This window comes from Polyodon spathula, chromosome 7, assembly GCF_017654505.1.
Source record: "Polyodon spathula isolate WHYD16114869_AA chromosome 7, ASM1765450v1, whole genome shotgun sequence".
Taxonomy (NCBI): domain Eukaryota; kingdom Metazoa; phylum Chordata; class Actinopteri; order Acipenseriformes; family Polyodontidae; genus Polyodon; species Polyodon spathula.
In genome coordinates this window covers 28,311,773-28,455,951 of record NC_054540.1, presented here as the reverse complement: position 1 = coordinate 28,455,951, position 144,179 = coordinate 28,311,773, and the positions used below count along the sequence as shown (strand labels likewise).

The window sequence follows — 144,179 nt, the reverse complement described above, 5'->3', positions numbered from 1 at the left end:
ATGTACACATTCTCTTCAGTTAATTCACTGGAATTAAAACATTCAAAAAATGGAATACTTCAAAGGCATTCCAGGTATTTTCTGTCATGCTTTTCAATTAGAACGTAAGATTTAAGCAACTTGGTTACAGCCCCTACTCGGTGGCGTAAGTGATTATACTGCACACAAACCCACTGCAGTAAAAAAAAAATCAGATAATAAGAATTCATATATTAGTCAGGTGAGACAAGGGAGGATGGACAAAGGAAGAATATATTTTTATATGAAAATATTCAGATGAAAATGACAAGATAGTAGCAGTAGTAATCAATTTAGTAATTGGCCATTCATTACTCTTTCCTCTGTAATGGTATTAGTGTACCTTAGCTTTGGGGGTCAATTGCCATTAACTGATAAAATCTTCAGCAGCCGTACTTATGCTCAAACAGGATCTTCGATTCATGGGTTTCACATGCCCAGCTGCACTCCCCTTTCAGTGAGTTGGTACCACCTCAGTTTTTATAGCACACCCAAACCAGCTAGCTTTTATCAACTTTACCAGCCCTTCCTTCCATTTCTCATCATCCAAATCCACTTGATTGCTCTCTCTGTTACCTCATCTTGCTGAACATCTGATTCTGTGTCTATGAATGAATACCGTTTTGGTTAGTAGAACATAGCACATTCGGTTAGAATAAACTGTACAACTCCTACGTTTTTTAAGTGTTAAATATCAAGATGCAGTTAGTTATTCATATTGAGCCCCCTAAAGGACATGCCATACAGCTTTAAATAAGCCTGCTTTAGCACTCCCCAGTAAATTATTTGTAGCACAAAACATTAAAAAAAAGTGTGTTGGTGAAGTGCACAACTTAACAAATAGGATGTTTAACAAATGAACCCATTACATTATCAATACTAGAAGCGAGTAATTAAGAGTTATATAAAACCACACACCTTCTGTAGACCTGTCATTGGCCTCAGGGTGGCTGCTGTGGTACACTTCCTGGCGTTGTAATTGAGGACAGGAAAGGCTTTGAACCTCTATTGCTTAAGCCTCCTATAAGCAAAAGGCCCTTTTAAACATGCCCTTGCTGCGCGTGTGATTCATCTCTCTGCTGATCTCCAGACTCATACAGGTGTCATAACAAACAGGATGTTTGCAGCCCTCAGGTCCTGCCAGCTGAGCCCAGGAGCGGCTCCACTGAAATCTTATAGGGCAAGGAGTGCCCTTTATATTTTCTCACTGCTACTACTTTTCCTTTGTTCTCATCTGTCTTTGTTGGAGCATGCATGGTGGTGGCGTGGGGGATTTCCTTGGAGATAATAACCCATGCTACTTTCAACACAAGCCAACACAGGAAGAACAGGAGCTAAAAGAATAAAGGGATCCAAAGACAATGTTTACCTTTCAAGCTTGCAATGTGCTTACATCAACCTCAGGGAGAACTAACATAACAGAAAGCTCATTTAGTCTTGCCCTGGTTTTAAAGTTTGAAAGGAGGTACCTGAACCGACAGCAAAATGCTTCTATAAAACCCCATTGCCAGTCATTATATTGGACAAACTTGTATTTTGGTTTTAAAACATAACATTTGCCGAGATGGTGACGGAAGCAGTCGTTGCTTAATCCATAAACACAGCAGGGCATTTATTAAGTTTCATTTTACAGGAAAACTGATACACTGAACTCATACCAACCCTACTCTCTAACACCAACATTCACCCATGTTTTGCAGTAACACAATTGTTGGGAGGGTCTGAGGCTGAATGGTATAATAGCTCAAAACACCTAATAACAATCTGGCAGGCCAGCAGGAAAAAGGTAGAAGCCTTTTTAGATAACTTTCTTTCACTAACATGTCAGGGTTACTGTATTCCTTTGAATTTAAGACACAATTTTAAAACCAATTTGTTCTTCTCAAAAATGTCTGGCGTCTTAAATTAGAGTATAGTGATGAGTGTATTAAAAATCGCCAACAAAAGACATGACTGCCTTAGTACACAAACAGGAACATGACTCACTGACTGAGAAAAGACAAACAAAAACATTACTGCCCGATCTCGAATCATCCATGACATGCAGGCAGCCATAGTCAAAGTGCCGGGAGTCATTGTCTGGGAGATGTCAGTAAAGAGGTCTCTTCCAACTCCAAAGATGAGGACTAGGAGAGATGCATTGTTGTTACAGGCATGCTAATTTACCAATATACAACATGCTTTACCAACATGGCTAACAGATGAGTTTATAGAGTTTCATTGTAAAAAGTTGAGCAATCCTTTGTATAAATGAATCTTAAATGCATAATTGAGGCTGTGAAAAGCCCGGCCTCACCTGCAGCATGATTTTCAACTGACATTCCTTCAGTGTATCTTCCGCCAGTGTCAGTCACAGCTCTATCACTCAAACTGTCTGCAAATTAAAAACCTTTTATGACATGTTCAACACAAGGAACCTGTTTTATGTCTCTGACCTGCTTTTCAGCACAAGCTGAATTGTAATGAGGATGAGGGCTGCATTCAGTTCTAAAGCTTCAGAGTTAAGACCACTGCACAAAAAATTGGTTTCTTGATACAAATTTACTGGTTGGAATTACCGTACAAAAAATAGTTTCACTAAAACTTACATTTCTTATTGTACCTTACATACCAATTAATAATTGATTTTATTAACTGCATATTAGCAGAGCTGTTTTAAACTGCCATCTTTAAATGTATGAGTATGCCAACACATGTAGTGGGCAATCAACTTACACATTATTATTATTATTATTATTATTATTATTATTATTATTAGTCACAGTAGTAGTAGTAGTAGTAGTAATTGTAAAAATAACAGTTGTTTCATACATGTTTTTATAGAAAATACTTAATGTTTCTAATATTACACATTTTTGAACACCAGCTTTCAAGACCACAGATTCATTTTCTTAAGTTCCTATGAAAGGATTTATGTAGTTCTGAAAGTTTGTCTGTTAGTTGCACCATATTATGATCCTACAAAATATATACAAATCTTACTTTTCTTCTACAAAGCTTAATATTGGAATCACACTGTAAATTAGGCCTGAAGGCTTGGCTGTTTTATAATGTTGTACTGGCCCACCTATCAAACCCCACTGATCCCCTTCACATAAGTCTGTGAGACTCCCAGAGGCTTTTTATTCCTTATTTCCACATACCAGTCATTTAAATGATCCTCATATGGATTTGTAGGTTTCAAATAATGATGGTTTTGGTGTATTTCAAACTACTTTGTTCAGAAAGAGTGTTTCTTTTTGTTACTTTTGTTACATCAAGCTGCTCCACAATGTGCGCTAAGGTGCTGGATAGACTTGGTGGTAAGCTGTTTTGCACGGTTTGCTCTTCCTGGGTGAACATCTCTATGCTTGTCTACTCTTCCTCCTGCCTCTTGCTGGACCTGGGCTCTGCTGGAAACTTCTTCTATTCTGCCACTCGTTGTGCGCTGGCACATCATTCACCGGGCTGCTTACTTTATGCTGCTGCAAGAAGACTTTTAATATAACAATTAACATAATTCAAGAAAACACATTAAATACAAGCATTTCATGAAAAAGACACTAATCAATATGACAATTAAACAATTTCTAGGGTTTTAAAATAATCATTTTAACAAACAAAATAACTTAAGTAATTTAAAATATTTATTCATGACAAAGGTATTTACATGAAATCTCTAACAATCATTAAATTAGGGCAAATTAAGTAATTTAATAAATATTTAGAGATGTTAAATTATCTTACATAAAATATATATATATTAATATAATATATATATATATATCGGGTATATATATATATATATATATATATATATATATATATATATATATATATACAGAAGAGTTGTATGCACATAGACCTCGCTGCGAACCACTTTTAAAGAACAATCATAAAACAAGCCATATAAAATATGCCAAGAAATATGAAGAACAATTGGAAGCATTCTTCAACAAAATTATCTGGTATGATTAGACAATAGACATTCATGTGATCGAAGATCGAACAAGCAGCTCGTACTGGAGGTCATATAAAGATCATAATATTAACAGTTAAAATTAAATTTTTAACAGTGCCCTTTTAAATCCACAGAGCAACCAGCTTGTAATCTGTGGTTGTTGTGCCTATTGTCTCTTTAATCATAAAAGTTTGGAAAGCCAAACAGATTGCACAGATGTTGTCAGTTAATGTATTGCTGCTTTAGCTGATTGAGACCGCTTTCATTCTTTACAACATCTCTAGGTTCTTCTGTCCTACAAACTCAATGTACTGTCTGTTCTACCAGTACCACTGACAGAGGTGCACTCCCAAGCCATCTCAACAACAATCTGGAAATGATCATTAGATTAGTCCCTCAACCCATCCGGAATTCTAGAATTCATAGGTCTGGGTCAACATCTTAAGGCACAATACTTTAGTGCAGGGGTGGACAAAGATGGTTCTTTCAGTCCAGGTCATTCTTACAATCACGTCTCATCGAATCAACTAACTACCCACCCAGGTACAAAAAATTACAGTCAGACCCGAACAATTAAGAGCATGTAAAAGAATGGGGTTTAAGAAAAATAGATGAATACATTCCTGTATGATGCATGCAAAATGGATTCCGTTTTGGCTTCCTGTACACTGTACAAGCTTCAAAGTCACATGTGATGTATTCTGGCAGACCAGCTTAGAGGTGAACAATTCTGTTAGTGTGCAAATGGAGTCCCGCTGGGACCGTTAATGGCTATCGTGACTCATGGACCACATCTGGGAAACATCTGTTCTGATAATTTATTGTCAATTGAGCAGTCCCTCTTTAAATAAGAATTTATACAATAAAATAATTATATTAAAAAGGGCTAGCTCAGTTCAAAATACAGTTAGTATCAATAGTCAATTTATTGAAAGTATTTGCCATATATATATATATATATATATATATATATATATATATATATATATATATATATATATATATCAATGTAAACAAAGTAGTCTCATGCATATTCATGTTTTGGTGTATGCTAAGCTTCCCAACATGTTAAATTTGAAATGGTTAACCCTGTAGCTTAACCCTTTAGGAAATGAAACTGACTTTAATATTCCTACACAGAGAGGGTTTTTAATTGCTGTCTAAGGATTTTCACATAGAGAAAAACAGACACTGAAGATGGTGATTCCAAGTGCAAGAACCTGTGTTTAATAACTAAAAATAATAGTTGAAATGCAAGTTTTAGTACATTTAATCTTTTATGTGACTCAACCTTTATAAAAATGTCTATAAATATTAAGTCACTGCTTAAAGGTCTCCCCCCAGGTATTTTATTTACAGTTTTATTCAATAAAGATAGGTATCCACTTTCAAGGAGTATCTTCTAATGACATTAAAATGTATTCACAATGCAATATCCACATTTGGATGTTTGCACCTCATTATGGTGACATTTTATTATTTATTTCAACTGCAAAGCATGCTTGACATTTCATTCATGCAACTGAGAATATTTATGAGTTTTTGTTCTCTTGTTGTGTGAAAAGGTATTCATGCATTTAAACCAAGCTGTAAACCAAAATCCCAGGGTGTTATGTCACTTTCAAGGAACAAGAGGTACTTCAGGTTTTGTACAGTAAAAGTATTCTCACTGGTCTCTGAGTGCACTTAAAATGTTAAGCATTTGTAATAATCTGTGTTGTCCTCAAAAACAATTGCAGCACAAACACTTATAGTTTTTATAGTCTTAACAAAGTTTCCAATTAATTTTATCTGTCTAAACATATTAGGATATTCAACCATAACATCCCACCTTGTGATGAAAAACCACATTTCCATTAAAGCAATCAGTACAAGTAAATTACTTGTATGCTGAACATAAAATTTTGTATTCTGAAAATTGCAATTCAGTGTTTTGAATCTGGATTACAATGTCCGAAGTGGCAGTGGAAATTGCTAAATTCTGATTTTCTGAATTCTGAATATAAAGCAGGTTAAAGGGGTTTTCAGACCCTCTGTAAAAAAGCGCCTCCTATTTTCTGTTCTGAATGCCCCTTTGTCTAATCTCCATTTGTGACCCCTGGTCCTTGTTTCTTTTTTCAGGTTGAAAAAGTCCCTTGGGTCGACGTGGTCAATACCTTTTAGAATTCTGAATGCTTGAATTAGGTCGCCGCGTAGTCTTCTTTGTTCAAGACTGAATAGATTCAATTATTTTAGGATGTCTGTATATGACACATATGTTGAATTAATTCAAATTTAAAAGAAAGGTATTAAACAGTGCTGCTTCATCAATTAAAAAAGCAAAAAATAAATAAACTAAACAGTGCACCATCTAATAACCAGTAAACAAAACATTTTTGTGTTGCATACAGTGCAGTGCAATTGCATTCAATTTCCAGCTGTACAAATACATTCATTTTGTTTTGTTAACTGGAAACATAACCACACCCATACTTTACAAGTGTACCACTGCATTGCATTGACATGTAGAACAGTATGTATTAAATTCATTCAAAGTACTTCATTCAAACAAAATGTTTTCTACATCAGGCCATAGACACTTTCCTCCCATCAGCTCGTTTTTCTTTGGCCATTTTAAGTTGGTCTTCGTGTCGTCTCCGGTCACGTACTGTTTTATCAGCATTCAATTAACATGTATTTCGCAATTTCAAACCTGTTGGATGGCATTTTCATTTTTTTCTTACTGTCCTACTTTATCCAGTCTCAAAGTCACCTGCATTGTTATAGCATTGCAGTTACAATGAACGTAAGACTTGAAAAGTTTACTACTCAGCTTTCTAATCAATAGCTGTTTGCTATTGGGTGGGGGGGGGGTGGGGGGATTGGAAATTCATGAAGACTAACAGTGAAGCAGTATAGCTTTGATGGTTTAGGAGGTCAGTCAAGAGTCTGAAAGCTTGCGTTTAACATTCAAAATGACTAAGGCTATTTATTAAGAGTAAAAAATTAAAACTTTTTATTAGAACAGTGGTTTTGTGTTTTCACCTAACATGACCTTAATGTTTGTGAGAGACATAACCATGGCTGTAGTAATCACATTATAGAAGGCTGTGTGGTCTAGTGGTTAAAGAAACAGGCTTGTGACCAGTTGGTCCCTGCTTTAAATCCCACCTCAGCCACTGACTTATTGTGTCACTTAACTTCCTTGTGCTCAGTCTTCCAGGTGAGATGTTGCTGTAAGTGACTCTGCAGCTCATACATAGTTCACACACACACTGCAGCAGTGTCTGTAGTAGTCTGTACTAGCCAGCAAACAACCCTTGCATTGTTTCATGCTTTGTTTGTTTATTTTCATTACTCTATAGATTGTGTATTTCTTTGTTTCTTTTTCTTTTTCTATTTAGAATGTACTGTCACTTCCTCTTTTCATGTTTCTACTTTTTGTATTCTCCTTTTTCTGTTTAATTGTTCGGCTTCCTTTCAAAGTACAGTTTGCTCTAGACCTTGTATAGCCTTCTAATCATTTCCTGTTTATTTTAGGAATGGTAAAGCAGGCTCTGAATCTAACCGACAGTGTCAGACAAACACAACTGTCACAACGCAAGAAAATATAGCCAAGAGAGATTTATTATAAGCCTTATTTCACTGTTCTAAGGAACTATTCAACCAAACATACAGAACCAGCTTTATTTAAACTCAATAAGCCCTTAATGTATATACTGGCACTCAATTAAAGGGGAAATAACCTGGCTCTGTATATTCTGTTTGAATCAATCCATCTGTCTGAACACTACTGCAATGCTAGGGCCCAATTCAATGCGTTCAATAAAAAGAGCAAAAGTGAATATTAAAATCATCAATGACAAGTTAAAAACAGAAATTATCTACATATTCTCAGTTTATTGTGTGCACTTGTAACAATGCTGGGGCAATGCCTAATTTTTCACTATCGATATATCGTTCTCCAAAAAAGCAGAAAAAAAAAAAACGCAGTAATACTCGTGGAGCTGTGGATTACTGTGTAACACTGCTAGTAACTCTTCAAAAACTAGTATGCATATTAAATTGATCACACCTGTTTATGCATATAGTAATTACAAAACATATGACATTATTTTTTTACCTTATTCGTTTGTACCAGCTGGGGGTCAAAGCAAAATCGAGATAAATTGATGCATCGCCTCAGCCTTAATTTGTAAACCGATTTTCTCAACAAAAAGTTCATTGAATTGGTCTCAATGGCCTTACACAGTTGGCACATGTCTACATGCAATCTGGAGCTAAGGCACAAAACAGAAAACTTGAAAAAGTTTCAAACAAAAAACACAATTTCTCTGATCTTCTGGATAGGTGTCCATTCTGCTCTGGAAGTTTGTCAGTCAGTTCTTACACTACCCCAAATAAAATAAAATAAATAAATAAATAAAATAAACACATACAAGGCCTGCAATCAATTACAAAATTGTGTTGGAGAGCATCATTATGCCAATAGATTTAGGTGTTAACATTTGTAAATCTTTATTGCACTGCGTTCAGTCTCCCGGGAATGTCTTGGAAAGCTATTGAACAGACATTAATAGACCTAACTAAATAAAAGAGCAGGGAAAGTTCGCAGCATTGATTTGCAGTGAGAGCGGGGCGAGTTTCTCTCGCTGAGTATTAAAGGGATTACACCTTTCTGCCCATACATTTATTAGCCCGCATGGTATTGTGGGGCTTGCAATTAAATAAACACAATTCAAAATACTCATTATCTATTTAAGAGAACCCAGGTGAGCACTGATTGCCATTGAAGCAAAACTAACTTAAGGTAATTTTCTATAAAAATAAATAAATAAAAATACATAACACTTTTGCATAAAATGGGTGCTATTCTGAAAGTTTTGCCTCATGAGTTATTTGTGATGTTAATTATAGTTTTACATTCATTAAATATTTCTTAATTGTTGTTACAAAGCAAACAACACTCTAGAACAATGTTTGTATTTTAACTTATTTTATTCATTAAAAAAAAAAATTGAATAGAACCCAATCTATCTGGGACTTGATCCACCACCTACCTTGATGCATACATACTTATGTATATAGTGCCTTACACCTAGTTTAGTTTCCAATAATTGTAGGCAGTGTATCTTCCTACCCACTAATTTGCATATGGTAGGTATTCTTTTTTCCTGCAGTAGCTGCTTGTTTTTAAAAACATAAGGTCATAAAAGAGTTGTGTTTTTCCATTTGATGTATAGGCACAGCTTAAAGGTTTTGCATATGTATCTATTTGCTTAAATTAAAATAAATTAGACACAGGTACTGTATTTTATGTAGATATATACTTATTAACTAGAGGATTCATTATTTAACAGCTGTATAAGAATGTAGGTACACAAAACATACTTACAGTACTCTCTCATGTTGGTAGATGCTTACACAGTCTCTCAATGGAGGTAGCGTCTCCAAAAAATCTTTGCGAACAGGCATCACACACTGCCCGATGAAATCACATGAAAGGACACACATTTTGTGAGTTTTTCCTGATGTTTGACCTGCCCTGGATGCATAAAGTACAGCAATAATGGGCAAATCAATAGGTGAAAACACAAGGCTAAGGCAGTACTAATATATAACATTTTGGCTAGAAGGCGACATAATCATTTTAACCGCATTTGACTGGAGACATGCATGTATTCTCTCACTATCACAATTACACACGCACACACACACACACACACACACAATGATGCATACATCAGTTTGAAACTTGTGGAGTCGGCATGAAGACAGCAACGCTACAAATGGGAGGACTGATTTCTTGGTATGAACTGCGGAAGGAAGCCAATTCTGTAAAATTAGTTCTCCTGAGGCAGTTACTTAGTGAATCTCAGCAAACATATTTTGCCTCACTGAAACAAGACTATGATGGTCTTTCTCAAGGTTCAAAAGAACAACTTGCAACAGTGAATTGCTTAAAAAAAGCCGTTACGAGAATACCTGTTGGTATGTATTTTGTTGAAATGTAAGAAAAGTTAAAATTACACAGCTGGCTTGTTTCAGTTTTAAAAGTAAAAAAAAATAAAATAACATAATTATTTGTTTGAAATCCCAGAAAACTAGCAACACTTATCTACCATTATTTCATATTAATAGTGGAATACATCAATAATACCTTGTGATATTTTTAGCTACTAGACACACAACTTAAGTTTATAGGACAACTGTGAGTACTGATGGGCAGAATAGCTTATTCCTGTCATAAAATGTCTTATGATCATGTATCTTTGTAGTGTTTTTATTTTCATTTATTTTTTTATTATTATCATTTATTTATTTTGGTAACAAAAATAGCTAGGGAAACAGGGTTGGATGTCTATCGCATTTAGATTTTGCTAGGAGTAACACTGTCAAAGTAAACACATTTTAAAACAATCTTCTGTCTTTGTTATACATTGTATTGAATACATCTCCAGTAAAAGCTCATTTAGTTTACATTACTAGTTTCTGTATTGTATTCATGCATTCTTTGAATTCAAAGATTTCATTCACAGAGTTCACATACTGGAACCTCTGTCCCCCCCAGCAGGGGATAGTCCCCCTATCTTCTGCTGTATGTGTATGTGTGTGTTTGTGTAACTTCCACTGCCTCAAAAGTGGCAGGAGGGTGGCAATGGGTTCTCAAGACGAAGTACAGCAAGGTCCCCTGGCTCTGGCAGGTTCAACCATCCTGTGAAAGCTTGAGTAACATACTCAACCAAAGTGGAAGGGGCTCTCACCAACCCACCCGGCCAGCATGGTGAGTTATGGCCAATAACTATGAGTTGTGGTGAGTTAAGAACTTGGAAGAATCAAGTGGGACATCGTAGGAGTAAGCGAAGTACAGCGAAAAGAAGAAGGACGACCAGAACACAAGGCAGGACATCTTCTCTTCTACCGAGGCACTACAGATGGACGAACAGGAGGCGCTGGATTCATTGTCCACAAGAGAATCAAGAATAACATAGAAGAGACTGACAGCGCATCAGAGAGGTCCGCAAGACTGACAGTGAAAGTTTCAACATAGTACGAACTTCAGGTCATCCAATTATATGCATCAACAACAAGCTATTCGGATGAAGAAGTAGAAGATTTTCATGAAGAAGTACAAGAACTACACAAAAATGGGAAGAGCCACTATAAGTTTATCGTCAGTGACTTCAACACCAAAATAAGAGCCCAGCAAGAAGATGAGAATTCGGTTTGCAAATCTGGACATGGCGACAGGAACGAGAGGGGTGACAGACTAGTCGAATTTGCAGAGAGCAAGAGCTTATTCATCACGAACACGTTCTTCCAGAAGAAACCCGTCAGGAAATGGATATGGAGAGGACCCAACAGAGTGAAGAATGAAACTAACTACATACTCACCAACAAGAAGCACACCTTACAAGATGTCTCAGTACTAAACAATTTGAACACAGGAAGTGACCACCGACTTGTAAGATGCAAAACACACCACTGGAGGAAGTAAAAAGCCTGGTGTTTCATCTGGAATTGAAGAATAGATTCAGTGCTCTTCAAGATCTGCAAAAAGAGGAAGCAATAGAAGTAAACAAAATCTATGAGGAAGTGACGCAAGTAATTGCAGAAACAGCAAAAAACATCACTGAAACACAGTGCAACCAGAAGACCACACAAGAGACAAAAGACCTCACGATGAAAAGAAGGGAAATGAAACAAACATCAGCTCTGAAATCTAAGATTGAATACATTGAGCTCTGCTAGACAGTAAGAAAGCACGTTACTGAGTATATACGGGTGTTCAACTGCAGATTTGTAGAGAAAACTATTGAAAACAACTGAAGCATGAAGAAAGCAAAACAAGACTAATCGTTGGGGGAAAAAACAGATTTTAGCAACCAAACAAGGGAGGACGGGACCCTCATCAAGAACCGCGAATTGATTTTGAAGAGAGTCGAAGACTTTTACAGAAAATTACATCAAGATGAAGAGAGCAACGTAGCAGATGACGAAGATGAGACAGAAAAAACACAACCCGAGGAAGAAGTTCAAGAAATTCTACCGGAAGACGTGAAACATGCTATCAAACATATGAAGACATGAAAGGCACCCGGAAAAAATGGCATAACAACTGATATCATGAAGGAGGTGAAGAACTGACAAAAATACTGTCACTATTTTTACAGATTGTACTAAGCAAAAGAACGTGCCAATGACTGGAACACATCAGTGACACTTTAAATTAGAAAGGAGATAAGGCAGAACTCAAGAACTACAGACCTGTCAGCTACTCACCAAGATAAAATTGACTTCAAATTTCACAATCAAATGAGCAAGCAGGTTTCAGGAGTGGATTCTGCACAATGGATCATCTTCAAGTTGTACGGCAAGTGATTCAAACAATATTTACAGAATACTTAAAAACTGCTGCTTACTTAATTCATTATTAATAGCGTTATAATTAAATTAAACCAAATCATGTTTATTTACAATGAAGGAAACATATACTGTTGTCCAAATGCTTAAGTCAGCAAAAACATGTATTATGTTTTCCCTTCTTTGTAATTAAAAACATGGTTTGGTATAATTTAATTATAACACTATTAATAATGAATGACTCATGCAGCATGGTTCTAGCAGCAGTTTTGAAGTATTCTTTAAATCGTCCATCTAATAGTTAAAATGTACAATGCTTATGGGGCTGTCAAGGCTTGTTTTCAAACTATATTGTCACGGACACTGTATACAAACCAATGGAATATCTTGTATCTATGTATGTATAAAAAGAGAGAGAATACTTGCATGTCTCCAGTCATATGACCTAACACAGTGAACTTATTGGCTGCTGACAATGAGACTTGCAAGTGGGATAACACACTAGTCAATGTGAGGGAACTGCATTGCAAAATATTAAACATGTTTAAATTTTGCAAGCTGACTGAAATCGATCGGCCGTTCCTGTAAAATCGCATAGCAAAGCCGATGCAACTGAAAAATCTCATTGCTATTGATCGCAATAGGCAGTATGTCCAGGGCTTTACTTAATCATTTACTTTATCTGCACTACTGCTTAGGTGACTGACTTAAAATATATTGTATTTTAATTGATTCAGTCTCTACTCTATTGAGGAGCAGTAGTCTTCAGTAGATTAATAGCATACAAGGAAAAGTTTCAATGCCTGTAACTCAAGAGCCTCCAACCCATCTCCTGCAGCAGAAGCAAATATGTGACCTACTGAGCCAACATCACCTTTTTAGAAGTCTTCCTTTTTAAACCCAGTATCATCAAAAGAGACGTTGACACCGGAAAACTTCTGAAGAGCCCCTGGCTATTAAATATGGTTGGTCTATGAAAGGTGAGAAATTCCCCTCAAGACAGTTCTAATAATAGGTGTCCAGGAGGGATCGCCTTCACACACAGCCGTAAATAACTGAGACCCTGTAGGAGGTGGGAAATAACAGGAAGAAGCCCACAGGAATGGTGAGGCATTCCAGGAATGTGATAAAACATCAGCATGAAGCTTGCCATGCTGCTCCTCAACTGACACTTGTGACAGCAGACTACCTCTGTGATTGACAAGCAGGAAGAAGTATATCATGAAGTCCTTTTTTTTCTCCCATCATGAAGTCCTTTTTTTTCTCCCAAAAATTCCTGAACTTCCTAAGATAATTGCATTTAGAAGGGCAGAATCCTGTTAATGTAGTAAGCAGTACTATTTTTAGGATAACCACAGGGAAGTAGGAAGGGAATTATTATCATAGCAAACAGGGAGATTAAAACAAAGTTAAAGGACTGGAGGTCTACATTAATTTTTGTTCTTAGGTGCTCAAAAAAAATACAGAAACACAATTTTGCAAAAATAAGTATAACAGTACCAATTTATGTTGAACATCTACAGTATTGTGTTCTTTTTTATGGCGTTTCATATTTTTGTAGCAACAAAATACACATAATATATATTATATTGGCCATTAAAATTATTTCTTTTCAGCTGCTGTTTACTAAAAATGTTTTTTTCATCAACAGAAATGATTTTTTTGGTCACTCTTTGTAGTATGGTATTCCAAAACATTTTATTTGCACAGTTGGCTGGGTCAACTTCTGCATCCTTCAGTGCAGAACTCTCAGCTTTTTTTCTAAGGTGAAATATCTAGATTCACACTGTTTTACATGCATCTAATATTTATCAATCTCAAAAACCACACAATCTTGTAACAACAAAGTAACTATTACAAACACTCAAATATGTTTATACCACAAGAGTGTGGGACATATTGAGTATGATAACAGAAGTGGATACCAGGACTAGGTTTTGAATGTGTCTTTGTTTACATTCCAATCCAGTGGTGTGCTGCTGAAATTCAGGATCGAGCTGTGTGTCGGTAGCTCAAACAACACTGCCACCTACACATGTTTTATAACAACTTTAAAATGTCTGAAAATTTCACATTTCTATTTTGATTTGGATTCCCGATTTCCTTGAGAACGAGTTTAGTCAAGAAATGCCAGTTGCCTATCTGTCTGCGTCTGGCTTATCCAAACAGCCTTTGCAAAGTCCTTTCGTTCACACAGGTAATGGTGGGAAACAGCAGTTTAGTCAAGAAATACCAGTTGCAGATCTGACTGCATTCGACTTATCTGAGCAGCCTGTAGCCCCTTCATTAAAAAAAGGTAAAGGTAGGAAACAACAGAGGATGTAAACTGACAGACTGAGCCTCCATACATGAACCCCCAATATCTCTCACAAGCACATGGGTACATCACGATACTTTTTTTTTTTGCACTTTTTTGAGTGCATATGTACAGCTAGTATGTAGTATATATCACCTTACAGTACAATAATACGACAACAAATGGATTGAATGATAATACCCGAGAATAATCTTAATATATTTTTTAGTAAAGTAGCCCACACAAATCTAGTATTAGACGGTAGATTGTGCCAATTGCCGGCTAATTTGAAAACCCTGCATTCATTGTCACTATTTTTGCTTTGAAAATAATCGGTTATTTTTTTCAGCAGTTACTAACATTTTAACATCTCGAAGTGCTTATCTGAGAAAACCCACCCCTTCAAATATCTGACTGGTTAAATGTTGTGTCAAGACATAACACAGGTGTCATGTGGTTCCAAGATTTTTTCTTTTTCACCCAGCAATGCGCAAGTGATCTAGTCTGCTAGAAGTACAATCAGTCCTTATTGTTAAAGACACAGTAGCATCTGCAAGACGGGCGGATCGTATTTTTTCAGCCGGACGAAGACAGCCACTTCGCCAGGCAGCCCGCCCAATTGAGAACCCTGAGTACACACATGTCATAATTAGATTACATCACAGTAGAGCTATAGCCAACATCCATTCAGATAGCACCGGTCAATAAAATAAAAAATAAAAAACTGTTCAAATGTAGTCTTCAAGCATTTTAAATACAGCTTTGAATTCTGGCTTGAGTAGAAATTGTGAGGAGTGAAATGGGTTTTTGGAATTATCTATTTGCTCTCTAGTTGAATACAGTGCTCTCTATACTTCAGAACTAGTTATACGGTGCCACGGTTTTGGGTACTATTTACCACATAATTCCATTCCACTAGCACTTTCATTCTCATTATAAGGTACACAAATACAGTAGCAGGCGCCATTGCACGTTCACATATGTAATTGAAAAGCAGGCCTAAAATGTCAAGAGTATATAGCTGCATAACGATGGCTTCCACAGCATAGCTTCCACAGGGTAGCTCACACAGCGTAGCTCACACAGTGTAGCTCACAGGGTAGTGCTGCATGCACAACTTGTAATTTATGTCATGCTTCATTCACCCTCAAAACCCCAACCGTGTGACCATAATACACCATGAACCTTAGGTTTAGGGTTAGGTTATTGTTATGAATTAAACTTTGTTTATTTCATAACAAGTTGCACATGCAGCACTACCCTGTGTGAGCTATGCTGCGGGAGCCTTCGTTCTGCAGCAATATCCCTCTCTAAAATGTGGTGAATTACATTTTTTTTTTTTGGAATGGAAGAGCTACCGGGGTATACAGTAATCCTTGATTTGTAGCAAAAGTTTCTTCTTCTTTTTTTTTTTTTCAATGCAGCACAGTAGCAATGTTATGGTATATATTATTGACTATTATGACTTAATTTTATGGTGTATAACGGGGTGAAATGACCTCACCCCCCCGACCCCCCACCCCCACCCACAATCACATTATTTTTACAAGAACACGGAGGTATTTAGAACACAGGAATCAGCAACTTGCTAGGCATAAATATTTATTTTCATACTGGACACACTCAGATTGTAACTGACTAACAGGTTGTAAAGACAATGACTGACACTCACATGACAAGCGCACAACTGACCACCAATACTATTGCTCCCTCCTAAGAAAAGACATGGTATTAAATAATAATTAATTATTCAATAACCAGTTACACCTGGAATCATTTTATACAAAATAAACTATTTAACATTCACTCCATTTACAATAAACATTCATATATTTTACACTACACAATTATTTTCATTTATACATATTTGTTTTATCTGCATGAATACTGTCTTTGTTTACAAAAACGATTGTTAAACTATTCTACTGTTTACTCGTTATTTGCTGAACAACATGCAGGATACATAAACTACTGCTCTATCGCCAGTAGAATAACATTAACAATAACAGCCATTGAAATATTAGTGAAAATACAAATTGTTACATTTTCAAACTCTAACCAAGTTACAAGCTTACCAGTGCCATTAATCAATAAAACAAACAAACAGTTCAGTTAGTCTTCGTCATCAGGGTGGCTAGTAAATAGAGCTGCAGCATGTTTGCTGTTGTTTACGTTTCCTTTCATTCAATTTATGTTTAGTGCTTCCCATGTGCTCTACAATGGTCTGCCTACGAGTGTAATCTACAGCCTTGCATGAAGTACAACAGCACATTACCATCAGCGTGAAATTCGTCCTTGCCAAACTTGTTGATCTGATCTTTAAGGGTGATTGTTATTGTTTTCAACATCTTTGATCAGCTCTGGATACTGACTGAAGCAAACTGAAGCCTCATTCAACACTGAACCTGATCACCAGAAGCAGTTTTATTAAACAGGTATGTTTATGTAAATTTAAAGCAAAGCCTGTGTTAATGTTTATATACGGTATGTGCATTGATTTGGTTATTATCAAACAAACAAAAAAAAAAGCCTTGCATGTTTTTTGTCTCTTCCCAAATGTAAAACAAAAAAGTCTTCAACATTAAAATCTCCGACATCATAAAAATTTTTTCCTTGTTATTCTGCTTTGCGTTCATACATATGGAAACACCGGCCCTGGCCCTGGATTGCAGGCCCTATGCCATATCAAAATGGTGACCTAAATCTAGGTCAGCCTGGGCTGCCTTTTCTTTCTTTTTTTTTTGAGCTTTCACATGAGAAAGGTCGGCCCCAAGATGGCCCTGGGACACCTTAAATAACAAGTTATACATGATGAGGTCAGGAGAGTACTTTATATAAAAAAAAAAAAAAAAAAAAAAAAAAAACACAACACATACAAAAGGATTAAACTAGCTTCTTATGGTTAAAAACAGACTGTTTTGGGGAGATTTCTTAGTACTTGATAAAAAGAAAAATTAAATGAAAAGTGAAATAGACCGACACACTCCCTAATAATTTAAAAACAAAAATGTCCATAAATATTTTTTAGAACTGTACCGATACTGCCCCAACGAAAATAAAGAAACTATAATATTGTAGTCCTTACTGAGCGCCTTGCTATAGCAAAATAAAGCATTAAGACTTTACAAACACGGAATACTGTATTTATTATATAGATTTATCTTCCAATAATGTGGTTGACAGTTAGGTAAATTGGTAGGTTAGGTTAAAGAGGACTAAGACAGTGCTGAGAAACCCTGAAGATCAAGGATCAAGTCACAAACACACATTCCAAGTGAGTGGATTCAACTTTTTTTTGTTTTGTTTTGTTTTTTTTGTTTTTTGTTTTACTTATTGGTTGCGTGGTTCTGGCAATTCCCAGGCAGGCTAAATTAGCTGTCCCAGCATTTGTATGATCCATTCTCTAGCTACCACATGCAGTACACTCGAAACTGACCAGTGAGACAGCGGAAACCAATGAAGTACAAGATGCTTGATAACTTGCAAACTCAAGCTGTGCAGCAAAATTGCTCTTGTATTGTTTATGCATTACATTTAAATATCATGCTTAATTCACATTTTTTTCAATGTGTTAAAGAACACCCAGTACACTGGGTGGAACAAAGCATGATTTCACCTTCTCCTTGAAGCCTGTCTCATTAAGGATTAGTAGACAGGAACACTTTCTGCTCATCTCTTCAGTAAAGGGCAGGGTTGAGGCACGATGCTGACATGTGCAACTGTTTCTGCTATCCTTGTTATCCAGAACCTTTCATGACCACACTTCTTATCTATAAGGTGGCTTTGTACCCTTTTTGCCCTAGAGGCTTAATTTCAATACTAAATAATTCTGTCTAGACCATTCGAATGAAATCTGCTCTATATTTAAGCTCCAATATAATCGTTTTTGATAAATCTTCTAATTTTAATGAGCTGTATTTTTCCCTTAATTAATATTATGTTTCTAGTACATTTGTACATTGGCATTCAATGACTACCAATAGGTGATCATTGGTAATCGTGTTCACTGTTATTGTACACAATAATAAAATAAGCTGTGGCAGAGCGGAGCTCTGCCCTTTATAAATTGGCAGTTATGGGTTTAAATTCCCTTGACTGCCTGGGTTTATTGTGTTCAGGTGGCTGGGGTTGATTAGAGTAATTAACGATCAATCAGCACCCAGCCACCTGACATAAAAGGAGGCCTCAGCTTCCCATTAGGGAGAGGAGGGAGCTGAGGAAGCAAGCTGGTGTTTGTGCTTGCTGTTTTTTGGTTTGCTGGTTTTTTTTTTTTGTTTTTTTTGTTTTTTTTCCCTCATCCAGTGAAGGCATCGCCCAGCCTGGAAACCTTTATTTTTGTAAGTCTTGTTTTGTGTCTTTCTATTTGTGTGTAAATCCCTTTGTTTTGGCCCCTGTGCCCTTTTATTTTGTGTTTATTTGTAATAAATGTATACTTTTTTTGAACTGCAGTTTGTCTCTGGGCCTCTATCCACTCGCTAGCCTGTCACATTTGGTGTCAGTGTGGGATATAGTGCCTCCAGGAGGCTCAGAGCAGTACTTTTGTTTGTTTTTTTTTGGGGGGGGGGACAATTTTTTTTTAAAGATAAATAAATTAGAAAAATGGGAAAGAAGAGCAGACAGCGGCAAAGGCAGAAGGAGATTCAGCAGCTGAAGAAATGTAAGCTGCTGCAACAGCCACTGCTGGAGGACCCGGCCAGCCTCTTCCCCTGGTGCGGGAAGGAGGACCACCGCTGGAGGTCCTGCCCAGAAGTGCCACTGGCAGACTGGTGTGGACGTTGTGAGGAGTACAGCCACAATCAGGCCCAGGAAGAGGAGCAGTTTTCATTCCGGGCATCAGGGGCCACCCCACTACCTCCAGTGCCACCACCTTCACCACTGTCCCAGGAGATATGGGACTGGCTGATGCACCCTGAGGTGGACTTCTTCCACGACCTCCCCATAGTTATCAACACGCTGTGGTGTTGAGATGGGGAGAGGCGGGAAAAGTGGGAGGAACAACATCACCCAGCGTCCTTCCCAGAGGTTGCCCTCATGGTCATTAATTACCTGGCGGTAGACATGGGAGAGGCCCCAGTCATTCAAATAAAGAGGGTGGAGCCGCCATCCCGAGAGGGAGGAGCCATGGCCCAAGGATGTCTGCCTTGCACCGCTCAGGGATGCCACGCCTGCTCCGCTCAGGGATGCCACATTTGCATCGCCTGGGGTTGCTTGCTGCTCCGCATCGCCTGGGGCTGCCGGTGTCTCCTTTTTGCCGCCGTCGCCTCCCGAGGGAGCCGGGCCACCGGAGGGTCTGACACTGCTAGGGGAACCCACGCTGTCTGAGGATGCCACGCCCACACTGTCCAGGGGTTCTGCCTACCCGCCAACGCTGCATCTGCTGGAGGGTCTGGGTCCCATGACAGCATCGCCTTACTAACTTGGAGATCCGGGGCCCCCTCAACCAAAGAAGGCTTACGGGCTCCGACATCAACCCCGCCCACCACCGCCCATTGAAACAGCCCACCCAAGGGACATCAGCTTCCCATTAGGGAGAGGAGGGAGCTGAGGAAGCAAGCTGGTGTTTGTGCTTGCTGTTTTGTTTTTTTTCCTCATCCAGTGAAGGCATCGCCCAGCCTGGAAACTTTTATTTCTATAAGTCTTGTTTTGTGTCTTTCTATTTGTGTTTAAATCCCTTTGTTTTGGCCCTTGTACCCTTTTATTTTGTGTTTATTTGTAATAAAAGTATATATTTTTTTTGAACTGCAGTCTGTCTCCAGGCCTCTATCCACTTGCCAGCCTGTCACACAAGCATACAAGTAATTCATAAAACACCAGGGTTTCATCCACAACAAACAGATTCTGATCCCAATTGGTGTCATTGATGCAAAATAAGCTGATTTTTATAAGATTGCTACTGGTTATTAGCACATTATCCAGATTGAAAACAATTTAATTAGAGAATGTAAGATATAATTGTCTACAATCTGGTTTAAAAACAATTATCTAATGTCCTGATACTTTCTGTACTGGTATACCTCACCTGCCACTTCTGCCTTTCTTTCTCAGTCTCCTGGTCAGCATACATTGTTCACCTCAACTTATTGAAAAGGGACCTGCCAATGTCAGATTTATATTAGCTGTTAATGCAATTTACTTGCACATTCATGAGTTATATTTGTTTCTGCTGCTTATTCTTTCATTATTACTAGTTCAAATAGATACAGTATTCACGTGATATAATACCAGATATAAAAATGATCAGGTTTAGGCTGTTTACATTAAAGAATCCAATTCAATATTGAGTTACTTTACTTCAGTTTTCAACACTAACAAATCTCATCCACCACAGAAAAGCAAGAAAACATGTAGTTTTTTCGCATCAAAGATTAAGTGTTCTGCAAAAGACTTGCAATGCATCTTTCTGGCTTTACAGAAGACCAGTTACCTTAAAACAGGTACATTAATACATTTTAACTCTTTTTGCTTTACAAGAAAATAAATAAAAATAAAAATATCATGCAGAAGCCGATTTCCGATTTTGCAAAGAAGCATTTTTATCCTAATGCCCTGAGAATGATTTCTTTCACAAGGTAAATCTGAGTCAGCTAACCTGTACCAGGCATTAATCCCTCTTCTGTGTCTTTTCTCTGTAGGCTTGATTAGAGCTGTGTTCTCAGCCAAATGAATGGAGCAATTCATATTGATCAGTGTAGTCCTGTTCAGGTTACAGATTCCCAGACCCTCTTAAGCTAGCTGTCTAGCAGTAGAAATATAGGCTTCCAATTCCTGACGCTGCTCCTACCTTCTTAAACCCATGCCTCTGTTAGAAACCATGACTACTAACAAGTTTGTCACCAAATAAAACAACCATTCGTTCATAGTTAAAGAAATGAGCTGGCTTTTAACCTGAGCATAATCACAGCTTATATTTTGTTACAGACTGCCATAGGTGTGCAGTGCTGCAGACAAGGTTTTGGGTCATTGATTAATTTACTTTCCAATTTAGGCACTACGTGAGTAAAATGTATTTTGGGCAAGTAAAATGAAACATTACCTTGAAGTCAGTCTCCTCCCACTAGCTGTTTTCAGTAAAACAACGCTTGTAAAACAGTCGTTTGAGCTCTCCTTTTCCAAGTCGACAAACAAGCTCCCTATAAATTTAAAAAACAAAATTATTATATAGATTCACATTCCATAAATTCAGTAAATTGGTAGGTTAGGTTGAAGAGGACTGCACTGAGAAATCTCAAGGGTCCCTTACTCACCAGTCACAAACATGCACGGCAAGTGAGTGGATTTAACCTTACCTTTTTATTTATTTATTTATTTTTTTTTTTTACTTTTTTTTATTGCAAACCTGGACTTATTGGTCACATGTTTCTGGCAGTTCCCAGGCAGGCTACAATTAGCTGTCCCACATACAGTATATTCACAATTGATCACTGAGATGCCAGGAACCAAGAAAGTAGAAGAAGCTTGATAACATGCAAACTCAATCTGTACAGCAACATTTCTATGCGTATTCTTTACGCATTACAAATTTTAATATCATAAGTAATTCATATTTTTTCAATGTGTAAAACACCCGGCATGCAGCTGTTCTGAAGTTCTGGGGACCGGTATTAGGGCATAGTTTCTGTGTTAAAATTGGCAGTAACTCAGGAAGTCAATCTATAGTTTTGTGGCAGGGCAAATAACCTATAACCTGATTCAAAGTGAAAATAAATCCTGGAAAACAAAAAGAACAGTAAAACTATAAGGGATTTGTGAGAATGTTGTTAACATTAGAAGAACTACACCTTTAGGATAACAAGGAAATCTCATCGCATCAGCATCTCTGCGTGCGGACTCTGGGGGTCTTGTGCTGTAAGCTCATTTGTTTGTTTTAATCTGCTTTGTATATCTGAAAGATCCACCTATGACACATGAAAAGGAATTTGGGTAGTGAGCCTGGTGAAGTCAGCGTTATTTCCCACAACAGCACTAGAACAGGGCGTCTCTGGAAACAAACACCCATGGTGAAAGCAGAAACCTGTTCAAATATCTTCAACATAACTGAATGAAGCTCTGTTCTCAATCCTCTCCTTGACATGCACATTTGTTGAGCTGCCATTAAATAAATGAATGCACCCCCTTTGACACACAATGTCATGGCCAACTCAGATTTCTCCAACAGGTTTTAGTCCAAACTTCAACATATTATTTCCATTTATAGACCTGCTATACTTACTGGTAGTGCCTATTGTGAACATATTTCCAATGAAATGGGCCCTTCACTCCATCTTCCTAAATTACCCCAAAAGTTAAAACACAGGCAGGATACGAGTGTCATGTTGCTTGTGATAGATGTGAGACTGTAGTTAAGGGCATTCCCCACATGCCTTCCTATCAGCTGTGAGGAACAGCAGGCGTCTAATGAACACCAGTCTCTATGGAAACAGGAAGCTATTGCTGCTTATGTAGGGTGGGAGGCAGTGGGTCCCCCGGCACAGACAGGAAACAGAAATGGAAAAGGGTTAAAAGAAAAAAAAAACCTGTGGCGCTGGCAGCTTCCGACACAAACAACAACTGAAAAACAAACCGGAGACACGCTGAACTTCATCAAAATAGCAGAACCAGTGTAGCCAGATAATGAAAATAAAAACATCACTAGGGGGCGACAATGCTTAAAGAATCAGCCCCTCCAGAACTCTTGCAGAGAAATGTTGTATTGTTCAACACTACAAGAACAGTAACGAATACAAAACGGTAATAGTAAAGTAACTAAAAGTAAGTACGGAGTCTGTAAATTCAGTACTTTGCAGGAGTGGTGACAGATTTTACAAAATATCTAAAAGGGATACAATTTACAGTAGTTCACAGGGCAAAGTAAATGGTGTCGTTAAATTTTGCCATAGGAGTTTAAAGATAAGTTGCTGAAAGGTTTGAGATTTTGGTAGTGGTGGTGATGGAGGATTTGCAAATTCATAGGTATTATGCGTATGCCACTTCCCTTGCTCCAAAATGCAAAGAACAAAAATAGCCAAATTCACTTTCAGATTACAGTACATACCGCTGAAATGTTGTTTTTATTCTCAAAAATCTACTTCAACAGCTAAGGTAATGTAGTACTGTTAATTGCAAGGCTTGCGTAAAAATAAAAAAATAAATAAATGAACACGCAAAAAGAGAATATTTTACATTCTACTGCAACCACAAATATAATTACTGATAGGTGTTCTTTAGATCAGGCTAATTTGGAATATTTTAAAAAAGGATTAAAATATAAGAATTGACTTCTTGAATACAGCCGGGGTTATTCAGTTCAACAGAACTATTGCATGAATTAAGGTGAAATACACTGCACTGGCTACACAGGACACATAACTCATTGCATTTATTTCAAGAGTGAGAAAAACTACACTGTTCATAAGAGTCTTATGTTTTGTCCTGGGATTGCCCAGTGTGTATTCCACTGTGCTACATATCTACTGTGTGTGTTTTTGCCTGTCTGTCTTCTTCCATCTACCTGATGATATTCTCTACAAATTCAGCCACTGCACTGGCTATTGCTAGATATAATATCCATGAAATTCATACCCATATTTTAAAACATAAATTCACATATTATATAGACCCCACACAGAAGTAACAGTACATAATACATTTTACTGACCCCATACTGTGTATCACTTTAACAACAACAGAAATATAAACGGGGGCAGTTTCTTGGAAACCCTTTTTTTCTCACTGCAATCAATTCAGAGAGACACAGCACTGGAGGCAGCCTAGCAAAAGGGATGGCTTTGTTCGCTTCTAAGGTGCCCCCATTAAAAGGAACAGGCTGGTACGGTATTTTTAGCAACAGTGTTAATTTACTAGTAACTTATTTTTAATTCCTCACAAAGGCTGAATACCCTTGAAATTTAGTAAACATAAAAAAAAAAAAAGAATTTTAACAGCCCTGGCTTTCCTACAAAGTTACTATAGGATCTGAGGCTTCAGCACATGAAAAAGAAAAGCATACATTTAATATTACAATTACAGATATATACAGTAATTATAACAATAATTGTTTTTCTACAAAAACAACGCTTATTTCCACACAAGCATATGCATAATGATTCTACAAACAGTCATGTTTGTATGGAACAATAACCACAGACAAGTAGGCAGATCATGGAACTAGTATGCAGTTCTTTCTATTCTGAAAAGAGGGGTGATACCAGTACTATGTATAAGCCTGACATATGCAATTGAACCCGTTCCACTCTCTGCTACCTTATTCTATGAGATTACCTCACTGTAAGGAAATATTGCACTTAAAGCCTCCAAGTGAAAAGCATACCCATGCAGCTGCTATCTTTAGCAATTACTATCTTGTCATGTCACACTAACCCTATGACAGTTCTTAAATCTGGTATCCACACCTCAGGGCAATCTGATATTCTGCACTTCATTCTACAGGAAAGCTTTCAGTCCATTTCCTTACACACAGTATTATATATAATAGGCTGCCGAGACCAGACTGTGTGAAAGGAAGGCATTACGATCCCAGTGATCGATACCGGTTCTGTGCTACAGAAGCTGGAGTCTGTAACGGGAAGTAATAAATTAGCAGTGATAAACGACAGTAAAGGAAATGCTAGACTCCAAGCATTCTGTTTGCAGATCCACTGTTAATTTTATAAGTAACATAAACATAGGTAATGAAACCCTCAAAGGAAATGAATTAGGACTTCCTGAGAAATATTATTCTATGCAGACTATCTGACACTGTGTTTCCTTTGAGACTTTAATTTTTGACCACTGTGCATTTATTTTCACTGTCATTGAAAATAAAAAGGTACGCTTTGTCAACTAAATTAGCATTGTAGGTTTCTTACAAATTTTCAGAACATAGACTAGGAAGTTGCAACACCTGTCTTATGTTATTAAAAATAAAAGCAAATAGTAATTTTTCCACTTAATCACAACTAACTTATACTAAATCATCGATATCTGAACTTTAAATGCATTTAGAAAAAGTAAAATTACTACCATTAAAGATTTGTTTTTAATGCTTTTCTGCAAGGCCAGATTCCTATACCCGTCACACATCCACCAAAGCTTATGCAAAAAACAAAAAACAAACAAACAAACAAAAAAACAGTAAACTCACTACCTCCCAAAGTGAGATTTGGTGTAACTGTGCCAAAGTAGGCTGCTGCTTTCATGAATACCAGAGCAATAGTGGGCTAGAGGCAAGCATGATGCCTGAAGAAGTGAGCATGCCAAATAATCTAAAAATAGGAAAAGCCCTCTCTCTCATTATGAAGTCACTGTCCATCCATGCACATGCCTTCCTCCTTTGCTAGAGGGGATTAGCTGAATTCACCTGACTATGCAAATAAATAAAAAAAATACAAGTTTTTATTTTATTTTTTTAAGACACCCGACGCATTGTGAATCCTCTATTGAGGCTAGAAAAACAAACTCATTTTTTTTCCCCTTAATTTAAAAATATATACCTGTATATATCACATAGTTGTAGATTTTTTTTAATGATTTTCAAAACAAGAGACAGCTTTCCCAGTTGTATCTTTTCCTCCCAGCAGTGTAATTTACTAGGAACAAAGAGATTTTACTAAAGTTAAAGTGGATCTACTGCCATCTTTTGGATATGACCTTCCTCTCATTTCTATCTGCTTTGGCAGGGATTATACAGTGGAATATTACGGCATATTTTATAATTTAATAATCTAAGATGTTTCAGTCATTTCAAATTACCAAACTGCCCTATTTTTTTATATAAAAAAATATGTAATGCATAACTATAAAGCACTCACAGCTGGTTTCATGGTCCCTGACTAGCACTGATCTTGGACTATCCAATGTTACTTTATGTAAGGTAATAGAAGTTTAGTGCCAATCAGGATCTGCAAAAAAATGCTGATAATGATATAACATGTAGTAATACTCTTGAATCATAGTAAAATTAATTGAGAAACAATGCAACAGGTCTTTAGAAGACATTGAGACGTCTAGTTGAATCACCAGTGAAATATTTTTTGTTTCTTTACACACACTGGTAAGCAGTTCATTTAGGTTTCACTGTACTTTGCATCTATAGTTGTTAAACCACCATATTATTTTTTCAACACTACAGTCAAGTTCTCTGGCAACTCAGCCATTCCAGTGTGTTTTGAGGCTGCATTCCCCTCTGTATACCTACTACCTAGTTGAACAGTTTTAAAAGGAAGTGCTGACCTCTGCTGGAACTTTCATGCAACACCATTATTTGAATCATTTACAACAGCAGAAGGAAAATAAAACAATAACACATGCGACATCATTTATAACATTTGATTTTTCTTTCAACAAACAACGCAAATTACTTAAATAAACAAAATGAGCCCACTTCTGAAAAGAAAACCTTAATCCTGAAATCTGATTTCATAGAAAACACCCAGGAGGACCAAGGTTCAAACAATCCACAACAAACTTAAAAATGTTGATAGGCAGTTTCATTCTTTTCAGTATGATGATCTATTTATAGAAACTACACTTGCCTATACATTAATCTCAGCAGTTTTCACCATCAGCATCAGCTAGCTACTGTAGCATGGGAAGGGTGGCAACTGAGCCTCTGACTCACTGTGACCACTCTGTACCAGCTGTGTAGAAGGGTGCCATCATGTAAATATTGTATCTCATCTGGCTAACCTATGGGTATTTCAAGACCAGACCATATATTTAATTCCTTACTGTTTTTGAAAATAATGACTGTCCAACATCTAGCACAGGTGGATCTAACATCTGTGTATCTGCCACGTTGAGGAATGGTTGTTTTATGTAATAAAATACAGGGGGGAAAAAAACAAAACTATAGCATTTACTTCTACATAACAGCTCAGAGGATTGTTATACTTCCTTGGTTCTTAGAGGTAGTCATAGGCACATGGAAGCACCCAAAGCATCCCGGATCTTAATTACTACCCAGTTATCAATTTTCAACTGGCAATTGTGTCTGAACTGTCATCTTTCGATAAATAGACTGAGAAATCAGGAACACTTCTAACATATATCAATGGTTGTGGCTTTAAATGCAATCAATCTAATCTATTATATACCTGCGCCAACTTTTCACCAACAAGTTTGATAAACATATTCAAGACACCCTGAGCTCATCAACTAGTGTTATTTCACTGGTGATTTATATTCCATTGGAGAAAACGATTAACATTGGTGGATGCCAATCTGTAAAAGGAAATAACTTAATTATTAGCAATGTGCGTGTTGAGATGACATGTGCACCAACTCTGGATAATTAAAATGATGGCTTGTGTTTTATTTGTATGTTGGTTGGAATAGCATGTACTATGTGATATTTTTATTGTAATTTATGAATGTGTTGCTTTGTGCCTGTGGGTCTCCTGGGTTTACAAATAAAGTTTTGTATGCCGAGGCGTATTTCTATCACTAAGAAAAAAAAAAATTTTGAGTATGAATGGCTCCTCAGGTAGTCTACAAAGCCAGCAGCACATTAACAACTGATTCTTACCTCACTAGACGCTGAACTGGCAGTGTGCAAATGGGGAGATCTGAGGTGGATGTCTGCCTGAATAGGGGGAGGCTCAGGATTCAGCCTTCTATTATTTTAAAAAGTCATTATAGTTAAATGCATCAAAATTAGTTTTCCACAACATCACCAGTAACCAGTAATGTTCAGTGTAAACTGTGTCCTACAAACATAAAGCTGGAGACAAATGTATTCCTCAGTTTAGCTTGATACTTTCAGTTGCATGTGAAGATCTGGTTAAGCAATACGGAATGGTCCTACAGTATATAACAATTATAAAATACAATACATTTATAGCATCCTTCATGTAGGGTGAAACATGATAGAAAACTTTGATGTAGAAAACGATATACTTGAACTGACTTTTAACCTCTAGCAACCAAGAATGGAATCTAACTTGAGACCTAAAGACACCCAGCTCTGTGCACTCTGTTAATGAAACATGCTACACATTTAGCAAGTTATTTTATATACTAACATACACAGCCGTAAACAAAACTACACATAACAACAGACGTCAAAGCGGAAGCAATACAACAAGCAGTAGGGTATATTAACGTTAACTACATTTATATGGAACTAAAAACAGTAGAAGCAACAAACCTGAGCTTCAGTGCCTCCTGAAGCAAAGTATTTACCACCACGAGAAAAGGCAACAGTAAAGACAGGGCCCTGAGGCACAACAAACAAAATAAAACATTTCATTCCATTAAATTGCATTTGACTATAGCATGATAAACACTAAATTTTATACATGCAATTATGAGCACACAACAATCTAGTATTCATGAAGCACGACAAAAACCAAAATCAGTCCTGAAAGTCAAACTTTATTTAATTAGCATTTAAAATGCATATTTAATGAACAGCAACTGCCCCCCCCCCCTCCAAAAAAAACAAACAAAACAAGTCACATTAATAATGGTTTAAATGTATGCCATCTCTACTAATATGGAAAATAAGAGTTCCTCAACAATTTTACTTCTGAATCTTCTGTTGGCCCAATTTAACTGCACTGTTAAATCTGAAGCTTTGAATGTATGATTTACTTTATTTTTATTAAAATATATAGTTGTACCATGACTGCAAAATTATAAATGAAGAGTATGATCGTTCTTTGCCAGCTACATTATGTAAATCTGTGAAACTGTGCCCTTGGAAACACAGTCAATACACAGGTACCTTGGCCCTACCTGGTGCCCGTGGAGAGTGTAAATGACTCTTCCTTCCAGCAGGTCCAGGACCTTCACAGTACTGTCATTAGATGCACTGTTGGGGTAGTTACTTGATGAGTGAAAGGAAAAGCAGTTTATCCCAGAACTGTGAACTGATGTAAATAAATTGGAAAGATTAGAAAATGATGTGAATGTTCACAACCTTAAAAACAAAGTAACATGTGGTAAGTTTGCAGTTTTGACATGTTCATACCATGCATTCACTATGGGTAACCTGCTTGTTACATTTTTTTTAACTTTACCACAGCTGAAATTTACCATAATTTGTGCATCAAGTGCAAGAGGAGTAAGTATTCAGCAGGGGTAAGATCTGAGATATCAGTGAACTTTAAAGTTTTACTTCAAATGAATCAGTCATTCAGAGACAGTTTGCTATGCTATGCTCTCACAGGCAGCCTTTGTAATATTCACTTTATATGAAAAGTAAACAGTATTCTGCGCATACAGATTAGTGATTCTAATGGAAGACAATAGCAAATTAATATTTTATTGCTTTACCATCACTGAGGAGTCAATATATATATATATAAAAGCTATAACACACAACACGGTGTTCAAATATTGTCCAATATACATAGGGTTGTTGAGCACGAGGTGAAGCCAAGTGTAGTTAAATAGCCGATGCCTATATTGCCATTTTATAAAACAAATGACCTACCTTGGCAATGTTGTAACAATTTATTTGTATGGATATCCCATATTTTCAGTGTATTATCAGACTCTGAGGAAGCTATGCATGCAGGTGTCGCACAAATTTTATATCATATATATATATATATAAATATATATATATATATATATATATATATATATATATATATATATATATATATATATGTATTTATTTAGAGCATATCACAGCAGCCAACAAGCTCAAAAGTATTTAACATTTCTAATGCTTTCAAATCAATTTTCTTACCATTTAAATGTTTATAAGTGTGTTTGGATATTATGGTTATTCTGTTTGTGGCATGAAATGCAAGGGAGAGTGAACCACATGCACTCTTGTACTGTAACTAACAGGTTCTATCGCATAGATAAATACAACTAACAAAATCTGATCACTTCAAGATTAAATAAGGATAACTAATTATATAGTTTTAGAGTGATAAAAGAATAAAGAAATAATAATGGCCACGTCAATATTAATACATTTGGTACTGCAGTTACAATTCAAGCATAGAATCCACAAGTTCCATAGCTTTACTGAAATTATACAGCTGGGGAGTTTAGTTAAATTATGTATACCCTCTCAACTAATCAGAGTGCTGCATTTCTCCCCTTTTTCATTAAATTGCATTATACCGACACATACCCTCCGTAGTCAGTGAATGTATTAACACACTACTTATTAGTTGTATCCCAGATCCTAACACTTCTGTCATCCCTAAATGAAACTATGAGCCTCCCATCTGGTGAGAAAATAAGGAAAAAACTGGTTGAAAATAAACACAAAACCTTAAAAGCAGAGATTACATACTTAGCACCGTGAACCCAGTTAGTGTGCCTGTTTAATGAGTAAAGCGCTGAAGATGGACACTTCACAGCTTCAAAGACTTGTCATCTGAGGCTGTTGCCAAATGCCGTCCATCTCTGGAGAAACTGACACTACGAATTACGGCTGTGTGATTAATTGCGGCTCTCGTTACCGTAGATTCACCTTTGCTGGACACAGAGATACTGTCATTTAACTCCTATCCGAATTCCAAAACAAAACCTTCCTTCAAAACAAAACAGCATTTACTATGGAACATAATATAAACAATATAGTGTGGTTTCTGATCGGAGGCACTGACCGGTTTAAAAAACACATAGAAGAATAACCGAAATAACGAACCTGTTGGGGTCCAAGCCTTTTGTTCGTTATATCGAGGGGTTCCTTAACGCGAACGGACACTCAAAATGGATGGCACACTGTTGGAGTAAGATAATGTGATGAGATTGTGAATTAAAGTAGAATTACATGTACCTGTTCGTCTCATGTATGAGGTATATCCTATTCATTAAAGAATTAAAATGCAGTACAAAAAAAACAAAAATCCCAAATTGAAGCTTTTATTCAAAATCAATGTGATCCGAATCGTTTCAAAGTGCATCAAATCTTAATCCAACATGCAAGAATCACAAACTGAGTTTTTAATCCAAATCAACCCGACACGAAAATGTTATCAGACCTCAAGTTTTTTTGTTGGTGGTGGTGTTGTTTTTTCTGTAATCAGTTTTGCTTTGCGGCATGATTGCTGAACAAGCCAAAAATTAGGGTGCTTTTTGACAAGCTATATTCATGACAGAGATAAGCCTGCACTACTCCTTTTTTCAAACGATCAATATGGTTTCCAGCTTTGTGGCAACATAAAATTATTTCAAAATCAAATCATGGGAAATGTGTCAGCTGATCCAGTAGCTTGAAAAAATATTATAAATTGTTTTATTACTATTATATATTACATTAAATATTAATAATATAGTAGTCTAATAATTTCAAATACTTACCTAGCTGTTTGTTGTTTGGCTTAAGTCTGCACAACTGATAATATCTTTCTGTCCTCTGAAATGGCGTTTAGAAGAGACATAGAAGAGTCCTCCTAAAAACAATTTAAGGGTAACTCAGGGACCTGAAATTTGCTCACAAACCAAAATATCGGGATGCTCCGCTATAAAACTGTAATGTAGCCCTATATTTTCTTGGATATGGTATAGTATGGTTTCTGATCCGAGGCACTGACCGGTTTAAAAAATAAATGAAAGATAAAAATCACTTGTGTATAATAGCCTGCATTTCCACTGTTTGGAAATTGTCCTGTCCATAGCAAATGTGTGACAAGAGCAATTCGCACACTGGAAAATCAAACAAAAAAAAAGTCTGGTTTCACAGAACCGGATAACAGGACTTGGAATATTTTACTTAAGTACAGTAAAACAAAGTAGTCCAAGTTCATTGCTAACAGGGGTGGTGAAACCAGCCAAAAATGAAATAATCGAGGATGGTTTACAAATGTTGATCCTGTAACTTCATTACAAAGCAGGTTTTGTAACTTATTACATAGTGTTTAGTAAAAAGTAATACAGCTGTACATTCTGATATGTATTGCATGTTTAGATTCTGAACATTGATATGCATCCAGTATGTGTCACACTTTTAGCAGTGCAGTGACTTAAGATTTTAAATGCAGTATCTTTATCATTGTAATACACTGATGAAGGCACTGGCCGAAACGTCTGACTACAATACTTTATCATCTGTGCTTGGGTGTTTTGAAGTTAAAGAAAAATATGAAGTGCTATACTGGAAGTAATAATGCGCCATCTAGTGGTGCAAATATGCATATGTTGAATTTATTTATTTAACATTACTGTAAGATTATTAGGGACATTATACTGTATGTGTCATCCAGATATTTGTGAGAGGCTTCAGGTCCTGATTGTGCTTAAATACTATCTACAGGTGTACTGCATAAAACTATGCACTGGACATGCTGCATATCAATTTGACTAAAACATATTTTTAAAATAAAGATTATTTTATGAAAAAGTATGTGTTAAGTAGCTTACACTTTTGTTCAGGTTTTGAAATCCCAAACTAGACTTTAACATGTATTTGATTAAAAAATAATAATAATAATAATAATAATAATATAATAATAATAATAATAATAATAATAATAATAATAATAACTGTACTGTTCACAAAGTTTAAAAATATATTTCCAAAAATCGAAATATGCTTTTTATTAATGGCATTGCTTGATATTTATGAATATAATAGGCTATATTGCTTATTATTGTTAAAACCTGACTGCAAAACAGTTTAAAAATAAAATGAAACCAAGAAGACAAGTAATAGAGAAAGAGATGTATTCCTGGCACTGCATGAAGGTACAAAACTTTCAAAGTACCAATAATATTTGAGAAAGTGACACTTGAGGAAACGAGAACACTAAGGCTGTTCATCACAGTAACGAGTACATGTGACATGAAATAAAAATAACTAACATTATTGTATGTACAGTACTTGCTCTTGGGATATATCCTTCTATTAATAAATTGCACGTGAAGTTGCCGTTGACTAAGTAATAGTAATACAATTATTTCAGTATAGTTTTTAAACAAAACAAATGCATACTGCACCGTGATGAATATCTGTCTCGTTGAAATTACAACCAGCAACGAATCTTCATTGCAAAACAACTACATGTATTAACTGTGTTAATACGAAAAAATGCAACCATGTAAAAAAAAAAAAAAAAAAAAATCATGCTGTTGGCCCACAACACACTCACAAATGCTTCAGGCTGTTTAAAGATTAACAATAAAATCAATTCAAGTACCAATTTTACCAAAAAATCAAAGCAAAAGTGACTCATTTGTTTTTCTAACCTGTACATTGATAAATAAGAACGCTGGAAAAGGAGCAAAATACAAATATTCATTGCAAGACTCAAATACACGAAATACTGAAAAAAAAAAAAAAAAAAAAAAAAAAAAAACGTACAAATATAATAAAAGACAACCCTGTTAATATCAGAAAACAAGTTTGTATTTGGCTTACGTTCAGCACGCGCAAAAAAAGGTTCGCAACTGGTTTTAAAATGAATAACGTCACTAAAAAAACAACTATGCAGTACATGTACCTTAAAATAAATTAAATTCATTTTTTCTTACCAAAAGAAAACGTTAGGTTATTACCATCACCCTGGTTCTCTGAAAATGAATGACAACCATTACCGAATGGGAAGAGCCCTCTCTGACCGTCAATCACTGAGCATATATAAAAAAGCTGCCTTGTCAGGGCCCTGCTGTGAGGAGGAAGTCCCTCCCACCTCCTGCTGAAGAGGGTCGTCTTCACAGTAGCATATCGCCATTTTCTATCGAAATCAGAGGTCAGCTGGGGACATGACTTTGAAGGGTAATGGTTGTCAGTGGCTCCACATTACCGACAGTAAAGTCTCACGGCAATAGCCTCAGAGCCCTCATGACGCCTAAGGGCATCCCGCCTGTAACACACTAGAGCCTAGAGAGGGCCTCACTTGGTTTGCAACATCAAGGTGGTAAAAACGCGCAAATGTCTGACTACCTGTCCATGTAGCATCATTGCAAAGCTCATCTAGGGAGGCGTCATGAAGGAAAACCCACCAAGTTGCTTGGCCCCTGGTAGAATGGGTCGTAATGTCACCCGGCAAGGAGGAGTCCGTCTGTTCATATGCCAAGCCTATGGCATCTACCACCCAGTGCGTTTGCTGAAAGTTTCTAAAACCACTGGTTGGTTAATATGGAATGATGAGACCACCTTTGGCAAAAAGGCTGGATTTGTTTGTGATGTTACCCACGACTCATTTCCAGTGAAAGTCATACATGTGTCATTACTAGACAGCACATGAAGCTCACTTACACGTCTGGCAGACATAATGGGTATTAAAAATGTCACCTTTAAGGAGACAGGACGCAGCTCTGCTGACGCCATGGGCTCAAAAGGGGGACCCATAAGGACCCGCAATATCAGTTCCAGATCCCACTTGGGGACCATGCTTTTCATGGGAGTATGAAGCCTCCGAGCACATTTAAGAAATTGCACTACCAGGAAGTGTGCCCCAGGGGATACAGAATCAATTTTGTTGTGGCACATCAATATTTCTGCCAGGTATACCTTCAGAGTGGAAATGGATTTTCCCTCATCAGATAGGTGTTGTAAGAATGTTAATATTGTCTCAATAGTGCATGTCACCGGATCGTGACCCTCAGCAATGCACCAGTTTTGGAAAACTTTCCATTTATATGAATACTGGGCTCTAGTGTTCGGCAAACCTCGTCTGGATAGATGGCTCCATTCAATGGCCAGACCTAGAGTTGGAGGGGGGCTGGGTTAGGGTGCCAAATAGCCCATCCGCTTGGCTCAGGAAGTCCTTCCGCAGCAGGAGCTGCCACGGTTGACCCGACAACATGTCGGAGAGGAGAGCAAACCAGGGGCGTCTCGGCCATCTGGGTGCAACCAGCAGAACCTGTGTTATCTCCACCCTCATCCTCTCTAGTGTCAGGGGTAATAATGGTAGCAGACGGAACACATACAAGAGCCCCTGTGGCCAGGGGTGGGCTAGGACGTCTACTCCCAGGGGGCCTCCGTCTCTCTCCATAGAGAACCATAGAGGGCAATAAGTGGACTCGGCTGTGGTGAAGAGGTCGACTCGTGCAGGATGAAAGCCCCTAGCCCGCGGGGTCACTCTACAGCACCACAACAGCTGAAACAACAGTAACAACTACACAAGGTAGTGACAGAGGGAGAGTAATGGCTGCTTACCAATCTCCAAGAGGGGTCAAAACCAGCTCTAATCAGTAAACTTATGCGAGACTATTAGGGAGTCTGAGAGAAAAAATGACACCAAAGTTTGGTGCTTCTTTCATTTGTTAGGTGTGCAAGGTAATCAAACATGCAATCTTCAGTTATGAAAAAATTATTGGCCCCCTAGTTAACTCAAACCAATTAAAATGATAGTTAGGGTCAGCTGTTTGAATTCTTTGGTTAACAATTAGGCCTCATTTGGGCCAGCCCTGCCCAATATAAATTTAACTAACTTTGGCCCTTACCATCAGAGTGAAGTTGTCAGCACACAGGTTCTAGAGGCACATCATGCCACGATCAAAAGAAATTCCTGAAGACCTCCAGAAAATAGTTGTTGATGCCTATCAGTCTGGAAAGGGTTACAAAGCCATTTCTAAGGCTCAGAGGTTCCACCAAACCACAGTCAGAGCCATATTGTCCAAATGGAGAAAGTTTGGGACAGTAGTGAATCGTCTCAGGAGTGGACGTCCTGCCAAAATCGCTCCAAGAGCAAGGCGTAAAATTGACGCCCAGGAAGTCACAAAGAACCCTAGAACAATATCTAGGGATCTGCAGGCCTCACGCACCTCGGCTAAGGTCAGTGTTCATGACTCCACCATCAGAAAGACAGTGGGCAAAAATGGGAGTAGGAAGGCAGAAACCACTGCTCACTAAGAAGAGCATGTATACTCGTCTCAAGTTTGCCAAAAAGCCCCTGGATGATCCTCAAGAGTTCTGGAACTTGTGGCAGAGCAGAGCTCTGTCCTTTATAAATTGTCAGTTATGGGGTTAAATTCCCCTACCTGCCTGGGTTTATTGTGTTCAGGTGGCTGGGGTTGATTAGAGTAATCAACGATCAATCAGCACCCAGCCACCTGACATAAAAGGAGGCCTCAGCTTCCCATTAGAGAGAGGAGGGAGCTGAGGAAGCAAGCTGGTATTTGTGCTTGCTGTTTTCGGTTTTGTGGTTTTTTTGAATTTTCTCATCCAGTGAAGGCATCGCCCAGCCTGGAAATTTTTGTAAGTCTTGTTTTGTGTCTTTCTATTTGTGTTTAAATCCCTTTGTTTTTCCCCTTGTGCCCTTTTATTTTGTGCTTATTTATAATAAAAGTATTTTTTTTTTTTTTAACTGCAGTCTGTCTCTGGGCCTCTATCCACTCGCCAGCCTGTCACAATGCTTTATGGACAGATGAGTCAAAAGTGGAACTTTTTGGCCAACATGGGCCCCATTATGTCTGGCGAAAACCAAACACTGCATTCCACAATAAGAACTTCATACCAGCAGTCAATCATGGTGGTGGTAGTGTCATGATTTGGGGATGCTTTGCTGCATCAGGACCTGGACGACTTGCCATCATTGAAGAAACCATGAATTTTGCTCTGTATCAGAGAATTCTACAGGAAAATGTCAGGCCATCTGTCCGTGAGCTGAAGCTGAAGCGTAGCTTGGTCATGCTGCAAGACATTCATCCAAAACAGACAAGCAAGTCTGCATCAAAATGATTGAAGAACAAGACATTTAAAGTTTTGGAATGGCCTAATCAAAGTCCAGACTTAAACCTCATTGAGATGTTGTGACAGGACCTGAAACGAGCACAAATGTCATTGAGTTGAAGCAGTTCTGCATGAAGGAGTGGGCCAAAATTCCTCCAGGGCACTGTGAGAGACTGGGTATTGGGTGTTGAATAACTTTCTTTAATAAATAAATGAAATAAGTATCCAAATTTTGTGTTATTTGTTCACTCAGGGTCCCTTTTATCTAATATTAGATTCTGGTTGAAGATCTCATAACGTTCAGTGTCAAAAATATGCAAAAATGTAGAAAATCAGACAGGGGGCAAATACTTTTTCACGGCACTGTATATACTGTATATACAAAGAGTACACAGAACTGCAAACCCAAGTCAAAAAGGAAGTTAGAAAGACCAAGAAAGAAATAGAAATGAACATTGCTAAGGGAGCTAAAACCAATTCCAAAATGTTTTTCCAATATTACAACAGCAAGCGAACATTCAAAGAGGAGATTAAATGTTTAAGAGATACAAATGGCAAAATCGTAGATGAAGAAAAAAAAATAGCAAATATATTAAATGATTACTTTTCACAAGTTTTTACAAAGGAAGATACTGACAACATGCCCCACATGTCATCCAGTTCCTATCCAGTTTTAAATAACTTTAGCATAACTGAGGCAGAAGTGTTAAAGGGACTAGGAGCTCTTAAAATAAACAAATCCCCTGGGCCGGATAAGATCCTCCCAGTAGTACTCAAAGAAATGAAAGAAGTAATTTACAAACCGCTAACCAAGATCATGCAGCAGTCTCTTGACACAGGGGTGGTACCGACAGGCTGGAAAATTGCAAACGTAATACCGATCCACAAAAAGGGAAACAAAACTGAACCAGGTAACTACAGACCAGTAAGCCTGACTTCTATTATATGCAAACTTATGGAAACTATAATAAGATCCAAAATGGAAAATTACCTATATGGTAACAGGGTCCTGGGAGACAGTCAACATGGTTTTAGGAAAGGGAGATCGTGTCTAACTAACTTGCTTGATTTTTTTGAGGATGCAACATCGATAATGAATAATTGCAAAGCATATGACAAAGTTTATTTAGATTTCCAGAAAGCTTTTGACAAAGTACCTCTCTTACAGAAGCGAAGGAACTGCTGAGGGCCACCTTGCTGCTCCTAAAAGTCTGAGGGTTCTAGTTCAACCCAAAGAAGGCTCAGCTCTTACAAGAGGTAACGTACCTGGGACATATTCTCAGCTATAACAGAAAGACTATGAGCCCAGATAGGAAATTGGCCCTCACCTTGATACCCAAGCCTCAAACTGTTACTGAGTTAAGACAGTTTTTGGGTACCATTAATTACGTCGGGGAATACATAGAGGACCATGCTATAGCAGCAGGACCTATGTACTCACTACTAAAAGACACACCCGAGAAATATGAAGCTATTGAGTGGACTGAGAAAGTAGAGCAGGGGTTCAACGACCTGAAACAAAAGATCAGTGAGGTCCCTGCACTAGGCACACCCAGTCCAGCTAGGGATTTTCATCTCCAAATCATAGTGAAAACACACTATACACTGTGTATGTATCCAAAAACAAAACCAAGGGCAATGGGTACACAAACCCAGACAAAGCACTACCAAAAATGGTTGACACATGAGCCACCCCCACAAAAGGTGGCGTGTCTAACCGCAGAAGTGGATGTCCTCTAAGTGGTCAAATTGACCCCTGCAGGGTACTTGCCACTAGGGGTTCTCCAGTGGCAGCTGGCCTTGATTTATACAGCGCATATGACTACCTGATGCCTCCAGGAAGTCAAAGCCTCGTTTTGACAGATATACAAATAAAAGTACCACCTGGGTGCTATGCCAGGTTTGCCCCTCGTTCCAGCTTAACAGTTAAGCATGGCATATGCATAGGGGCCGGCGTAGTGGATGCCAACTATACCGGAAATGTAGGTATCCTTGTCCAAAATACTGGGGCCGAGCCCTTTGAAATAAGAGCTGGCGATCGGGTAGTTCAGCTTGTATGTGAACGCATTTGCTACCCACAGGTCAAGGAGGTTTCAGGCCTCCCCTCGATGGACAGAGGAGCGAGAGGATATGGATTCTCTGGAACGAAGGCATAACCATGAAATGTTTTGTGTCGAATGTATAACCATAAAGTGTTTTGTCTTGACTCATTAGATCAATCCCCAGGGACAACGCATGCAACCAGGAGGTTATGCCTGCATACATAGGGGCAGAACAACCTTATCCCCTTGACCAATACTGTAATGATGCCTTTACACCCCTCAATGACACCTCCCCTGTCCCCAGACCTTCACCCCTTCAAAACATGGGCTCGTAGAGGTGGGGGAACCATTAGGGTTCATTGAGGAGGTGGACTGGCACCGAGTCACAGTGCATTGCGATTACCCATTAGAATTGTTACAGACCCATTGTTCTGATTTCTTATCTCTGACGATATTCACAGGCCAAGTGAAAGATCTGATTTCTTATCTCTGACGATATTCACAGGCCAAGTGAAAGATGCACTCACCCAATACGTAAAACAAAGTACTTACCAGTCCACTGATATCCCTAAACGGCGCAAGCGAGATATTCTGCCTGAAGCAGCAGGTTGGTTTGGGGAAGCTCATGAATAATGTGAATGCTGAGTTTCAGAAACAGCAGAGTGATGGGACAAACTGGTATAATGCTCAAAGCTTTATCAATACAGCTACAGGGGTACATTATAATGCTGTTGCTATTAAATTAGTGGGGAAAGCTTTTAAGGACTTAATTTCGGCCGTAATGACAGATGTAAATATTACACAACATGAAGAGATGTTATAGAAAGGGGACCCTCATGATGGCACACGTTAATCGTGATATAATGGATCTATTAAATAATAGGCTCCCTATCTCACACAGATCATCTTTACAGAATAAAAAAAGGAGGCCTCGGAATTGAATGGGCGGCTGACATATGGGACGCTGTACTCACCCGCCCAAATATAGACTCCAGACATACATTACCAAATTATGATCCTTCAGGGACACCGATACAACGCCAGGCGTTGCGTCGGGTGCAAACGTTGGGGATGCCAGAGGGAAACCATGTCTATACCCTTAATAATATAGGATGGGTAGGTAATGATAGTATCTTTAGTATTGAATGTTGTATTCAAGTTAAAGAAATTGTTGTATGTACTTGTAATGCTCACATGACGCACCTAATCTATCACTGAGGGCGGTAGTACGCCCATTACGGGGGTTTGAGATTGTGCAGCTAAACCAAACCCATTGGTGTGTGACGTCTGATCGGCGTCACCTATCAATGGGTCCCCGGCCCTGTGCTACTAATATTAGTTATTGCTTATATGTAAATTATACTGTGACTTTAGGCAGCCATGTTATACATCCCTCACCCCCTCAGCTGATTAGGTCTCAGGACCAGCAAGCTCAGGCATTTCTGCACACGATAGACCATAAACCTTTATATCAAACTTAGGTTATTTTCTTATTAAGAAAATAACCAAGGCTCTAACTGAAATTCAGCATGAAGCAGTGTTAGCTGAGGTACATGCTAATATAGCTACTGATGTGGCTAAAATAAGTCTGTCCCGGACATCTGGTAAAGATTGGGAGTTTGGTAAAAGTGGACCTGACTGGTTTGGGTGGTGAAACATCTCGGGTAGGATTGCATCCTTAGGCTCATTTGTGTGCCTGATTATTGTACTCATCCTATTCTGGAGAATGCGGAGGAACATGCGCACCATACAACAAGAGAGCAGACATCTGCAACATCAACCCCTGAGACCTGAACCCATCTACCAAAATGCTTTTGCATTTAAGACATTAGGTCCCCAACAAGTGCTAGTAACCTCTGGCGGGGACCGAAGATCAGATTCTATGGTCTATCTGACCTATGGTCATGGACCATAAGGGGGGGACTGAATATTATAACTTGATCAACCAACAATCATTTGGGTGCGGTTTTACAATGTTTTTGGTGAGGAATTTGTGAAAGGAGGTGGGGAGGGTAGAATGTTTCAGTACACCATTAGGTTGGGTCAGATGTCCAGGGGCAGTGGGGGGATGGTAGAAGAAGGGCAATGCCTGCTTGCTTGCTAGGTCATAAATTCCAGGCTGAAGTGAACATAACAACCGCAATGGAGGGGGCAATCATGCCCCACAGCTATCCTCTATTGGTTGAGTATATGAGTTTAGGGGGTAGGGATGGATGAATTGTCTGCTGAGTGCCAAATCCTGATAGGAGCAGGGAATTTTATGTAGAAACTGTATAACCCATGTATGTGCTTTACCCCGGCAGAATACATTAGTTACTAATGCAGTGACTGTTATTCACCAGAGCGCTCTGTATTTTGATGACCACTGCAATAAACCTTTGATGCAACAATCAGTGTGATCCATTGTCTCTGATCATCTCTGCACTTCATTTTGCGACCCTACAGTGCAAACCCAACACAGCACAACACCCAGGTAACACCTTCTCTACTGTGAAGCATGGTGGTAGCAGCATCATGCTATGGGGATGCTTTCATCGGCAGGGACTGGGAAGTTTGTCAGGGTAGAGGGCAAAATGGATAGAGCTAAATTCAGGCAAATCTTTGAGGAAAACCTGCTTCAAGCTGGTAAAAAGACCTAAGACTGGAACGGAGATTCACCTTTCAGCAGGACAATGATCCCAAGCACACAGGCAAAGCAACACTAGAGTGGCTTAAAAACAAGAAAGTGAATGTACTAGAGTGGCCCAGTCAAAGCCCGGACTTCAATCTGATTGAGAATCTGCGGCAAGACATGATGTTTGATGTCCACCAACAATCCCCATCCAACTTGACAGAGCTTGAAGAGCTTTTTCATTAATAGTTGTTTCACATTAAAAATTCTCTTCACTCTTCAAAGTGCTGAGTAGGTTGTGTAAATCAAAGGAAAAAATAAAACAATTTAAATGCATCAAGATTTCTGGTTGTAACACAACAAACTGTGAAAATGTCCAAGGGGGGTGAATACTTACTATAGGCACTGTATATGCATTACACTTTACATGGTGCATTTTGGACCTTGGCCAGTTGTCTTTTTCATGATCTGGCCCTCGCAAAAATAAGGTTGTGCACCTCTGATGTAAATTATACTGCAGTGCAACATTTATGCAAATATACCCTCAACATAATGGAACTGTGCAAAGAACCAGAAAATATTTTGTTTCTGTTGTTCCTTGACTCAATTATCACAGATAATTTTGCATTAACATTCAAAAGTGAAAGCTATTATAATAAAATAATAGAAAATAAATTAAAAAATTAAAGTTACCCCTTGTCTCCATTACCAGACTGATGGTATTTCTCCAGAAACACTTCATTTTATTTGTACAAGGTGGATGTTGAAACAATGAAACATTGTTGTGGACTTGTTTTTAGATTTCTCAGGTTTTACAGTACAACACTAAAATTTATTATGCAATGATACACAATGAATATCTAAAGAAAAATGGTTATGTGAATGACCATGTTTCTGTCCAGACTACATAAGTACTGAAAGGTGAGGTAGACCTACCTGGTAACAGTCCAGTAATATGCAAGTGTTTGTTTAAAATAATAATAATGTACAGATCAAATACTCAAATATGTCAAGAACAATCATGAGACCTTGACTATAGAGACAACAGTTCTTTGGTATAGATCAACGGTATTAGGAAAATTGGTCAGACATTGAATTCATGTACATCCATGGTTTGTTATATACATAGAGTATATATCTAATTAACAAAAAATAAATATCAGTTTGTCTGTTTTTATTTCTAAATGATATATTTAATGTGAATACTATTAAAACATGCAAACCAGTGACTTATTTAGCTATTCACTGGGTTGTTGTTCTGACACTGTTTCAGCACTATGTTTTTAAGGGAACTTTCAACATGCATCTGTGCCAAAGGGTTTACTTTGATATCACTCTTGTATAAAAGCCATATTTAGAGATTTACTGCAACCCTTCTGTTGATTTCATATAGAAGTCTCTCTTTGTAACAAACTCTTTCCTCTGTGCTTGGGCTGCCTTCCTCTTTTCCATTGGAATTCTCCTTGACTTATCCTCTGCCTTTGACACTGTCAATCATGCTATTGTCCTCTCTTTCTCTCACCAAGAGATTTCAGACACTGCTCTTGCCTGGTTCTCCTATCTCTCTAACCATTCTTCCTGGTTTTCTGGTGGGACTCTCTCCGTTCTCCTCACCTTCTCTCTACAGATGTACCTCAAGGATCTGTCCTGGGACCCCTCCTCTTCTCACTCCATACCCACTCACTAAGTACTTTCATCTCTTTTGGCTTCTCCTACCACTTTTATGCTGATGATGCCCAGGTCTTCCTCTCTTTTGACTACCACATCTCAGAATGCCTCTCGGCTATCTCAACTTGGACGTACTCTCACCACCTCAAACCTAACCTCTCTAAATCCGACCTTCTCTGCTTTCCTTTCACTTCCTCACCCACCTCTAACCTCTCCATCGAGTATCTCTTCACCCTAGATATAACTGTTGTAATACTAACTTGTTGCATCCTAGTTTATATTGTTTTCTAGTAGTATTACTGCACACTGTAAACCATACTGTATTTAAATATTAATCTTACTTTGTAACCGTGTACTGCCTAACACCTGTAAGTCGCCTTGGATTAAGGCGTCTGCCAAATCAATAAATAATAACAGAAGTATTGCAATTTTAATATAAATTTTAACTAGTCATGAGACAGCCCAGGTTCACGTGTATACACAAAAAAAGCCCCATATACACTCAAAAAGTTATGGTGGTACGGGAGCCAGTAAACTGCAATATATTACTAAATACAGTAATTCTGCAGTTGTAAAATCTTACCCCAAAATGCAACATGCCCATGGAATTACATATAGACAGTCCCCCTCAAAGCCTGCTGCAATCATGGATGCAGTGACTTTGAAGGTTAATGGTTGCCTTTCTATTTCAGGGGACCAGGGTTATGATAATAACGTTTCCCATCAAGTATGAAATTCAGCCATTACCTAATAGGTATGAATACCAAAGCTGTCGCAAGGCAATATTGCATGCTACAAGGCTAAACAGTTGAGGGAGAAACTCACCTCTATGTCTATTTACAAGGGTTGCCATGCCCCAGAAGGAATGGGTAGTGAGATTTCTGGAGGGGGCAAGTTGCCCAGCTCATAGGCAGCCTGGCATGTGTCTACTATCCATTTGGACAGCCTCTGCCTAGACAAGGCTTGACCATGGGACTTTGTCCCCGAGCAGACAACACATCATCTTCACTGCCTTTTGTCCTGTCAACATAGCATGCCAGGACCCACACTGGACAGAGTGTATGGAGCTGCAGATTCCTGTCAGACTGGAAGGAAGTGGAATGAAGCCTTTAATTCCACAGACAGGTTAACAGAGAATGTCTATATAGTGTTTGGCAAAAGGCAGGATCGGTACGGAGCGTAACCCTTGTCCTGGCCTCTGTAAAAATTAAGCAGGTTCTCACTAAGGAGAAATCCTGCATCTTGCTCAAGGTAATAGCAAGCAAACAGTCCCTTGAGATGAATGTGTGGGCTGAAATTAAGGCTTCAAGAGTGCATTGAGCTCCAAGTTTAACCTCCAGCAAAGAACAATGTTCTTTATAGGCGACTGAAGCCACCGAACCACTTTAAAAAATGTTGCCCTGTGTGACCCAATGGCTTGTGTGGTGATGTCGGACCTGGAAGAGACAGGACACAGTTTGGCGAGTAAATGTGTTATTGCGCAGTTTAATAATAAAAAACAAAACAAAACACACAAAACTGGGTCAAAACAAAATGACACGATGGCCAAAACAAACAGACAAACAAATGGTGGACGAACCCAAATAAGTTTTTCCCCAACCGTTGAAGGTGGCCGATAAACAGTTATGTGTGAGCGTATGCCAGAGCTGGAGACTGGGCACAATGAGCCAGTCAAAATTTTTCACTGGGAGCTAGAGAGAGGCCAAACTGCAAGACCCTGAACTCGCATGCATCCGTGGTCCTCTTAATCAGCGGCAAAAGCTCTGCTGATAATGACACATGCGCTACTGGCATTGAGTCACTCTCCTCAGAGGGGAACTCTTGATCGACTGCCTCCTCAAAAGCAGCGATAGACAGCAGATCCTCTTGCTGCCATTCTGCGTGTAATACTCCCCTCGACTGTAATGATGCAGAGGGAGCAGCTGTAGCAGTGCGGTCACGCAACAGCTCCTCTAACATGTTTCCCTGTGTATGAGACCAGTGGCTCTTTCTCCTCTTTTTAGGAGAAACCAGAGAAGGGGAGGGGGAAGGAGAAGATGAGTGTGAAGCTGGTGTCCTACGTGATGTTCTCCTACTTTCCCTAGGCACAGAGCTCTCATGAGAGGATACGGCTCTCTCTTTCTGAGCTAAAGAAGGAGGGGAGCCTTGTCCAGGTGTAATGGACAGAGTGAGCTCTACAGAGCTGCGTGACACATTTCTCTAATGTACACTTAGAGAAGTACGCACAAAACTCACAATAGTTGTGGATGGAGAGTGCCTCCTCTGGACCCAGACAGGCAGAGCACTGGTAAGGTATAGTACCCTCTGTATGGTATGGTACCCCAGGTATGGTAGCCTTGCTGCTGTACTGTACCCTCATACTGGTGTGGTTACCTTGTTCGCTGTTTTGTACGTGTACCAGGTGGGAACGGGGTAGGTCTATGACCCAGTTACAGGAGAAACAGTATATAGGGATGCCCACCTATATAGCTTCTGGCAACCCAAACAGTCCGAACTAATCCAAGACTGAGGGAGCCTGCTGTTAGAGGCCTAACAGCCTTCATAATGGTGCTGCAAGCAGGCACCAAGACTGCAACGAGACACAGTGGGAGGAACTGCAAACAGTCTGACCCGAAGATTGTGTCTCGGTCAATGCAGAACTGCTGAGCCCAGTAGCTGCATTCATGTTTCTGTTCACAAAAATGAAACTTTTATTTCAACTTCAACCAAAGCAATAGCAGCCTGTAGAGAGTAGAGTCAGCCGACTTTAGTTGCTTGATCCCAGGAAAGAGGCGACTGAAGCCACCGGCTTCACGCGAGGCACAAGGCCCAGGCTGACAACAAGACAACAGGTCTTGAGTATAAAAAAAAAATGACATGTAATTAGTAAAATGTTAAAAATTATCATATTTAATAGTGTTAATTACACAAATGTGAAATACGCAAATAGAAGTAATGCATTACTTATCTCTCTGTAGCTCTCCCTTCAGGTCAGGTGAAAGGAAAAATGATGATAAGATCGATGTGTGCAGTCCCTTTATACCCTCGGTGGCGGGCATGACTGCATCACAGGCTCGGTGAGAAGCTTTGATATATTTGATATATTTGCATACTGTAAGCGTTTGGCAGTTAAGTTAGCTGGATCTGTGAATTTGCTGATAAATAAATACATTGGAAAGGAAAGCGTTTGTGGGTGTAGTATGAGTGCTCTGAATTTATGTGCTGCCCTCATTGATAGGATAATTTACACTTTAAAAGATTGCAAACAAGGTATAATTCACAACGCAACCACAATTCACATTTAATGTAAGCCTTTATTTAAATAGATTTTACTAGAAGTCACTGATTGGGCAATGCCTGTCAGAAGCTGTGGTACACTAAAGGTTTTTCAATCTACTACCTGTGATACTTGACATATTTGAATAAGTGTGGGAGGGGACAGGAGAGTGATGCATTATTGTACTGCATATTGCAGCTACTATATTAAATTTCTTCCATTTTTCTTCATGCTTTATTAGTGTTTAGTCATAACAATACACTTTCTGGAGAAAAAAATAGGTTAATTTTAACCTACCTGTAGACTGTCTAGAAGCTTGAATGATTGTAATTGAAACTATTCTGCAGGCTGTTATTAATACTGTCTTCCCTAACCACCAGAGAATCATCCACAGTTAGTATGCTACTTTTAGTTCATTGCAATTGACCAATTATGAATCAGTTTCAGTTTGGGCTCAAGGCTCATCCCATGCTTGCACATCATTTGCCCGAGGGCAGAATCTAAAGCAGCTATACCATTGTCTCAAAAATTAAGGAAGACTGGATTTTGAGTAGAGGACTTCCAATGAAAACCAGCCAGAATCCAGGGGGCTCTGTTCTCATGTAAATTAGAGGTTTATCAAATTCCAGCCTGGGTAATTCTCAAAATCTTATACTGCAAATCGTTTTAACAGTGACATGACACCTCAGGAAACAAGATAGTTCTCCTCAGATGATCTATTCCACTGAAATATATTGTTCTAATAATAATGTTACTTGTATTTCAGTTGTTTACTGTTATACCTGGTAAACTATTTAATGCACGTATACATCTAAGGGGTTCCAACCTTACCCTTTACTTAGCTCCATTTACATTTTCTTGTGCCAAATGGTAAATTTGGTTAAATATACAGAAACATTCTGAAAAAAAAAAGAAAAAAAAAAAAAGAAATATTTTAACCTGTTCTTACAGCTCTTACTATAAAGCTCTAGAATGAGCCAAGTTGTCCTTTTCTGAACCTTCAGAAGTGCAATAATTGAAGTGACTGTTCTGCTTGGGTGGTCTAACTAGAGCAGAGGTTCCCAACCTTTCCAGGCAAAAAATAGTCTAAATTAGACAACTGCATCTGTGCATTCCCACTTACCAAACACATTATTGTTCCTATTTATCAATCTTTAAAGACTAAAAATAACTTGACCTTTTTATTAATCATGATGAAAATCAATCACATGGTCCCATTTTCAATTATTGTACAATGCCACGTTTCCCAAAAGTTCTTGCCGTTTTAAATACTGTACGCCTATTATAAGCACAATAGCACAGAAAAGTATGCATGCTGATATTGTTCTGTAGGAAAATGTTGGGTTAGAGGCTCAACTTTCACTTAGTAAAAGATTGAATCAATAAAGCTGGCTTGAAAGGCTAATGGAGCGAAATTGCAAAATCCCTCACACTACAAATCAATAGAGATAAGATGATACATTCACAATTATTACCCACTTATAGTATTTTAGTTAATATTAACCCAATTACAAAACTTTTAGTTCAGCTTGGGGGGTGGTGGTGGAACATCAAGGATCACAGTGTGCCTCAACATGTACACGTACCAACATTTGGATTGTATCCGATACATTTACTTGGCATGATGATCCATATTATTGTTTTATGACCTGATGTTGTGTACTTGTAACAGACACACGTTTCTAACATTTGCTATAGTGGTGGATTTTAACCAAGATTTGCTGCCGTAATGTCTTCTACCATTTTTTACATTTATTTTACTCCTTGATATTGTGAGATTTGAGCACATAAAATGTAGGGATTTGATCCACATGAAAGAAGCAAAGTTTCTCTTGGTTTTGAGTGGTTTGTGTGGTCAGTTTTGCATGTAGATGGCAGGACTCACGGTTTCAAGGATTCAGCCATAGGTTTCAGGGTGTATATTATATTATATTATATTATTATATATATATATATATATATATATATATATATATATATATATATATATACACACACACACACACACACACACACACACACACACACACACAGCCGAGAAATAGTTTGTGAACCCCAATGATAATTATGGAAATTCCAAATTTTACCATGATACCCTTCTTGAATCAACACCAGTCTTTTCTTAAATATCCAATTAAGTTTATATTAACCAATTCTATGTCTTTTGAAACAAAATAATGTATGAATTTGACAAACAATGAGTAATTAAGATGCAGGGTATGTGAAAAAGGAAGTGAACCCCTGGCTTTATCAGCTCAATTAAGGGGATAATTAAAATCAGGTGTTTAAATAATTCAGGGGTGAGTTTGGGAGGCCCCACCATATATAAAGATCAGAAACTTTTTGAGTTTGGTCTTCACCATAGAGGTGTGTGGAAACACGTCATGCCAGATCAAAAGAAAACTCGGAGGACCTCAGAAAAAGTTATTGATGCTCAGTCTAGAAAGGGTTACAAAACCATTTCTAAGGATTTGGGGCTCCACCAATCCACTGTCAGACAGATGGAGATAGTTCAAGACCACAGTCACTCTACCCAGGAGCGGCTGTCCTACCAAAATCTCTTCAAGAACAAACCGGAAAGTCATCAAGGAAGTCACAAAAAACCCCAGAGTAACATCTAAGGATCTGCAGGCCACTCACATCTTGACTAATGTGAGTTCATGACTCAACTATCAGAAAAAGACTAAACAAGAATAATGTTCATGGAAGGATAGCCAGGAGGAAACCACTGCTCTTTAAAAAGAACATTGCTGCCTGTCTGAAGTTCGCCAAAGAGCACATAGATGATCCACAAGACTTCTGAAACAATGTTCTCTGGACAGATCAGACAAAGGTAGAACTTTTTAGCCTCAATGAGAAACACCATGTTTCGCGAAAATCAAACACTGCGTTCGAACTGAAAAACCTCATCCCAACCATCAAGCATGGTGGTGGGAGTTTAATGATTTGGGTCTGCTTTACTGCCTCATGACCTGGATGGCTTGCCATCATTGACACAACCATGAATTCCTTATTGTATTAGAAGATTCTAGAGGAGAATGTCAGGCCATCTGTCCGTGAGATGAAGCTGAACCGAAAATGGGTCATGCAACAAGACAATGATCCTAACAAGGCTGAACCGAAAATGGGTCACTGCAACCCAAGACAATGATCTAAACAACAACCTTGTACCAGAGTCTCACAAAACAAGGGCTGCAAAATTCTTAAGGAAAAAATTCCACGTTTTAGAATGGCCTAGTCAAAGTCCAGACCTAAACCCCATCAAAATGTTGTGGTGCCACCAGTTACTGAATCTAAAGGTTCACAAACTTGTCAAATCATTTGTGGATAAATAAATGTTGAAAAAATATCATGTTTTTATGTCATTTGTTTAAATCGGGTTACCTATCTATTATTGGGACTAAGATTAAGATTGATATACACACACACACACACACATACATATATATATATATATATATTGAGAGAGAGAGAGAGAAACAACTCACAGGATTAAAGCACACTGCTTGGTTCTTTTGACATTAAACATTAGATCTCAAATAGAAACCTGCTTCATCTTGTCAGGACTGGTCATCAGGCTTCTTTTTGAAGCTTAACAGCAAAATAACAAAGACCATATTGTACACTGTCAGTTTTAGCTACATTATAATAAAATTGTGCTTTAAGTGCAATATCTTAAGATGTTAATTTTTTTTTCCCCCCCAGAAGTATACCTTGTGTGAAGAGTCAGTCAGTAGCCTCACAGAGAGTACAACCTTTTTAGAATCAGAATTGTCCTCACAAGTCAACCAACTGCATAATGTTTATGCAAACAATCAAACCTTTACTAAGAATGTGAACATCCAGTGCTGACTGTTTAAATTAGTATTACTATTATTGGTAATAATTTGATTTGAATTTACTACTTACGAAATTACCTCATTAGTGATTGTCTATTCCCTGTGCAGTGTAAATGATGAAAAATGTAAAACCCACGACCCTACAGTAGGCTAAATATTAATTTTTTTTTTATTTTTAAAAACCATACACATTACTCGACAAGTTTCAAATGTAAATCGAATCACAATTACCATTAACATTGCTCAAGATAAACAGACATTAAGTATTTTTATTTCCAAATATTAAGATAAAAAAAGGAATCCATAAAAACAGATGGATAAACATTCATTCCCATAACAGGTAGCTGCAGGATAAATTATCTTTTTATGGACTTTTTTCTATTTCTTTTTTGCAAACTCAAGCTGCTTTTTGTAAAGCAAAGAGGAAAAAAATAAATAAAATAATAAAAAAAAAAAACACAACCCAAAATAAAATTTTAAAACATAATAAGCCGATTGAACAGGCAGTCACCTAAACCCCCCTCCCCCATCTCTCTGAAACCCCCATTTCCATTTTACTTTTGATGTTCAAGGTGTCCTGCTGGGTGGGGTGGGGGGAAATCAGCATTTGAACACTACTGCAACACCACAAGGAAAAAAGCAACCCACATGTTTTGCAAGCTAGTTCACAACATAAAAATGAGTTTGTATTTTGACCATAGGCCAACAAACGCCTACTGCTAGTACACATTTGCCACCCTGAGAAAAATATTCTTTAGAACCATGAAACCACCACCCCCCCCCCCCCCCCCAAAAAAAAAAAAAAAAAAAAAACAACCTTAATTTGTAATTTGCTTTAAAACTCCAAACCATGGTTCTACAGGCCAAGAGTTGTCATCACTGCACTTTCATATAAAATGCATGTTTTTTTTAATTTTTATGGTCATGTAACATGCTTTCCCAAAGGGCTGTTATCTTGAAATTAAAGTATATTGTGCAGTGACAGCATTGTATACTTGTTACAATATTTTCTTTCTTTACTTTGTAATTTTTGTATTTCCAGTATATCAGGTGCCCAAAAAATTAAATACAAAAATTTACATAAGAAATAATTGCAGCAACAGTTTTCAGTGTTTTTTTTTTTTTTTTTTTTTTTTTTTTTTACTACATCCCACTAGGTTTTCATTTTCTATTTTCAAAATGGTCCTTACAGCCTTTCTGCTGTAATGACAAGTATCTAAAGCTGTACTAGGGGTTCAAAAAATCAAGTTTTCACTCACATTTGACAAAGACAACCCTATGCTAATGTATAATGAGAAAATAAAAGAACTAATGTTTCTGTGCTTCTCTCAGTTTTTCTTTACTATTTAATCCATTTCTAAGCCTGAGTTAACAAAAAAAAAAAAAAAAAAAAAAAAAAAAAAAAAAAAAAAAAAAAAAGGAAACATTTTATATTAACTTGGCAGGGACTGAAATTCTTTAGGTGTTATCTGAGTGATCACTGAATCACTGAATCAATCAGAGTATGAAATCCTGGTGTTCCTAAAAAAAGGATTGTCTAAAGGTATATTTCTGCTACTTTGAAATGACCTGGAATTCACTAGAATACAATAAAAGCCTTTGTAACCACTGTGTTTCTGGTAGATATGACACCAAATTATTTTAATCCCTGCATTAAAGAATCAACCCCTTACTCATTTTTGATAAAATCAAATATCCAACAGTGTCCCGCAAACTTGGAAAACATAACTTTGAAACAGTTATTTAAAGCAATTAAGAAGTAACTATTTATAGAAATGTAATGGGATAGAGGCATAGTTCCCTGCCCCACCCTCTGTCCTCCAACTTACTACAATGCATCTGCTCTTTGCTACACAAGCCTTAGTGTTATCTGTTTGGCTATTAGTATAAGTCACTCTACAAATATTTAACAAATAAAAATAGTACAGTTTCAACAGAAACACCCTTTCTTGTGAAAATACAGCAGTATCTGAAAGATTACTTTCACTCCATTTTATTTAATCATTTCTCTGCATCGTGTGCCAGGAAGCTTCCACTTACAAACAGATAAAAAGTATCTACAAACCTTGTAAACAGATCTGCATTTTTTTAGAACATAAATAATTCAATATATTAACAGCCACTAGCAAAGTATTCAAATGAGTCGGGGGCCAAGAATTATTATTAATTATTATTATTATAACATCCAGTATCTAACAGTTCTGCCAACACACTTGTTTTTCAGGAGTACTTCCTTTATTACAGCTGATCTTCAGTATGAACAACAGATCCCGCCCCCCCCCCCAAAAAAAAGGTATTTAAACTTTTGAGTTGACAGATGCCACATACACACTTTTGCTTTCAGAGTTCTGTAAGAAAAAATTAAGCAAAGCACCCTCAGGTTTTATGGAAAGCTTTTTTGTACCCCCCTCCCCCCTATCAAGAGGGATATAACAACAAAACCATAAAACTAAATTTAAAGAACTCTACATTCTCACAAATGTCTGCTTCTGTTCCAGTCTGGTGAGCTGTGCATCTTGTTAATCATACAGTGTAAAAGGACATTACTCCCCAGACCCCCCGCCCCCGCCCCTAACCCCTCACATCACACATTTTCCTCCTCTAAAGCACACTCTAGATCTATTATGCATATAAAAATGTGGTTGGTGTGTGCGAGTATGTGTGCTGCAATCAGAGGGAAGTCTCCAGGCTGTGAAGGGGGCTTCCTGGGGATGAAGAGGTAGCCGACTTGCTTGTGTCAAGGGTGAGGTGGATACCGCTGTCAACGGCGTTGTTGTTTTTGTTGGGCGAGGGTGGTGGAGAGGAGTTCCGTGGGGAGGAGGAGTTGCGCTTGGTGGGGGCGTCATCTTCTGCATCTGTGTCATCAATGAGAGGGATGCGGGGCTCGGAACCTTCTATTCGGAACTCAGGCTGGTTCATGAAGTTATGGATGGAGTTTCGGGACTCTGGCTTCTCCAAACCTTCATACAGAGAACTGCGGAATGCATTCACTACTCGGATCTGGGGGACGATGGGATAGAATTAAATCAGCATTTCATAGCAAAATAAAATAAAATAGCATGCTCTCTATTTATCAAATACAGTAAAATGAAGCACCTGTTAATGAGTATATTTTATGGTTAAGTTGTGGTGAAAGTTTGGAATCCACAAAATATCAAGACACGTGAATTTCAGAATCGTGCAGAATGCAGTGAAAACTTGGATAAAACACTTTTAGTTGATAAATATCTTAAATCTACAAATGGGGAATACATATGGACTGTAAAGTAACTTAAACTAAAGTCTGAAGGTACAAATTAATTTACTTACCAGATGTGCATAGATAAAAGCTAAATATTTACATTCTAGCTTCAGTTATTTCCAATTATGTATTGCACATTAAAAACTTGGCATCTGAGCAATACTTTTCCCCAAATTGCAAAAAAAAAAAAAAGAAGTTTAATGCACAAGGTTATTCCTTTCTCATGCTTGGGGTTAGGTCAGTCACCAACTATGGGAAAAACAAAATTAAGAAGCCAGGCAAGTCTAAGCTTACAACACAATGAACTCACAGATCACCAGAAACTGAATTCATGCAGAGCATCACAACCTTTTCTACCTTATTAATAGTGTAAACCTTTGAGTATAGCCCATGGTGACCGCCACAGAATCCAAGATGATACAAACATGCCCAAGGCATTGAAGTTAATAACACGCATTTCTCAAAATGTCAAAGCAGACATAAAATATTAATTTGGGTGTTGCTGCAGGTCACAAATGTTGTTTTTCTGTAAATGTGCTTGATCGGATTTTACACCACCACAAAAGCAAACCATACACTTCTTATAATCTGCAAAACAAAATCACCCTTTTTGGGATTTCTGGAGGCTCTACAAGGCACCCACAGTGACTCCTGATTGCTAAATGTCATTCAGCACCTGAAAAAATAAATAGTATGTAAAAAAGTGAGTAAAGCGTTAAATGGGCAGGCACATCCTTAGCCAACAAGTATCCTGCAAAGAGAAGTACAAATGTTAATACACAGAGATGATTAAGACCATACAAATGTCCCAGCAAAGTGGTGCAGAATCTGAAATTGAAAAAGGTAATAATAAAATAAACAACTGGCTGAAAATAGCTAAAACTGTAGATCAGTAACATTTGGACCTAGTGTAAACATTATGACAAGCTAAACTGGTTCTTATTATTGGAAGAGTGTAGGCCACAGTCGTCATTCTTAAAAAAAAAAAAAAAAAAAAAAAAAGATGATATATTCTGTGCCGGGGGCGGGGACGACGACAAACAATTCTCCTGTCCATGCTGAAATGAACATTTATCTGCCATCAACTTGACATTGCCAAGAAAGGGAAGGTTGGTCCATAATCTGTGTGGCGACTGCAGATAATGTAAAAAGAATTCAGACAACTGAAGCTAAAGTTCAACTTTACTGATGAACGATGGATAAAACCAGACATGCCTGTCACAATGAACAAATGATACAAAAAAATATATTAATTTTTCCACTAAACCAAGACTTATTATACAGGACCAAATATAGCAAGACACCAAATTATTAGTACAGTGTGTGTTTTTATAACAAACTCATTAGGTTACCCAACACAAAAGCAATACCTTGAACATGCTTATGTCTAAAATGTGTGCTTCGAGATGTCTAAGAAATTTAAAATCTGCACCTGATATGACAATTGTAAGAAAAGCATAACATAAAAAAGGAACAGTTTTATCTTAAAATGAAACAGGAAATAGACACACACAACAGTAAAGGGAAGTTCATAAATATCCATGTTATATGAGGGATGCAACAGAAGTTTGATTAGGCAGCCCTTTTTTGGGGGGGGGATTGACTAAATTGGAACTCAAGTAGCTGGGAAAAAATTAAATAAATACTTAATGTTAATGTTAAGACTAATAGCTTATATATTAAAAAAGTAGCCATTGCCACATTTGGTGCTGGTGCCAAATGTATCACTGCGATAGTGGTCCCCTGGAAAGCAAACAAAACTCCATGGCAGTGGATAGTTCCTGATATTGCAGACTATCACTGCATGACAGACCCTGAGAATTCTGAAGACTCTTTGCTGTGAATCAACTGTAAACAGATACTATGGTTTATAAGAAAACTAATTCAGTTTAATATCAGCTACCCATTTTTGTTGCTTTAATTCTGTTTGTAAAGAAAAAAAGTTAAAGATTATGTAACCCACCATCTTCGATACTGACACAACCGAACAATAGGAAGTGCGACAACTTGTGATACAGTAAGTAGCAGCCTACTGTTTGTAAAAAAGTTTAGGATTACTGTGACCACGGGCATATACTCAAAACTTTTACACTCACTGTTTCTGCAGAAACTAGTTGGGGTTGTTCCCACTTACTATGAACTAAAGGCACAGCAACTGCAGGCAGACAAGCCCACAGACACAGCTTTTGCATAACTCCAACAGCTCTATTGTCCTTTTGAAAATGAAATACAAAAAAAAAAAAAAAACTACTATATGGCTTCAGTGTCCCTGTAATTATATAAATGTTCAGCTTTATGGAAGATGACTTATTTTTGTTTGTTTGGAAAAGGAGAAATTAGGAAAGAATGAGAAACGTTAGGCGAGTGGACCAGGAAATGTTAAATTACATGCACTAAGAAACACGCACTCACACCCCACAGTAGTAGAAGCAGTGGTGGTAGTAGCAGCAGCAGAAGAAAACACTACATGTGTAGGGCTAGAAATATGTGTTACATCATGATGCTGGCTGGTGATGGAGGGTTGCCGCCTTAGAGTCCCCTGAAAGGAACTTCCACTCTGGAAAGCATTCACTACATCCATCTGTAAGGAATCAGAGATTGTGACAGCATGCTCAGAACAGAGAGATAGAACAAGAGAAAGGCCCATTCCATCCAGATACATAAGAGCAAAAGAAAGGCACTTTTATTTATGGTCAATAGTTTGGTTTTTTGATTCCAGCAGTACCTTAGGCTGACCTAACTGTCCAATCTTTTCAATTTTCTGTCATTAATCTTTAGAACTTCCAGATAATTAAGCACATCTAAAACAGTCGTTCACATCAGCACCTGTAATAAATAATTTTAGGATAAAACTGGAAACACATTCCAACAAATTTCAACATAAAGTTGGATAGCTAATTTTCTTCATAAAAAAGTGCCTGGGCAATTTATTCTGCCAGGTTCTGTCTAGCTCAAAGTCATTCTAACTGGATGCTTAACAAGATTGCCTGACATACCTGGACAGAACTTTAAAACCGATACAGGGTTAAAAAGTTTAGGCGTTCAGAAAAGCAAGATAGAGAAGAGTAGATGGCAGAAAGTCAGTAACTGTGAAGCTGTAAAATAGTAGATGCATTGTGTAAGAGAATTTGCTGGAGAGTCACTCAATCTGTCACAGCTGTTGTGGAGGTCAGGAACACCTGGGCATGTAGGATAAACACACCTGGGTCTGAATTCTGTTGAGTCCTCGGAACCAGAGAATCTGTCCACGGCGCAGTTCTCTCTCTCCATGGTCAATCTCCTCCATATCCTCCCCCAGCTCCTCGTCTGGATAATCATCCTTCGGCGTGCCATGGCCTGCCTCCTTCAGGAACTTCAACCGGCTTGTTGGAATTGAGGAAATCACCTGTGAACCAGTACATTATAATTCATTTTTCTGAAAACACTTAATTCAGGTTATACCATCAGCAATTTTTTTATTTTTTGTTTTAAGTTAAGAAAACTTAGGGATCATATCACATACCTAACTTTCTTTTTATAAAACAAGCTTGCTGCTGCTGCTACTACGACTACTACTTTTGCCAGATATCTACTTTGACAATCAATACAATTTGTTAAACTAGACTATGTTTTCCTGGGATAATATTTCAGGAAATTCTGTTTTAGTGTTACACTTAAAGCAATTAAATATCATACATTACTTTAGGGGCTGTATTATTTAATTAAAGCAGGTATACTTTATATGTTTGCATTTGTAATCTAAACTAACACCTACAACATTAGGTAAAGCTTCCAAATAAGCAGGAGACAGGGGGCATACTGTGTATGGTTATGTTTTTACTTGATTATGGAATCCATACTTTCCAACACATCTACCCAACTGTTAAAATGCTTCCTTCCTGCATTTAATACATCTGTTTTGCACCACTTATCTGTTTAAACAGCTAAACCAGCTAACCCTTATCAGTCAAAAAAATGACATAGCATTGTAAGTTTGTAAAATCTAAATCTGCATAAATATTAGGCTATATTATTGCTTCCAAAGTGAACATTACTTAGGATTTATTTAATTTACTTAATGCATTCCTTTTAAGTTATTCATAGTAAATTATTGATGTAAAACTGCACCAAGTAAAACTGATAAACTTTAAAAGGATTACAAAATAAATAAATAAATAAATAAACAAACAAACAAACCAGGAGATGCATAATTACACAATTTGTTCTGTACTACCATCGTTTGGTCTGAATGTAAAGAAGAAAGAAAAAAGACTAAGCATGACAAGCAGAGTAGCAAGCATTAATTATTTATTCACTCTGGGGCTGGAAAATAATTGTGTCATCTAGTATCAAGTTTTATACAAACACTGTTATGTAACACCATTATCTGCATTATAGATAACTTAAAAAAAAAAAAAAAAAAAAATAATATCTGGCTTTGTTTAGGCCACAGGACATCACCTTTATTCACTGCTGAACTGCCACATGTATTTTCCATTAAAATGACAATATGGACCAGAAATGACAGAAGTCTCAACAAGAGTCAATAATAAAAAGTAATGAAATAAAGGTACTTGCTCTCTGGTTCAAATCCTGCCTAGTGTAGCTGGAATGTACTGCCATTTATCAACACTCTAGCATGATATGAAATAATTAAAACGCATGGCTGAAGACACGGCGCACACGGGAAGGCTTCACCTATCTTGATCATTGGACCACATTCTACAACGAGGACTACCTGTATATACGGGGTGGACTGCACTTAAACAAAAAGGGAACCAGTCTATTTGGAGAAAACACCCTCGAGCAGGTTCAGAAGCATTTAAACTAGAAAGGAAGCGGGTAGAAATCAACAAAACAGAAGGGAGACCGCATCAAAACAAGGACAACAACTCAGGTAAGACAACCATTAAATGTATTTATCTAAACGCTAGAAGTATCAGAAACAAATTTTTATAACTTGAAGCTACTGCACTAACAAGTAACTATGATGTGATAGGTGTTACAGAAACTTGGTTGTCTGAGAGTGATGGGGACGAATATAATATTAGTGGGTATACACTGTACAGGAAAGACAGACAGGACAAAACAGGCAGAGGGGTAGCACTATACATAAGAAACAGTCTTGAAGCCCAGGTGTTAAACCTGGACAAAGAAAATAAAACCAAATCAATATGGGTCAGAATAACGGACAAAAATTCAAAGGGCATAATAACAGCAGCATGCTATAGTCCGCCAGATTCAGATGGTGAGCAAAATAATCTGTTATACAATGACATTAGAAATGCATGTAGCAAAGGAGAAGCCATACTAATGGGGGATTTCAACTTCCCCCATATAAAATGGGAAAACCCAGGGGAGAGCACGACGGATGAAATTGAAATGGTGGAAATGACAAATGACTGCTTCCTAACACAATCTGTCAAGGCACCCACTAGAGGGGAGGCATGCCTTGATTTAGTCTTTTCAAATAACGAAGACAGAATAACTAAAACAGAGGTCAGAGAACCACTAGCAAACTCAGACCACAATATGGTCTCATTTGAAGTGCTTTTTAAAATCCCAGAAGTAATGATTAAAGCTAAGGTTTACAATTTTAGGAAAGCAAACTATGAAGGTATGAAACAGAGACTAACAGAAGTAGATTGGAGTAAAATAGAGGAAACATCCATAGAAAAATGGCTGTTCTTCAAAAAATAGTACTAGAGGCGCAAAACAATTACATCCCTAAAGTAGACAAATCTAAATTGCCAAAATGGTTTAATAGATCAATTAAAAAAAAATATTCAGCGAAAAAAGGCACTTTACAGAGCATTAAAAAGGGACCAAAAAGAAAGTACACAGAAAGAGTACACAGAACTGCAAACGCCAGTCAAAAACGAAGTTAGAAAGGCCAAGAGAGAAATAGAAATGAACGTTGCTAAGGGGGCTAAAACCAATTCCAAAATATTTTTCCAATATTACAACAGCAAAAGAACATTCAAATAGGAGGTTAAATGTGTAAGAGATACAAATGGCAAAATCATAGATGAAGAAAAAAAAAATCAAATATATTAAATGATTACTTTTCACAAGTTTTTACAAAGGAAGATACTGACAACATGCCCCACATGTCATCCAGTTCCTATCCAGTTTTAAATAACTTTAGCATAACTGAGGCAGAAGTGTTAAAGGGACTAGGAGCTCTTAAAATAAACAAATCCCCTGGGCCGGATGAGATCCTCCCAATAGTACTCAAAGAAATGAAAGAAGTTATTTACAAACCGCTAACCAAGATCATGCAACAGTCTCTTGACACAAGGCTGGTACAGACAGACTAGAAAATTGCAAACGTAATACTGATCCACAAAAAGGGAAACAAAACTGAACCAAGTAACTACAGACCAATAAGCCTGACTTCTATTATATGCAAACTTGTCAACATGGTTTTAGGAAAGGGAGATCATGTCTAACTAACCTGCTTGATTTTTTGCAACATCAATAATGGATAATTGCAAAGCATATGACATGGTTTATCTAGATTTCCAGAAAGCTTTTGACAAAGTCCCACATAAAAGATTAATTCTCAAACTGAACGCAGTACGGATTTAAGGAAACACATGTACATAGATGGTTAACTTGTAGAAAACAGAAAGTACTGATTAGAGGAGAAACCTCAGAATGGAGTGCGGTAACCAGTGGAGTATTAGGTCCTCTGTTATTCCTAATCTACATTAATGATTTAGATTCTGGTATAGTAAGCAAACTTGTTAAATTCACAGACGACACAAAAATAGGAGTGGCAAACACTGTTGCAGCAGCAAAGGTCATTCAAAATGATCTAGACAAGATTCAGAACTGGGCAGACACATGGCAAATGACATTTAATAGAGAAAAGTGTAAGGTACTGCACGCAGGAAATATAAATGTGCATTATAAATATCAGATGGGAGATACTGAAATTGGAGAAGGAATCTATGAAACAGACCTAAGAGTTTTTGTTGACTCAGAAATGTCTTCATCAAGACAATGTGGGGAAGATATAAAAAAGGCCAACAAGATGCTCGGATACATTGTGAAAAGTGTTGAATTTAAATCAAGGGAAGTAATATTAAAACTGTACAGTGCATTAGTAAGACCTCATCTTGAATATTGTGTGCAGTTCTGGTCACCTCGCTATAAAAAAAGATATTGCTGCTCTAGAAAGAGTTCAAAAAAGAGCGACCAGAATTATTCCGGGTTTAAAATGCATGTCATAAGCAGACAGGCTAAAATAATTGAATCTGTTGAACAATCTGTTGAGTCTTGAACAAAGAAGACTACGCGGCGACCTAATTCAAGCATTCAAAATTTTAAAAGGTATTGACAATGTCGACCCAAGGGACTTTTTCGACCTGAAGAAAGAAACAAGGACCAGGGGTCACAAATGGAGATTAGACAAAGGGGCATTCAGAACAGAAAATAGGAGGCACTATTTTTTACACAGAGAATCGTGAGGGTCTGGAATCAACTCCCCAGTAATTTCATTGAAGCTGACACCCTGGGATCCTTCAAGAAGCTGCTTGATGAGATTCTGGGATCAATAAGCTACTAACAACCAAACGAGCAAGATGGGCTGAATGGCCTCCTCTCGTTTGTAAACTTTCGTATGCTCTTATGAATGCCAGTAATTAGGTAGTTGTTACATTCATCAAATACCTATTGTATGAAATAAGGCAATTATAGAAATATTATTCAGAAATATTCCTGACACCGAGTCCACAGAGAACACGGTGATTATACTCACAAAAACAGAATCCAAATTGGTCCAACTATTTCATATTTTTCTCTCTTTTATTGGAAAACCCAATTAAAATTAAATTTTGAATCCAAAAAATGTTATCCTTATTTTACATCTAAAAATGTGATAAATGTTAAGAAAGCAGGATTTACCTGGCCCCAAATAAGTGCTCCAATTCCCAGGAACACACACCACAACCAGTGCTCAATACCAAGTCCTACACAGCTAAAGGGTTTTCCACCAAACTGGACAATAATAATCTGAAAGAAAAATCAATTGTAAATTAACAACCTTTCCTTTCACATAATAGTGTACATTTGTATAGTAGAATAAATGAATACAACAATGAATGTATAATTTATATACTCACTTGTATAACAAATGTTCCAAACACAATGCTGCAGAAGATTAGGTTATTGAAGATGCCCTCAAAGACATTCCTTTCTCCATGAATCTTGCGGGCATTAATTTCATTGAATAGCTGCATCATGACAAATGTGTTAAAGACTATAGTGTAGTGCTCTGATGGAGGGGCATGAAGTGGTGCATTCCTCCCACTGTCAATGTCAAAAATCTTCTCACCTGGAAATATTACCACCAAATATAACTTAATTGTCTTTACAGGGTCATTCTGTGATTCTATACTATCAAGTCTAATTATATAATTCAAGTCTAACACATACAAAAAGGTATAATAAGAATCTTGTCTGAATTTAAGATACAATACTCATGCTTATAATTAAATATTAATGTAATTTAAATAATTGCAAAGGAAGCAAAAACAGTATTATGCTGACACTGAGAATCAGTCAGTCAGGGTGATAAAATTCTAAAATTGGATTGCCTGAGAATGAAATAAAAGCAGTCTTACCAACAAATAAGAGAGTAAAAATAACAATCAACTGATAAACGCCATGCCCCAGAATGTTTTTCATCATGGTGCGAGAAATCAGGGGTTTGTTTCTGCCATAGGGTTTTCTCAGGAGCAGGGACTCAGTGGGTGGTTCAGTGGCCAACGCCAGAGAGGCAAACGTGTCCATAATAAGATTTACCCACAACATCTGCACTGCTTTCAAAGGAGAGTCCTAAGAATAGTTTGAACAATAGCAGAAATAAGAAAAGGCTATTATCTATGGACAAGTTTTTCACTTTGAAAAGATGGCATAGGGTGGCAGACAATGTATTCCTTTAAAGCTCACATTCTTTAGAAAAACAAAAAATTATAATTTGATAATTTTATTATAGTTCAGCTTGTTGTATGTTTTTTTTATTTGTACTTGCACTGATGACATTCTTCAAAATCAAATACATTTTGTAACTGTTTTAAGTACAAGGAAACACTTAATTCTCGGCGAAACTCAAATACCATTATATGCTCAACATTTAAAGCTGTCATTATTCTTGTTTGCATAACATGCTGCAGCAACGTTTTTAAATAATGCTCAAAAATGTTATCTATGAAAGAATAGCCATGTGGATTTTCATATATTTGAACTGAAAGATAACCACAGACTGAAAATTAATTGCTTTCAACTGATGGCAAGACAGGGATTGTGTCTGGGAGTCATAATAATTTGTGTAATAATCAAAACATTTTAGTGGTTTGTGTGGGCACCATTTAGTTCTTTGAAAAAAGAAACAAAACAACCTTTCCACTGTTCCTTATGACAATCTGACATGTAAAATCTAAGCCAGACTAAAATCAGTAACATTAAAAAAATTATGTTTTAAAGCTAGTTCAGTTAAAAATGTGCTAATAGATAAATAAATAAAGAAAAAAGGATGTGACCTATAATTGACCATTTTCAACCAAATCTTCATGCTCTTGTGAAAAATGAACTCTCAGCTGTAAAGCTGTGTTAAAGCTAGTTGATATTCCCATAAATGTAATAGATAAATTCTGTGACCTAGAATGGCCTCTAGACTTATGTAAATATATGCAAATTTCTCTATACACACACACACCATAGCTGACTACACAAAATAACATTTACCTGAGTAATGCAGGCCCCTGTGAAAGCGACAATTACAGCTACAACATTGACAGTAAGCTGGAACTGAAGGAACTTGGAGATGCTGTCATACACATTCCTGCCCCACATCACTGCCTTAACAATGCTGGAGAAGTTATCATCGGTAAGAATGATATCAGAGGCTTCTTTAGCTACATCAGTGCCAGCAATTCCCTTGAAAATGGAAGACACAATATTACATTTAACAACAAATATCAGGGAGTTACAGCAATTAATACTGCAGATACTGCCAAAAACTATCCAAGTAATACAACACTCACATTAACCCATACTTTGAAATGTTCAATCACATCACCAGTAGAAGCTAATTTAGAAATGCAAATATTCAAGATGTGGAATAAAATCATTCCACAAGGTAATGAAGGTAGACAAATGCAAAATGATTAAAAAAAAAAAAATCAATTATATCAGGGCGTTTCAGACTACAAGTTTTTTTTTTTTTTTTTTTTTTTTTTTTTTTTTTTTTTAACTTGTGGGGCTACTGCACTTTCACGGATGAAACACATTGGTTATTTATGGCCTAATTGAACACAGTAGAAACATACCATAGCAAACCCAACATCTGCTTTCTTTAGGGCAGGTCCATCATTGGTACCGTCTCCAGTTACCGCAACAACCTGCCTTTGTTCTGCTACTGTGCTGTCAATAATACCTACAGGATTTAAAAATGTTGTAAGTCAAAAACTTGTAATTTTTTGCACAACTTTTGCACATTTTAGTCAGTAACTTATAAAACACTTAAAGCACAGCACTTGGAAGAGACTCAAGTAAATTAATCTAACGTATGCACAATGCAGTGCATTAAATAAGCAGCCTATACATCATGGTTTTCAACTGAAGCCAAAATGGACCAAGAAAAAAAAGTTCACTGAAGTGTTTAAATATCATTAAACACCCCCTGCATCTTCTCAAATAATATCCAAAATGTGAGCTCTACTAAAAGTGTTCAATGTACCTTTTACTAGTGTGTGCTTATCAGTGGGGGAGGATCTTGCAAGTACTCGAAGCTTAGGCCAGATCTTATCTATGCGCTCCTGCTCAATCTAGAAAGAAAGCAAAAGAAACCAAATAATTAAGACCAAAATAATAAAATTTGTAAAAAATGTTACTGAAAAGATTCTGAAAAAAGAGCTTACCTCTCCCTTTTCATTGCGGATCCGCCTGTTAAACTCTTTACCCTCTATGCACAAGAAATCATCTCCTGGTAGCAGAATTCCGCACTTTATGGCAATAGCACGAGCTGTGTTAATGTTGTCCCCTGTAACCATGCGAACCGTGATACCAGCACGCTGGCACATCCTGATTGCATCTGGAACCTGGTCAGGACAGTTTACATTTAAAAAACAACTTGCATTTTGAAATGAAAGTTGAAATGATTAAATTGATATTTCAAAAATGTTGCCAAAAAGACAAGTTGGTTTAGTTGCATAACAGTCTTAAAGGAGTGATAACCAATGATAATCAATGATAAGTCTGCCTGTCGCAAGCTTGAGCGCAAGTGGAGGTCGTTTGGACCAACGGTTCACAGAGAGATCTGGACCGACGATCTCAGTAGGTAAAGGCATGCGCTTGCCGCTGCCAGGGTGAAGTACTTCTCTGAAATCATAACTATGGGACACAGTAAACCCGATGTTCTCTTTAAGATCATTGACAAAATCCTACATCCAGCCACCGACAGATCCATCTCCCATTCATCCTCCTCTCCTACCTGTCATGATTTCTCCTCTTTCTTTCAGAACAAAATTGACAACTTCCATTCTATGCTCTCTGACCATAAACCCAGTCTACTACAGTGGCTCTCAAAAGTATTCACCCCCTTGGACTTTTCCACATTTTATTGTGTTACAACATGGAATCAAAATTGATTTAATTAGGAGTTTTTGCCACTGATCAACACAAAAAAGTCCACAATATCAAAGTTAAAAAATAAAAATCTACAAATTGTTCTAAATTAAATTAAAAATATAAAACAGAAAATAACCGATTGCATAGGTATTCACCCCCTTTGCTATGACACACATCAATAAGCTCTGGTGCAACCAATTGTCTCATAATTCAGAAGTCACACAATTAGTTGAATGGAGTCTACCTGTGTGCAATTAAGGTGTTTCACATGATTTCAGGTTAAATACATGTGTCTTTGGGAGGTCGCACAGTTGGTTAGTACATTTCCTAACAAAAACTACATCATGAAGACGAAGGAACATTCAAAGCAAATCCAGAATAAGGTTCTTCAAAAGCACCAATCATTGGTAGGCTATAAGAAATTTCCAAGGCATTGAATATCCCCAGGAGCACAGTAAAGTCCATTATTAAGAAATGGAGATAATATGTCACAACTGTGAATCTGTCTAGAACAGGCTGTCCTCAAAAACTGAGTATCCGGACAAGGAGGGCACTAGTCAGGGAGGCCACCAAGAGGCCTATGGCAACTCTAAAAAGGAGTTACAGTCTTCCACGGCTGAGCTGGGAGACACTGTGCATACAGCAACAATAGCCCGGGTGCTTCACGAAACTGGCCTTTATGGGAGGGTGGCAAAAAGAAAACCACTGTTGAAAAAACTTGCATCAAATCTCGGCTAGAGTTTGCCAGAAGGCAGGTGGGAGACTCCGAGACCAAGTGGAAGAAGATTCTATGGCCTCAACGCTAAGCGCTATGTTTGGTGCAAGCCTAATACCGCATATGATCCTGTGATCACCATCCCTACCATGAAGCATGGTGGTGGCAGCATCAAGCTATGTGGATGCTTCTCTGTGTTAAGGCCTGGAAAGCTTGTGAAGATAGAGGGCAAAATGGATGCAGCAAAGTACAGAGAAATCCTGGAGGAAAACAAGTCCACAAGAGACCTGGGACTTGGGAGAAGATTCATCTTCCAGCAGGATAATGACCCCAAACATACAGCCAAAGCCACACTGGAGTGGCTTAAAAACAAAAAAGTCAATGTCCTGGAGTGGCCCAGTCAAAGCCCGGACCTCAATCCAATTAAGAATATGTGGAAACAGTTGAAAATTGCTGTTCACCAAAAGGTCCCCATCCAACTTGACGGAGCTTGAGCAATTTTGCAAAGAAGAATGGGCAAACATTGCAGTGTCCAGATGTGCAAAGCTGGTAGAGACTTATCCAAATAGACTCATGGCTGTAATTGCTGCCAAAGATGCCTCTACGAAATATTGACTCAAGGATGTGAATACTTATGCAATCAATTATTTTCTGCTTTGTATTTGTAATTAATTTAGAACAATTTGTAGATTTTATTTTTCACTTTGACATTATGGATTTTTTTTTGTGTTGATCAGTGGCAAAAACTCCTAATTAAATCCATTTTGATTCCACGTTGTAACACAATCAAAATATGGAGCAGTCCAAGGGGGTGAAAACTTTTGATAGCTACTGTATTTGACCACTTTGACTCTCTTCTGGTTGCCCCTCCTGCCCTCTCCTCTTTTTCACCTCTCCATTGTTCATGTCCCTGGCTTACTGTTGAAATCAACTACTACCACGTGCCCCCTGGACTCCTGGCCGATTAACCTTGTCGGTCTCTGTGCTTCTGGTCTTGCTCCTTCAATTATGTAGACTCTCAAACTGTCCCTGGTTCCTGTTGCTCTTAAGGTTGCCCAAGTTACCCCGGTACTCAAATCACCCTCCCTTGACCTGGCTGACTTATCTAATTTCCATCCCATCTCCAATCTCCTTTTTCTCCCTAAAACTCTCGAAAGGGCTGTAGCCAGTCAGCTGATGAAACACCTCACAGATAACAATCAGCTTGAATCCCTACAGTCTGGCTTCTGGCCGCATCACAGTACTGAAACTGCTCTATTCCGGATTGACAATGATCTCCTGCTTAATGCTGATGCTCCCTCTGTGCTTGACTGAACAACCACTTTTGACACCATGGATCATGGCATTCTTATTGACCGCCTTTAGAAATATGCTGTAATCTCTGGTACCTGTATCTCCTGGATTTTCTCTTATCTATCTAGACGCATGCAGTCTGTTGTCTAGGCTGAATGCAGTGGTGTCGCAAACCCAGTCACTTGTGGTGTCCCCCAAGATCTGTTCTTGGGCCCCTTCTCTTCAATATCTACATGCTTCCCTTGGGTCACCTCACCCGCCAACACAGCCTCATGTTTCACTCCTATGCTGAGGACACCCAACTCTACTTAAAACTTGACCCTGGAAGCCCTTCTGCCATGGTCTGGCTCTCTGCTTGCATTCAAGGCATCGAGGCCTGGATATCTGCCAATTTTCTTCAGCTGAACAATAGCAAATCTGAACAACTTCTAGTAGGATCTAAAACTCAACTCAAGAATCTCAATATAGATACTCTGAACCTGTCTGCTACTGCCTTCCCCTCCCAGTACGAAGCCTTGGTATACTTCTTGACAGCAACCTCTCCTTTGATGCCCACATCTCCTTCTTGGTCAAAACCCCCCCAGTCTTGCCCAGCTGCACTGGCTACCTGTGAAGTTCAGAATTACTTTCAAAACTCTCCTGCTCACCTACAATGCCCATCATCACACAGGTTTTTGCTACTATTTCTTATATTATGCACATCTCTGTATTTTTGGTGTTACTACATCTTGTAAAGCGCTTTGTTATTGTGGTCCACTATGAAAGTCACTACATAAAATAAAGATTGATATAGTGTAAAGTGTGTGTGTATAATATTCTCTCTCTCTCTGTATATATATATATATATATATATATATATATATATATATATATATATATATATATATATATATATATATATATATATATATATATATAGACACACTATATATATATATATATATATATATATATATATATATATATATATATATATATATATATATATATATATATATACACACACACACACACACACACACACACACACACACACACACACACACACACACACATATATATATATATTATAGACACACACACACACATTTTTTTAAGTTAATACAGGATATGCAAATACTTTGAATTCAAACAAACAAATAAATACAAAAATAAAGCTTCTTACTTCAGGCCTGACAGGGTCCTCAATCCCCACAACACAAATACAGGTGAGGCTGGTTAAAATATCATTCTCATTGTCCCATTCAGGCTCCGAATCTCCAGCAGGGAAGTCCCTATATGCCAAGCAGATAGTTCTCAATCCATCTGATGCCATAGGCTCAATTACTTTCTTTATCATATCATCACGGTCCCTGGGTCTAAAAAGTTTGGCTTCCCCATCCGCATTGAGAATTCTATAACACCTAGAAAAAAAAATATATAAAAATGTGCACTTTTCATATGTGTTTTGCAAGCAGAATTATCATAGACCATTAAAAAAGCAGGGACTGAATATGTGTTTCTTACTTTTTCAGGAGGATCTCTGAGGCTCCCTTGCTAAACATACGGTAACTGCCATCGGCATTCTTTAGAACAGTGCTCATGGATTTTCGGACAGAGTTGAAAGTATAGACTTTGTAGAGTTTTTCCTCTGGAATTTCATTTCGAACAGCCTGGTAGTCTCTCTTCAAGTCCAAAGCAAAACCCAGCAAGGAACATTCTGTCTTGTTTCCAACTTGGCGTGGCAGGCCACCTTCCTTCTCAGGAGACTACAAGGATTAAAGAAAAAAGCCTCATTAAAAGGTTTTTGGTGGTTTTTTTTTTCTAGAATCTAGTAATTTGAAGTTAAAACATTTTTAGCCACTCTTAAAATAATTTAAAGAGTAGCCCAATTATTATTATTTTTTTTTTATAATTATATGATAGTGTAAGGATTATTGCCCACATTGCCAAACTGGTAACACAGCAAACTTTTTTTTTTCTTTTTTAAATCTCTTCCCACAGAGATCAGAAGACACCCCCCCCGATCTCAAACCCCAGTGCACTGGAACCGACATGTTGAAAACAGACTTTAAACTTACAAGTGTAAAAAGCCATCAGGATGTAACCAATGAAAAGAAAAAATGCAGATACATTTAAAACAGTTGTAGCAACACATGGGGACTATGTTTTCAAACCCCGCTACTTACTCTAAATTATTCATGTAATTGTGAAACATTTCCAATTTTATATATATATCTTGATTTACTTCTATCTGCTTGTAGTCTTGCAGATTTACCCCAAACAAATCAGTGGCCAGAACTGAGGACTACATGTCCGAGATTGTAATATCGTCAAGAACATGTGAGCATTATATGCTTTTGCCCATACATCTCTTATGAAAGATGAACCTTTTCTCTCTCTCTCTCTCTCTCTCTCTCTCTCTATACAGACACACACACACACCACATATATATATAGATTATAAAACAAACAAACAAACAAACAAAAAAAACACACACACCTACAAATGTAATTCTACTTACCAATATTTTAGTAGTGTAAGCGCAGTTGACCCCAATCCCTGTAACAAGGAGATCCAAACACTTTTCAGGAACAGCTTCAGGTTCAGGGACCCTTCTATAATGCTTTTCCCCAATAAAGACTTGGACTACAGTCATTCTATTCATGGTCAGAGTTCCCGTTTTATCAGAGCAGATAGCTGTAGCATTGCCCATGGTTTCACAGGCATCAAGATGTCTGACCAAATTATTATCTTTCATCATTTTCTATAAGGAAAGAGAAAGGAAAAACATGCTATTCACAAAATGAACAGGTGTATTTTTAATCATGTTAAATGTAATATACATCCAGTAGCAGGGTTTCCCTTGGGTTCTTGATTTTTGTAGTCACTAGTGACTAATCCTTTCTATAAACATTAGTCACTCCAGATATTCAGTAGTCACTACTGGCGCACAGCTCAAGTCTTCAAGAGTGTTATGAATCCTGTTTTTATTTTATACCTTAAATCGCTGTATTAACCAAAACAATTATTTAATTAAACAATTTTAATAATGCTCTACAGTTAAACAAATTGGTCATTTACAGCTGTAAACTTTTAGAACTTTAAAGCTCAAGAACAAGCTTTATTTGCCCTGAAAAGCTACACAGACACAGAATGCATTATGAAGTACTTATACCAGGATTTATTTATTTTTTGCAATTATTTTGCAACATTTCATATGGCAATGGTACACAAATAACTCAATATTTCACAACCAACAAACTTATTTCTATATTAGTTTCAGGTTTCCTAAATGAAAGTACAATATTTCAGAATTTTCATAACACTTCAGCTAAAATCTACCAGTCTACAGTATACAATAACATTAAAAATGTAACTGTTTACTGAGTGTTTGTGTACTTGTTTACAAGAAAAAAAAAAAAAAAAAAAACACGTTAGAATATTATATAGTACAAATCATTTTCATTTTAACAAAACTGTACTGTTTTCCCAACAAGATTTTCATCTCTTCTCTGCTATAGGTTCAAACTACAACCTGTGCTTTTTGTCCATACACCAATATCTGAAAGCCTTTTCAAAATTAAATTCAGATATTTTGTCAAGATCGGGCGTGTTTGAGTTGACGGACATTTGCATTAGTAGGTTTACACGGCTCACTAAGTTGGTTTCGTAGGTCTGATTTTATCACATTATAGCAGCTAAGACCACTCTCAGTCAACTGTTGACATCAGTATTACACTTATAATAGAAGTGATTTTTGTTACGCGCAGAAATCTAGTTTTAAAAGATCTCATTTTTTTTGCATTTTAAAATCCCAAATGTGCGTACTGAGGTTGGTAAAAGATCCTTTGCTTATGTCCCGTGGTCCTGGAACGAGTAACAGTCCAAACTAAAGCTGCAGACCCAGATATCTTTATTGCAATTTTAGAGTAAACTGTACGATTTTGTGACAGAGTTATAATTGTTTTAAGAAGTTGAGTTACGCGCTTTTGTGTATTTTGATTATTGTTTTAAATGTGATTTGCCTGTGTCTTAATTGTATTTTATTGTGTACTTGTTCTCCGATTGCTGCCTCCTGCTTGGCTAGGTGTCACTCGTAAAAAAGGTTTTAATCTCAATTTGACTACAAGGATTATATATATATATATATATATATATATATATATATATATATATATATATATATATATATATATATATATATATATATATATATATATATATATGTTGATCTACTAAAAAAAAAAATAGGAATGTATTGCATAGTCGGCAACCAGTTTGGGTTTAATACACGTACTAATAATATATTTGTGCAGTTTTTGCAAAGGCTTTGTTGGATACAAAAGTCTTCATCCTATATTATAGACTATAAAACGACGACTCGTGTGTATAGAAAAAAAAAAAACCTGTTTTTCTGAGTAAGGTGTCTAGAATGGCTAGTATTTCGATAGTATCCTAATACTAAGTGGGTAATCGGTATCACGTTTTTGGAATACTGGTATCCAGAATATGGATGGATTCATTCGGAATACCGTTTACATGGCATGGAATAGCTATTCAAAATTTCCCACTATTCCAAATGTAACTGGAATCCTGATAGAACAGGACAACTGGAACAGGTGCCCGGATAGCAATATGGGTGCAGTCAATTGCACCTACCACGCACGGCAGGTTCACGACCTCATAAAAACCCTGCGTTATCTCTTTACTGTTTGCTCTGGTACTGGGGAATTTAGTATGTTCCTCAGCACGTCGCAGCAACGCGGTTATGAAGCGGTGGAGGTGGCCGGACACTGCTGTCCCAGTAGCCAGGATACACATACAGACAGACACTACCAATTGCTCAGACAAGGCATGACTGCAGAGGTTTGCTCTGGCCAGGTCATCATGCAGCATGTGGCACAGACGAGTCGAGCTCATATGTGTGCCGAGGCCGGTACACTCTTTCAGCATATCTTCGCCTATGTCGGGGCTGCTGATGCTGGGTGTGCCTTACATCATTCACATCCGCATGTCGACGGACAAGCTGCATGCTACCCACATTTCCCATTGTTGCCCGTTTCTAGTCAGTGCTGGAATGGTAGTAGTGCGGAGTTAACGGAGTCCTTTTACAATCCTTATTCTGCGCGTCACAAACCTGATTTTGTGCTTGGCGCATACCTTTGAATATACCAGGATCATGCATATTGTCGGCCAATCCCCCCATATTGCGCGATGCACACATTTTATTTCTGCACAGCACAGAAATTAAACACAATTTCGGCCACTCAATCCAATCAACGGCCATTTGCAACGCACATACCCCTCTGTGCGGTGCGCAAGCCTTTCGAAGATCTGGCCCTATGTCTTGTTTCTGGAATGTGCGACACTAAATTACAATCACACCCATAACATCAGCCATGAAATGAACAACAGCTATAAATTCATAAAGTTCCAATTAACTTTAGAAGGCCACTTGCAAGAGCATTTCCAGGTTGCTGCTTATCTTCCACTAAATGCTGCCATGAGGGAGTAAGTTTTCTAGTACAGACTGCACTAAGCACTCAAGGCTTAACCATCGGGTTTCACATAACTCTTTGAATTTCATCTGGGCTTCGGCTAAAACAAGTTGCATGTTTTTCAGGGTTTGCATTCTCTTCGGACTGTGGCTGTAGTATTTAGACATTGATCCCAACACCTCTTGAAATGTGTTGAGATAATTTACATTATGACTTGCTTGATATACAGCCAAAGACAAACTGTGTGCGATGCAATGCACAGCAACAATGATTGGACACACAGCCTTCAGTTTAACACCACCTCACAATCTACCTGTCATCACTGACGTGCAATCAGTGGCTATGGACACACATTTCTTCAGGTCAAGATTGTACTCCTGAAACACTTAAACAATTTTATTGTACATATGTTCAACTGGTCCATCACCTTCAAGATTGGCATTGTGTAGATCATTAGTTTTTTTTTTTTATTTGAACATTTCGTTAACTCATGTATCATTATTGCCATAAAATCAGATTGAGTCAAGTAAATCAAATTTTCTACTGCAACCCAAGCTATCGCCCTCTGCATGTCCCTCAAGCTGCTGTCATGTGCGTATGTTGTGTGGTTATCCACAGAATGGGTCTGCAACATTGATAATCCCTTCAAAATAACAAAAAACACAATTGATCACAATTGCAATAAAAAACAGGCACAATTTAGTTTAACATAATATTTAGCAAATTGGATTAGACAGAAATACTACAGCATTTATTTGAGCAATTAATATTTGCTTTCATAAAGATTTTCTAAAACAAAATCTTCTAAATCTGAGGAACACAGTTTAGGTTTAGAACAAATACTGTATAAAAAACACACATGTATAGTTTAAGAGAGGATGACATCCAGCACAGTAGTGTTGTTTTGGACAACATAATAGCATCTATTTCACTCTTGCTGTGGCCGCGCTGGAAAAGCGAGCAGATTTTCTTCTGCGATATTTTACAGTATTGGTTAACAGTTTTGTTTTTTTAATTTGTGCGCACAAGCTTACCACTTTCACTGCGGATGCAAAGGTTTGAGCAGAACTCTCTGTAGTCATGAAAGCACAGCAGCTGAAGCTGTCAGATTGCAAAGAATAATGTGAGGATGAAAGCTACAGCAGCACTAGTACAGCCTCATAAAGTGGCCTGAGTTACCATGGTAACTGACACCAACATCAAACTGAGGCGCTGAATGGCTTACTGCATTTACTGCATTTAGCAGGGACTCAATGGTTTAGCGATCCCTTCTTTTGAAGAAAGAGACGTTGTGTGTGACTAACATAAGGGGGGGGGTTTACAGTATAAAACAGAAACGATCGTCACTAGTGACGATTCCACATTTTTTTGTCGTCACTTTCAAAAAACATTAGCAAATTACGAGAGAGTGGCGAGCGACAGCAAAACTCCAGGCTAGTAGATACAATTTAATTTCTGATTTGGTAAAAATACCATAACAACTTGACATGACTGAGACAGTCAGGGTTCATACACTTTTTCAAGACTTCCATTTGGTTTTTCCCAGACTTGTTTTAGTTAGTATCTACTAGTTTTTCGATAGATATCCACATAGGTAGGCAGCCACACAGCATTATAGCTTTTTGAACCAGAGCAGAAGTTGCTCCTGGTTTCCTAAAAGTATTTGTCAGAATCTGGAGGTGCATATCTAGCAAGAGACAATGCAGGTATGCAAAAGAAAAATAAGATACAATCTAAGCAATGTCCAATATTTGAGAACATCATTGCATTATTTACAAAAGTAATATAAAAAGTTGTATACTGCAAGTATACTTGTGCCAAAAACAGGATAATACAATGGTACCAATAGTATACCATATACCAGATAATTCTACTTGCATTATATTACTTTTTTGTAATGTTCCAAACTTCTTTATACCCCCTGTTAAATGTTTAACATTATGGGAGGTGAAAAATAACAAAAGTGAAATAACAAATGTGCACGCATTATATACGAAAATGTGCAAGTGTCGTATATTAAACAAACGCGAAGTCAAACCCTAAATACAGTACACCCTCGCTATAACAACCCTGTTTGGGTCCAAAACCTTTTGTTTGCTGTAGTAAAAGAACAATCCAAAACGAACAATATAAGCTGCTGGAGTAAGTTAAGGAAGTCAGCTTGGATGAAGGCATTAGCTAAATTATTAATAATATTAGTACTGTTTTATTATTTGATTGTCTATTACAGTATTTGTCACTACCACCACTAACAATAATAATAGCAATGAGATTGTGAATAAAAGTTGAATTACAAGTACAGTATCTATTTGTGGCTTGCTGCACCTAGTATTCTGGCTATATCCTATTTGTTGAAGAACATTAGTACAACCCCCCCCCCCCCCCCCCCCCCCCCCCCCCCAAAAAAAAAAAAAAACAATCAGTTTCAGTTTTGTTTCAATTGCAAATGTTAATTTTAATCTTGGTTCCTTATTTAAAAAAAAAGAAAAAGGAAAAAAAAAAAAAAAAAAAAAAAAAACCACACAGACACACACACACCAGTGTTGCTTTGCTGTGTCAGTTGCATAGAGCTGTAAAAGGCAACATCGGCAGCAGTTTGATTTTATTTTTATTTTTTTTAAATCCGTATTTAAATCGTATAATGAAGGCCACATAGCGAGGATGTAAATGGTATATCTGCACTCGGCCGAAGGTTTGGACCCGAGAGTGTTGCTGAACTTGGTACTGTAAGTTACAATACAAGCAAGCACCATACACTTAAAATAAAATAACCAGTACATTTTATTAATCACATTAAAGAAATGAAAAAAGTGATGTTAACATGCTATGTTTATACAGACACAGGGGCTACAGAAAGCATTTTTTTTTTTTTTTTTTTTTTTTTCAGTGATAATAACTATCGTATTTGATCTTTTCTTCCTGAGTTAGGCAATAACGTTAACGATTTAATAAAGGTAACAACAAGTAACAAAATGTGAATCTTGGTGAGCAGAGTACATTAGTTTGTAATTCCAGTCTATAACTTTGCTTATAAAAATCACAGCCTCAATATAAATTATACTTTGGCTGTCGTAGTGCAGTGTTGCTAACTTAGCGATTTTGGTCGCCAGATCCAGCAATTTTTGGGTTTCCCTAGTGACAAAAACATTGTGAAAGCGACTAGCAACAAATCTAGCGACTTTCACTGCCGACAAAAGCAACTTTTAGAGAAACCAAATTGTATCATTACAACATAGGTCACACGCAGCTCAATACACCACACTTCTCTTGTCCTGAAGTAGTACAATGGTGGCATTCTTCACGTAGTGCAGATTTCCACAGATCTGCATAGTTCTGGACAGAATCGCAGAGATGCGCGTTCTTTGAGGGCTGCTGTGTGACATTACTCAATCCTGCACATCCCAGCACAGCTTTGAAAAGTTGCTGCAGAGCTGGTTGCTGCTGTGAACCAAACAGATCACGAGTGACCTGCTAATCATAATGTAAATAACTACCACAGCTGCTGCCCCCTTTTTAGCGGAAGTGAACGACATCAATTATTTAATCTAAATCAGTGATAAGTGAATGTTACAATAAAATCAATTAGACCAAACTTTGTCTGGATTATCTGTATAGATAATCTATACAAATACACATAGGACGTTTAAAAATGACCAACCATCATTAATACATTTAATATTGTTTATATTGGTGTTTACTCTGGTTAAGGATTCCAAGAGGAGTGGTAAATTATCTAGCGACATTTCTAACGACTTTAGAATGTCTAAAGTGTGACATCTAGTGATTTTGTGTGGTTTCTCTGGCGACTTCTTGCTTTCTGGAGTTGGCAACACTGTTGAAGTGTCCTTTTTACCCTTTGTTTCACTGGAGCAAACAGAGTCATTTGACATATACCAGTGCGCTGACTGGATAGGATTGCTTGAGTTGTCAGGGGTGTTACATAAGGAAATCCTCGGGGGATTTGGTCGCAAGCAATATAGTTGCTACTAGTAAAATTGCCTAGATAGTTGCCACTAGAGCTGCTGACCCGCTTTCAAGATCAATTATTATTAATAATAAAAAATAAAAATTGCAGAATCATTTTAATTCTGTGATACTAGTAAAATTTCAGACTTTCATAATGGAGACATGGTTTTTCAAGCATTTCGAGGACCTGGAAATCAGTCTGGCATTTTTCCATACTTTTTCCATACTAGCATACGAACCCTGACAGTACTCTTCTAAGTATACTATTGTTAGGTCTGGAATTTATTTTTTTTTATTTATTTTTTTTTAAAAAAAGCTGATCCTACAACTAAGCAGGTAAGGACAAGAAGGAACTTGAAAATGTATTAATGATATGTAATAGTATCCAGAAATTGGACACCAAGAACATATAAGTACCTTCAAAAATAACCAACAGTATCTATTCTAAAAAAGGGTTTTCAATGGCAACTCACATACCCAAGTTGTTTGTCACAGTTATCAATATAAAATGAATACCTACCTTTACAGAGTAGGCCAGAGAAATTGTGACTGCAAGTGGAAGACCCTCTGGTACGGCTACAACCAGTACAGTGACACCAATGATGAAGAACTTCACGAAATATTGGATGTAAATTGGCGTGCACTCAGGGATCCAACTGAGATTTTGGACCCAGAAGGTGTTGATGACAAAGTACAATACAAGGATGATGACTGTAATAGCAGACATCACTAGCCCTGAACAGGAAAGAACACAATTATTTGTGTTTTATGGATTGTAAAAAATAAACTGAAATAAAGTAAAGTAATAACACAAAGCATAAATGTTGGTCAAAAACTGCAACTTTTTTTTTTTTTTTTTACCTGCTTTGCCAATTTGGACTGCTAGTTTAGTAAGCTTTCCTTGAAGAACAGATTTTTCTTTCTTTGACGTGTTTGCTTTCCTTATTTCCTGTGCGTCCCCATCTAGACCTTCTTCACTCTTGAGAGGCTGCATTTCCATGGCAGCTCCATCCTGAGCATTAGCTGAGAAGCAGAGGGGGAAAAACGGTTTGAATATATTAAAGTCAAATGTATTGCTCTTTTTAAAACTATTTACGCACGTTATATATTTTTGCAATATTGTATGCTATTCATATATTAAAAAAAAATAAATAAATAACCAAAGCAGCAGCAGCAATCGAAAGTATTATATTTTTGGCTGATATGCCCATATTGAATCTGTGATACGCCAGACATCTGGTTGTACTTGTAACTTTGAGGAAATAAACATTAGTAAATGTGCAAATACACTTACTTTATCTCTATATCTCTCTCTCTTACAGGTCACATACATTGGTCACCCAAAGAAAATCTACACCCTTAAAACAGGCTCCATTTAAAATTAAGATTAAACCCTAAAATTAAAGTGGATCGACTGTTGTGTAATTTATCCAAGGAGTGCTCAACTAACCATACAGCATAAATCTGCAATGTCGTCACTCATCACTGATTGGATCCGCTAGCTGTTGTAAAAAAGCAGCGAGAATACTGATTTCAGGACGCTATTTTTCTGACATTTTAGGACTTACCTTTGTTACGATTTTCAACAGAACCATCTTGCTTTTTGTCTTTATAGAAAAAAAAAAAGATTGAAAAAGGCATTTAAAAACACTTTTGGGTATAGAAGCATTAATTATAATGAGTGGTGACATTTTTGTTATTCATTTTGTAACGAATATTCAGTCTGTCGCCAACATTTCTTTTTTAAAAACGTATGATTTCTCACGAACTACTACTTTAAAATCATTCCCCCCCCCCCCCCCACACACACACAAATGACAGAATGCATAATTCAAAACATGTAATTGCAAATACCTTGAGGCAAAGAAAAAAAAAAGTGTAAAATCAACTTACTTTTCTTGTCCTTTTTCTTTTGTTTCTCTTCCTTGTCTTTGTCCTCATCTTCACTAGCCCCAAGTAAAGTAAAGATAATTCCAGTTTGTGAGTTTACACCTACAGCAGTGACTAGCACTTTTCCAGACCCCTCCATTACATGGGTACCTAAAATACAAAAATGCAATTAACCTATATTGTTTGCCAGAAAAGTTCTACAATTCAACAGTGAACGGTAGATAAATTCATGCTTCACGCCAGGTAGAACATTCACGCTTTACCATCAACAGTACAATCTCTTAGAATACACAACATATTTTAAGCTCCCCCTCAAAGAAATGCATAAGGTATACATTTCTGCCTTTCAAAATATATATCTTTTCCTGTTTATATAGATCTATGTTGATACAGGTTCAACCCAGAGAGATTTTTTTCCCCCCTCTCAGGAGGACAAGCCTCTGTTATAAACTCCTCTCTGTTGGTTAGTGGAGAAAATGTGTTTAACAGCCAAATTGCAGTACACCTGTTTACACTGCACCTTTAGATCTACTGATCTACCCCTCCTACTGCACTTGACTTCCCTGACCTAAGCACCACTAATCACTGGACCCTCAGCTAATGCACTATCCTTGCTCTATTATTGTGTCATTGTAGATATAACAACTTACATTTTTTGTAAACTATATTGTATTTAAATATTAATTTAGCATCGTAACCCGTTACTGCCCTGTTACACTTGTATGCACACACACTCACACACTATCTTCATGTAAATTCCTGTCCACTTAATACCAGTTTACTCAGGTTTAAGCTCTATCAGTTGTGAAATTATATGGACACCAGCTATATCTTAAGACATTATCTCGAGTTCTCAGAACACACAGTTCAAAATAGTGGAATACCTGAAAGCAGCAATGGATCCTTGTCCAAGGTTTTCTTGACATGATCAGACTCTCCAGTAAGTGAGCTTTCATCAATTTTCAGGTCATTTCCTTGAATTAGCACACCATCAGCAGGAAGAAGGTCACCTATAGCAAAAACAAAAAAAGTGTACTGAAGGCTTTCAAATTTATACAATAATTTAATATATCCAATTTTTGGTCATATTGGGAAAACAACTAATTATATGAACACAATATGGCAACGTCTATATCTGAAATGGTTGGTATCATTATTCATTATGTTTAGGTATTAGTAAATAGTGAATCAATATATGTTGATTTACTGTCTCTGAAATAGCTACATGTAATGTATTTGATCCTTGAAATACATGCTCACATTAACATAATACAAGTGTCAAACTCCATTTTAGTAAATTTGCATTTAACATAGCAATATTAAAATGTAAACGTTACATCTGGTATTTAAGCCAAATCAAATTTGCATAGTCTTAGATCAGGCAAAAGTCTGATCTTTTTCGTCCCTGTAGATATAAAATGCTAGGTTACATAGAAGTGGTTACAGGGGTCAAGATCTGATTGTAATAGCTTATCTAGGCATTTACCACCTGCCACATATTGGCATATTTCCAAAGTGCATTTTCAGGAAGAGTACAACCATATGTAATGCTTACCATATTTCACTTGTGCAATATCCCCAACAACAATTTCTGCCACTGGTATCTGGATGACTTGGCCACCTCTGACAACAGTAAACTTCTGCTCTTGTTCGATTCGGTTTTGTAGGCCACGAAACTGTTTCTCTTTACTCCAGTCATTAAAGGCTGTTACTAGCACCACACAAACTACAGACAGAAGAATTGCGACCCCTTCGATCCAGCCTGCATGCGATTCCCCTTCATCCTCCACACCTCCAGCATCAGTACCACAGACTGCAAAGAAAAAGAACAAGCACAGCTGCAAAGTTACACAGTTTACATCTGTAAAGGCAGTCGTGTGTTCAAGATGTCTTAGAGAAAAAAAGGCAAAGTGGTAGACCAAAATGGGCGAATGTGGACTTCTAAACAAGTTTCTGACAACCGGATGAGGTGATCTGATATGCAAGAACTCTTGTAGGAATTTCAGTTTCATTACAATAGTTTATTAATTGTTATATTTGACTGTATTTATGATTGTTGACCAGAGTAATGTGAATCTTAAAAAAAAAAACACACCACAAGATACAACTTTAAAATCTTTAAGATACACCAACAATTACACATTTTGTTACGTAAAGAACCATCACCACCATCAGCCTCAATCAACCTCGCCGCAATTACAGCTGTCCACTCCAGCCGCTGTTTGTTGCACAGCATCCAAGTTGCATTACACAGCGCTATATAACGTGGCAAGTTTCCTGTAATGCAAAGGGGGTGGGTGGATTTTTTTTTAATTAAATCAGAGATTAAAAACTTTTTGATAGCAGTTGATAATGGTGTGCCCATCAATTATTTTCTGCAAGTTTATTATTCTTGAGAGTTGGGACAAAAGAGGCTTGCCAACGTTAAGTATCAATATTCTTACAAGAATAGTACTTGCTGCAGATACTTTTTTAAATGTATAACTTAAAGTTCTGATGAACACATTAATTGATTCATCTTTACTGATTTTTTTTTTTTTTTATGAAAAAGTTTTTGTCTCCACCAGAAAACCCACTGCCGGGGGCAAAAAGCTGTACAATTAGAAGTGTTAAAATACTTGGTTTCCAAAAACGTAAGAAATATATCTGTTTTTAAAAGGAAAATAATAACCATTCACAAGTATATCTTCAGATTTTACTAGATCATTTTTGCAATTTTCAAAAAAATAAACTTCATACAGTACAACTTTCTACATTCATCTATGTTTTCCAGCTGGTAAAGAATATATCATTAATTTAAAATGCATATACTTAAGCAATAGTGGCGGTCGATAAAGGCACTACCATGTGGTAGTTTACTGAGGCTGGAGTTGTGCATCTCAAGCCGATGGAAAAGCATCCGCAGAAAAAACACCCAAGTATGGAAACAGTATATTTCTGGTCAGATGGTCCAAGTAGGCATTATAAGAAATAGAGATGGGAATTTTAACCGTTTAAAACATATAAACTCTAACAAAGTGGTTAAACGTTGAATAATATGCTAGATGTATAACTGGTCACGTGATAAATTTCATCAAAACGCATACTTTATGTATTCATTTTAGCAATTTATCATCATATACAACAGCCCACAAAATTTAGGTATTAAAACAAAGTTTATTTAATAAAAATAACCTAATCCTGAACCTAAGGTTTGTGGGGTTTGGGCTTTAACTTTAAATACACACAGCAATAACCTAACCCTAAACCTAAGGTTAGTGGTGTATTATGGTCACTTGGTAGGGGTGTGGAGGCTAAATGAAGCATTACGTAAAAGTTGCGCACTACCCTGTGTGAGCCTTCGTTCTGCAGCTATATACTCTTAAACCTTACTGATGCCACAGTAAGGGCTGATATTATAAAAAGGAAGGGGTTTGGCAATTTCCTTCAAGTAGTTTTTCTATTTGGTGCATGTGACAGAAATACAATGATTCTTGGTTGTAAATCTCCCTCCACACCTGTGAGGGCGCTAAGCAGCGAGAACAGAGTTCCTTGGACAGGCTGGTCTGACGGTTCTTTCCCAGGGTTCAAGTGAAGTTGGCCAGACAGGAAGGGGGCGAGACTCCGCTGCAATACCGCATTGACCCAGAAGGGAAACGACGTGACAGCCACAGATTGGAGAGGCAGTTGCAATTGTTTACAAAAGGGTCATGTGTGACAGCATAAAAGGGGACGGAGAATCGTAATCTGTTTCTTCGCATTTGGTTTTGTGCATTAAACTGAGAAGGACTGTGAGAGACCCCGTAAACAGTAAAAGCAGTAATGTGAGTGTTTTTTGTTTGTGTGTCTGTGTGCAATCGTCTTGTTTGTAACACTACACTAGACGGTTAACACTATTCCGGAGCTGTCGCCGAGCGCTAGCACTAAAGCTGGAACAGCACTGTACTAATGTCACAAATATTAACTAATCACCCACCACAAGCACTACTGCCCTCACCCAGGACTGGTGACCATGTATGTATAGACCTGGATACAAAAATAAGACCCCTTTTCCAAACAGGATTAAACCTCTGTCTGTTTTATTACCGCCCTGCATCACCCCTGCACCTGCATCCACTCAGCCACTTTGTCACAGAGCAACAGAAAGATCAATCTAGCGCTTCACTGGTACACTGTGTGTTCATGCTGCAGTGGGTTTGGTATGGTTCAGTCCACATGGGGTAGCAAAGGTGTTTTACTTGGATGTTTGTTATATATATTTTTAATAAAATTGCATCTCTAAACAAAGGAAAAAGGCAAAGTTTTGAGGAACTTGATGAGAAAACCGTGCTATGTAAATAATTATCTGAAATGAAAACATTCAGAATTACTGTGGACAGTTACTCAATGCAGTAAAAAGCAAAACATCCATAATAAGCAGGGCGCTCTACATGGCGATTGTGAATATGTACAACACAGTTTTAAAAAGGAAGTGTTTTTTCGTGCCCGCAGCAGCTGTTCTTAAATTATGTGTAGTAAACACATTTCTGGCGGGTCATAGAGTGGGAAAATAAATATGTTTTCCGAAAAAAAGCGACACAGCAGTCTGTTGACAGTGCTACTCGCTTAAGCTATGCTTGCATGCAATCGACATTTTTTTTTTTTCCTGAAGGGCCTCTGCAATATGATCATCCAGTTGAATATCTGCATTGTCTCTGCGGTAGCCTAATCTTAAGTTAGCTGGGTGGGACAAACTGTGTCCGTTTTAGTTGCAGGTACTGACAGTAATTTTAACCAATAGGAGAGTCAATTTTAACCAATAGGAGACCTCCCGCCGCAAGCACCAACAAACTTGTTTGTTGCTGTATGAAGTCTAAATACATTTTTTTTTTTTTAATTACAAAAAATGAAAATGCATTGCACAGGCAGAGATTGAACCCATCACCTCCAGCACATCGGCTACAGCACCGATATACACATATATTAAAAATATATTACTCATATTAAATACTGCAATTCTGTTCCATGTGGGTAATATATAATTACTGTACGGCTTTAAATATATTCAATTATTTCATGATATTTGTAATAAATGCTTTCAACCGTAATTGTAATATTTTGCCGTTAGATCATTTTTTCGCTGTGGAAGCGATTTGATGTGGGGTACCGTTTTCCGTATTGTAATAATGTCACAAAAGTCATTCCAATGCTACACGAATATATTGCAATGCCAGCAATGACATCCCTTATAAAAAAACATCATATAATTAAATTATATAAGTAAATAGGTCTTTTATATGTAAAATATAAGTAACTGGATTTGTGATTATGAATTGTTTAGTTACATTAGTTGTCTATATATTTTGGGATTTTTCACATTTGTTTCACTTAGTATGGTACTATAAATCATTAGTCTATAGAAAGGATTAGACTAACTTAGTCTCGTACTTAGTATCCTCTAGAGGGCAGCAGCAGTTATTTTTGGGTTCGTTGCAATTGAGACCTTTTTTAGTAAGCAGCTGGGGACTAACTTCAGCTGCCAAATTTGTTGCAACTGGTATTTAACTTGCGTACTAGTTTAGTACGGAGCTGCGTACTAAGCACGGGATCATCCCCAGTTAATACGCTGCTTTCAGTTTGTTGCAATTGACCCTTTTAATTTATTCATGATTATCTGTGTAAACATGCCATTTATAAATATTTGCATTACGTATTTTATAGAAGTTATTTAAAAAATAAGTGCAGCACACACAATTACTGCCTGAGACTTGGCCTATTAGAGTGTGCCAATAATAACTCCCACTAAAACTATATATATTATATATATATATATATTGCACACATACACTGCACATGTCGCGGGAAGGCAGTGTTAAGGTAAGAACCTATGCAATAATCAGCGTGCCCGCAAACAGCCAAGTAAGACCAATTTATTCCCGTCCCCAAATTACTTTGAGGGCCACTGACTTAAGCAAATCATTTGTTTAAAAAAATAAAAATAAAACCTATGTAATGTAAATCTTAAATTTGTCATCAACCAGAAAAGTTCATCAAGTTGTTTCTGCCACAAGCAATCTCTCTGCCGTTGTTTCAATCCAGATTGCACAAGTTTGCAAGTATACTTAGGGGACATCAGAATTAAACCTAGTGCTACAGATGTGCCACATTGTGCTGCTGAAAATAAGGAAGTAACTGAGGCTAAGAGAAGTGAGCCCTTTGGCTCAGTTGATGGAGAAAGTAGATGAAAACCCTGTGAATGGTCCAGATGGATCAACCACAGAAATCCCTCTCATCAGCCTGAAATTTGCGACAACCACTGGTTAACTAAAGTAATCATAGTAGATCTTGAACATCAAGACCTGAAAGTTGAATTTCTACAGCCCCATAACCCACATTCTACCTTTCAGCAGTGGAACGGTAGAAGATGTGTGTTACTGTCCTCTCAGATGTGCACGTTAAATTGACTGGAAATGCCTCTCCTATTCTTGCAAGCAGTACGAGAGAGATATAGCATCTCTCCAGAAGTAATGGATTTTACAGAAGATGAACATCTTAACTTTCTAGCTCTTGTATGTATCTCGCTGTATCATCTGGAACATGGCTTTGGTAGGTTTGTCCATGTTTTAAGCTGTGATGTTTTTTTCCTTGTCTCGATTTGTACAAGCCAGCGGAGGTCAATGCACTGGCCTAGACCAAGAGTTTTTTCGCTCTGATATTTTTGGGAACCAATGAAAAAGGATTTAATCCCACATTTTAAAGTTGATGCCTAGTTTTGCATTTCTCATACATGTGTTATTTTCTCTGTAGAAACAATGTTTACTCCAATTCCAAAACTAAAGTTTACCTTATTCTAAATTTAACAAAGCTTCTGAAGAAATTAAAAGTTGTGAAGTTATGGAAGAAGAAATAACATTAAACTTGATTTTCTCTTTTGTTTATCTCATTTTCATAAAAAAAAAAAAAAAAATCACAACAGTAAATGTTTAATACATCACTGTTTTAAGTTTTAATGACAAAGTATTTGTGTTCCAAGTCATATAGTATATATTTTTTATACATTTTACAGAAAAATGTACCTCACTTTGTCTTTTGGATGTAGCAATGTGTTATTTAGCTTAAAAAAAATAAAAATAAAAAAAAGCTCTCATACCCCAGAAGACTTAAAGCTGTTATTGCAGTGAAAGGTGGCTGTACCAAATATTAATGTGTGGGGGTTGAATACTTATGCAAGCAAGATATTTCAGTTTTTTTATTTTTCTTAAAAATATTTCCCAACATAAAACCTTACAATTATTGATTTTGAGTTTCAGTGTTCACATATATTTAGTCTTCGTCATGCACTGACATTTGTTTACCGAACATAAAGAGGCAGCTCAGAGCACAAATCCTCTTTAATTGCATGACACTGACGATGTGTGAACCACTACACCTTTCTAAGTTTCTACTATCTCCTTCATAGTTAATTTCGATCCAGTACAGGGGTCACTTGTTTCACATAAAATAAAACAGTTTGCAAAAATAAATAAATAAATAAATAAATAAATAAATAAATAAAGGAATCCAGTTTAGTTTCACTGGAGCTGGATCATAAAGTCTGGCTGTATAAAGTGGATCAGGCTCAGATTCCACTCACCCGTCATTGTCATCCAACAGTATACACAGTAGAAAGGCAAGTTGACCAAAGAAAATCAACTATGTCAACGTCATTCAGTTGCTGCATTTCAAACTTATTTTTTTATCATGCTTTAATGACAACTTTACGCCCCCCTGAGTGTCAACTTGGCAGAATCTGGTATATACACACACACATATATATGGTGCCTATAGAAAGTCTACACCCCCTTTCAAATTTTTCACCTTTTGTTGCCTTATAGCCTGGAATTAAAATGAATTAAAATATATATATTTTTTTTTTTCAATTTATCCACACATCCTACCCCACAATTTAACCTGTGTTAAATTGTAGTGATTCACATAATTTCAGGATAAATTCAGCAATTCCTTTAGGTTCCCTCCGCTGGGTAGTGCATTTCAAAGTAAAGACTCAACCATGAGCACCAAGGCGCTTTCAAAAGAACTCTGGGACAAAGCTGTTGAAAGGTACAGATTAGGGAATGGGTATAAAAAAAAATATATCAAAGGCCTTGAATATCCCTTGGAGCACAGGCAAGACGGTTATGAAGGAGTGGAAGGTGTATGGCACCACCAAGACCCTGCCTAGATCAGGCCGTCCCTCCAAACTGGATGACAGAGCAAGAAGGAGACTGATCAGAGAGGCTACCAAGCGGCCAATGGCAACATTGCAAGAGCTACAGGCTTTTATGGCCAAGACTGGTCAAAGCATGCATGTGACAACAGTATCCCAAGCACTCCACAAATCTGGCCTATATAGTAGGGTGGCAAGAAGGAAGCCACTACTCAAGAAAGCCCACCTTGAATTCCGTTTGAAGTACGCAAAAAAACCTCAGGAGATTCTGTAGCCATGTGACAAAGTTTTGTGGTCTGACGAAACTAAAATGGAACTTTTTCGCCTAAATGCAAAGCGTTGTTTGGTGCAAACCCAACATAACGTGTCTCCCAAAGAACACCATCCCTACTGTGAAGCATGTTGGTGGCAGCATCATGTTATGGGGATGTTTCTCATCGGCAGGGACTGGGGCACTTGTCAGGATAGAAGGGAAAATAAATGGAGCAAAGTACAGAGAAGTCCTTAGGAAAACCTGCTACCCTCTGCAAAAAAGCTGAAACTGGGATGGAAGCTCACCTGTCAGCATGACAATGACCCAAAGTTCACAGCCAAAGCTACCCTGGAGTGGCTAAGGAACAAAAAGGTAAATGTCCTTGAGTGGCCAAGGCAGAACCCCGACCTAAATCCAATCGAAAATTTGTGGCATGAATTGAAGATTGATGTCCATCAACGCTCCCCAAAGAACTTGACAGAGCTTGAACAGTTTTGTAAAGATTGATCAAATATTGCCAGATCTAGGTGTGCAAAGGTGGTAGAGACCTATCCCAAAAGACTCACAGCTATAATTGCTGCCAAAGGTACTTCCACCAAGTATTAACTCAGGGGGGTGGACACTTATCCAATTATGATCTTTCAGTTTTGTATTTTTAATATATAATTTCTCAATAAGAACTTTTTTCCCCCTTAACAGTGTGAAGTATGGTGTGTACCTAAGTGGAAAAAAATCCTCATTTAAATGCATGAAACTGAGGCACTGACAACATAATGTGAAAAAAGCTCAAAGGGGTGTAGACTTTCTATAGGCACTGTACAAGGTGTAACAAACTGAATTTGAAATGATCACTGTTGCCCTAGTCAGACTTGCATTTCAGCAAACGCAATCTACCTAGAAATGTCAGACACTTGAAAGCTGAATGTTTGAAGATACTCCTTTGAAAATAACCTCATGCTATTCAATGACAGCATGACACTACAAGGAATTCCCTGTAGCTTAATGACATTACTGCACTGCGAATAATATTGTAACAATTTACATTTCCCCCATTTGGTCCATATTGGTTAAACAAAGTACCTCAGCAGGATTCATACAAACATCTCTACATTTAATGACATATTAAAATTAGAAATGCGATTTCTTTTTTTTGTGAACAAAAACAAAAGCTAACACAATAGTTTAATCTACGAGAACATAATGCCAAGTTGAATTATTTGTAAAAATGAAATAAAAATGACAAAATGTGAAAAAGATCTCTGCCATCAATATGCCCAGAGGTTATAACAATCTGGCAATGAAAATGCTAATTTCAAACTTGTAATGAAACTTTAATAGAATGACTATACCACCTAGAAAGACCATGAGGTTTATTCAGTTAATCTAAAAACAGTTACAGATTTAAATACCACCAATGCTTATTTAATACAAAATAAAATTAACTGGATACAAGTGTATTTCTATATGTAAAAACATGTAAAGTTTTAGAACCTCCATTTTTCCAGTTTTTATTGAAATTTACGCATTTTAATGTATCAATGTACTCTGAAATTAAAGCATAGAACAAATAAACAATTGGAGATAAAAAAAAAGAAATCATGGAATTGTTTTATTTAACAAGATTTAATCTAAATTTTTGACTCAAAGTAGCCACCTTTTGCAGATATAACAGCCGAAAAAACTTGTGGCATTCTTTCTACAATGGAAATCAAACATTGTTTGGAAAGTTCTTCCCAACACTGTTGCAGAAGTTCCCACAAATGTGTTGCACTTGTAGGTTGCTTTGCTTTCACCCTTCTGTCCAGTTCATCCCAAACCAGCTTAATGGGGTTTAAGTCTGAAGACTGTGCTGGCCATTCCATGATTTGAAGCCTACTGTCTTGTTCTTTTCTTCTAAGGTAGTTCTGACATAGCCTGAAGGTATGTTTTGGGTCATAATCTTGCTGTAGGATGAACCCCTGACCAACTAGGCGTGTACCAGAGGGTATTGCATGGCGCTGCAAAATGCTGTGCTAGCCGTTTTGGTTCAGGGCGCCACTCACTCTGCGCAAGTCACCGACTCTGGATCCAGCAGAAGGAGCCCCAGACCATCAAACTTCCTCCTCCATGTTTGACAGTTGGTGTCACACACCGAGGAACCATCCTTTCGCCTACTCTGCATACAAAAACCCTGCGTGATGAACCGAAGATTTCAGATTTTGATTCATCGGTCCATAAGACCTTCTTGCAGTCTTCAGTAGTCCACTGGTGGTGCTTCATGGCTCAGGCAAGCCTCTTTTTCTTATTTTGCCATCTGTGCAATGGCTTTCTTACTGCCACTCAACCTGTCAAACCTGCAGCTCGAAGTCTTCTCTTCACAGTTGAAACTGAGACTTGCTTACTTCGACCAGTGTTAAGCTGTGATTGAAGCTGCTGTCCTGTGAGCCACCTATCACGCAAGCTGTTGACTCTCAGAAACTTGTCTTCTGATTCTGTTGTGGCTTTGGATCTGCCAGACCTCTTCCTGTCAGAGTCTCCTCCAGTTTCCAAGTGTTTGACGGTGTAGGAAACTGTACTCACTGACACCTTGGCTTTCTTTGCAATTTCTCTAAAGCAAAGACCTACACTTAAGGGTTATAATGGTCTGTCTGTCTTCCTTTGTTAATTGCCCCTTTCTCACCATTATGATAGCAATATACTACTTCCTGCAGCACAATAATGTCCAAATAATGCTTAAGAGGGTGTAGTAACACAGTCTTTTCCAACACTGCTTTTATACAGACAGAGGGTTTGTAAGTAATCAACAAAAGTTGGGACACCTGTAGGAATTATTAGCATCAACTTTCAAGGCTTAATTTACTTCCACTTTTTTTTTTGTTAACCTCTGGCAGTTTACCGCTTACCATTTCAGGTTATTCACTGGACTTGAACTGCTTAAATTTCAATAAAAACTGGAAAAATGGGGGTGTTCTAAAACTTTTGACCAGTAGTGTAGGCCTACAATTCCACGGTGGGTCCTAACTTAAACATTAGTATTCAGATGTTATAGATGTCACCATTTCCCCCTAATCCTCAATTCAAAATGGCAGTAAAATGGTTCATTTGTACTGGACAACACTAGTGGAACTTACGTAATAAAATCAAAAGAATGCAGCTGTGTAGCAAAGACTAAGACAACTCGAAGTGTACTGTCTCTATAACACAAATTCCAAAAGGCAATGTCATGGTCAGCAACACGTTAGCTTGCAGGGTTTATATAATGCAAATACAAAGTCACTACAGTACCTAAGCCTAGACACTACTTCTATTATGCTCGTCTCGGGACGCATGGATTCAACACACACTAGCGTAAGGAAACAAAGCTAGAGTAGATTGAGTAGAAGGCGGTGTGGTCCAGTGGTTAAAGAAACCAGCTTGATACCAGGAGGTTTCTGGTTCAAATCCCAGCTCAGCCACTGACTCACTGTGACCCTGAGCAAGTCACTTAATCTTGTGTGCCTTTCTTTTGGGTGAGACGTTGTTTTAAGTGACTCTGAAGCTGATGCATAGTTCACACACCCTAGTCTCTTTAAGTCGCCTTGGATAAAGGCGCCTGCTAAATAAAAAACTAATAATATCATAACAGGGCCTACAGAAGTTTCTAATAAACTGTCTGAAAGCAATTTGTGGATTCCTTTTTTACAGCAAACACAAAAAGATGTAATATTAGTAAATAATAATAATAATAATAATAATAATAATAATAATAATAATAATAATAATAATAATAATAATAATTTTAAAAAGCACTACATACCTTCTGTGTCTCCACCTGGAGGTTGATAAAAAGAAAGGCCTAATGAAACTATGGCTGCAACTTCTAAAATAATTAATGTTACGTCTTGCAATGCTTCCCATACTAATTGTAGAAATGTTTTTGGCTTTTTTGGAGGTATAAAGTTCCGTCCAAACACTGCTTGCCTTCTTGCAATGTCTGCAGGATTCCCACTTAAACCTAAAAAAGAAAAGAGAGAAATATTAAATAACCAATAGTAATTAACAAATCACCAAAATTGACTAAATTAACTAGGGCAAAAGAATAGTTGCAGAAAATCCAAGAGAGATAGACAGCGATAGATATAAATAGAGCCATGGTCCTTAAACCACCCAGACCTGCATGTATTTTATGGGAACCACATGGCTCGAACTGGTTTACACTAGTATAAAATGACTATTTCAAAGTTTCAATTACCCCCCACCCCCCCCCCCCCTTCTTTTATTATTTAAAAAATACTCAAAAAAAAAAAAAAAAAAAACACAACACACAACAAATACTGGGTGAATACATACCCAGTGGTATATAGTACCAAAGAACATAACCTTTAATTTGTATTCAAGAATTTATTTAAAGTTGTAGTTGTTAAATAAACTGTGTATTTCCATTTACTGTAAAGTTCTGCATTGACAGTGGCATCTCAAAAGTTGAGCGTGGAGCACAAGCTGATTAAGTGGTTGGTCTGGACAGAGTTTCAAATGAAACTGAGGAAGGAAGTGGGGCAGCTGTGATGGAGACTAGAGTCGGATTTTGAGAAGAGTTTCTGTTTTGCTACATTGGGAGTCCAGAAGCTTAGCCAGCGATTTCAGATCTATGTCCATTTACAGACATTATTTCCCTTGTGCCAGGTTAAAATAACGATCAAACTAGACCTTGCGGTGAAGCACTTCAAATCCAGATCAGTAATTCAGGGGTGGTGTTTGGCCTTGTCTTTACCGGCTTTTCTGAAAGTTTTCATGACTGATGGGAAGACATTATTGCTGGTCTTAAACTCATTGTTAACAGGAGATATTAACTGCTGTTAATTATATCTATTCCAGCTCTCAACATTAAACTGAATTATACTGGTCACAAGCCACCAGCTAAACTTCTTGCACGGGCATAAAATTCCCTCGCTGTTGAGGTTTTCTGGACTTATTTCACTGAAATTAATGTTCTTTTTTTTTTTTTTTTTTTTCCTTCTCACCCATCTGTAATTACATTAACAGCCTGTGTGGTTGTTCTTTATGTTTTTTTAAGCTTTGTTTTATTCTACCCAGACAAGCAACAATGTAAGTGTATGCTAGTAGTGCAGGAAACGTGATAAAAGACTGAAAACATAATATGGTTGATTATTGAGTTGATCTCAACCAATTTCAACTGTGAAGGACGCTGGATTCAAAATGTGAATGTCTTTTGTTGAGCTACATTACAAAATGTAGTGGTCGACAAGCAATTACTGTGCAAATACAGAAGACCTACACATACTGCGCTGCATCAATCGAGGGGAAAATAGCGAAAAGCCGTCTACGTGGCAATTACAACAGACTGCTGTACTTCCATTCATAACAAATCATACATACTGTAAAATAACATTATTTGCCAACGATTCGATTATGCAATCCCATGTTCTTGTCACTCAGCCGTGTACCAAAATTATAGCAGTGTACCAAAATTAAGACAATATCAATGTGTACTGTACAGTATATAAAAAGTCTCATCCATACTATGGCAGTCATATTAGGTCAATGGCAGTGTTACAAGAATTAGATTAATCACAAATTTTGCAGTCATATGAATATTTTTTAATTATTTATTTATTTTTAAATAGGAAGAGAGTCAAATATAGCCAAAAAACACTTTGTTCTGGGGAGCATTAAAAAATTGACAAGATTAATGATCACTTCATAAATCACTAGTCGTGGTCAATGTTCGACACTTCTACAAGATCATAATATTTATAAATATCATTAATCTTGTTACGGATTGTATCAGGAAGACCCTGACGACGCACAGCCAGTATGCAACCCAATCCATGTTTTTGGCTCACATTCTAATATTTCCAGAGCACTTTTCATGAAATGAGGGATTAGTCCTGCACACTACATTGTACTATACATGATTACAATGTATTCTATATTAATCTAAGAAAAGGTACAACCTGCTTTTACATTGGTGTTTAAAAAAAAAAAATTATTCCTGTAAATGTAACCCTCCCCTCCCCTTTAAATGGTAGCCTGCTGTCTGGATAAAAGGCATGCCTTTTTGTAGGACATCATTGAACTATGCATACTGGAGAAAAAGAGCACTCAAGCTATTTCAAATATTTGTTCATGACAAAAGTATTGGCACATTTAAAGTCTGTAAAAATGTAATGGAACTAAATTACAAATATAATTGATTTATTGAAAGCTATTACACAGTAATTAAGCTGTATTATAAAGTCAATAGCCAGAAAGAAGCAATTATTTCCAACATTTGTTGAAGAAGAATATTTTGGCAAAACAGCAGATGGACAAGACCACTTGGTTTCACGTTTGAGACAAGCACTCCTACCAAACAACAAAGGAAATGGCTACAGAACAGTATCAAAAGAAATACAGAATACCAAAATCCACATATCAGAGCAATAATCAATAACTACCACAGAAACACTTGAAAAGAAGCAGGATATAAGAAAATTACAGGTACAGCAAGTAGGAGAATCATCCAAGCAGCTAAAAAACAACTAAAAAAAAACACACACACAACAGTAAGATTTAAAAGCATCAGGCACAATAGTACACAAAAGAACTGAACAAAGGCACCTGAACATACGAGCACAGAAATATGAAAACAGGAATTGAACAGGAATCTGAAGCACAACAAAATTATTTGGTCTAATGAAACTAAAATATAAAAACTTTCCAAAAAAATGGACCACAGTGTGTTTGGAGAAATAAAAGAGAAAGCATTAAATGAAGAAAATGTTGTATCTACACACATGAAGGAGGTTCAATCATGGTATTGGGGGTGTTTCAGCAGTTCAGGGACTGGAGACGTTCATGCGAGTGAAAATCAAATGAATGCAGCCATGAAGCAATACATTCTACACAGTACAATGATACCATCTGCTCGTAGGCGGATTGGCACACAGTTTATCTTCCAACACGACCCAAAGCATAGGGCTAAAACAACACTGTTCTTGAAGACAAAGACAAAAGTTCTGGGATGGCTTTCGCTATCACCTGATCTCAATCCAATAGAAACTGTCTGATCTGAAGGAAATATGCAAGACAGAATGGGTCAAGATTCCCCCAAACAAGATGCAACAAGCTGTTTAAATTAGCATAAATGTCTGAACGCTGTAATAAAAGCAAAAAAGGGACGCACAAAATACTAAAGCTGGGGTGTCAATGCTTATTTCATTTAAAGTGTTCGTAAAGTGTTTTCAAAAAATATATAACAAAATATATATCTATATATATATATATCTATATATTATATATATATATATAATATATATATTATATATTATATATTCTCTCTCTCTCCTCTACTAACAAATAATGATTGTTTACCAAAACGAAAAATTTTTTTTTTTCAAAAAAAAAAAGTTCACAAAAAAAAAAAAGTGTTTTAAAAAAAAGTTTACCAAATGCTTAATCTGTTACCTTGAATTCTGGCATATTAAGCATAGGGTGCCAACACTGTTGTCTGCGACACACATACAAACACACAGTGATTACATACAAACTGTACAATAGGCCTATACAGTAGAGTAAATTAACACCTAGCACACATCTTAATGGCCACCCTTTGTTAGGACCTTTCCAATCTGTAATTTACACTCATCCTATTTTATTATAATAATAATAATAATAATAATAATAATAATAATATAATAATAATAATAACAACAAGCATTTGAATCACTTTTCCCATGTTGACAAGCTCATACTGTCCAGACTAACGTCCCAATTTCAGCGTGTGAAAATGTGTTGAAAACAAAAAATGTAATGCCAATTATGACTCAAATGAGTCATTTAGTACGTTTACAAGACAAAAACAATCAGAAAACGGATTTTCTTAAAATGTCACTTTTCTGTGTTTATAATATTAACGATAGAAAATCAAATTAGAATTCAACTGTATACATGGACTGAAGTTTTCAGAAAACGCAGGACATTTTCACATGCAAAGTACTGTTGTAGCCTAAGTACGATTTGAACAGACCAGACATTTCTGCGACATAACAGAAACCAATCCAATAACTCAAGTGCTTTATCGAAGTGTCAGGTCTTAAATTCAAAGATTACTATACTATACCTCTAATCAGATTCCCCACAATGTGCAATCAGACACAATCAGACCATGTCATTTTAAACTGGAAAACATTTGATAAGTGTGTTACATATGCTAGTAATTGTATTCATTTGTTGGAACATTTTATTTAGATATAAATTAATTTTTGGTCTTAGAACACAACCCACATAATGGGTTAAAGATTAAGCCAGATTCTGGTTAAATTCCTACCTAGACAGCACAAACTAGAAAGAAAACAGGTTTTCTTAGGAAATTACAGTTGATTTTATGAGGGTCATAAAAACTGGCTACTTCAAAAAGATAAACTGAATTGAACCAGATGCTTTGAAACTAGGGTTAGGACAAATGGACAAAATTAACCAAGTGATAAGAGATTGGTGTCTTTCTGATTGGTTTAAGGAAAAATCATGTCGTCATTGAGACTGCATTTAAAACTGAGAATACTGAAATGTTATTTGTATTGCTCTGATCCGTGCTTGGAAAGAGGATACCTGCAAACTGCTGTCACCATGTAACCTTTAAAGATGTCTTGTTGTAACTTTTTTCTTCAATAAACTATACTTATCTGAAAGCCAAAAGAAGAAGCTCGCGATTTCTCTTTTCCTTTTATGCCTTTAATTCAACATCATTAATTTATTTAGTTGTACTGAATGACTTTTACCATGGCAATGGAAGTAATTATTAGGGCATCAAAATGGGTAGTGGGAGGAGAGTGCTTGGCTTCTGGAATGCGACTACCACCAATTCAAGCACACATGGATGACATGACAACAATGACTACAACAGTAGCCTGCACTAATCGGTTATTGGGCAAATTAACCAATAACACTGAATGGGCATGAACGCAATTTAAGCCCACTAAATCAAGGAGCATCTCTATAATTAAAAGGTAAGAGAAAGGGGTCTATATTAATGGTGAGGCAATAGCAAGAGTGTCCGAGAAGCCAGTGAAAAGTCTAGGGAGATGGTATGACGGGGATCTAAAGGACACAGTTCGTGTGGGAGACGTTAGACAACAAGCAGTAGGAGGGTTGAAGAGCATAGACAGCAGCGCTTTACTGGGCAAACTGAAACTCTGGTGCTTTCAATTTGGTCTACTGCCAAGACTGCTGTGGCCACTGACTGTGTACAAGGTTTCCCTGACAACAGTTGAGAAGCTGGAAGCTTTAATCAGTTCATACGTCAGGAAATTGTTGGGAGTTCCACGCTGCCTCAGCACAGTGGGACTTTATGGTAAAGCAATACTGCACCTACCAATCTCTGCTTTAACTGAGGAGTTTAAGTGCACCAAAGTCCGACTCGAAATGACATTAGTAGACTCACGTGACAAATGCGTAAGGGAGGCAGCACCTGTGTTGAAAACTGGAAGAAAATGGGCGCCAAAGAAAGGTGTGGAAGATGCGAAGGCTGCCCTTCGAATCAGAGATATTATGGGGCAAGTTCAGCATGGAAAAGGAAGTCTTGGTTTCAGTTCAGCTGGTAGTCAACGAGGTGTAAAAAGCAGGAGGAGAGGATCAGGTGTGTAAAGGCCGTTTCCCAGTCCAAGCAGGGAGAATGGATGAGATTGGAGTGTGGAACAACGCAAGATCAGCTGGCAAGACCTATGGACAATGGAACAGAGCAGGATCAGTTTCCTCATCAGATTAACATATGATGTTCTCCCATCACCACAGAACCTAAACCTTTGGATCGGTGAGGATCCCTCATGTCCTTTGTGTTCATCACCTGCAACATTAAGGTACATTTTGACAGGATGTAAGGCGGGTCTTACCCAAGGACGGTTTAATACGGATTTGCAATGACCAGGTACTAAGATGTTTGGCCTTAGCATTGGAAGACAAGCGTAACCTGACCAATAAGTTGCCACCAGTTCCATCAAAGCATTATACACAAAAAACAATATTCCTCCATCCAGGAGAGCAACCACTAAGAAAAGTTGTTAAAACCAAGCCTCGCCCAGGACAACTGGAAGCTGCTAGAGACTGGAAGATGCTGGCAGATGTTGGTCAACGGCTTATTTTTCCACCCGAGATTGCCACCACTAACCTTCAACCAGATACTGTCTTGTGGTCTGGATCAGCACGCCTTGTTCATCTGGTAGAGTTAACAGTGCCATGGGAAGATACTGTTGATGAGGCGTATGAGAGGAAGAAACTTCGGTATGCTCAACTAGCTGCTGAAGCAGAACAACGAGGATGGAGAGTCAGAGTTTACCCAGTGGAGGTGGGCTGTAGAGGATTTGTGGCAAACTCTACAACCTGATTTCTCAGAGATGTCGGGTTCAGTGGCCAAGAGTTGCATTGCACAGTGAAGAACTTATCTGAAGCAGCAGAAAGGAGCAGCAACTGGCTGTGGTTGAGACAGATTCTGGATGGGGATCTCAAGCACAATAGAAAGAAATCAACGTTGATGTATGGGTAAGTAAGCTGGGCTGAGCTGAGTGGGGGTGATGCTGGGACATCAGAATCACCGTTGAGCAGTTGGGGTGTTGTGGGCTAGTCGACGAAACACAGAGGATGAGAGGCACCCACTTGAAGACCCCAGAGATGTACCCTACTTAGCTCAATCCAGACTGTTGTCATACTGATGCGCTGGGGAGATCGCAATGGGTTGATCTCTGGAGCCAGCATCGCAGCCGTTGTGTGTGCTGATGTGCTGGGGAGGCAAAATAAGCTTATCCTTGGAGCCAGCATTACACTTCAACAATCAACACCAGACAGAAGGATATTTACATCAGATGGAATGCAACGCAAATGGATGGAGATGCAGATGGATCAAATTAAATTACTGTAAAGCTATGTCTTAGTTGGTGTTTATCTTGGCAGGACGCCAAGTTCAAATCTGCATGAAGTTTAACATCTACTCCCATGTAATGGAAATCAATAATAATAATAATAATAATAATAATAATAATAATAATAATCATCATCTTAATAGGGGTCTCTACAACATCTATAACATTTTTCTGGTTGTACAGTGAAAACACTGAATTTATTGAAATCAGAGGTCGCGCTAGCTCTTCTGTTCATGCGTTCCTGAAACGCACATGCCCAAAATATACATTTTAACAGAAAGGCTATGTGCATTTTGGTACATTTTTATGAATGTTTAAATTCTATAAACAGACACTTTTTTCTGTTATATACTATTCATCTGCATGTGTTTTAATATTTTTCTGTATTCCAATAACAGCATTGTTGTGTCTTAAGCAAAGATTCTTGAAAAACTGTACATCCGTGCATATGTTTTTTGGTTTTTGTATTTTTTGCCCAGCAGCTCTCACACAGTAGATCTTGCCATCTCTATAAACAAGCCATGGATACTTCATCCATACACGGCAACAGTCCCTATATGGTCGGGACTGACCCGATTTCCTAGCAAATGTCCCGCGTCCCGATGCATAGGAAGAAAGTTCCGATATTAAAAAAATTAAAAATTATTCTGCACTGTAGAGTTAGTGAAAACCACACACTGTGCTCTTCATGTGCCTGACACATATGCTGATCACTAACTTATACAAGGTAAGAACACTTCATTAATGTCTATTTTTACTGTGATGATCATCGTGTCGTGTTGAGTTTGGGGGGGAGGATTCGTCTATTATATGACAGTGTTTTTTGAGTGGCTAGTCCCATGTGTATGATGCATATGACTTACCAACACCCCCCCACCCCCCGGACGAGTGTCCCGCGGAACAGTTTCCAAATGTTGGCAAGTATGCGTCACCACCCATTCAAAATTAAGAACGTATTTCATTTGTGTTTTTGTGCATTACTATTGCTTGCAAGATATGAAGGTAAAAGTAAAGCTTGTTTTGCAATTAAGTGTTTTCTGAGTTTTAAATTATGAAACAGAATCAGCTAAATTTATCACCCAATTAAAAATAAAACCCCCAAATTTAAAGCCCTACTTGTAAGTGTGTGTTCGCATTTACTTTTTCCAAAATACCTCTGTTTTATTTCTTAGCTATACGGACCTCTGTTAATATGGGGCACAACACATTATTTTAAAATAAAATACAGTGCATGTTGGGATACTATCGTATTAATTTCCAAGGTTTATTGTGCTAAACTAAACATGAAACGGTACTTCAGTGTGGATGCTAAAGTTTGAGCTGGATTTATTAAAACTTTGAGTACAGTTCGAGATCGGTTATGTAGTGTGCACAGGGCCTAAAATTAAAGATCCTTAATATTGCTGGCAAAGCCAAATATGATGCTTATTGCTGCCACCTACAGGACTGGAGCGTACCTTAATCAATGCTGTTATATGCAGAACAGATTTTTTTTTATTATTATTTAAATAAGTATTTTATGGTCTGCAAAGTAGGAAACATATCCTTTTGTTGTATCTTTTTTTAGATCTTCAAGAATATATAAAACCACTTACTAAATTATGCAGAATGTTGGCGAAAAAAGACAACATTGTACGGGAAAACAATGTGGCATTCAAAGTGTTAAGGCCGGTTTATATTCCATCGCTCGACTGTCGATCAGCAAGGCAAACTGCGATCATTGCTGTCATGTCGCCGTGCAGTTTAAAATCGTACAAATGGTCCTTTTTTCCCCAGCTGATAAAGAATATTTGACCATGAAAAACCCATGTTCGTCCAAACAAAATAAAATAGATCATGCAGCTACCCAGCACGAAAGAAGTCACAGGATGCAACCTGTAGTGTTGAAATAAGTAAAGTCACGTTTAAACTAATGCATCAGTTAAGTCACTGGACAAACATCGTAGTGCTGTTACAAATATCAGATGAAGAAACATTTCTTGACATGTACTCGAAGGCAAAAACACATTCGTGCTTTGCCTTGTAGCGATTTACCACCTCACGACAGTTTCTAAAAATGACAAGTGAAGAGAGAGACCTCTGTCTGATTTGTGGGATTAATATATAAAAATAAATAAATAAATAAATAAATGAAATAAAAGGAGGATCAACACAGCTGCATTGGACCCTCCATTTAAAAGTTTTAGATGGCAAAAAGTAAACAGACCACACTAGCATGCGCACGCATAGTGATTTCTGGGAAGAGATATTTATATGCTCACAGAAAGGGTACCAAAAAAATAAGAAAAAAGTGCAAGAATAATAGATGCCAAGTGTGGTACTGCATTATATAAAAGGCAGATCATTACTGATGTACTCTTTATGAAATAAAAAAAACAGCCATTTTTCACTTGACCTCCTCTGATTTTGATAAACTTCTGCACATATAATTGTCTTTGGAAGAATGGTTACATTGTGAATTGTAGGACTGAGTGACATCCCATTCATGATACAGGTCAAAGTGTGACCTGATTTGGACATCCACCCTACCTTTACATGGTCATGACCTCTTCCATAATTGAAATAGAAAGCTGGTGTTGTTTGTTAAAGCTCTAGGACTATATATACATTATATCAATTTATGTGAGATACAAGATAGAAAAGTTGTGTGAATCTGTGACCTTTGACGTCACCCAGGTAAAACCACCTAACCTTGGATTTTTGTCTGTTTCTGACAGATTGTAGCCTAGACCGTTATCTACATTTCCTGCAAGTTTCATTTTGTGCCTGCCACTGGTTGAGGCAGAGCACAGAACTGAATGCAGCGTGTCAGGTGAATCCAAGTGAAGCAACTACACACCTAATACAATTAAAACAAAAATATTTATTTGCAAATACAGTATACTCTCCTATCTTGTTAAATTGAAGCTGCAGTGAACTGGTGCAGCTGTAACAACTATTAATATATTAATGAATTAACCAAGGCGCTGCAGCGTTTATTTTGAATTGATCAAAATGACTGTGGCCCTTAAACGAGGGCAGCGATTATACAATGGCAGCCTCTATTAATAATAATATGCTTTACAAACGCTGCAATACTTTATTAAATTATTTAAGGCATTTTAGAAGCGGCGCCATGAGAGGCTCCTCTGCAGCACTATACTCGTGTGTTTTTGGTCCTTGAATACAGTACATTTACTGACAGTTAATGACAGCCTATTAGGTGGGAGTTGGGAGGTTAGGGGAGTACTGTACAAGATAACCACAAGTGTGTATTGGTTGCTATGAGGCGGGACAAAAAGAGGAAAGAGAGAATGGTAGTTGAGTGTGATGCTGTTTTTCTTAACGAAAAACATTTCCTCTGAATATCTGTTTGATTTCTGTTAAAACTAATATATATCCCTACTCATTTTTTATTTTTATTTTTTTCTTCTCACTGTAATTTACCTGCTTCTTTGTAATTTCTCTGTAAGAGAAACCAAAACTAAGTTCTCATAGATAGGCTTGGCTGTCCTGGACATGTGGTAGATATCACCAAACTCAGCAGCAGTCCTCTGTATGGATCAAGACATTGGGACAGCTGTCAAAACATGAATGTGCTGACTTCGACTGATATTTTAATTAAATGTTTCCTTCAGCTGGGCCATCATCTCTTGATATGCCTGAGCCTGCTCCTTGATTGTTTCAAAGTCTTCAGCTTCTGTCTATAGGATAACCTTTCTTAGCTTTCTCTTCATTGCTTCTTCGATCTTCTTCACCTTCTGAGCTGCTACACCTTTTGTGACAATTTATCTCTCTTCAGTGGAGATTCTTGTATTGACTCCTAGGCCTTGTTTACTTGTGAAATCTCATGTTCCTTTTCAGCTTGTTTCTCTGGAACTCCTAGAGCTCACTTTGTGCTGAAGATTATGTTTGGTCTGGGTCAGAAGGATGATGGGCTAGAAGCTTCATACAAGGGTAACATAACTTCTGGCCATACAAAAAGCTCAGCTTCTGGTGACCCTTGATCTGCTTCTTTGTTAAGGTGCAACCTTTAGTGCAGCACACTCCACGAAGCTTTGCAAATAAGTCACAGCATGCTTTGATGTCTTTAACACCAAGAAAGGTCACTGGAAGTACTTGCCATTTATGCAACAAATTGTCTTCAATATCAAATAGACTGCAAAACTGCAAGAATTTTAGCTACAAACATTTAACGTCAAAAATGTTAAACTGATAAGTATAATATATAAATGTTTTTTGGAAGAGTATCAGGACTCACCTTACATTTTCTTGTTTTTTCACTTTATAAAAGGGCACCTTTCAGTATTGAGCTGTATTTAGTTCACCTGTGCTACACTTTAGTCACATGTGCTAATTGGCCAAATTGGTTAATTAACAATAATTTGTTACAGCTGCACCAAATCACCGCAGCTTCATATATTTTGTTTAATTGTATTAGGCGTGTAATCGCAACACTTAGACACTCACCTGACACTCTACATTCAACGCTGTGCTGTGCCTCAACCAGTGGCAGGCACAAAATGAAAAACTTGCAGGAAACGTAGATAAGGGTCTAGGCTACAAATCTATCAAAAATCCAATGTTAGGTGATTTGACCTGGGTGAGGTCAAAAGGTCACATTCACAAAACCTTTCTACCTTGTATTACACATAAATTTTGATAGGAGTCATATTTGAGAGCTTTAAAAAATGACACCAAAACCAACTTTCTATGTCAATTATAGAGGAAGTTATGACCATGTAAAAGGTAGGGTGGGTTTCCAAATCAGATCAAGCTTTGATGACCTGTAACTCATGAATGGGATGTCACTCAGGCCTAAAACTTACACTGTAACCACTTCTCCCAAAGGCAAACATGCTTTTTTATCCCACTCAAAAGGAGGTCAAGGTTTTTGGTAATTGATATCATATGGAATGACCCTATAGTATGTAGGGACCAAACTCAAACTAAGATTTTTTTTGTGAAGAACAAAAAACAATGTCATATTTATAAAATATGTTACATGAATGTAAATGTATAAGCAGATTTTACTTTTAATTTATTCGAGCACTGCAACGGAGCTACGCTCAATATGTATAATTTGATATATTGGGCAGCTGATACCAGGATATTAGATGTAGCCTACTGTAACACTTGTATATCCATTACAAACATCAGCCATCTTGACCCATTCCTAGACTGAACATGCTTATAGTTATACCGTACAACATACTCTTATTTTTAAGCCGCTAGGAATAAATTAGTATTTAACATCCCAAAGAATTCCTTCATGCTCCTTCATGTGTAGTAACTTTACATAACAAATCATATTGTGCCAGTGAAGGACAAACAATATAGGCCTACTTTCCCAAAGGGATGGGATCTTAAATTGATGTTTGTCACCAACATTATGACTGCTTTAATTAAACAAATTGTAAACTTTGATTCCAATGTGACAATATCCTGGCAAATTGGGACTGTCAGAATGATAAGGGCACTACAGGCACAACTTTTGTACTATTCCTTAAATTAAACTTATGAACAATGATTACATTTTAAAATTCAGAACACCATTATGTACCAGTATTTAGTTAATGACTATAATACAGAAGCAATAAGCATCAGATTTGGGCCTCAGTTTGACAAAAAAAGTAGTTATAGCAGTCCAGGAGCAAACTATTAAAAACAGTTTTGTATAAACAAAGTTCATAGTTACCTTCAACAGGTTGTGTTTTCAACCTTGAACAAAGTCCTGAAACATCTCCATAACAGTCCTCTATTTTACGTAATCCCTCTGCCCCCCGTAGTTCCATAAGATCTCGCAAATCTTTAACTGTGACTCCAAACTCTCCATCATGGTTGGCCTCTGCCACAGAGTTCTTCACACCACTGTACGAATTATTTGCCATTTCTCCTGGCCTATGTACAATGATGAGGAAAAGGTCCTTCCACAATGGAGAAAGAAATCCCTAGTAAATGTAAAACAAATATTTCCAGCAAGATAAAGTCTCTCAAAGATGCAGACTATCAGCTGGCGGCATGCATAATGCAGACAAATTCATAGCCATTTTCTCAAGACTGTCAGGGCTATTATTCCATATTGACAGATGTGTTTTCGCTGCTCCGCTGGATCTACAATGATCTGAGGAAAAAGAGAAAGAAAAATTTTAAGTTACTGCAAGGTCACATGTAATATAACCCAGTTTGCAGGAGTGGGATGTTAGCAGAGTGGTGGTCTTCCAATAGAGAGGTAAACCTTAGATCACAGATCAAGATGGTTTGTGGATATTGAAGATCTAAGAACAGGGGTCTTGACCCTGTGTCCTGTCCAAATTATCCTGAGGTATGTAAACTTTTTCAATATATACAGTAGTAGCAATATAGTAGGGCCTATTTTGAAATAAGTATGCATGTCCAAAGGAATACCCTTACTAAATACTAAAAGTTAAATAGACAACATCAGGTGAGTATACTACTCCAAGGAGAAAAAGCAGCTACAGCCAAGTTCTGAAAATAGCTTGGATATATGTGCTACCAGACACTGGCACTTGTTCAATATGAAATGGTATACTTTGAGGACAAATATCATGACTAATTTGAGGAACACCATGGGAACCAGAATAGTACCACAGCATATAGACAGATCACACAAGACAGACATGACCATGGCTGTTTGCATCAAAGGTTTTTGTTAAATTACTGCTCACAGTATATTTATTAACATACAACAAAGGAATAGACTGTCCACATTCACCTGATGATACTGTGGCATTTGACTGGTTGACATATGTTTTATTTCTGAAAATAATAATTCACTAAACTTGTCGCTCAATTGCTTTAGGCTGCAGTGTTTCCCTTAGAAAATTACTAAGCCCGGTGGTGGTGGGGGGTAATTTTGCACAAATGCAGGTGTCGTCTATGCATCTTATTTTTTATGGCTTGGGGGGGGTGGGGGGTGGGAGCCATGGCCTTCTGATAAACATATTTGGAAACTGGAAGTCAGTAAACCTCAAGGCTGTGTTTCAAACAAACACTCATGTCTTTGATATTTAACAAGTTTGATTTACCTTACATTGACACATCAACACACAAATCTTAATTCATGCAAGCAAACTGAAAACTGATTATTGGAGGAAGTGTCAAAATAAATCTAAATACTTTCCCATATGGATTATTAACTGCATTATACTTCTTCATTGGTAATTTACGCTTTTCACATTGTAAAATCGTTAGGTTATACAAATCATTTCCTTTAGTTACCAATCAAAAGTAACCTATTTATTTTTTAAAGGTTGTAAACATACCATGGTCAATGTTGTACAGCCATTGACTGCAGTTCAATGTAAAACATTTACTGTTGACTTTCTGTGAATGGACAGAGTAACGTCAACATTTGCACTGACCATTAAAAGTATCCTTGTTTTGAATTATTTACAGGTTATTGAATAAACAAAGTAAATTGACTTCAATTCATCTGATGTCAGTACTTGATGGCTAGTTGTAATTAGTAATGTTAAAACTACTGTAATGTTGGAATGTATTTTCTATTGTTTTGAACAGGTTACAATATTTACACTTGATTATTTTATAAATATTATATGTTATAATTAAAGATATGTAGAATATTTAGGTTGCTATAAGAGGTGTATTTTATTTTGAATACACTACAGCAAAAACTATTATTTGGTGGTTTGCGCAATATTATGCTACTGTTGCTTTAATTGGAAGAGATACATGCTGTGATGTTGCCACTCATTGAGTTCTGTATTTTAATTCGGTAAACAAAAGGAAAAGCTTGTGCCTAAGGAATTAGGGTATTGAATGGAGAAATCTTGTCTTGGATATTGTATGTACACTTTGTGAACCTGGCTAAACTTTACTGGCTTACACTGTTATGCTGTCTGCTTGTACACACGCAAATGCCTTTTATTCTTTTAGCGTAAGGCACCAGAGTTCAGGTAACCGAATACACAAAAATGTTGCACCCTGTGTATTCAAATAGGAAACTAAATCGAAATTCCCATCCATAATCCTAAAACACTATTAAAACAATATTCATAATACAAAATAACAATCCTTCTTAGAGCGTTGTCGCTTGTGCAGCCTCTCCCAAATCAGCGCCAATCATGCCAGGTAATACCAACGAGTCCTGGAAAGATTGTGAATGGCATTTTTGATCTGAACACATCGGATCCCAAATCAAAAAGTTAAACAATTTGATCATGTATTTGGGTATCCATCGGAACATCTTAATGTGAGACTGTATATGGTGTAAATGAAATGTTGAATTCACAACAAACAAAGCTGCGGTTTTATCTACAAGTCTGGGAAATTGACGCAAAACAAGGCAGAATGTTTCTTTTTTTCACTATCATAAAATGAATTCAGATGAAACCTCCACTCTAAATGTTCGTCTTCATTTTCTTTCCACAATTACTTTCTTTAGGATTTATTGATTTCAGAGCTTTCCTTTTGGATTATTGGTTGTTTAGTTGTAGAAATCAGAGTTGTAAAAGATTTGCCATGTCGCGGGAAGGAGTACCACCAACACAGCACTTTGGTATGCAGTCTCAGAGTCTGACTAAAAACAAACCTGAAAATTAACTTCACGCCCGCAATTAAGATTATTACTTTTATTTTTTTTCTATTTTGTAAGCCCACCGGCTGCCTTTTTTCACCCAGCCAGCTGCCGGGCCTGTAGAATGGTAGGGGAACCACTGGGCTGTACGCAATGCAAAAAACACACCCTATAATTCGCAGGTATTAAAACAGCCCTTGACCAAGGTCTCAGTTTGCTTTTCACTTAGGTTTTTTTTTGTTTTTTGTTTTTTTTAAGCCAACACCAAAGTTATCACTTAAAGGTTAAGGAAGCTACACTTGCAAATGGATCTGATTAACCAGAACAATGTTTCAGATGATAACTGCTGTACAGTAAGGAGTTATCAAATTCCCTTTTAATGTCCACTCTTCAAGTTACACCATTGATCAAACCAGCAAATTCATCAATGACCTTTTTTGTTCGACTCGTAATTCAAACAGAAAATTCAACATTTCACTAACACTGTTGGCATCTCCCCTAGACAAAACCACTGTTGACACAGGATTGTTTTTTTTTTTTTTTATATACACTGGATATCACTCCAAAAAGTCATACATTACAGAAGTTGATCATGTTTTCTTAAATGTTCTTTAAAAAAATATCAGTAACACTTTAAAATAATGGCCACACATTCAGAATTAATTCTGGTTGAATACCACAGGAATAACACTTGAATATCATATTTCACTTCCTCTTAAGTAATTTACTTTGAATTTAGCCTTGTTAATTCATGTGGATTTAATTACCTGCATTCATTCCATGTAACAAATGTTCACATGTATAAGGCATGCACTCATACATGAATTAACACTATTCACAATCTCACAATTAATTCATTATGAATTTGCAGTGTTACCAATATATCTTCATCAACGGCTTTCTGTAGCATGTCATCCATATTCTGTCATTTATGTGTGCCAAACAATCAAGTGCCAAATTTAAACTGTACAGTGTTTTACCAAATCTGAGGTCTACTGCATAAAAAAAAAAAAAAAAAAACCATACAACAAAACGAACTAAACTCTAACCATGCTTTTTCCTAAATACAGACAGACCCTGAACTGAATTGTTTTAAGAACTGCCACACAATTCCAAAAATGTCACAGCTTCAATACCGTACAAGCAAATGTTCTGTGGTGTCAGGGGTGGACAAATCGGTAGTCCGGGACTACTAAAAATTGAGTCCAGACTACTGTAATGCTCCAAAGCCTGCAGGACTACTGCAGGCTTTCTTAGGCAGTTACTTCAAAAGATACCTATATAGAAGATCTTTGGTTACTTTGCACAGACAGACCAGCTCAGTTTACTTCCCGTTTAGTACACGCCTACTCAGTTGAAGCAGTAGCTATAGTAACCAGCAAATCCAATCGTGATTGGTTCATGCCATTCAATTTTTTTTTATTAATTTATTTATTTTTTTAAATTGCACATTAGTTGCTTTAGGCCACCAATTTTATTTGTACGGTACTACTGTATATTGACTGTACAATAATAATGCATTTGTTTTCAAGACATAACACTTGCAGAGTTTAGTTACTGATAATGCGCAGTGGATACAGCGAGTGTGAGTGCACAGGGTAAAAAATAAAAAAAATCCTTTTTATATATTTTTTTATAGACATTTCTATGAAAACGTAAAAAAAAAAAGTAAACGGTACAAAATTGTTTATCTAATGAAGACTGGTAAAAGGTGGGGCTAGGTTCTACAAATGGCACAGGTGAGGAAAACTAAAAACACTATTAGTACTACAAGTGCATAATTCCCAAAGTCCATTTAGGACCCAGAACATGATTGTTTTAATTTGTTACGCAGTGAATTTTAAAACTAATGGTGAGATATTGGTTGGTTCAAAAACCCAGACTGATAAAGTTGGGAAAAATAATGCAAATGATGCGGTCAAACATAATTCCCTACATTTTATATAAAAGGAAACTATTATTAGTTTATTGTTTGGTAGAAATATTAACAGAAACTATGTTGTTAGCAAACTTTGGCAGTTTCTGGTTATATATGGTAAAAAAAAAAACACAGAACAGTTTTATTAGTGGCCCTCAGAAGTGATGTCGAATTTCTTTTCTGAACCTTACCACCTTACAATTGTATTGCATTTTTTTTTTTTTTTTTTTTTTTTTTTTTTTTTTTAAATGGTGCGTAGCGTTAAATGGAAATGGTTATCTACTGAAAAGTGCGGGCTACCAAAATGTATGATGGGCTACCATAGTCTACCCTTTTGGTAGTCCATCGGCCTACCACACATAGTAGTGATTTGTCCACCCCTTGGTGTAACTTACTGAAGTGGTGCATTAAAAATGTGTTGCTTAATTAATCGATTCTAGCTACAATAAGTTGTGGCACAGACAACAGGACTCCCGTATAAAGAGTTGTGCTGGTACTAAACCATTAATCTTGATTTGTCTCCAGCAATAACAAGTACAGGTGGTTGATTTCAGAAAAGGGATACAGATCCACTTCTGATGACGTAAATATACACCACATTTCATCTACACAGAAATTAAAGAAATTAAATTTGATTGCTCCTTCTTCCATTTACCTTTTTCCGGTGTTTCTGATGCAAGTGTCCAAACCAAAGATGAGCGAACAGCAATCATTTGCTAGCAATGACAGTTTCAGGTTGCAGAGCAGGTCACTTGTCACAACAGTGGAAAATCATTGTGATCAGTGACTCAGAACAGACATAGCTAGCATGCTACTGTAGCACAGGAAAATATTTTCTTTTAACTCTTTCCTTGATTAGTCAAGTGAGTACCTGAAGTGATCTAGCTGCATCAGGTACTATTAAAAAGAATTTCAAATAGCTGAAAAGACCTGTTTAACTGGAAAGTTTACTTAATGTTTAACCTGCCACTTCATTACAATAGAAGAGCACATAATTACTTATTTATTATTCTTTCTTAGCATATGCCCTTATCCAGGACAACTTACAATAGTTACAAAATATCACAGTACAAAGTATTGCATTATAAAATGTCACATTATATTTTATATTGTGAGAACTTAGTTAAAGTTAAAAAGAAAACATGGACAAATTAACCCTTGGCAGTCAATTTATTCAGTGCTTGTCAGGTGCGTCAGGTCCAATTTATTTTCACACGCATCGTTTATTTTACATGTGCTCCCCACTTTCAAAATGAGACTGATGAAGTGGTGTTCAACACTTCTGACCTCAAAATAAAAATAAAGAGTTGTTTGAAGCATCCGGTCAAAGGGGCAGTGTTTCCTGAAATTCTAAGATACCAGTTTGTTCTCTGTTGTTCAATAAAAGATAACGCTTCCAGTAGCTGCTGGCAAACTAAGTTATTTTGCATGCCAGGACAGCAATTCCAGGGATCCCTAATTTCTGGATTGCGGATGGAATTACCTTTTTAGCCACCACTGTGTAACAACTTCTTTATTTTGGCAGTGCTTGAAAACTATTCTATGACTTCCTATCAGAATGTATGATCTATGCACTTAGCAAGGAAGTTAACCGCTGACAAAAGAAAGCTTGAGCTTCTAAATAAAAGGTAAAAAACAAACAAACAAACACAACGCATATCATTTTGCTCCAGTTTTCCTCTTTTGTCACACACATACAAGGGCAGGCCCTTCTAAAACATTGTGGAAAGATCTGAGATTCTCAAACTTTGTAAGTCTATCTTACCAGCTAGGCAAATTGGTTGGGGGAAGAAAAATAAAATAAAATTGATGTATAATCTGCATAATTTTTAAAATGCAGCGCTATTTATTTCTGGCACTTACAAAAATCGCTGTATAGGTCACACTGGTGTAACAGTTGCTCCCCCCTTTGAGACAATTTAAAAAAAAAAACTTTTTTGGGTTTAAAATACTTTGTTTATTTCATTAATAATTTGACAGTATTGATTTTTGTTAAACTGCTAATAGAAAATCTATTCTGTTTTTCAAATTGGTTAAAGTAAAATTTAAGTGGAATGTCAAAATACACCAACATATAGATATAACACTACTACTGTGGTAAATGGTACCTGAATGGATTTAAAAAGTAATTGTGTTTGATTCGTCTTTTTTTTCAGCATTGAGATTACCGTGCTTTCTGGCAAATTCAACTACTCGCAATTTCAAACCTGTTGTGTAGCATTTCGTTTTTTGTCTGACTATCTTGTTTTATCCAGTCTCAACAACACCTGCATTATAATACTGCATTTGAGTTACAACGAACAGAAGACTTGATAAGTTTACTCAGCTTTCTAACCAACAGCTGTTTGCTATGGATCCAAGGGATGGGGTCAGTCTGCATGTTGACAAATCAGTGGTTCTGGAGGATGAGAATAAGGTAATTCATAAAGATGGAGAGCTATTGTGTTCAACAGCTATTTTTTCTCCACTTACACACGTCTGGGTCGAGAGGAGGTCAAAAGTCTAAAATCTTGCATTTAACATTAAAAATGACTAAGGGTATTGAGATAGCTAATGAAAACTTAATTAGAACAGTGGTTTTGTTCTTCTACCTAGCAACATGACCTGAATGCCATAGATCCTTAAAAAAAAAAAAAAAAATCAGGCTGTTGACAGTTAAATAACCCCATTGTTGCACTGGTACAGACACACCCGTGCATACATGCTCCCCCTTTTTAGGGCCCCCAAAAATGACTAGAAAATCAAGTTAAAACGTTTTTTACAGTAATTACCATACTTCCTGTACTGCAGACAGGGTTTTCAATTAGTTTTAAGGTATGTGGCACTTACAAGGTAATAGGAGGCATCGTGGCGCATTGGTTCAATGGGGGAAGTGTGGAAGGGGGGTTAAAATGGTGCATTCTGTATGGTTTAAGCATGTGCTAGACTAGTAGTGGTCTACTAGTAGTGTCTATAAAAGTACTCCACTAGTGCAATGAAGGAGCTCACAGCAAGGCAAGATCAACAAGAAGAAAAATTGACCTTTGGAGCATCAAGGCTCCTGCAATATAAGACTGGCTGGCTGAATACAAGTGTGGATTTGGTGACTGCACCTTTAACTGTGCACAGTTGTAATGGGAAATATCATGCTGCAGCTCCCATGCCCAGTGTTAGTCAAGTCCTGATCTGACAGCATGTAACAGACAGCTCTTATGATTACAAGTTACCGTTTATTTTTCAGTAAAAAAGTTTAAATTGCAGTGTGTTCGTTCAGCTATTTCCAATATTAAAACTTTATTTAGGCAACCTACGATCTGACTGGCAAAAGATAATGTTCATTTATTGGAGATCTGAAAAACATTTCAGCATGGTACGGTAACCTTTTCACTTCCTTTGTTTAATTATTGAGCTTTTTGCTGCATTACAGCCCTTCGTTAATTATTTTCCTCATGTTAGGTTTTCAGGGCATTTATTTATTTATTTATTTTTAAATGGCATATAAACCTTAAAGTGTAAATTTCTTGAATTTCTTGAAAAACTGTTCATTTTTTAAGCAATTACTTTACACAGAAGTACTCACACATATTTGGTCACCATCACAACTTTTACATGAAACTGGGGTTACCATATTCTGTTGGTGGTCAAAGATCTTCTATACAAGATAGTCAGCTCCCCCTTTTTCTCCCGTCCTCCAAAGTGTTCCGGTGGTGACTTTTCTACTCTCTCTATAATGTAGTCTGTTTCATTTCCTATTCAAAGCTTTCTCTTTTGAAAACGACTACATTTTTTAGCAAGATTCACCTAGATTTGTTTTGAGACACCCCTCCTTAACACATACATGTTATTTCTACGATCGATGTATTCACTTGGCCTGACAAGAGCTCTTTATCGCCGAAGTGCTGTCTGAAACTGCCAGCTCATGAATATTCATGAGCAGACATGACGGGGGCGTGGTTTGATCTTTGGCTTGGTTGTTAGGAATGGGATAGGCAGCTATCAATAGTGAACGACACTGGCGGCAACTCAATTCTTCAACTTTTTTGATAGTGGGTTACTTGGGTCCATTAGGTTACTTAAGTATATTTTTAATTGCTTATTATCATCATCATCATCATCAATATGAATTTCAAATCACTACAATTATTAGGCTTAGACCTACTATTAATTAGGCTTTCTCTGTTGCACAGTACCTAAGCATGACTGACCATTTGATGAACAAGTAGGATAATGACAAGAAATTGAATTAATACCCACAAATAATCTTAACTTTTTTTTTTTTTTTTTTATAAAGTAGCTGGCACAAATATTATTAAACATTTAGGTTTACTAGGAAATCACATTGACATTAAAATCTCTTTGAAGTGAGACCTAGCCAAGAAAGGTAGCAGCAGTACAATAAAATATATTCCAATACAAACAAAAATAAAATACTTTTACAACAGACGTCATACTCAGTACAGTAAACAATCAGTTAGTGACAATCAATATACTTAAAACAAGCACAACTCTCAATTAGATAATCACGCAGCTTACTCTTGAATTGTACTAAAGTTATCTGGGACTGCAACTTAAGTCTGGACTGTAATTCATTCCAAGACCATGAAGCAAAATAAGCAAATGATCTTTTAGCAACCTCTGTAGACACTTTAGGAACCGTAAAATAAAAATATAAAAAATGAATGCGACCTAAGACTGTAGTTACTACAAGCGACTGTAAAGTATGCATTTATGTATGGGGGCAGCTAACATAAAACAGCCTTGTATAAAAAATAAATAAAAATAAATTACATACCAGTGCTTCAATCTTCACAATGCCAAAGAGGTCCAGCCAACCAAACAGTACAACACACAATGATAACTACTGTAACTTGAAGTAATATATCTCAAGGTTACATGATATATGGGATCCAATTTGCTTATAGGACAAACCTATAGACTGTCACCATATTCAAACTGTGGTAGAAATATACAAGCAATTAACCTTTTTTTGTAATTACAGAAATACTAAAGGAGTCAGAATTTCTTCTTGTTTTTTGCAAGATGATCAATATGGGCCTTGAAATCAAGATTACAATCCAGCCAAATGCCCAGATACTTATAGTTGTCAACTAACTCAACGGCTTTTTTATCTAAAGTAAATAAAGTTGAATCAATAGTAACATTTGTTCTTGTAGCAGAGAAAATACCATAGCTTTTTGTCTTAGAGTGTAAGAAACTTTAAAAATGAATTAAAGCTTGTAGAATGGAGTCAAAAATCAGATTGCAAATTTTCAATTGCCAAGGGGAGAGACTACATGAATATAAAATTGTATAATCTGCATAGAAATGGTACTTACAGTATTTAATGTTGTCACCAATATTATTAATATATAGAATAAACAATAACGGAACAAGAATTTACCCTTGAGGAACACCGTTATTTAACAAAACAGGATTTGATATCAGATTTGCATGTTTAACAGTCTGTAATCTATTAGTAAAATAGTTTTAAAACCATCCAGGTGCTTGCAATCCAATACCAATACCAGCACTCAATCTTTTGTCGAGTACTGCATGACCAACCATATCAAAAGCCTTGGCAAGATCAATAAATAATAAATAGTATTAGGTGGTGTATTATGCCAGTCATCGGCTTATTTTGAAAACCCTGACTAGGTCATATGGTGCGAAAGCAGTTGGACCATTAAATTGAGTAATTATTGTACTGTACAGTATACTGTAGGCCTATATTAAACAAACAATCTGGTGCTACTGCAATGGGCAATGCTTTAGAGCAGGGCGCTCCAATCCTGGTCCTTGAGGGCCAGTGGACCTCCTGGTTTTTGTTCCAACTGTACCCTAAATTAATTGGACAAATCAAGCTTCTAATAAGCACTTAATTGGTCCAATTAAGTAATTTAGGGTATAGATGAAACAAAAACCAGGAGGGACATCAGCCCTAGGACCAGGATTGGAGAGCCCTGCTTTAGAGCAAGCAGGGCTCCAGACTGAACAGAAAATGGTCGCAAAACGGGAAAACAAACAAACAAAAAAAAAAAAAAAAAACTTTTTTCTAGGTTAGACTCTTGACAACTGTAACAGTTTAAGTTATCTTTCGCCAGTTAAATCGTTGGATGTAAAGTTTTGAGTTAACAAACAGATTGTTTTTGTCTGTTGCACCTTCTTTAGCAGCTGCAACTATCCTAGATATAATATATTTGGTTTCATTGTTTACTGTTGGGAGTTTATGCATTTAATTGCGTAGCAGTCTGTAGTTAGATGATGAGCTAACGATATCTCTTCAGCCATAGAAGCAGGCATGGTAATTTAAGGTTGTTACCATAATGAAACAGTAATGTAGCATGAGTTTTGTACTAAAGCAGGGTCGACTGTTGTAGCAACGTTTTCTTAATATGCTTATAGATTTCTAGCCTCAGATGAGACAGCTAGCTATCATTTCATCAGTTGCTTCCTGTAGTGACAATATTTAATTTGAAAGCAATGGCTGTGTACTCAATTTGCAGAATAAATAACATGCATATAAAATTAGCAATAAGCCTTCTGCTTTTTGCATAATGTAAAGAAACCAAACATATAGTAAGTATAAAATGTGTATATTGTGTAAACTATCCCTCCTTACTACTGTATCACAAAAAGTACCCAGCTCCAACAGAATTTCTTTAACACCCAATGTCACAACACCCCGTGAATTGGAAGCTGACTCACTTACAGGATGTGGAAACAGGGTGGCTATGGTGCTGCATGCCACTTTGAACACAATGAGTGTGGTCTACTATATGTACATAGCCATAATGAAAAACAACAAAAAAAAAAAACCTTTAGTAAAACCAGAACTAAAAACAAATTAAAAAAAAAAAAAAAAAAATAGCTGCAATTTTTATACTGGGAATGAGATGTTTTGGGGCAAACAAATCTTATTAAAAAAGTTCATCCCAAAGAAATGCTAAAATGCCAATCTACAGTAGCTGCATATGGGTACACCAGGAACTATTTCAGGAGAAAGCTGCTGGGGGTCTTAGTATCTTTTGCTATACAGTAACTCAAGTGGCTTCTCAATGCTGCATTTTTTTATTCATTATACTGTAACAGGTTTTTCCAGCTTGCAGTACACTACAATACTATGCAAGATAAATTCCATTACATATCCTCTTATTTATAAAAATGCTACAATTAAAAAAATATTACAAGTAATGTGGATGTTGAATTGAAGTGTAGGTGGTCTGTGGTATACATGTATTCAAATCTGAAGTGATGCATATCATTAAAAAGTCGAGTTAGTGAAGGATCAGTGAACTAACACAAAATTATGGAAGTACAAACCCTCAACACCTCTGACAGAACTTAATCCAGCAAGGACTTACACAAATGACTAGTAAAAACAAACAAACAAAGTCTGGTAAGAAATGAAATATATTATAGACTACATCCCCTGCCAACATTAGATTTAAAGTCTGCTGCCAATAAGGGCAGTGGAAGACATTTTATTAACAACAATTACTAATAGGCTTCCAAGCCAAGGGGGATCTCCGTATACACACTTTAGACGTGGAATATGATGAGCAGCAGTTCCGTTTTCTGATTAAGTTTAATGTCCCTGACATGTATGACGAAGTAGAATCTGCGCAAGTTGAAGCCACATTTTCCCAAGTTAGCTGGTATTTTGCGAACATTTGGGCAATCGCTGTGGTGACGGAACTAGGATCTTCGGAAGGTATGAATATGACATCAGCACAAAACAAGCCAGGTTTATTTGCCTTAAATCATAAAAATAAATGAAAAAAATTGACAGAACTGGGCGGTGCATCAGGAGATGCGTCAAATATAAGACTGGACATTTCCATCAATGCGTTCCATAAGTTTACCAACTCAAGGATCACCATTTTCTGTTACTTATTTACAATTAAGATTGTCTGCATTAGGCAGTGTTTAACTGATGGATAGTACTGTCGCACAAAGGCACCAATACATACCTCTCTGCAATAAACAGTGGCTGTCCAGCAATAAACAGCACTCTGACAAACTCATTAACACAGTTATTCTGCGTTCTCTTTATAATCTTTTTATTAAAGCATGTGTAAATGCTACATAAATGGATTGCTTGTCTCTTTCACTATACTGTTTTAGTTTAATGTGTCGCTTATTTTTCAGTATTTTCTTTTATTGTCAGAGTGATCATTTATCTGAAATGCAGCAGTATTTGCAGCACTATGCATCGTCTGCCTCACCTGACCCACTTCTGCTATTTTTGCTTTTTGTATATTTTGAAAAGTGTTTTTTTTTTATATTCATAAACAAATTTACATTCTCCCCATTCCTCTTCCACTAAAAATATAATATTTTCGTGTATTTAAATTTAATTTTTGCAATTTAGTTTCAGCAATTGCCACAATAATCAGACTTTGATTGACCAACAGTCATTTGATAATGTGTTTTCTGAAGTTAGAGAACCACGTCTGAACGTTATTTGAAACAATGAAACTAATGGATATAGGGAATGTGTACAGTAACAAATACATATTTTAAACATATTACACACCCCACAGATAAGGTATTACAGTCAATCAGGTAAGATGGCATGGCAAATGCATCTGTCAAAAAATGAATGGATCCCGTGAAACAAGAATAGACCACATTAACTGATTACCAGTTTAGATGTCAGACTCTTGTAAAGGTACGTGGTCAAGTGGTGTAGCAGGAGTGGAAAGAAGCAGACAGACTAATCGCAAAATAATGTGGGATTTATTCAGCCTCGGTTGAAATGACGAGCAAAACAAAAATAGGCAAATTAAATTAGTCACAAAAAAAAATGACAATAGATAAAAAATAAAGTAAATAGTATTCAGTATACTTAAACTATACTTTTCAAAGCACCACCATGCTTCACAGTAGGGATGGTGTTACCTGGGTGATTTATTGTGTTGGGTTTGTGCCAGACACAACGCTTTGCATCTAGGCCAAATGGTTCCATTTTTGTATCATTGGACCACAGAATCTTTTGCCACATCTTTTCAGTCTCCCAAATCCCAAGCAGGATTTTACACAGGCTTTTTTCAGAAATGGCTTCCTTCTTGCCACTCTTCCCTACAGACCAGATTTGTGGAGTACCTCAGCTATTGTTGACACATGGACAGTTTCTCCCATCTCAGCCATGGAACGCTGTCGGTCTTTCAGAGTTGTCATTGGTCTCTTGGTGGCTTCTCTGACCAATGCCCTTCTTACCCAGCTGCTCAGTTTGGGAGGACAGCCTGCTCTAAACAGATTCTGGGTGGTGTTGTATACCTTCCACTTCTTAATGATCTCTTTGACTGTGCTCCAAACGATATCACTATGTAACACAATTTTTGTTCCTGAGTAGTAAGTGTTATTTCCTAATTGCTTATGCCTCAAAAGTATAGAAAAATGGCTATTCCCCACAAACTTTGCTTTTGTGACCAGGACAGTGATATTTTGAAATATCACTATTTCCAATGGGAAAACGGGCAAATGTGTGTCTTTTCGTTCACATAAAGTCAGAAAAAAACATATGAATCCAAATTAACATGGATTTATACTAAGTAATATATAAGTAATACAAAAATGACTACAAAAGATTTAGAAGTGAGTAGTTTTTTGAGATTTACAATCCGTAAATCTCAAAACTAAAAAAAAAAAAAAAAAAACAACACAGTAAACAAATAAAACGTGCAACACTATGTACATGCAACGCCCCTGAAGAGACGTGAGACTCAATCTAGCATGTAAATTACAAATTAATGTACACACACATAGTAAGCACGTTTTATTTTATGGTAGTACAGTTCTGAAAGAAAATCCAAGATAAACTACGTACAGAACAGCGGTCCTTCTGAAGTTCTTATAGGTGGTTTTGTTTTTAGTTCAATTGTAATTCCCGTACAAATAAAATCAATCTGCTTACTACCTATCTTGCAGAGAAATAACAAAAAAGCAAGTTACAGTGAGAAAAAAAAAAAAATAACCAAGTAGTAAATATTGCAGTTTTTACAGAAATCTAGCTGATATTCCGATTAAATTTTTGGTGCAGAAAAACCCACCTAATAGGCTCTCGGTAACTGGCACTGATAAATGTACTGTAGTCAAAGTAGGTTAGCCACACACACAGCTACATACAGGTAGGCTACCGTTTTACAGAAAATAAGCAACTATATACTTCTAAAATGTCATAAATCATGCAATAAAATATTGCAACGTTTGAAAATCATAGTATTATTAAAAGTCGCCCTCGTATAATCGCCGCAGTCATTTTGATCCATTTAAAATAAACACCACGGCGCCAAATTGAAGTAATACAGTATGTATGTTTTGTTTTCTATGTAAATATGGTGTTTCTGCTATGCAAATGTTTGATTTGATGTTCATAAATAAAACGTTTGAGTTTTATACGATTGTTTGTCTTTCATTATATTACAGCTGTCTAAAAGCTAATTTTATATATATATATATATATATATATATATATATATATATATATATATACACACACATATATATATACATATATATATATATATATATATATACACACATATATATATATATATTTATATATATATATATATATATACATATATATATATATATATATATATATATATATATATATATATATATATATATATATTATATATATATGTGTGTGTGTGTGTGTGTGTGTGTGTGTGTGTGTGTGTGTGTGTATATATATATATATATATATATATATATATATATATATATATATATATATATATATATATATATAATATATATATATATACACACACATATATATATATATTTCTGCCACTTCTAGTGTTAAATCACATTGCGGGTTATTCATTTTTTTCCAATATAGCCGGTCGTTCTAAACATCCATTATCATTCGTTAAATATTGTACACAAATAAATTAACGTGAAGGCAAATTAAAATTCATAAATTTTTAATTATTCACAAAACTGGCCTTTATGGGAGAGTGGCAAAAAGAAAACCATTGTTGAAAAAAACTCAAATCAAATCTCGGCTAGAGTTTGCCAAAAACTCAAATCAAATCTCGGCTAGAGTTTGCCAGAAGGCATGTGGGAGACTCTGAGACCAAGTGGAAGAAGATTCTATGGTCTGATGAGACCAAAATAGAGCTTTTTGGCCTCAATGCTAAACGCTATGTTTGGCGCAAGCCGAACACTGCACATCATCCTGAGAACACCATCCCTACCGTGAAGCATGGTGGTGGCAGCACATGCTATGGGGATGCTACTCTGTGTTAGGGTCTGGAAAGCTCGTGAAGATAGAGCGCAAAACGGATGCAGCAAAGTACAGAGAAATCCTGGAGGAAAACCTGCTGAAGTCTGCAAGAGACCTGGGACTTGGGAGAAGATTCATCTTCCAGCAGGACAATGACCCCAAACATATAGCCAAAGCCACACTGGAGTGGCTTAAAAACAAAAAAGGTCAATGTCCTGGAGTGGCCCAGTAAAAGCCCGGACCTCAATCCAATTGAGAATATGTGGAAAGAGTTGAAAATTGCTGTTCACAAAAGGTCCCCATCCAACTTGACAGAGCTTGAGCAATTTTGCAAAGAAGAATGGGAAAAAATTGCAGTGTCCAGATGTGCAAAGCTGGTAGAGACTTATCCAAACAGACTCATGGCAAAGGTGCCTCTACCAAACATTGACTCAAGGAGGTGAATACTTATGCAATCAATTATTTTCGGTTTTGCATTTGTAATTAATTTAGAACAATTTTCAGATTTTATTTTTCACTTTCACATTATGGACTTTGTTGTGCTGATCAGTGGCAAAAACTCCTAATTAAATCCATTTTGATTCCATGTTGTAACACAATAAAATGTGGAAAAGTCCAAGGGGAATGAATACTTTTGAGAGCCACTGTATGACACTGTCAGTCATTCTAAGCTCTTTTTATTAAAGCATGTGTAAAAGCTTCACAAATGGATTGCATCTTTATTGTTTTAGTTTAATGTGTCGCTCATTTTTCTGTATGTTCTTTTATTGTCAGTGCAAACATCTACCTGTGCAAACATCTACTGTGTTTGTGAAATGACAGAGAATCACGTTTTGAACATTATTTGATCTCAAACAGACAAAAACCGGCGTCCAGTTAAAAAAAAAAAAAAAACACATTTCTGTAAAATTCATTAAAAAGACGTAAAGCACAGGTCTCTAGTTGTTTTTTCTCCAGAAAAAGCCGAGAACCTTTCAATGGCTGGGTGAGACCGATAGGAGCCGAATGAAGCAAGATTATTTATTTTTTTTTTTTTTTACAAAAAGGCGCATCTTATAGTCCCATGCACCACAGACATAAACAAAGGAGATAGCTGCTTCTGCATCCAGCACTCAAAGAATATCAGACATTTGCAGAGATTTGTGAGATGTTATAGTAATAAAATAATGACTTGGGTTGCATTATTGAGGAGTTTAGTGATAAAACGAGTCAGTCATCAGGAGAGGATTTATCAGTATGCATATCTATAAAGAGGCATGTAAAATACAGCGAACATGGGGTGGGGCTTGGATGGAGATACAGTACCAAGTGTCCTTTTGCGATTCAGTGCCTTTTAAACCTGTTTTGCTCTGGAAAAAAAAAAAAAATTAAACTGCGCATGTGAAAATAAATTTTGTACTTGCTTCTAGCTCTACCGACTCAAACGGCACCTATACGTATTATGCTTGTGTGCTGCGTTCTACCAGTCTTCTATGACTGGCTTAAATCACATAGTGGAATGGAGGAATGGAGGGGTAGGCTAAGGCTTAGGCACAGAGAAAGTAAAAATAACTGAATGGAAATATTTAGATTTGTATTTACTGAGGAGGGTAAAGAGGGGGTATATGTATAATTAAAAAAGTAAAACAAAAAGTTTTATTTTGTTTACTGTTTAGACCAACAATGGTCCCAAGAGCCCCAATCCTGCACGTTTTCTAGGCACCATTACATCAATGGCTAAAGATACAGAACACCTATCAATCTTGACTAACGCCCTGTTCACACTTGTATCAGTATGATACTAGTATAGTTTGTTTCGGTATAGAACATACCAGTACGAAACCACTTTCTGTCCTAACTCACTTTTCCGGTACAGCTGCAATATACCTGCCCACATTCATGTGTATTTAAATCGACAGTGTTCGGGTTCTGAACTCGTTTCTATGACGACCGGTCACATCTATTAGAAATGGATCTGCTGTTACATAATACAGCAGGTTTTGCCGTCCTCTCCCTGTACAGTATTTTGTTTTGGTGTTCCATCATTATTAAGAGATGTGCAGAATGTGAACGGATGAGATGAACAAAAAAGTGAAGACAATTAGCCTTCTTTAAAAGCATGAGGTTGCAAAGACGGACTTGCATCATGGATTTGGGAATGCATGTTTTTTATCTTTGATATTCCCTCACAAGGGGTTTTATTTTAGAGCGGCACTGCTCTGCAGTATGCTTTACCTCATAGTCATCATCACTGGTTTTGTAGAGATTATTTTGGCACTTATTTTAACACTTTTTGGTGTAGTCATGATAAAGGGACTGCAGCTCACCGTAAAATGCAAGGCTGTTTAAAGCATTTAAACTGTAGTGTAAAGCAAGACGTGCGCGTGCTTCAGAATACTGACTTAACCGTGTCGGTTTACCTGTATATACATAAGCTGTTCCGAGTCGTATCGAAACAGTATTGGTACGACACCAATGAGAACTCCAGTCTGGACAGATGTTTTGATACTGTTTCGGTAAGGTTCCGCAACAATACCGGTATAATAATTCTAGTGTGAACATGGCATAAATTAAGCCAATAATTGGTGCAATTAAGTAACAGACAGCTTGGTTGAAATGAAAACCAGAAAACCCTGTAGCTCTCCAGGACCAGGGTTGGAGACCCCTGGTTTAGACGTTTAAACTCTTCCACTCTTAATTTAGAACACACTGTAATTGTTATTCTCTGAATATTTTACAGTTGTATTTGTCTATATGTTTCTATATAAATAGTTTCACAGTTCTGAACGGCGCAGCAATGCTCAGCTGGGCAGTTATTCCTTTCTGGGGATGAAATCCCCTGCAAGGCATACGAACATCTGCATGTCACACTTCACAATTTTCTATATATTGTACCAACTGTCATGCAACTTATAGCTATTATTTTGCTTAGATTATTCTGAATATCAGATTCTGGGGATACGGGGGGCACCTGCGATACAGATGGGTGGATTTATGAACAGACACATTTCTGTATCTGAAGAACCACTTATTTGATTCTCATGATACATATAAACATCATGTAGCATTATTAGTCTAGATTCTGGGGATATATGGAGGTGTCTGTTCAATTAACGATTTATCTATGACACATTTTTGCATCTATCTCGAGAATTGCTTAAAGCGTGATAAAAATGCCACTACTAATGCTTACTCTACATTATTCCGCATATACTGTTGATATATCATGGTCATCAACTTATTTATCCTTCAGAAAGCTATCATTTTGAATTTACACCTAGTCAGAGTGCAAAGGGGGGCGGGGGTAGGGGAGGATGCAACTGTGTGTGATTGAATACCGCTCCTGAAAAGGAGTGAGCTGGCCTGTACGATTCCTTGTTCCCCCTCCCAGCCTTGATAAGCACCTGAGAGGGATAGGGAAGGCTCGGGATGGCTGGTTAGAACGAAGCGGGTGGGAGCAGCAACTGGCGTCAAAGTACAGTTAAGCAAAGCTAGTGTGAGCACTTGAAAGAAAGTGGAAATATAGCAAATAGAGTGAAAAACATCGGAAAGTTACAAGTAATAAAAAAATGGCAACCAAAAAAAGTAAAATAATGGTTGAAAACAGAATATTTAATCTTAATTGGGAGCTGGATTACATGTTTACTGAAGTAAAAACGGAAAACCGATGTGTTTGCCGTGTCAAAGAACCGTGTCATGTGCTGAAGAAAATAAACTTACGTCACCACGAAACATGTCACCCGGAGTTTAACCAGTCTCATCCACCAAGCAGTAATCTAAGGAAAGACAAGGTACGTAATCTCGTTGCAAGTTTTCATGGGCAGCAAAGTCTCTTTCAATTGCAATTGAAAGACAGCCATGTAGTTAGTGAAGGTTTCTTTAAAATTGCATGGCACCTTGCAATAAGCAAAAGGCCTAATGAAGCAGTGCTTCGAGGATTGCAGCAATTCGCTCTTCTCAGAATTCAAAAACAAGGATGACATAATAAAACAGATCTCAAAAGTGACGGATTCCACAATAGCAAGGCACGTGGAAAATATTTCTTATTTGTTTTCTCAACTCTGCAGTGACTTGGAAAATGCTGAATATTTCAGTCTGGCACTAGACGAGTCTACTGATTGCTCTGACACAGCACAGCTCATACTTTGGGTGCGATTTCACAACAGAGAACAATTTGTGGAGGAAATGCTTACACTACTTTCTCTTATAGGGCAAACGCAGGGAGACGATATCTATCAACAGATAATGACGTTTTTTGAAGGATCTGGTTTAAATATTGACTTAAAAGAAACTCGTTTCAGTGACTACAGAGGGCGCGCACCCGCCATGGTCGGGGGAAAAAAAAAAGGGGTTGGAGGCACTGCTTAGAAAAAACGAACACATACCGGACTTCTTTGCATATCACTGCATACTGCACCAGGAACAACTCTGCTGCAAACTAAAGAAAAGATATCTCAAAACTAAAATGGAAAGTGTTGTGAAGATTGTGAACTATCACTAGACATGCACTCAAGCACAGGCAATTCCGCTCTTTCGTGGAGGAGTATGAAACGCAATACAACGATTTGCTGATGCACGCAGAAGTTAGGTGGCTGAGCCGTGGTCAGGTTTTGGCACGTTTCATGGATTTGCTTCATGCTGTGCGAGATTTCTTGGACGAAAAAAAAAAGACCGATCTGCTTTCGTTCATTAATAACGAAACATTCCTGATGCGAGTGGCTTTTTAGACTGATATAAACGCAACATATGAACATGCTTATCCTCAAGCTTCAAGGAAAGGATAAAATCCTACCTACACTGTTGAGTGATGTGTCAGCATTTGAAGCTAAACTGGCTCTTTTTTCAAATTAGCTTCTTGAAAAAGACAATTACACGACCCAGCTGTTTTCTTACCAGAACCTTACAAAGAATACCCTTTTGAGCTGTCCAGAGAATTCTTCTCGTTTTTGACATGAAACCCCTAACATCAATACTTTCAGTAGTTGAAAACACCTTTTTTGTTGACGTAAAAACTGCTTCAGTTACAGCAGAAAAGTTTGGCATAAAAAAAAGTCTACTTTTCAGGAAGAATTTATAGAATTGCAGCACAATAACGTTCTGAAAACTAAGCATCAGGAAGTAAACTCTGAAACATTCTGGATGTGATACGTACTGAATGAGACATACTCTACAATTGTTACAAGTGCCAAGAAGGTCTTAACCTGCTTTGGATCAACGTATGCATGCGAGAGTGCATTTTCATCAATGGGCACGACCAAAACAAAACATCGCACATTTCAGTGATAGACATTTAAACGACTGTCTCTATGCAGCTACAATAAGTTATCACTCCCACATAAAGAAGACGGTGAAAGGAATGCAAGCACAATTATGACATTAAGTACATGTTTTTCACTTGTTTTTATTTTTTGCACAAATGTGATAATGGTTTGCACAGAGGTATTGACAATTTGCTGATGTAAGTTGGTTATTGAATAACCTGAAAAAACGTTGACATATTAATTTAGTTAATTTTCAGCTTTACAAAAACATGGAAATAATTAAGAACATAAAGATTACAAATGAGAGAAGGCCGTTTGGCCCATCTTGCTCATTTGGTTGTCAGTAGCTTATCGATCCCAGAATTTCATCAAGCAGCTTCTTGAAGGATCCCAGGGTGTCAGCTTCAACAACATTACTAGGGAGTTGGTACCAGATTCCCGCAGTTCTCTGTAAAAAAAAGTCCACCCTATTTTCTGTTCTGAATGCACCTTTTATCTAATCTCCACTTGTGAGCCCTGCTCCTTGTTTCTTTTTTCAGGTTGAAAAAATCCCTTGGGTCGACATTGTCAGTGCCTTTCAAAATTACATTTAGTAGCTTTGTGACTTTCACTGATTCCTCAGTTAACACAGTGCTTGCTGTTGTACCTGAACAAGAAACTGTTTCAGTGTGTGTGTGTGTGTGTGTTTGTACAATATAATCAAGGGTCAAAGTGTTTTGGCACTGTTATAAAAATGTATTGTAACTCCTTTTGAAAGCAGTAACACAAGTAGAAATAGTATTATCAACAAAAAAGCAAATATCACTAGATTTGTATATGCCTTATATTACATGGACATTATGAGGTATTTCTGAAAGTGAAATTGTGTTGCGGCCCCCAGCTTCAATGTCACTTTTTCAAGTGGCCCACAGAGCTTTCAAAAGTTGAGTACCCTGTGTTTAGTGCATTCAAAGGGTGAGCACGGGGAGAGCTGGTTCAGAAGGAGAGTTAAAAATGTGGCTGATTTTTGTAAATCATGAGTACAATAGAGTGTACTCTATGTTTTGGTCTAGTTCTGTGATTTAAAGGAAATACGTTTTAGTGTAACACTGAACATGACATGTGGGACACTGCAGATTTGATTTTCTGTTTTTCTTTTCTTTTTTGTTACTGTAAACGTTACAGGTGCAGTAAAAAAATAATTAAAAAAAAAAAACACACACTTCCTTTTAAGGGCTGCTCTACTACACAGAGTCATCTACCATACTGTTGCATGTGGAAAAAGCAGACACTGCTGTCAGATTCCAGGTTACCCGATATTCAGTTTTGAATAGAATCCCCCCCACCCCCAACAATAGTCAGGTGGTACAATGGTGAACACAATACTAGAAAGCCATATCAAACTGCTGACCAACAAAGACGCTCATCTAAAATTAATTGTGGTAGACAGATGGAATCAGTGTGGGATCAATAACCAATGTGACCCAAGCACTTCACTGCTAAAATACATGTGCAAGTACAAGTGCCAGGATGCTGTAGTTTATACAGTAAGTACAGCAGTTTTTAAGACACACATTCCCAACATGATTAATACTTGCATTTACAAAAGGTCTAGACTTTAACAGTACACCAAAATGTAACATTGTAAAGCAGGCTATATTTAGCAAAACCAAGATAGCTTGTTCTCAGCTGAATGTCGCATTAGATTAACTTAAGGCTCAATGAATCCTTAAGTACAGCTATTTCCTGAAAGATCTGAACACTGTTTCCACTTTACCTAAAACAGATAAAATCAAAGGCTGTTATGTTTAAATGCATATGAAAGAAAGAAGCTGAACTGAGAAAAAATATTTAAGTCTGCATATTTGGTACATTATACAGAGCAGGGTTAGAAACTCACGCTCACCCGAGACAAATTAAATCTGACGAGGACTAGTTTATGTCTTTGTCTCAGTAGTCCTCTGGGCGAGTACTTAAAACAAATGTACACATAGACCCTCACATTCATTCTTAAATGCAGGGAAATCAATGTTCTAACAGGGTGTAGCAGTGGTGAATAAGCATTCACAAATGGCTAAGACATATGTAGACACATATACAGTACAAAGCTAAGGGATATCAACACAAGTGAAGTATCAAATTAGGTGTAGACAGGCAGTCATTCTTGACAGCGTGCAAGAGTAATACACATAACAGGGTATAAAGGGCAAGACAATGTTGCCTTCGATGGGCATGAAGATTCAGGGGCACCAAGGCAGTTCTAGGGAGCAAAAAGGCAAAACAAATCCAACCCAAGGGCACCAAGGTGATTTCATACTACAACAAAAAAGAAATACTGAGAACCTATTATGTTGATTAAATTGTAATTCAAAACAAACACAAATCAATGTTTTCTGAGTGACTCACAATCTAATTTTTACAATGATAAAATAGAAGCCACTTCCATTGTAAAAATTAAATGGTATAAAAAAGATCCAACTTAAAAACAAAACTTTCATAATGAAAAAATACAAAGAGTAATTTGGGAAAAAAAATAATATTCTGGGTATTTTTACTAAACTCCACACCACTGACTAATACATAGATTAGACTAGAGGCTTACACATAAGCTTAGCACAAATAAGCAATGTCAATGAAGGGAATGTTTTAAAAAAAAAAAAAAAAAAAAAAAAGAAAGATTTCAGGCAAAGTGGCTGAAGATGTACCCATGAATGGAGTTTAACAACTACAGTGATCAGATGAGTTGTTCGGTCAGCAGTGACCGTAGTTTGCTAACCGCTCTTACAAAACCTGTACAAACAACGCGGCATCGCGTCACAGTGATGAACAGCTGGATGTACATAATGTTAGATGTTTACATATAGTTTCAGTTCTTGAAACTTACAGTTGCAAAGGATTTACAGTTTTGTTATGGTGCATTGCTGGAGTTGATACAGGAAAAACGGGATGCTGATTTTAAGCATACTAAACAACCTCTTTTGTGAAAGCACACATTTACTAGTTAAAAGGCAGAGCTACATAAGGTAGTGAGAATATTAAACAAAAACAGAAATCAATGCACTTCAAGATTGTGTTTCTTTCTTTACTATGTTATCTCTCCTACGCGTTTCATAACGTACAGCTGTTACTTGAACCATGTTCCATGTTTTTTTTTTTTTTTTTGGGGGGGGGGGGGGGGGGGGGGGGGGATAACACAGAATTATAAAATAGCAACTGCCATTGCCATGTCTATATAAAATTAGGAATTTATATACACTGAAGACATGAAAGGAGTTAGAATGTGCAATTTTAAGCCTGTTCTGTCACAATTCAATTTCATTCAAAGACGAATTGTTGTGCACCCACTGTTTACCTGAACATTAAGTAAATCCTAGAACACTTTGCTGTCGCTTTAGACAGCTCTTTCTTCTTTAAACGTTTGAGTTGGCACGGGACTCAGACACAAAAATCACAGCAAAGTGAACACGTGTGATTAAAAAATCCTGAAAGCGCGGTCATACTGAGCTCAGTCTAACAGCATCTCTCCCTCTGTTTGCCCATCACAAACCAATAATACAGCAAGTCCTTCTCGTGGCTTAGTGCTGGGAGGTGCACAGTAAAAAGAATGGTAACAATAATACATTATGATAAGGACTAATTTTCTCGCAGGATGAGATTAAACAGAATTTAATTCAATTGTGAATGGGTTATTGATCAGATGTGCTGGTGCTGAGGCAAACCAGCGGCAATTACAGGCCACCTTACAGGCAACTTTTGCCGTAAGTTTTTTTTATTTTCTTTTATTTGGGAGGCATTGCGGCAAGCAGTCTGGGCACTATGGCAATTGCCACCACTGCAGTCGCTTATTTCGTGCCCTGTAATAAAATTGGACAAATGCAGCAACCAACAATGTAAAACATTTCAGGTGGTAGAGCAAGTAATACAGTAGTTAATGATAAAAGGTACAATTCTGATCTATTGCAAAAAGTCTGCATCCATTAGTTACAACACAAACACAACAAATCCACAAAAAAGTATTCCTAAATTCAGCCTAAAATGTTTCAATTTGCTAATGTCCCCCCCCCCTTTTACAAAAACTCAAATATTTGAAGGATATGAATCACAATCTGACTCCTGTATCCCATTGGTTCAGTAGTACTGTTATAATATACTCAGGATTGCTCTTTGAAACACTGCTAGAAAGCACAATTTTTGATCATTGTTATATGTAATCAGTGCTGAACATATTAGAATAATTGTTTTTTTTGAAAAACATTAATATGCAGTCATTTTGGTTAAATTGTCAAGGGCAAAAACATACATAAAAAAAGACATCACCATCCTGCTGCCCTATTCTGGAATACAACAAACTTGACTTCTTGGGTAAAATAAATGACAGCTCAAAGCAAGCGTTCTAAAAAAAGTATTCACAAGCTCAATAAAACAGCTGTTGTAAATTATGAGAAACAAGACAAATGCATCCTCTGTTGGTGGTAATATGTACAGTAAATTACAAGAAAGCTACTGTATTTAGAGGGTTTTTAGTGGGGTCTATTGTCTTTCCCAACTTCAAAATAATTAAACACTGGAGATTCCCACACACACTACACAGGAAAGGAGACAGAATCTCAATTTGCTTGATGGAAATAGAGTGCTGCAGCAACACCACCCTTCCCCCTAAAAAATGTGTAATCCATCTGTGTGACACCCAAGAAAGAACAGGTGGAAGGAAGGGCTTCACATTTTGTTCTCAATTGTTAAAATGCTGTAGCATTACATTTGTTGAATCAGATAAAATCTAGCAAGCTGGCACTGGTTCCTGTAGCTTTTGAACAATCAGTCCACAAGAGAAATTAGTTCTGGTCCAAAGACCTCTGTAACCTCACTTGACATGCAGTCAAAGGTTATTTTATTTGATGGGAGGTAATCATTAATGAACATTTCATTTTAAACAATCCAAATCATAGATCTTAAATAATGTGGTTTTAAAAAAAGGTTAAAATGCAGGCCAAGTACCCTAACAAAATCTCTCTCTCAATCAAATAATATATATATATATATATATATATATATATATATATATATATATATATATATATATATATATATATATATATATAATCCTGTTGGTTTATCAGGCACCTGCAGGTTAAAAAAAAAAAAAAAAAGAAAAAAAAAACACATTACCAACTTTCCTAAAGGTTGTATTTCTGTGGTACATTTAGATGGCCCAATTAAGTAATATATTGCTTGGTTAAGGAGTAGCATTTGAGGTTATTATATTAACAGTTTCCCCCTTAGCATTCACGTACAACATTTTGAATGAATTCCCCATGGGCTGCTTCAATTTTTATTGCAGAGTATCATCATGGACTTTTGTATGCATGCAAAATTTCCGGTGTTTTTTTTTTTTTCCTTTTTTCTTCCCGAAATCAAACCAAACTGGAAAGTGCTAGGGCTACCACCTTAACCACAGTGCACCTTTTGACAGACTGAACAAACCAGCAGAATGATACTGTCCAAAACCACCAGCCATGCAGTAAGTCACACACAGGACTGATGGGTTTAGACTGCTGATAAGAAATCAAAAGAAATTATTAAAAAAAAAAAAAAAAAAAAAAATTAATAGAGAAATTCAAATGCAAATTATTAAAATGGTCAGATTAACAACAATCCGCCAAAGTAAAGTATTACCAAGGGTAGCTTTAAATGCACAAACTGTTCACTTAAAACACCTGTGATCCAAATTCTGTATCTCTTTTGCATTGTGCTAAAGAATGTTCAAAAGGCCATTGGTGTTAACAGCTTATTTGAAGTAGTGAACGGAAATAAGTAGGCTAAATATTTCACCTGACAGAAATTACTAATAGTTTACCATACAACAAGACACATATCCTACTGTTCATCCTTCAATCAATAGTCACTGCTTAGATCTAGAAAATTGCTGTTTAAAAGACACCAGATTACCTTGCTTTAAGGCACTTCGCTGACATATTACCTGACTATAAACTTAGGTAAAAACAAAAACAATCATAACGACTAGATCTCTTCATTCTGGAAAGGAATATGCTACACAAAGGATTAATTAAGGTACAAACTACTGCACTACTGATGTGGCTGTACTGCAAAACGGTTGGTTTTATTTGATTAAAAAAAAAAAAAAAAAAACAACATCTCTTGTTTTCAAATCCAGTGACTGTCACTTTGGTCGATTATACCTACAACAGGATTCTCTCCCAGTCTAAAGTACCGTGAGCTGACCGATATGATATGTACAGTATGACCATAACTAAGGTATCTTATTTTTATCAAATTAACAGGTAATAGCACAATACAGAATTAACTGTTAGATACGTCCAACTATCATCCAAATCATAGTAAGAGAAGTTATTAATTTTCCGGTTAGCATTTTTTAAGTCATTCAATCATTGGTTTAAATGAAGATCAATTCTAGCAAATACTGTATTGTAACAGAGGCAAAAGCCAATTCTATACCGACAGCATTCGCCCTCAAAAGAGAAGTGATGAGAACAACACACTCCACTGCTACTTATATTTACAAACATAAGATTGTTATTTTGCTGTCTGTAGTTTAATGAAACACCAGATCAAAAAAGAGCCTTTGGACGAATTGGTCAAGGTCAAACAGCGCGTTCCTTTTCGTTTTGCACAAAAATTAATAGGATTTCAGATCAACGGAGAGGGAGACGGATAGGGGAAAGTCACCAAGCAATATTAAAAAATAAATAAATACAGGCAATCTAACCCTTTACATCGATTAAAAAAACGACCTTGCAATTTTCTGGGAAACACAAAAAATATGTTTACCTGTTCATGTGTTTAACTAATTTGCACTGGCCTTGTTATTTAATTAAATATACATGATTTTTAGACGGATGTGTAGGACAAGAACATAACCCTCAAGAAGACAACGCAACACATATTAACAGTGAAATTTAAATAGCACCAATTCTAAAAGTGCATTTTGAAACCTCGGCCTGCGAAACCATGAACCTAACTTGATCTGTGCAGTTAGATTTCGGGATACAGTCAGTGAGCTACACTTGTCTTCGTACTTTGAAAAATACGGTATCACGAAGTAGTTAAAAAATAAAATTACAACAACGTAGTGCAACTTGTAATTAAGTAAAAAAATATCGTTGCTACATTTCCAGATACTCCAATGTCTGACGTCAGTATTACTATATCAATTATGAACCGTTAGATTATCCTATCGATATAAAGATTAATATCATTTGTGTACTGCGGTTATGTACAGACAGTACGTCAAATGGCTGGCATTCTGTAACAAAAATAAATAAAATATAGGGGACCGGACATAAATTACAATTAGTGGCACGAATATAGCCACTTAACTACCGTACAGTTTTCCCGTTTACAATAAATAAATAAATAAATAAATAAACAAACAAACAAACAAACAAACAAACAAACGTATAGTTTCTTACCTCAACAGAACCATTTCCCTGTAGATTATGAATACAGCCTGGAAGCACAAGTATGACTCCTTTTAAATGTAAGCTTCTTTTCCAATTAAACACACACAAAAAAAATGGTTTTCATATATTTGTTTTGTATTTTTCTTGATTTAGTGAACATACACACACACACACTTTTTGCTGTGTTCCTCCTTCCGGCGTGCGTGTGTCACTGATCAGCGAAGACTGCAAAAAAATAAAACCGAACTTGCTGTTGTGAGATGATGATGATGTGGTGCCTGGTGACCCAGAACTGAAGAAAACGTGTAACACTCAGAAGGGAATGCAAGCGGCCATTCACTTGTGTTTAGCGGCAAGGAATTTCTCTTGATCACTGATTTTAGTCGTGCCTAGGCTTTCGGCGTTTTCTGTTGCTTTTTCACCCGGTTGGTTTTGTTTTTTATTTTTTTGTTTTTATTTGTAGGTGGGGGTGAGGGTCGTCTTCCCATAAAAATTAGCACAGCCTCATTCTTGTCTCCGGTGCACAAATCCCCAAGAAAGGCACCGTGTGCCCTAGAACATTGAGCGCAATGACAACCGTATTCAAATAACCACCAAGTTCCCAATGCGCTGCACAATTATTGCCTTGCTCACTTCTATCTCTCTCGCTTTGCTCACTCACTACACATACAGTCACCTTGTAATTAACGGGATGGAGAGACACTCCTCTTTACATTTAACATCCATAAAACTTGACTGAAACCCTTCCCCGTTGTTCCCTTTACCCTCAGGGAAACACTGCGTGTCGTCAGTGATAGCTTAGCTTGTCACACATAGGGGAGGGGGGTTAACTGCACACTTGTCACAGACTAATACTAATTTTTCTAAACCCCCCAAAAAAATAAAGAAAAAGGAGAAACAGAAAACACTCACAACCTTCTCTGCTTATGCTGGCTCGCTCCCCTACCGTCCCTTTCTTTCTTCCTCTCCCACTCTCTCAATCTGTTTCAAACCTGCCCATCACACAACGTCGCTTTGGGCATGTGAGCCACGCCAAGAGGGAGGGCTGAGGCTTTTAGTAAACGGCATCCCATTGGCTAAAGCGATATAAAATAAAACTTAAAAAACACAGTAGCCGTGGAAACGGTTACGTTACGAGCTCGATTCCCGGATGGAAATTCTGTCTTTCTAACTTTACCACTGACTGTAGTGAGCGCGTTTTCCCTTTTTTATTATGCAAATCCCGCCCGCAGTCTGGAACAAAGTCTTTCCCGGCTTGCTAATTAGACCTGACGTCATTGTTTCCATGACGTAGCGTCTTTCCTTAATTCTGCGACTTCCTACATTATTCGTCTACTGCAGCTTAGCTGAATGTTATCTTTTTTGCTGCAAAGTTTTGCTGGTCGCGTTTGATTTCAGTGAAACGTGTTTGCAATTATTATTACATATCTGTCGAGAAAACAATACTGTTGTTGCCACTCTGTAAGCCCGTCAGATAGTTTGCTTTGACTAAGCAAGATTGCTTACACGAATTACAACATCCATTCGGTTCTTGTTCAGATCATATCAATGCATGCAGGAAGAAAACTTGGACTGCAAAGTTTTTTTTATCTCGTCTTGCTGAAGAAAATTATAATTGTTTTTCTGGCTTCCACTAGGGTACCACGCTACTGGGTTTATAAATATCAACTTAAAATAACAGTACTTTTAAAACAAAATTCGATATCACACAGTAAAAATGAATATCTTAATGTTTGTTTTAATTGCCATATCAATTATTATGTCTCCAAAGGAAATACAATTCTGATACCGGGGCAAAGGTATACAAATAAAATACCGTTGTGCTTTTTGCAAGCAAGCTTGGCAAAGTGTAACAAACTAGTACAGTAAAAACAATATAAAGCTTGAAATGTAGATCTGAAGGAATAAAGGTACTTAACAGTAATTTGAGTGAAAAATTCAATGTAGTGAATCGGACAATAGCAAATGGTCTAAGATAAAGCACAGCAATAACAGTGGTGTGTTTTCTTAAAACCAACCCCGTTAGGTAAATAATGACAGCCATGGCGTTTTACAACTGATACTGAAATATACTGAAGACACACTTGTATTGTTAAATTTAGTTTTCATAACCTTGTTACACCAAATACCCTAAATGATCAAATGATGGTGATATTAGGCTCCAAGTGAGGGAAACAAGTCAGCAATGTATTACCATAAATGCACAATTTGCTTTTTTTTTATTATTTTCTTTGTAAGTTTTTAGACATATTTTCTAATCAGTGCTTGCTTCAATAGCACTGTTTGAATTAGCCATATTCACCATCTCCTCTGTTCATTTCAACAAAAATAAAACTTTTAAAGTAAATACAGTAGCACAAGAAATAAATCATCGTGATAACAATGTAATTTTGACAGATGGATGGATTCCTCTAGATAGCTCTAGTTTGGAAATTGCTATAACTGTCTATATAAACCAGTGTTTACTGACATTCCAACAAATACAGTAATACACATCTGAGGTAAGTGCATTTAAACAGTATTAAGTTCCCTAATAAGAATACAATAGATACAGCTATTAAATTTACATATGGAAAGGTGAGTGTCTACAGAAATCAGTAAGACTGACATGCAGATGTGACAGCTTAAAAAATGTATCAACAGCATAAGGGCATGTGTGTGCATGAACTGAAAACTGGAACAGACCAGACAAGTATTTGAACTGGGTTTTTGTCCTCTTGAGGTCAAGGAAAGTAGATCCCTGACATATTTGTACCAGCAATAATATACTGTTTATCAGATGGGTGTCATCATTGATATGCACTGGGTATTAGGAGGTGACATAGCAGTCTACTACTGATTTGTTGAGATGCAGTGACCAATCCTTGTTTTAATTTCATTGCAGACTAATGTGAAACAGCCATAAGGCACTGACTTCACCAGCAGTCAAAAGTTCTTAGAATGCCAATCACTTTCTGTTTTTGTTTTTACTGATGGTTCCAATTGTGGAGATAAGATTGAGCTCAATATACCTTGGGGAGTTATGCATTCTCTATGCTAAATAAACTGCTCACCACTTAAACATGCCTCCTTAAACATTATCAAATGGATGTAATTTGTAAGAATTTTAATAAATTGCCTTAGTGCTGCCTACATAAATTTATGGTCTGTATAAGGTGTGTTACTTATCAAACTCTCTGTTTATCCCACCAGGCAGTGACTGGGCCCATCTCCAATCTGTTTAACATTTCAGGCTAAAGATGGATCTGTTATCACACTGTCAACTGACTGTCCAGTGATGACACTGCTTTACATAAACCTGCTGCATCACTGCCCAATTTCAAAGACCTCCAGACAAGTATTGATATTTCTTTCAACTGCTTCAATGGGTAAAAATAAAACAACATATACAGTATGACTTTATAATGGACGTTATTATCCCTAACTCAATTGTTGTGTGAATTTTCAGCCTGTGAACGACTCTTTCATTTCAAACCTCACATTAACTTGCCATGTTTAAGTAATACAGTAACACTCTGCTAACCCAGACTCTGAGTATCTGACACCTTTGTTAGCCAAACAACCCCTTGTTTACCTGTCTCTTTGTGTAATGTGATCTTCTGCGTTTGCAAGGAAAGGGGTATTCAGCTCTCAATCTCTGGTATCTACAGAACAGTGCAGTACTGTGTGTGATATAGTTACAGATAAATGGGTGAATTGTATGTGTGAAAATCATGTAAAAAAATGTCACTGTCCTAATTCGATTATCAGAACAATCCAATTATCCAAGCAATTTGATTATCTGAACAGCCTATGGTCCCAATTAGTTTAGATAATAGAAGTTCTACTGTAATATTACATGTTTGTCTGTATTCCTCTACAGGCACGTGTTACCTTCAGTAATTAATTCATCAGCACATTTGTTTATTTGCTGTACATACCTGGCCAGCACATTAAAGAGTAAGTATCGAGGTTCCAAAAAATACAGCGTTATACATCCCCACGTGTTGCTACAACTGTTTGAATAACGTACCTGTAATTCTTCTTTTCATTGTTAACATCCTGACAACTTTTAACACTTACACATAATTTTAAAGTTTCAAAGCTCTTTTCAAAATGGCTGAAATCAATGCAGGAAGAGCGATTAAAAAAAACAAAACATAACAACAAGTGCTCTGGCTTTTCATAGACTGTTATTGCTGTTTTTCCTGTTTGACAATGTGGGTAATAATCCTTACTCTAGCAGTGCACTAAAGCGGACAATTTTGAAAAGAGCTTTGAAACCGACTTTAAATTTATATGTGTCAAAAGTTGTCAGGATGTTATTTAACCTGTTAAACCCCCAGCCTCCCACAGGCAATTTCCGCCTGGAGGGCTAGGACCTTAAATAAATCACATTATCTTCCAAAGTATAGACAGCACAGGCATGGTTCAGGACTTGAATTCAAGGTAACCCCCTGGCCATTAGGACTAAAATCAGATTTTATATAAGTCTTACTCAGTACCACACTGGAAGGAGATAACCAGAAAAAAAAAAAAAAAAAAAAAGAAACACTTTTCATTTGTTTATATTCTAGTCATTTTTTCACCTTGTAACACATGAAAAGAGCCAGATTTTTTTTCCAGTGCTTCCCCAACATGTCTACAACACTGGATAAAAATCTGAAACTGATTGAATAAAGGGATCAAATTCTACATGAGTTTTTACACAGCTAGGCCCAAGGGTCCCCAAACCTCTCCAAACCTCTCCAAAAATAAATATTGTGTAAATCTTTATGGCCAGTCATACACTAGTTTCTTGAGCAAGATCTAAAAAAGAGGTTACCTTCTGGCACCTCACATGCTATACATTGCCACATGAATTAGATTTTGTAACCCTCTTTTTTACTTATTTGTCCAATATTTCATTCAAAAGGTGGCCTTTTTGGAGAGCTTTGGGGTGCCCGAAATGTATCCATGATGAGTATGCATGACAAATACTCTCAGTTCATACGCCACAACTGTCAGGCACAATGCTCTCACATAACCGTGTGTTTGTGCAGGAGAATGTTGCTACTGAGATTTTTTTGTAGCTCTGAATTTTCAGTACCTTACTGTATTTTTGTTACTCACTTGCTTGAAAGTATGTAAATGTGAAGAAGCACATGCTGACACGTGAACATATGTTGATTACTGGATAAAGGCATCTGCTAAATGTCTACAGTAATAATAATAATAATAATAATAATAATAATAATAATAACAACAATAATAATAAAATATAATAATAATAATAATAGTGAGATTGCAGACATCTTTGCTGCTCTAAATCAGGCTGCCATTTCGTTCGATTTTATAAATTTTACAAATTGAAAGATGATCAGAAAACGGTAAGAAACCTTGATCCTATGGCGTAACACTGCGCACTCACTTGCAAGTATGTGTCTTGTTTACGTACGCACATCGATTACTCTTCAATGGATTAGGCTACAAACAAAGTCAAGGTATGAATGGAAAGCTTGTGACCTCCCCTACAACATGATCACCGAGATTTCACCATTAACAAACATGTGTAAGACAAGAGCAGCAAAACGCACAGCTAGTCGATCAGAGTTGTTTTTGAACCGTGAGGTACTAGACACATTGCGAAGGGAATATCTCAGCAGTGAAATGGCGAATTCGAAAAATTCCTTCGCTGTTTGACAGTAGGAAAACAACGTTTTTGATATTGAGTCGGGTTTTTTTTTGCTGTTTTGCTTTTGCAATAATATTACAGATGATTTTTGAAATATAATGTGTAATTGCACTACCATGTCCCGCCTGCGGGACACAGGGGGCGTAAGAGGTTAATCAGTTGTAGCAACAAGTGGTGGTGTTTAATGCTAGAATTTTTCGGAACCCTGCTACTTACTCTTAAGTAAGAACAAGTATTTAGACAGCTTTTCAGTTGACATTACTTGGTAAAATTTAATTTAAAAATTAACTGTATAGCCTGCATATTTAGCATTAAGAACTTAGCCTTAAACAACAATTTTGATTATTTTTACTTTAAAAAAAATGTGATTGATTTATGCATGATTCATTAGGGTGCTTTGCGACCAATTTAATGCTTAAATGAAACAGACAGGTAACAATATCTAGTTTTATAAATATTTTTGATATTTTATCCTTTTTAATTGCAATTTTTAATTTACTGTCTCACTTGCCTAGGGATCTAAACTTGCTAAAATTATTAAATACATTTTAAAGCTGCCTAAAGGTTCCTAACTACACTAGTTCTTATGGCATTTGTTTGTTTTTTTTTACTTTTGGGGATAAATTAAATACAGGTCATGATAATCATATAAAGGTCATTAGATGTTTTTAGCCAACACACCTCACTTTTAGGTGCTTTCCTTAGTACATGTTGAATACATTTGAGTTCTGGTGGGAAAACGTACACAATTGAAAGTCTCTTTTCAGCTATTAAAAGAATATGTTTCACTTTTGTTGAATAGCAAAAATAACTTTTTTTTTCTGGGTAAGCAAATAAACATGAGTTATTGTTTACATTTACATAATAGAACACCTGTTTCTTTAAATGTCCACATACATCTGAAGAAGAGACTTTAGAAGTGGACACTTTAAGAAACAAGTGTTATTTACTGACAAGTAAACGGTACTCATGTGCGTCGCTCCATTTCTGATAGAAAAATGTAATTAGCACAAAACAACCTCCTCTAAGTAAAAAAAAAACACAAGTTACACAAAGGCTTGTTGTTGATTTAAAATTTTCACCTGTGTTTTGGGGGGGTTGAAATGTCTTTACCCAAGGGGTGGTCGACATGAAGATTACAATCGTTGGGGACTGGTTTTGTGTGCAATTCTGATTCCTGCTTTTGTTATGTTTTTTGCTCTCTTTTGCACAGGGTCCTCTCTTCCCCCCTAAGGGTGGAGGAGGACCGAAGAGGATTAGTGGCTTTATTTTCAGGTTCACCGGGGCTGCCAGGGTACAAACAAAATCGGACTGTGGTACATTTTCCATCATCTTCCCGATCACATATGCAACTGAGCTGGATTTACCAGTGAGCAGGAGGAGGATGGGAAATATAGTTCTGAGAGGACCATGCGGGTACATGTGAAGCCATCTTGAGGCAGCAAATAAAAATAAATTAAACAATGCACACACCTTATGTAAACAGTTGTAGCAACACATGGAAACACATAACACAATAAAATAAAAAGGTCCTTATGTACCCTTTAAGAAAATACTTTTAACAAGACTTTCAAAACAAAACGGCATGATGGCCAAAACAGATAAACAAACCACGGAAAACACTAAACAAACAAGTATCGTGCTGAGCTATGTCAGCATGAGTAGCAATTGTTTTATTTATAAATGTCCTCCTCTCTCCCATCCTTTCACCCTAAACACCCAACCCTGAGTGAGTGATTTGTGCTCCTTTTATCTACAGCTCTGCTGGGGCTCGCTTACTAATTAATCATTCACTTGAATCCTGGCGCAGTCTGCACGTGAAGTAATTTGTGCAATCCCTGTGCACACATACAAATACACACTTTACTCTGCACATGAAGTGACTGTGCAATCCATGTGCCTACAAATACAAATGTACATTTTAAATGACCATGCTATATAACCCACACTCCATGCACCACTACAAAACATACATATAACAATAATACACCACATAAAACACAAAATACGCACAAGAATGGGGTTACCCCGCCACAAGGTAAAATTATAATAATTTGTATGTCAAATAATTAATGCTAGGACAAATGTAAATAGAATAAAGATAATTCTTACTTAAGATTTTAGGAATCAATAGTGTAAACTTAAGATTTGTATTTATAGTATTAGGAATAATAGCTGCTTTTTAATCCTGGCCCCCTTGTGATTTTCAGTCAAAATTGATTTCTGCTGTGTTGTTGTTCAGTGCTATGTGTTGGAAAATAAAAACATTTGATTCTTACCTGTTGCATCAATGTTTTAGAGGGAGATGCTAAGAGGGAGGTGCTAATCATCAAATCTACTGAAAGGACTAATCCAACTGGAAGAGTTGTAAGGAGACCGGACCTCCCTGGCACAACTACGGGCCAAATTCTTCAGCTGCAATCAAAACAGTGGAAATACTGTGAGGGCATCCAATCTCTGACTGCACAAGCTGCTTTCTAGGATGCAAAAGAAGGATCCTGCAGGGCTGGGCTGCACAATGTTTTTCTAAGGGACCAGTGGATTTTTGAATCTGACAGACAACTCTTCCCAGGAATGGACTCATAAAATAAGGCAATCTTCAATTAAACTTTTTTTCTTTTCCATTGACCTTTACACCCATGCAAAAATGGAACACTGCTTTAATAATCAGCAGTTCCTATTTAAATAGTCTTCCATTTTTCATTAACTGAAATGAAAACCATCTACCAAATGACCTTACAATCACAGGAGTGAAATACTCCTATATATTAGATTGTTTTTTGTTTATTTTGTACAGCAATTTTGCATAATATCTTTTGGTTCAGTTATTGTATGATAAAACAATGTTATATCCTAAATAAAATATGAACATTACCTCAGAATCCAAATATTTACATCAAATAGGAATAGTTAGCGATTAGCTTGCAGTTGTCTCCTTCTAAAATAACTGTCTGGCTACTCTTAGTTTACCATTAGACTGTGGGATTTTTTTTTTTTTTAAATTACATTTTTTATTGAAGCCGCCAATCAATTACTCTGTTCTAATCATATAACTAATGAATGTGTAATATAGCTCAATATGCTCTGCAGCTTCCTCAATTTCCCCAGGGACATGCTGGTAAATTAATTATCTAGCCATTCGTAATTATTTTACATACTGTGAAGAAATACAAATAAAAATTGCAGTGCTCGTACGAAGACATTGTTGATGAAGCAATGAAGCTTATCTTTACCTTGCGTCAAACTGGAATATGAGAAAAATGGCAGTGCATTAAAGTATATATTAAGTAGACCTATAAGGTACATCACTATCTCTGTCACATAGAACTGTGGCAACTGTAACAACCTCACTAATGATCTGTTGTGGAGAAAAAAGTTAAAAAAATCAATCAACAAAAAAATCAAAATACTGCCACTGCAATTCAGTTGCAACTGATAAATGCCAGTTGAGACTGCAGAAAAACCTACACCAACCAAATTGGATAGGCTCCAGAAATAATTTTTCACAACTTTAGGGAAAAAAAAAAAAAAATGTAATAATAAAATAAAAAATAATATATAAACACATACGTTAACATAAAAATCTGGTTCCTTAAATACTGGCATTTACATCAAGGTTATTTGATGATGTAGTGAGGACAAAACTGGTCTACATTACTTCATCAGGTCTGCTCTGGCTTTGGGGGATTTGCATTTTCAGTACAATGGCACTAAGGTTTTTTTTTTTTGTTGTTTTTTTTTTTTTTTTTAAATCAGAAGCATACAATATTGTACATAACTCATTTCTGCTATAAATAACGTGAAGGATAGCTGACCTTGTTTTCCTCACTTCTGTTTTGCGGGTCACATGAGGTTTTTTTTTTTATCATTACTCAGCAGGGTTCTTTCCACTTCTATCTCAAACTCTTTTTTCCCTGCCTGACAGGGATTTTTACTGTTAGGGAGGAACTGCGCTGTTATTGTTCATGCCTGCAGGGAGAATGCAAACAAATCACAAAATGCATGTATAAAATAATAGTGCAGTTGAGAACCCCTCTATACAAACCATTTACTTCATCAAATGTACGTACAGGTGCTTGGTTGACCAGTGGACTTGCAATGTAAAGTAATGCATTTGGTTTGATTTACAGAGAATGACTGATAATGCAGTATTATACAATCTGACAGGCAGTTTTGATCCTATAACATGCCTTGCAGCAGATCATTTCGATATCCTTCACTGAAGAAACATAAAAGAAAAAAAAATGTTGTTGGATTAATTTCCAGCCTAACAGATAAGTAAGTTCTACATTGCAGGCAATAGCCCTATATAACGTGAAGATGTTTGTATCTGTACTTTGTGGATAGATTATAGAAAACTGTAGTCCCGTATTCTGATAATTCAATAAGAAGTGGTGTTTTAATAGACTGGTTTGTGTTGCACTTCCAAATGCTTTATCTAATGTGCTGTAGCTGTAATGTCATTGTGGTCTTGTTAGTTTTGCTTTGGAGTGTCATACCTTTCAGAAGCAGTACATTATGCTCTACACAGCCATCATAACAAACCATAATCTTTAATGTGGTGCCATTTCTTGTAAGTATGGCATTCTTTTAATGATGCGATGTACCATATGTACACTATGCAAGCAGAACTGTATGATACTTAAGCACGATTTACACATAATATACTGAACATGCTGGTTGGTATTTCATGTGTCAAAATTCTAAATTGTAATGTCATGCTTTAATAAAGGCTTGAATCCCAACATGTTTTGAAGTGCTTTCTTTAAAGATGTATCTTCTTTCTGGGTGGGTCAATGGTCTTAAACTGTGATTGACATCCAGAGGATACACCTGAATTGTGGATGCCACCCTCCTGGCCAGAAAGCTGTCTAAGCTTTCCTCCTATATGTAAATCCATTATATTGCAATGTTTACCTCAAGCTTTGAATATCAATATAATTTCTGTCAACCCTCACAGCTCCTGTTGGTACAGGAAAAGAAACTAAGATATAAACCCAATTGATTATTTTCTTCTGTGTTGCTTTTAATAACGTTGTCAGCCAGCAATCAAATGATCACTTAAATGAAGCTCTATTTACTTTTGAAATTCTGCCGTCAATATTTTGTTATAAAACTTCACATCTCATCTTGAAAACACTGTCTTGGTTTACATGCAGTCTAGAAACTCCAAATTCTCTCTGTTGTCATGACAATGTGATGTAGCACACACATATTATGCACATTCTAAGCACTGTAGTATGTGCATGGCTAAAACATGATACAGCTAAAAAGGCTGGGTAAATTGGCTTCTCACACTAAAAAGCTGTTCTAAAACTATGTCAGAGTTTGAAAGACGTATCATACATTCACGAGACTTCAGCAGTGACCCCATTTGTGACATTTATAAACAACTGAGATCTGCTGAAAGTTGCCCTATTTTTAATAAAACGAGGAGGGTCTAGAGACTTTTTCATTCAGTATTTTTATTTTATTTTATATGACACCACTTATTTAACATTTAAAGTCATTTTTAGGTGACTTCTAAAATAGTTTATACTTTACAGTTTAGTTGTTTTAGAAACAGGAATACTAAAGCTAATACAAAGTAAAAGAAAATAAAAAAATGCAACCCTTTGCAAATAAATAAATAAATAAATGATGAAGTCCTTTGCAAAGCACAAAGATTTTTTTTAATCCTTTACACATTTGTTATTTCCATGTTTGCTGATCAACAGTTGACTACTTCAAGCTTATACTTTTCTGACCCTTAGCAGTAAGATAAAATGCTGTTCATGTTACACTAGCCTTAAGTAGCATCTATCATGGGTGCCTACCAAGAACCAAAGTCTCCTTTGTTCCCTAAAATGTATTAAATTAGCATAACTTGGAATTCTTGCCTGTAGTCTCTTACTGGATACTAACCAGTGGAAAATGCAGGTGAGCAGGATAGCCTATTGTATATTTACTAACAGCATTTTGAAAATGTACCTTACTAAACATTTTGACTGGATAGCTTTTATATCATTAACCCAAAATACTGGATTTTAGCTCCATTTATAGACTAAGGAACAGAATTGCTGAAGCTAACTTTTTTTTTTTTTAGAAAACCTTGTATATATTATATATGTGCCTGCATATACAGATATG

General features: G+C 37.0%; 1 protein-coding gene and 1 pseudogene across 3 annotated transcripts; both read right to left on the bottom strand.

The window, feature by feature from the left end:
- Positions 1-28,653: 28,653 nt before the first annotated feature.
- LOC121317826 lies at positions 28,654-45,438 on the bottom strand (annotated as a pseudogene).
- Positions 45,439-50,732: 5,294 nt separating this feature from the next.
- Positions 50,733-133,556, bottom strand: LOC121318489 (plasma membrane calcium-transporting ATPase 1-like). Of its 3 annotated transcripts, none has more exons than XM_041255212.1 (22): positions 132,407-133,556; positions 103,742-104,167; positions 90,969-91,166; positions 80,332-80,589; positions 79,661-79,786; positions 78,780-78,926; positions 78,455-78,493; positions 77,748-77,909; positions 77,407-77,621; positions 69,944-70,186; positions 68,946-69,187; positions 68,605-68,842; positions 64,723-64,902; positions 64,542-64,629; positions 64,132-64,238; positions 63,548-63,739; positions 62,425-62,638; positions 61,924-62,135; positions 61,706-61,813; positions 57,018-57,200; positions 56,310-56,396; positions 50,733-53,574 (listed from the first exon to the last, which is right to left on the bottom strand). In XM_041255212.1, exons 2-22 carry the CDS (start codon positions 103,932-103,934, stop codon positions 53,245-53,247), a joined length of 3,762 nt encoding a protein of 1,253 aa, XP_041111146.1. In that variant the 5' UTR covers positions 103,935-104,167; positions 132,407-133,556; the 3' UTR covers positions 50,733-53,244. The 3 variants fall into 3 exon arrangements, with proteins under 3 accessions (XP_041111146.1, XP_041111147.1, XP_041111148.1); XM_041255213.1 differs by having other exon boundaries at positions 133,313-133,556; XM_041255214.1 differs by lacking the exon at positions 56,310-56,396 and having other exon boundaries at positions 50,734-53,574; positions 132,407-133,555.
- Between the last annotated feature and the right edge of the window lie 10,623 nt (positions 133,557-144,179).

Excerpts from the sequence above, each read along its gene's own strand:
- LOC121318489 (XM_041255212.1), bottom strand. The coding sequence starts at position 103,934 with ATGGCAAATAATTCGTACAGTGGTGTGAAGAACTCTGTGGCAGAGGCC. Across the intron at positions 77,622-77,747 it reads AGTCCAAATTGGCAAAGCAG|GGCTAGTGATGTCTGCTATT; the intron begins GTAAAAAAAAAA and ends TTTCCTGTTCAG. Across the intron at positions 53,575-56,309 it reads TCACCAGCCAGCATCATGAT|ATCCGAGTAGTGAATGCATT; the intron begins GTAACACATATT and ends ATCGTCCCCCAG.